At 40.3% G+C, this 144,179-nt stretch overlaps 1 protein-coding gene across 14 annotated transcripts; it reads left to right on the top strand.

The window, feature by feature from the left end:
* Window positions 1–2,252: 2,252 nt before the first annotated feature.
* Window positions 2,253–100,299, top strand: ZPLD1 (zona pellucida like domain containing 1). 14 transcript variants are annotated; one of them, XM_014253321.2, is made up of 15 exons: window positions 2,253–2,379; window positions 42,779–42,899; window positions 68,058–68,181; window positions 69,172–69,344; window positions 69,469–69,582; window positions 78,750–78,863; window positions 84,119–84,339; window positions 86,660–86,841; window positions 87,467–87,539; window positions 90,553–90,650; window positions 91,263–91,343; window positions 92,189–92,360; window positions 93,652–93,760; window positions 96,792–96,821; window positions 98,708–100,299. In XM_014253321.2, exons 6-15 carry the CDS (start codon window positions 78,758–78,760, stop codon window positions 98,881–98,883), a joined length of 1,248 nt encoding a protein of 415 aa, XP_014108796.1. In that variant the 5' UTR covers window positions 2,253–2,379; window positions 42,779–42,899; window positions 68,058–68,181; window positions 69,172–69,344; window positions 69,469–69,582; window positions 78,750–78,757; the 3' UTR covers window positions 98,884–100,299. The 14 variants fall into 14 exon arrangements, with proteins under 14 accessions (XP_014108796.1, XP_087907512.1, XP_087907513.1 ...); XM_088051386.1 differs by having other exon boundaries at window positions 69,175–69,344; XM_088051389.1 differs by lacking the exon at window positions 2,253–2,379 and adding an exon at window positions 6,732–6,967 and having other exon boundaries at window positions 69,175–69,344.
* The last annotated feature ends 43,880 nt before the right edge of the window (window positions 100,300–144,179 follow it).

Below are 144,179 nucleotides of genomic sequence, written 5' to 3' on the forward strand. Positions count from 1 at the left end.
TCTTCTTCTCTGAGCTGGCTTCCAGGAGAACGGACAAGAAGACCCAAGATGGAGTTTCTGTTTCTGTGCTTTTAATGGCTGTATCAGTGTCTGAGCTGAACTGAAGAAATCCATGGAAGAAAAACTGGAGTCCTTGTTTTTTTGCCAGACACCTCTCTGGCTGTCTGCTTCTCTGTTCCCAGAACTTTCCTGAAATTAAGGGTTACAGGCCCAGGCTGTGTGAGGGGAGATGTGCCAGGAGCCTGGTGTTGAGGAGCTGCTGAGGGGATGAAGACCTGTCCAGCTGGCACACGGGGCAGACACAGATGTCTGGCAGTGGTCAGGGAGCCCTTTTTTTTCCACACCACCAGTGAGTCACACTGCTGGGAGCAGAGAAACAGCATGGGTAGAGGTCCTGCTTCAGCAAACTGTGTGGCTGAGGTTTTAGAATAGTGAATAGACTGTATGTGAGAAGTACTGGAAAATGCTTGTGCATGATGGCTTGTTCCAATTAATATTGGAGCTTTTTAGTATTGGGAAAGCATGAGCAGTCTGTAGCACCAAACCTAAGATCAGAGTGGATTTAGCTGTCCTGTGTTAGGGCTAATGCTTCTATGCATACACTGATTAACACCAATTTTCATGCTGGCTGACTCATGGCTCCTAAGAAATCATGCTGTAGGAATTTTTTCAGTATTCCTTTACCCATGCCTAGGATGTCCAACCAGTAGTATGGGAGCACATCTGGACTCTCAGTATGCTTCTTGGGGCACTTTTCTTGCAATTGGCCAATTCTTATGGGCTAGAAAAACTAACTCTGTAATGATTTAGGCCTCAGTGTTTGGCAGGGTTATTTTACAATGGGAAGGGTGAGGGGCTGGAACAGCTTGTCCTGAAAAGTGGTGGATGCCCCACCCCTGGGAACATTCAAGGACTCTGAACAACCTGTCCAGTGGAAGGTCTCCCTGTTTTTTGCAGGAGGCTTGGATGAGATGACAAGGTGTTTTCCAAATCAAGCTCTTCTATGATTCTATATCCACTTTCTCATTCATGTTTATGTTTAACTCCGAGCTTTATCAGTGGTGAGCATGAATCCCACAGTGCTTCCATAACCCAGTATTTCTAACACCAACACACACACACACAAATTAGCAGCTGAGCTTCTAAAACTGATCTGAACATACATGTTTTTACAAAGTCAGGTTTCACTTGCCTTTGGTTTTGATTCTTAAAAGATACCTGCTTTGAAGCACTTCTGAGCTCCGGGAATTTAATTTTGTTTTAATGAGGGTCCAGATTGTCTTAATTGCATGATACTTGGCACTGCTAAGAAAAACAGTAGCAATCATAAGACCTTTGATATTTGCCAGAGGTGCACCAGAACCTGTGGGTTATTTTTTATGTGTCTTATTCTCCAGCCCATTTTTCAGGTGTGGCTGACTATTACTTCTTTCCAGTTAGTGGACATGAACTTTAGTCATGAGTGACTTTGTTTTCTACATCTGATATGACACACAGTACCTGGAAGTTCTGTTTATTTTTTAAAGATAAAATGAAAAACTGCTTTGTCATAGCTGACTGCCTCAGTATTTTTCAGCATGGTGCTAAGCCACATCAGTTCATTTAATGTGTGTGAGCACGTGTGTTTGTGGGTTCACATCACTGCTAGCAGATTTCTCCTTCCCTACCCATGCTAATTACTCTGTCCATTAGTTCAAAGTCTGAGAGAAGGGGGAAGGCAGAGATGATAATTAATCATGAACTGGACAGCTTGTGCTGTTTGAATTATTATAGTATGTGTCAAGAAACAGGCTAATTTTTGGTCATACTCCATTGGATCTGGATTCAGTGCCCACTGGAGTCAATGGACTTGGCTTTGTTGACTCCAGCAACACAGGATACAGCTTGTGGAGGCTGATCCACCTCCAGCTCACACAAAACGGCCCCCTCTTTATTGCCATGAGATTTTTTCTGCAGGGCTGAATATTTCCAGGCTCTCTCTCCCAATATTCCAGTGTAATTCCCCTTTGCTGGTAACTCACCAGTACTTCTTTAAAGGAACCAGGGTGAATGATGTCGAGTGGCCCATCTGGGCATCACTGGGAGGGAGAGACAGCAGCAGGGCTGAGGAAATTGGAAGAGACTGTGGATAGTTATATCAATGTGCTGCAAAAGGGAGAATCACCTGTGAAGAAGAATTCAGTGGGCTCTGAGGTGCCTCCTTTGGGTTATAAAAGGTCTGGAAATGCATTATCATGTTTTTATTTTGTCATCTAGAGAGGTGGAATAGAGACAGAAAGATTTGATGGGACCTGCCCGCTATGGCTGTGGTCAAGAGCTTGTATGCTAATTCTCTTAGTGGCTAGGAGAGTAGGTGGTGACAAAAACCTAACCCAAAAGGTATGCTTATTCTTCATTTCTGTATGTGTTCTCCAGGCTGTAAGTACTTTTTCTTGTGCTGATGCTGTGCAAAATTTTAGTGAGGCTTTATTTATTTTGTCCTGGTTTTTTTTGTGACTCATTTGACTCAGCTGCAGCTTCCTTAATGCCCTTGTTTTTTCTAACCCATCCATGAAGAGGTAAATAATTTATGCCAGTGTGACTTTTAAAGGGATATTTATTAATTAATTCAAGCTACCTCTATTGTTTGGCTGTACCCATTGAACTGGTAGTAGCTATGGACAGACACAATGGCCTTCCCTGTGCAATTGTAGTTTTATTTCCTTCTGAGAAAAACAGCCCGGTTTAATAAGTGTTTGAGCCTGGGCCTTGGTTCTGCTGCAAAAGAGGGGTACTCTTAATATGCCTTAGTTAGCACTTGGTGGGAACCTAGGGAAGACAAAGCATTTTTGTAGCTGTGACTCTGGATAGTGAGCTGAGCTAGTCACCCTGTTAATTATGGACAGTAGCATGAATGGACTGATCCTCAAAACCATGTTGATTTTGCAGATTAGGTCCACAGATCTGTAAATAAATCTTTCAGGTCTAGACACCAAATACAGGTGTGAAATAACTTTTTGTTTGCTGCTTAGCTGCAGTTGCAAAGGAGTCCTGTCCCTCTAAGTGTGACCAAAATGGAGTTGATTTGGCTTTCCATTACTCCATCTCTTATCAAATGCATGTAGCCCTGGCATGTGGGACTTGCCATACATAGCTTAAGAGAACATTTTTCAGCATCTGCACTTACGAAGGTGGCTATTCCTTCCCTTTTCCCAAGAGCTCTTCCTCCCTTCTTCAGCGTAATCTCTCCTGCTGCTGTTTGCTTGCCTAAGGCTTTCATTATCCTAGGAATATGATCTCAGCCTGAAATCCAAACCAAGATGTAAACAAGAGAGCAAGTGGCAGAACTGTTCATTTGGGGTTGTTGTCTTTTTTTTCGTTTGTTTGTTTTCTGGAGAGGTAACCTTTGTGTTTAGCATCTTCTTTCAATTGCTGAGCTGTTCCCATGTCTTTGAAGGGTTCCCCTGCACTTGTTTGTGGCACGCTGTTCCTAATCACCTCCGATTATTGCTACACATATTTGGCTCGTTTTATCTGTCTGTGATCTGGAGATAGGAGCAGGAGGAGGAATCGCGGTGCCTTCTTAGCCTGCGATGGCAGTGCAGAGCCCGCACACGGCCCGGCAGGGTGAGACAGCGCTGGGGAAGGAGGGAAGATGCTGTTTGCTAATCCCGGTTCTCCTGCTAAAGCCACTCCGGCCAGTAACAGCGCTGTGACAGAAGAGGCTGTGTGTCTGTCCCTGGCCAGCCGCGGGGACAGGGAGCCTCATGCCAGCACTGGAAGGGAGCTTGTTCCCCCTTCGCCAGGCTCCTGACAGCGGTGCCAGCATGAGCACGTCTGGGAGACCCCCGAGTCCCTTTTGTTCCTGTCTCCCTCCCTCCCCAGCTGTCCTTGGAGGCCAGGCTGGAAGCTGGGTGTGCCACCCCTGGCCGATACTCGAGTGGCCGCGGTGTGTGCGGGAGCGAGGGCAAGCCCGGGGCACTGAAATGCTCCGTGTTGCAGCACCTCCTGTGTGCTGCGCCGCTTCCAGCCCCTGCCTCCTCCCCTCCCCGCTGACTAACACTGCAGGAATGCGCCAAGCCGAAGTCTCTCGGGGTTCTGTTTAAATTTTCACTTTTATTTTGAGTTCTTGATTAAAAGAAGCCAAAGAGACGCGCAGTTCTCTGGGCTTCTAAATAAGACAATGCTGTGCAGCTGGTGTGTCTTCAAAAATTAGCTATGGATTTTTAGGTCTTCCTAATTACTTCCTAATACTCCAGAGAGAACTCCCTTCTCAGAGAGCAGGTACTCAGCTCCTACAACTTGTGTCCTGCTAAGATACAATAAGAAGAGCAGCAAAATCATTAGCTGCTCCCAAAAGCTTAGCCGAAGAATTTAAAATATGCTGTCCAAGAGAATATGAAGGTTTGAAAAACAACGATATTGTGGCTCCTAGTGTGGTCTTCTAGGCAGTGCAGAAATGAAAACAGCCTAAGCTGAAGGTCTCCTGAAAAAGCAAGTGCAATTCATATGCTGTGCTCATATTTCTGGTGAGACCTTCCATAATTATTTCAATATTAGCCTGACCAGTTAATAAGCTTTCAGAGTGGGAATGTGAATTGCTACTGAGGGCTTTCTTTCTGCCTTACAACTGGTTGATCAGTGATTTAAAATCAAGTGAAGGCTGGGATTTCAAAATCTGAAGGACATTTTGCACTTGGCAATGTTTTCAGCCATTGCTTCTAACTTTTGCATACTTGTCTCCCATAATCTGGAATAATGTTTTCTTGCCTCAGTCAACACCATCATTGAAGTAATGATGCGAAATTAGTCATGATCCAGTAACTTACAGAGTGGGATGGTTCGTCAGCACAGAACTTTGTATGTTTTAGATTGCAAGGTTGGAACCTACTCACCCGCTTTGCTTTTGATTTTTAAAAATAAATAGCACAAGTTGGGATGCTTTCTAAAACTAACAAAAATAGAGAAAGAAAATATGATTATTTTCAGGGTTCCAGCTCAAGGGGGCAAAGGTCAAAAGCCTGTAATAGATTGAAGTTATTAATTAACATCTACTTACTGGATTTTTCCTAATTTATGAGTTCATGTATTATAAGTCCTTTGGTAAAACATCATAAATGTGCCCAGTGAGTAGTCATACAGTATGAATTGACAAAAAAAAATCTTAGAACATAGCAGCTACAAATTAGTAGAGCCTCTTCTTGACTGGAGCAGATCAAAATTCACTCAACAAAACAGTTCATTGAAAGAATGGCTTCTCAGTAGTTTTAATAAGGTAGAGGAATCCCCCTGGGTGCTGGAGAGGAGTTGGGTCTGCCGGGTGTGCTCCCATGCCTGGAGCAGGACACAGCTGTAGTGCTGGGGGCTGAAGGGCAGCCCCACAACTGGGACAGAAATCAGCTGCTTCCTTATTAGGGACACTTTTTGGGTGTCTGTACTGTATTTTTGTCTGTGCCTGTACTCCAGGTGTGGGTGAGGGCTCTGGTGCCATTGCTGTGCTGAACTGACTAGGACAGACTTGGGAGGACCAAGGAACTGCTGGGAAAGGTGGGAGCCCTCATTGGAGACCTCCAAGAGGCTTGTGATGATGGACATTTGTCTGTGCTTTTATTAAACAGGGCTGTGCAGTTTGAACAGAATATTAAACCTCAAAATGACCTGGAGAGCATCTGCTTCCCCTCTAGTCTGCAGAATTTAATATAATAACCAGGACATCATGAATGCTTGTATCCCTTCTAGCGGAAGGGGAAATGAAGAGGGAGGCAGGCAAGTCTAAAAGCATGGAGTCAAGAAGGTGAAGACCAAAGGGCTCGATGAGGCTGTCCCTGGAAGCTGGAGAGCTTTGTGCAGGGAGGAACACACAGTCCATCTTATTCTGATTAAGCCATATTTCAATAATAAATGCAATTTCAGTATGAGAGGCTGAAACATGACTGGAAATCAGTGTTAATTAGACAGTGGCCATTTTACTTGTAGGAGGTTTGATCTCATACAGAATCCCCAAGGGATCAGGATCTTGCAGGAGGTGAATCTCCATATCTGCCTAACTGCTGCTCTGCCTCCTATCATCGTGGCTATTTGCAGTCACTAATAACCTTGTAACTTGCCTGTAAGGCATTGTCTTTGCCTTATGGATTAGAAGCTGAAGTGCTGTACAGACAAATGACTTGCTGGAGGTCATGCAGGAAATCTCTGTGAGCACCAAAACTTGTAAACCTGTATTTCTGAATCATGACTTTAACATCTCTGTACCAGCTTTGGCTTGGTTAAGGCTGTGTTCCTGTGCAGAATGAAAGACCAGAAAAAACCCCAAAAAGCACAAAACATGCCAAACCCCATGCTTGCATTCTTTAGTGGGAAACAGTGCCTGTAACTCAAGCTTTTCTCTTATCCTCTGACCCTTCATATTTCCCTAGCTTTCAGTTACCCTAAAGAGCTTTTCCTAGTGTGGTTACTTGGTCAATGAGTGAACCTTCAGGGTCACAAAGCCTTCTTGCCTGCTGCTTCTTGGATTTTTCTTTGGTTTTTTTTTCCTTTTGGTGGTGTTAGAGGGCAGGCAAGGGAGGGACCTCAGAGGCAGGCAGCCAAGGGTGTGAGCAGTGCCAGGTTAAGTAATGGTTGTGCTGACATGGATTCTCGTAACTGCTGCCTATTCCTGCCCTGCCAGGAACAGCCCATTGGGCAGCAAGTTTTGGAGGTCTAATCAGTCCAGATCAATAATCTGTTGACCTGTACAGGGCTGCAGGAGAAACTCTGCACTTATGTGTGTGTTTTCTAAGGGAACTTATTAATTAAATGTAATAATATTTAATTATCTTGGTAATAGGCGTCTGGGAGCTACAGGAGTCTGATGAAGAAAATGTGAGAGGCTAGGGAGGTTGGTGTGATCATCGTGCAGGATAGAGGGCACAGGCTGAGCTCAGGGGGGATGCAGGGCAGCTGCTCCCAGGAGTGCCGGACCCCAGGCGCAGGATGCTGCTGATCCCTGGTAAGCAGTGCCTTGCTCTGCTCATATCTGCTCAGGAGAGGGTATGATTCCCTCCCACTTTTTTGTCTACCTCCTCTTTTGTTTATTCCAGGTCTGTTTGAGATGGTCTGCAGGCATTTTGAAATGCCCGAGCAAATCCTCTGTGTTGGTTCAAGCTTTAAAGCCCTCTGAACAGGCTGGACACCACTTTCTGATGTCTATAGGATAGGAAACTATCTTATTTTCAGTAATTGCTTAAAATGGGATGCTAACCTAAATTTTCTTCATTAAGCACAGTCTAGCTCTTTAACTGACTGATGAAGCAAACCCTGATATCTCATTTCTAGATGTTTTCCTGCCCACTTTGAGTTCATTAATTTTTCCATTCACAATGTCAGAGAAGCAGCTCAAAGCCTAGTGCTCTGAAGGTGACTGTTCAAAGGAACAGCTTGATGGACATACTGATGTTTAGATATATTTTGAGGTCTTCTACCAAAAAAAAAAAAAGACATTAGGTTCTGAATGCCAAAATATCATTATGGAAATATTTTGGAGAAAACTAAGTTTGTTTGTGGACTTTTATTTTGAATTATCATATTTGTTGTGATTTGTAGTGGCCTATATCTGTGATAGAGTTGTAAATTATTTCCCTGACTGGGATTCTTTCACAAGTTTTAGCACTGAGCACATCTGTGCATTACTTCACGTTATTCCTTGGTTTTAAGAAATTTGTGTTTTCAGCATTTTGTCTATTAAATGTGGTCACTTCCATCAGGGTGATGTGAAGAGCAGGTGAGCCATTTGTGGAGTGTTCTTGACTTGAGTTTTGCTGGGGCATGGGCCTCAGCACAGAATCTGAAGTGGAGCTGGCAGGAACTGGGGGGCAGAGGTGGAGGCACTCAGTGAGACCCAGAGCCCCTTCCTCTGCTGGGGCAGACCTCAGCTGCCGTGTCACTGGGGAAGAGAAGGCTTCATCTGAACCTTTTATGTTGACACAAAGGGGCTTTGCATTGCTTAACTGCCTTACTTGAGACAATACTTCACCTTGTGGGGGATATCTCTGACAAGACACCATGACTTGAAGCATCTGTTTTGCCTCTGTGGGCTGCATGTGTAGGGATGTTGTCCATTCCTCCATGGTGTGAAAGGGTGTGCAAGCTTGCCAGAATCCGGCCGTCTACAGATACCAAGCACAGCTGCTGTGCAGCACTTGTGCAGAGTATCACAAATCTTAATTTTTGCAGGCTGATGTGGACCAACTCACATGCATAAACCCAGCAAGAATAGATTGCTGTTTTTCAGAATTTTCATTTAATCAAATAAAAAAATCCCTAAACATCTGCTGTAATGAAGATTTTGATATTTCTCAGATAATGTGTAAATACTTGTGACAATAGGAACGAGTAATACTCTATCTCTAAACAGCAGCTGAAATTTGCTCTTGATGTAGTTTGCAGAAGGAGCTCCACTCACTGGTAAATTGCTAGGCTGTTATTTGTGATGACTCAATCCTGAACTGAAAAAAAAAGTCATTTGGAGCAACCACACCAAAAGAAAATGTGACTACCCTACTGGGAAATTCTGCATTCAATGCAAAGTTACTTGTTTCATTATTTATTAAAATCAAAAATATTTGATGGTTTACTAATCTCATGAAGAGAAGCTACTGTACAGATTGGTTTAGAGAAAGTTTAATTATGGATGTAAGGGGAGTAGGACTGGAAGGTCTTTGAAAGAATTTGCTGTTTGTCTCTCTACATGTATGGCTGATATGGCTGATGCATGCAGAATGTTTTGGTTTCACTATGACTTAAAAAAAAAAAAATCCATCTTTGTCCAAGATGTGACCAACACCAGTTTTGGTGCTTCTTTTTTTTCCCTGACCAAATCAGCAATTCCACTTCCTCCTTTGCTCTCCACAAGGAGCAAATGCCACAGAATCAGAGAATGGTTTGGGTTGAAAGGAGCCATAAAGATTGTCTCTTTCCAACCCCCTCTGCTATAGGCAGACACACCTTCCACTAGACAAGGTTGCTCAAGGCTTCATCCAGCCTGGCCCTGAACACTTCCAGGGTTGGGGCATCCATAACTTCTCTGGGCAACCAGTTCCAAGCATCCATAATTTCTCTGGTCAAATCAGTTCTCAGCACCCTCATAGTAAAGAGTTTTTTTCTAATATCTAATCTGAAACATCATCTTTCAATTTAAAATTGTTACTCTCCATCCTATCACTGCACTACCTGACAAAGAGTCCTTTCCAGTCTTCTCTTTAGGCCCCCCTTTGGGTACCAGAATGTTGCTATAAAGTCTCCCTGGAACGTTCTCTTCCCTAAAAGCTAAATAACCCCAGCCATCTCCTATGGGAGATGTTCCAGCCCTTGCATCATCTCTGTGACCCTCCTCTGGGTCTGTCTTATGCTGGGGACCCCAGAGCTGGATGCAGCACTATGGGGGAAGGGGGGGGGTCTCATGAGAGTGGAATAGAGGGCAGAGCCACATGCTTTGACATGTTGGCTGCAATTTAGATGAAGCCCAGGACATGGTTGACTTTCTAGGCTGCAAGGCTGCATTGGCAGGTCATGCCTGGTTTGAGATCCACCTGGTGCTGTGCAGATGGCTGTGTGCTGGTGGGGCTCTGCAGGGTTTGCTGTTCCTATAGGCACAAATTGCCTCCTCAACAAAAAGTTCACCAGTGGTGGTCTGGAGACACTCCAAATTAAATATTGTAGGCTTATCCATGGCAATACCCTTTGCAAAAAGGTCATAGTTCATGAATTACTGTGTCATACATCTAATGCAGGACGAGGCCTGCCTACTTACAGGCACAATGGGGCTGTGTGTGCAGAGATGCCTTGGCTGGTCTGCAGGAGTTGGTGCTGGCCCTGGAAGCATGCTGTTTCATCAAAGCACTGCTGGGGGGTTGGTTCTATGCTCTGGATGGCTTTCAGATTCCAGCCAGCCATGAACCATGTGGATTCCTGGGGCTCTTTTTTGCTCCTTTTGTCTCCTTTGGGTGCTCCAAACCAAGCAGAGAGGGCTGTTTCTAGAAACAACAAATACTTTGCACCCACATGAAATGATTATAGTGTCATCCTTCTCACATCACCTGGACTATTCCACTGCCACTGACTGTGGACGAAGTCCTGGCTGCCTCGGTCTGAGACTGGCCAGTCTGAGACTGAGCAGTTTGCCTGCTGCATGGCTGGTGGGTAGGAGGGTGTACAAGAAAGTGGTGTCCCTATATGATGCTGTGGTAGTATGGCCTCAGGGTATCTTATTCTTTTTGGAGTCTCCTGCACCAGCAGCTCTGGCTACATGGCCATACCAGGAAGCACAGTCACAAAAATGGTAGAGATATAAATTACAGAAACAAATTCTATCTGAGCTTGAAATAACTGTGTCATGCTTCAGGGTATCCAAGTCACAATTTGGATCGGATTGGATTTACTGCCAGTCACAAGAATTGATTCTGGCAGGGATAATCAGTACTGCCTCTTGAATGGTGTCAACACATTCATGCCCAAGAGACACATTCCTTGCATTAACACATGACAATCAAAATACTTCAGTGGTGGATGAATGTACTGAGGGGCCTAAATACACAAATCTGTGTGCTTGATCAGCCATGATGACAATATTTTCTGATTTTAGTTTCTGAAGTGAAAACACACCCTTCTCAGTGGCAGATGATCTTGTCAGTCCAGGTTGCTCTAGGCAGAGCAGATGTACTGTGTGTGTGCTTGTGTTACCTAGCACATGGTGGGGGGGAGAAACTATGCTGGTACGTTGTGGCCTGGATACACCTAGGAGAGATGGAGCCCTTCTAAATGTGGAGCCTCATGTAGCTGTACTGTTTAAACCTGCCTTGTCCATGTGTTGTGTGCATGTTGGTCATAAGGAGCTCACTTGACGGTCAGGATTGGAGACTGCTCTGGGCAAGTATCTCCAGCAGTGCCATGGTGAGCACACCTGGAGAGCTGCACCAGTTTGTCTGGACCCTGTCCTCTCTCCAGAAGTGGCCATGAAGACAGGGACTGTGGTGGAAGGCAGGGCAAGGCAGGTGTGCATGTTACTGCTCCCGTTGTGAGGTGGTGCTCACAGTAACTTCCTGAAAGTCATCCAAGAACTTCTGTTGTGTACTTGTTCAGGGTTTTTACAGTATTATGTGATCGTGTGGTTTTACAGTCTTCTCTGCCTTCATGGGAAACTCCCCGTGAGTCAAGGTTTTAAGCAGCAAATAACCTCTATGAAAAATGCAATGCTTCCCCCTTCCCTTCTCCTCACTTTGTTCCTGACCCTCAGGGCTGGGTTGGCAGTGCCTCAGCTCCTGGCTCTGATGCAGGCTGGTCATGGACTGTGCAGGTGGTTCAGTCAAGCCCACCACTGCAGATGATGCAGTGCCTTCAGGTGGGCTTTGGGACAGGTGAAGAGGAAACCTCTGCTCTTAGATGTTGCTGCTGCTCTGCACTATAGATCTGGGGCCTCGCTGTGCTAAGTGATGCACAAACAAATGTTCCAGCTCCTTCTGCACTGTGTTACAGCACACTGGAAGCTAAAAGAATTCTGCCATGAACTCGGGTAGTAATCCAAACAGACATATCTACGTTCTCTGGCTTTGCTAGCAAAAATTTGCCAAGTCACTTAAGGAAGTGAAGTAATTTCCAGAGACTCTGCAAAGCTGCTTTAGCAGATATTTTATTAGGCATCTTTGCCAGGAAACTGAAGCAATACTATGATATGGTAAGGGACTCTTAACTCTCTTCCAGTGTCAACATAGTGTGAACAAATAGCCAGCTGCCCCAGAGCTGTATGAAAGGATACACATCAAATACATGCTTGTGTGTAAGGCATGACAGATACTTGTCATAACCTTAAGCATATGAAAATATGTTGCTATCTGGACCAGAATAATCATTAGAAAAACACTTCGACTGCATTCTGAGCATTCTCCATTTCAGTGCTGTTGAAAGCCATATTGTAGCCAAGATATGAATATTTTAAATGATTTAGCTTTACGGTTAAGAAAAAGATCTCAGTTGTGAAATGAAATTCTTGTTTTTTTCCCCTGTCTCTTCTTGAAGAGAAGAGTGAGCCCCTTAGTACTGATCAACATTTTGTCAGCTTATAAGTTGTATATAGCATTCAGGGCAGACTTGAAATTCTACTTGAAATTCCTTTTTTAAAGGAACAGATTGATAAATTAAAAACAGAGCTGCAGAGCTCTATTTGCTTCAACAATTGATGTTAGTAAGTGGGAACAAAAAAATCGCTGGAAGTTTCATGCACTACTTAGTTTGCATTTCTGGGATTTTTAGAATAACCAAATATGCATCTTTTAAGGAGTAACTGAATTCAGTTTATGCAAAGAATGCCAGTGTTAACATTTTTTTGTTTTATGACTTTCAAATTTGCTGTTTGACAGAAGCATATAGCTTTTCACATTAAGATAGGCTCTCTGCTCTCCTCACTGTCTGAATAAAAGGCAGAAACTGACACTTGTGTATTATGATATTTATACTGATGTACCTTTTGATGCAAAACCATTTTTTTTCCCCTACTTAACAGGCAGCTTCCTTTATGTGGTACTGAGTGCTAGACAATGAACCCCAAGTGATTGTAATACTCTCTAGATGCTTCAATTATGTCACTTTTTCAGAATTCTGATGTGGAGCAGGATCATCCAGCCTGCTTGAGCAGCCATCCTCCTCCCTTTCACAACATTTAAAAAGTTTTCCTAAAAGGTGAGGTTGTTTCAAATGCTCTAAGTGTTGAATCAAGAATGCCTGGGTAAATCAAGTAGCAGAGATGCCTTATTTAGCATGAAGTGAAAAAAACTGTGATGGATTCTTATATCATGAAAAACTGGTCATCTTCCCATCATCCTGGAAGTGCCCCAGTTGCACAGCATATACCACTGGGGCAGAAGGCATTCAGCATGTGAAAGTTGAATGTGTTGGAAGTTCACTTGTGTTTTTAACTTTAAAGAAGATGTTTGTGGAAGAGCTGTTGGGCGTACTCTGATACGAAGGAATGATGAGCAATGGCCAAGAGTACAAAGGTCCTTTGGCTTTATTGCCTGGCTCTGGCATATTTGTGTATTGGGGCTCTCCAGGAGAGGTGGGATCTGCCTCCAGGGCAGATGTCATTCATCCACTGGAAAGTACACCTGCCTGTTGCAAAACTGTGGAAATTAGGCATGCTAGCTTGTTTGTTTTTCAGAAATTGTGGGGCTGCAGGGAAACGATGAGGCTTTCCAGAACACTGTGTAAAGTTGAAATCAATGGGTAGTCTGGCACTGTGGCAGCCAGAGCCTCCAAGGATTGTGATTCAGTCCTGGCTGCAAGCTGGCACCTGTGGGGTGGTGGTCAGGACATGGACATCACACCTGTTCTCATCAGTCTGGCCAAAAGAGATAGGAGCAGCTGTGCTGTTATGCCTCACCAGAAGTGGTGGGATACCTATGGGAGGGTCCTGACCATGAGCAGTACCCAGGCTTGGCCTTCTCCTGCCTGATGTCACTTGACCCAGCTCTTCTACCTCATTGTGTGCTCAGCTTGTGGAGTAGACTCTTCACAAAGAGCTCCATCTGGATTCATACTGATCATCTTCTAATATGGGCTTATCCCACTGTGTAGAAAGAATAGAGGTTTTTAATTGAAGAAACAGAAAATAATGTGGTGGTTGCATTTTCAAACATGTAGGAAATGTAGATGTGGTACTAGGACAAAGAGTGTTGCAACAGGTCACTGTATTGTGGCAACACTGAAGGAGATCCAGCTGGGTTAAAGCTCTGGCTTTTCCACCAAAGCAGGTGTCTTTTGCCCTTGCATGATGGGCTAACAGACTGGTAGTGCTGGAGGCTGATGTTGGCCAGCTCTCTTTAGCACCTTCCTCCTTGAAAGCACCTCTTTTGTTAATGCACTGGGGGATATAATGAGGAAATGAAACAGGTAAATGCATCTTTTGTAGGTGTATACTCATCTTCCTGTTGTCGTAATGGGAATTCGCACTTTTTAAATCTGCATTGACACAATTCCTGAGTCTGAGGTAATAGGGATCAACTTCTGTTGTGCCAGGATGTGAGTCTTGAGATCAGCATGGCTGTGAGCCATTGGAAATATTTTACTTGGTATAAGGAGAGATGAATAGCAGGGTTGTATGTCAGGTCTAGCTGAATAAAGACTCCAGTTAATCTCTGCTGAGGATTTTCAAAGGGAAGTATTTATCCTTGTGCCAAATGTCTTTACCTGATATGTCTGACCTAGGGTGTTGGTGTATTTCTCTTCTAAAGGATGTGAGATTTGGCATGCTGCTGATTTGCTAGTTTTTTCCCTGAGAAGGGCAGGTGTGGGTGTACTTCTGCTCTGTTCCAGTGCACCACTGCAGAAGTGGTGAGAAGTGAGGGCAAACAGAGCAAGGCCCTCTTGAGGGGTGAAGGTCAAGGTATGTGCAACTGGCCTGCTAATCAATGTATCTCAAGTGCAATAAGAATTTAAGATAGAACTCCTCCACCTAGAAATTATTCTTATAAAAGTGTGAATTTATATACACAGGGAAATACAAAGCTCTGGGGGGAAAGTCTATATCTGCTGGATATCACTGCAAAAACTGGAAGTGCTTAGTCTCTTTCATTTTTATTTTAAAAAAGCACCTCCATTTAACAGTGTAACAATGACTTCAGAATTCTTTAGGTTACAGTCTAAGAGCAGAGGGACCAAATTATTGAAAAATTTAACTTTGCTGAAGCAGAGAATGTGGCTCAGCCAGTGGGCTACTGGAGACCTTATCTCTCACTGCAGCAACCTGAAAGGAAGCTGTAGCGAGGTGGAGGTTTGCCTCTTCTCCTAAGTAACAAATGATAGGGTGGCAGAGAATGGCCTAAATTTGCACCAGGAGATGTTTAGATTGGATATTAGGAAACATTTCTTGATGAAGAGGGTTGTCAACCACTGGAACAGGCCGCCCAGGGAAGTGGTTGAATCATCATTCCTGGAGGTATTTAAAAGATGTGTAGATACGGCACCTGGGCACAAGGTGGGCTTGGAAGTGCTGGGCTGATGGTTGGACATCATGATGTTTAAAGTTCTTTTCCAACCTAGATGATTCTACAATTCTAGTTCTATGCTCTTTCTGATGGTTTTCAACATTTACGGACAAATGACGAAAGTGTGTGTACGTGTCAAAGCTGAAAGCAAAGTCTCAAGGAAGGGAGCAAGAATATACTCTGGATGTTCTTACAAGACAATTTTGAGCTGAGAAACAGTGGTGGGCAGGAGGACTCTGTTTTGGAGGGAAAAAGCCCCTCCTTATTCTCATTTTTCCTGCAATCCAGATCAAAATTTTTAATGATCTGAATGTTCAATCAGACTTATGCTAAAAGCAAACCCAAGTAGTGAGGTGGTGATGCATCATTCTGTGGGGTTTCCTTGTGTGTAAAAGCAGAAAGTTTGAGCTGATGTTTGGTATGCAAAGCAGAAAGGAGGAACAAGCTGTGAAAGGTGTGAGAGTTAAGAGATGGCTAAGCATAGGTTTGCTGAAACTCTGTAGTACTGGAAGAATAAAAAGTGGGGGGGCTTCATGCTCTTCATGGGGTGATCCAAGCAGGCTGTAAAGAGTGTTGATGAAAAAGTTGAAGCAAAAGGAGAAGTGAAATGTGCACTCTAAAGGAAACTTAAAAAATCACATGGTTATAATGAAAAAGAAATTAATCCACACACTTTGATAAGGAATGGAATTTTCTGCCGTTTCCCGGACAATGCTGGCATCATGCAGCCACTTTATTTAGCTTGTCTTGTACTAAAATATTTCTGAAAAATCGTTGTTTTATCAGCATCTTTCTGACTGGGATTCCTAAAAAAAAATAAAATAAAAATAATTTATTCATGAACACACACAATTCAGTGCTCATGGTGTGACTCTTGGGGATGTCCTGTGCAAAGCTAAGAGTTGGATATCCCAACTCAGAATATACTGTGACTCTGTGACTGCTAAACTCAGCTGCTTGCTTTGCCTGGATGTCCTGCAGCACCATCTCCATTTTCTACAAGACACCAGGAGTCTTAAATTGATCATTTGGGGTCTTTTATTTTCTGCCCACTGTTCATGTTTTTAAAGTGATCAGTCTGCCTCTTTTAACACACAGAACAGTTTTTAGCTGTGCTTGGCTTTTGAATCTAAATGAAAGGAAGAAATTGCAATGTACATGGCAGGCTGTGGTGGGAATGTTTTTCCACTGTGGGGATGTTTGTAAGGAGGGGGAGCAATGTTAGAGGACAGTAGAATTGCAGGGAGGGAAAGAAACTGAAACAGCAGTTCTTCCCAAACTAGAAGAATGTGGGATGCAAGAGGAGAGGTGAAGCTTGTTTTTGAAGGACCAGGAGCAGGATGATGCAGGGGCCAGGACATACCCACACAAGGAAAAAGGGGTGAGAACAAGGAGGAAAGAGACCTGCAGTGATGATTTTCATGCCTTTTCTACAAAGGAGCAACATCCTGTTTAAGGATCTTAGAGGAGTCTTCTGGAGTCTGCTAGGAGAGGAAAACTGCATGTAATTCTGAGCTGAGCTGATTAGTTTAATAAATCTGGCTATATGGGGGTATTTTCACAGCAATACTACAGGTATTTTTGAAAAATGGAAACCTGAGTAGAATTACACCTAATACTACTTGAAGTAGAATCGTTTTACACTGACTGGGTTCAGAGAACTTTGCAGAAGTGCTCCTGAAGCTCAAGTAGATAATGCTGGGGTAGAGTAGCTTTAATCAATGATACTAGCAGCTTATTAACATGAATCTCAAATAAACTGGCAGGAACAGAATTTGTTAGAACTTTTAGAAGTTCTGTACATCCAGATAAAATGACAAACTTGGCAAAAAACATAAAGAGTTGGAAAAGTATTTCTCCCAATTGTATTTCAGATTGTGTAAGAGATGATGTAGCATTATTAAATTTATTATAAGACAGAGCAAATGTATAATTGCACACAAGTACAAATATACAGGGTGGAGGTGCATGTTTGTATATATTTCAGTATTTATAAACACTTGTGAATATATATATATATGCATAGACACATTCCTTTTTATGAAGTTTTTTTAAAGAAAACCTCATACAGGTAAAAAAGAAATGGAAGTATAAATGTAAAATGAATGATAGAGCTGTTCAGCTTTGTAAAACCAAACAAGTCTCAGTCACAAATAAGTGTTATGTGTCTGGATGCCTGATAGGAGGTAGTGAAAAGTGAGTTACTAAGAAACACATGCCTCACTCCAAAGTATGCAGTGCTTGCTCAATAAATGCAGGCATTTGTTTAAATAAATATTGACTATAATTATGGTATCTTAATGGCTTTTATGAACTTTTTACTATGTGTTTAAGTGACAGGAAATCTTTAATCTGACTTGATTGAGATTTAATGTTTTATCTTGTTCAGATTTGTTTGCTCTTTGTAGCTTGGATTCTGACAAAACTTCAGCTGGGAGCAGGATACAAAATTCCACAATCCATGATAGTAGACTTACTTGGGCATCTGCCTTGCATAGTATAAAACAGACAGTTAAGTGTTTTTGCATCTAGGTGACAATTCAAAGCAGATCACTAAATTTCTTCTCCTTTATCACTATCACAAATTTCTGTCCTTTATCACAATAATTGCTGTTCCCTGGGAAAGCTTTCTTCATCTAGAGCAGACTCAGGAAAATCAGACTAATTGAATTTGGTTCTGTAGATCAATGAATGTAGGCTCTGCCTTTCTGTGGTAGATACTTTTCTGTAGCTTCTATCCAAAATGGGAAGACGCTTTTATTTCTTCGGCTGTACATGGTTAAATATAAAATAGGTATGCACATACCTATTCTGTGTGAGGTTTGTTAGACCATTTGCTCATAAAGACTGCTTTTTCAGCTCCTGTTCTTAGAAATTTGATAAAGAGACAGTAAAGGTAGTGTGTGTGCTGTTTTATGTGCTTTTTCAGTGCAATTTTAAGCAGGAGACTGTCTGCATTGTTAAAAGTTGTTGGGCTGGATACAAATTGAACTCATCAGCATGTAGAGGTTTTACTGTCAGAGTATGACTTACTGGAAGCTATTAAATAAATTTTCCTGAGTGTTTTGAAAGGGCATAAATGGCTGAAAAAGAAAAATTAGAAAGTAAGCGTGGCTGGGGAGAAAAGAACAGGTTCTTCTGCTTAAATGTGGAGCTAGGGAAAAGGTGAGCTTTTTGGTAGATTACACTCTCTCTAATTGCAGCCCTGCCTTCCCAGTTCTGGTTTGAAGAATTAGAAATTCATTCCTTAATGTTTTAGAGGCTTTTGCATAGCTCTATGGGTGAAATTTACAATGACCTTAATCATTTTGGGCCACAATATTCCTGATGTCTGTGTAGCTTTACCAGAGCCATAGAGAGCAACCCCTGGCATGTGGAAGTGAAGTGCATCTTTACAAGGCAAACAGGCTTACACCTCTTTCTGCCACAGAATGAAACTTTGGTTGTGAAAGAAAAACAATGAGCTGGTTGAGGGTTTTTCTAAGCTGTCACTTCCCCATTTCTCAGTGGGGGCAGAGCAAGTATCAGCTTAAGATAACACCAAACATGATAGCAAGGCATGCTTTATATTCTCCAGAATACTGGCTATGAGTATGCCTTGCAGGAAGGACTGACACATCACATGCAATGTAGAAGGATGTGTCTTTGAAATGGACAGTATTAAAACATTTGTTGTTGTTGATTTCAAATCGAAATCTATTTTCAGGGAAAAACGAAAACATACTAAATATTTTGTTTTTATTTTCTTTTCAAGGGGAGGAAGGAAGAGACCTTCTTAGCTAGTTCAGATCATGGTTTCCTACCTAGTTTGTTAAAGATTAAAAGCCTTAGGAGGGAGTGTGCCTTCAAGTATCTCTGGTGATAGAACTCAACAGGGAGGTTTCAGCCCTAATTTGTGAATGAGAAACATCACAAGAAGTTGAATACAGACTGAGAAATCAGCTTAAATGCCCCATGGAAAATTTGACTGAACTGGAGATGATATCAAATTCCCCCATGAACTAAACTCATCTGTCCTTAAACTTCTAATGAGGTCAGTACCCTGGCAATGGTAGGAGAATGAAGTTGCTCTTAAAAAAAAAGATAATAATAAAATTCCCAGGCCCAAAGAAATCAGGATTTTAAGACTGCATTGCTGCAGGAATTGTGGGTTTTACTTTTTGGGGAAGAGTGGATAAAGTGGTAGATATTCAAGATCAAAGCATTCTTTAAGGATAACTTTGTGGCTACTAAATTCAGGTTGAATACCCTGGCTTTCCTGGGTTGTACCTGTTGCTCCCCAGTTTGAGGACAGGCAGGGAGGAAGGTGCTGCTTAGTTAAGTGTCATGAGAATTTAACAGCCCTGAGGATCATGTGAGGAACATGTGAGGATCAGCAGGAAGGAGGATTGCACTTGACTCAGGTTGGCGCTATGCTGGCAGAATGCTGCCTGCTCAAAGGCAGACAATGTATAGTGAGATACTCCCTCAGCTCTGGAATGTGGGAAAGAATGGAGTATTGAGGGAGCTGTGTGACCTTAAGCAGCCGTTTAGACAAGCTCTAGGTTTTAGACCTCATGTGGAAGGTAGAGAGTGGCAGAAATATGCTGCCTGTCCATTTGTTGCACTGCTCTGGAGCAGAACAGCAAACAGGGTTAGGGCTTGGGCCAGGTACTTTCTGGTAGCCTTCCTGGTTGCCTTGTTCCTTGCCTTGCCTGGCCTCCCCAGGTGGATTTGGTCTGTGGGACTGGAGGCTGATGGAAAAACTTTCAGAGCTGCTCTGTAAAATGCAGAATATGTACCAGCCTGAGGGAGTGTGGGAACTGCACTGCAGTGGTGAGGCTTGAGAATAAGTGAAAACAGGTAGTATCACAAAGGGCATCAGGTCTCTTATGGATCCTGGCTGTGACTGACTTGTGCTGTTGGAAAGTAATTGGAGGAAGAGTTTTTAGCATTAAAAACCCTCTACCCTGTTTTTTTGGTAGAGCCACACAGGATTTTGTCTGCTTAACGCATCCTTTTTCTTTTCCCTTCCTTAGCTTTTCCTTTGTGTCCTTGCTATGGCATGTGCTCTTTTGAGCAAGTCACTGTGAGCTTTGTAGGCAGTGTTGCTTGCTCCCCACACAATTGCTCTGCTGCAATGTGGTTTGTGAAAATGAATTTGTTTGCTGCTGCTGTTCTCTTTACCCAAATATTTATCATAAGAGATATGAAGGCTGTTGTGGGATTTTTAAACTTAAGAGGTGGAGTGGGTAATTGAACATGTGAGACATGGAGCTCTTTTAACATCCCTGAAGGAAATCTGGATATTTTGTGTCTCTAACATTTTCCTTTTGTGTACTTGAGCTGTCTGTAACTTATAATCAATTCAACCCTTCCAACATTTTAAATGAGAAAAATAACCCTAATTTATAGCAATAGGTTCAATATATAGTGTATCTTACCCTGGTAATAAAAACATTCTACAATATTTTAATCTAGGATTATGGAATATACTTGGGTATTTTTTTAAATGAACATAAAGGCTGAATGCTGGAAGATGCTCCATGAAAACAAATTGTATTATTAATCAAACCAAAACACAGAATTATTCACATAGTGATTTTAAAGTGCCCAAGACAGTCTTTAATTGAAATGTTACAGAAAATAACAGAATGAGAAACTGTGTACTTGGTGTTTAATTAACTTTACAATGTATGTTCAGAAGCTTGTTAGATGGCTCAAAATGCAACTATAGGATGTAAGAGTGTGTTGGCAACATAAGTCCATTTATGTGTTGTCCAATAATAAATTTCAGCTTAGATTAATAAGCATCTTCTTAATTAAGGTCTTCCCTTGTTGCATGCTGAAATGGCTGATGCTAAGTGCCATTTCCATTCATTGTGTCCCATTAACTTCAGCACTTGCTCTTCCTTATAAGCTGCATCTGTCACACAAAGAAACCAGGTTCTAACAATGATCTTCTCTCAGCACCTGTCATATAGTTGATTTTTTTTTCCCATTCTCTTATCTAAATCCAGACTGTATTTTAGCCTTCTGTGGCTGTGTAAAGGATGCAGGAGATTTAAAGAACTCCCTGGAGGTAGGTGTTGGAATGGCCTTGTCCACTCTGTGGTTTTGCTCTGGGTCTTTTTCAAAAAAGCTAAAGGAGGACATCTAGACTTTGTCAAAAGGTCCAGCTTGTGGTCTTGCAGTAGTGATGGATAGTGGAGGACTGGAGAGGAATACAAGGACAGGAGAAACCTACGGTGATGCATTCCTGTTGTGCTCTGTCTGAATCGCACTGCCGTGGCCTTGTTCAAGCTGTGGATCTCCATGCTACCAAGAGTTGCTTCCATAACTGCTCAGGGCTTGGGCCCTCAGGGCTTTTACACCCGTGCCCCCTGTCCTCTTGGGTTAGCAGATGTGCTCTCCCATTCTACCACCACAGCAACTCCAACTCTGCCCTGACACTGCTGCTTTGGCCTTGTCCTCACCACTTTAGCACTGGCCAGTGAAGCCTCTGGCTATGTCTGGTGTGGTGGGGGCTAAATCAAATATAAGTAGTTTCTCTGCACTTGACAAAAGCCTCTTCCCTCTTTTCTAACTGTATAACAAGTTGTGTGGGATGAATTGTAGTACAGTGCTGGCACCCCTCTTGTTATCAAGGTAATATAGAGTGGCCTGGGTTAGAAGGGACCTTAAAGTTCATCTCCTTCCAACCCCCCTGCCATGGGCACAGACACCTTCCACTAGACCAGGTTTTCAAACCCCCATCCAACCTGCCATTGAGCACTTCTAGGGATGGGGCTGTACAACTCCTCTGAGTAACCTGTTTGAGTGCCCCACCACCCTCATGGTAAACAGTTTCTTCCTCACATCTAATCTAAACCTACCGTGTTTCAGTTTAAAGCCACTGTCCTATCACTACATGCCCTTGTAAGAAGTTCCTTGCAGGTGTCTTGTGGGTCCCCTCAGGTACTGAAAGGCCACAATAAGGTCACCTCAGAGTGTGTGTCTGTTAGCATAGGACAAGGGGTGACTTTTAAACAAAAAAGGAGGGTTGATTTAGAATAGATGTAAGGAGGAAGTTTTTAAAGTTTTTAAACCATTGGAACAGGTTGCCCAGGGAGGTGGTAGATGCCCCATTCCTGGAAACATCAATGGTCTGGTTGGACAGGGCTCTGAGAGCACCTGATCTAGCTGAAAAAGTCCCTGCTTCTCACTTCAGGTGGATTGGATTAGATAGTCTTTAAAGGCTCTTTTCAACTCAAACTATTCAATGATACACCCAAGAAAGCAAGGGAAGATGGTGAGCAATAATCTTGCTCCTATTCAAGTACCATTTGATATCTAAAGCTAATGTTTAGGACCACTTCCCTGCTGCTCTATTTCTAGCAGGCCTCCTCTCTAAAAGAAAAAGTGTCTTACCTACATCCCCTACAGAATTCAGGTCAGGGCTGTCCCAGAATCCCTGCTGTGGGCAGTGGGCTGCCATGGGGGAGGACAGGGTAGGGGAAGAAGGGAAGTGCCCTCAGGACAGCAGGGTAGGCCAGGACCAGGGGTGGAATGATAACAGTGACGGCAAGCAGAGGTTTTCCTCTTGCTCAGATCTCAGCCACCTGACCCAGGTGCATATCAGAGCTACCCTGCAATATCCAGAGCTGCCTCTGCTTTGACTTCTATTAGTCATTAAGCCCTGCTTTTAATGGGAAGGGTCGCGTCTCTGTTGGTACAAAGGTGCCAAGTGAGCTGAGTGTGGCCTCTAGTGGTCTGTTAATATCAGACCGAGAGTCAGGGCTTTCTGAGCTGCTGATCTGTTGGTGCTTTGTGTTAATTATGGTCTGCAAATCTGTGAAAGAAAAGAAAGTGACCACCAGAGAGCTGGGATAAAGAGGTTGCTTCCTATCAAACATCTGCTCAGGTGAGGTCAAGCAGCCCTGTGGGCATCCATACTGCACTAAAAGTGCTGCCACCGTGAGGCATGAACAAACTTTTTAAACTGATGCCAAAACTGGATCTCACTGCCAGAGCATTGGACCTTTTTAAAAATATACAGTAGAAGATTTCAGTAATCTGAAATCTGTAACAGATGACAACGTTTAGACAAGGACAAAGTAAATCTTAGATGACAGAAGTACTAATTAATATTTACTTCTCTAATTTGCCAAGCTCTGTTTGTAGGGTCTTTGGCCCTCTGTGTGTCAGAGATGTTTTCCTGTTATCTGCGCAGTAGATTCTTAGCAGCAGACATCTGGTTTGGGTGTCAGAGGATGTAGTTTCAAAATCTCCAGCCCACCTCACCTGGTCTATAGCACGTTCTACTGTCTTCCACAAGAGTACTGCAGAAGCAAAGCTGCTCACTCTGAGTGTATTGGGCATGAAAACAAGCCCTAGCCCAACAGGATCCATTCCCTGAAGGACAGATTTAAATGATAAGCAATGACCTTATGCTACCAATCAGCTTATTTGTTTATCTGCTATCTTGCACTTTAATCCCAAGCAGTATAAGCATCTAGCAGATAAGGCAAATCAAGTGGCCTTTCTGTTTTGCTTTTAGTTCCTGGGGGTTTTGTGCTTGGGGAATACGTTTCCCACTTTTCATAGCATCCTGCAACAGATGTGTTCACACCTGTGCTTGCCCACTACTTTGAGGTGCTTAGATGTCTTCAGACTGAAGAAAGTTATTAGTAGTGCTTGTTAAGTACAAAACATTCTTTGCAGTAAGGAACTTTCACAATTCTGTTCTTCTGATCTGTGGTGCTGACTCACAAACATGAGTAAACTGTAAAATTGTGCTGGTGAAAAGTGAGCCTTCCCTGGACATCCATCATGCCCCTGACTCAGATGTTATTTCCCTCTGAGGTATCTGGCCCTGCTTCAGCAGTGACTCAACTGTTTGTGGCACTGAACAGCACAAATAACAGCCTGGCCTACTGAGGGAAGCTGAAACTGGCACTGATTATATATTAATATGCTGCAGCTAGGCAGCTACTTTGTGAGAAGCTGAGTCATGCCTGCAGCTGGTCCAGAAAAGTCAGAGGTAATTGGGAATCAGTCATGTTGCAACTCACGCACCTCCTTTCTTCCACCAGAGCCCTGTGTCATTTCAGTACCTCAGCAGCCAGGTAGTCTTCCTCACCCTGCAAAAGACCTGGGAAATAAAAAAGAGCTTAATTCCCTTTCTGTCTGCTGCAACTTGACCTGCTTGCAGTGGTCTCCACTGTGTGATTTGTGCTGAACAACACATGCCTGCTAGAGCACTGTCAGCATCATGAGGATGCACTTGAGTTTTCAGAAGTGTGTAACACAGAACCCATAACAGTGTTTCTAAGTACTGGCTCTTGAAATATCTTGAAGTATCAAGGCTTTCTAACTGTGACAGTTGACTTTTATCTTCATATAGAAAAGGTTTGATTTTTTTTTTTAATTACTTTTTTGCACTTGTCTAATAGGGATGTGGATGGTCTCATGGTGAGATTAGTCACCCTTGGATAAAGGTGATGTGAGGATGCTCTGAAAAAGCATACCCTTTGCCTTTTTTTTTTTTTTTCTCCTGTTTGAGGGCACAGTAAAGGCTTCAATAGCTGCTTTCTCTTTAGACAGAATCTCCCTTATCTCTCTGCATTTTAAAGCTGTGCCAAGAAAAAGAACTTTTGGGGGTTTGCCTGAAAAATACAGTAGAAACCATCTCAATATTAACATCTGCAGACTGTTATTTTTCTTTGTAATGAGACTGGGAAATGGTGATGTCTCAGATAACCCTAAATAGAAATGGCTGGCAAAAGCTGGCTTGGGTGGAATTGCTAAATTCTATTTCAGCCACTAAAATCTTCCCTAATTGATTCCTACAGAACTTTGGAGGTTGGCTGTAAAGAATCATGTTTTCTTCATATGTGGAAAAAGCAACAACATTTGTAATAAAAAAAGTATTCAAATGGCTGACTAAAAAGTGTCAGTAACTGGCAAACTGGAAAAACTGCCTCCCTGTCTAGCCTTCCTGATGGAGCTGCTTTTCCTGGTGAATGGGTTGTGCTCTCACCACCTTCTGTGAGCACATGCACTCAGGATGGAGTCAGCTTTATCCTGCATGGATAACTCCAATCAGTCTGGGGCTGGGAAAAGGACAGGGAAATAGGATACAGGACAGGAAAGTAGACCTTTATTTGAGCAGTGTTCTAGCCTATCTCTTCCTCACAGGCCTAAGCTTGATATACAACTCATTTTATAGCAAGAAGGTATCTTTGAAGTTCTTTAACTGAAGAAAGTTTTGCTACATTTGCTTTTTCTCTCCTAGCTCAGATCTTGTTTGTTCTCATCTGGTATTGTGATTTCTATATGAGTGGATGCTTCAGGGAAAGGCAAAAAAATAAAATGAACACCTTAAAATGTAGTACAAGTGTATGAAGTGTGGAGAGCTATGTGTGAGAAATGCTGCCTTGTCTGCAAGGGTGATCTGCCTGTGCAGTGAAGCATGAAATTTAGTTATCATATTATTCCAAACTTTACTGTAGGTTGTGGAGCTGAAAGCACTATTAATGTAAATAAAATGATTCAGCCTTTCCTAGGTAACATAGTACTCTTCAATTTTCAGAGAGTCCTGCAGATTGGTTCTGTGCATCCAAGCTGGCAATTGTTTATTTGCCCCACAACTTTCTTTCACAGTAGCTGTGGGATAAGGGACCCACAGAAGGTCCTTGTGTTCTGACCCAGGGCATGTAAAAGTGAATGCTTTTAAAGATGGTGTTTTTGTTGTTATGTGCTGGTCTGTTTAAAAACAAAATCCTTTATGTGTCCGGTCCGAAGCATCCTTTTTATCTTGGCAGATGAGAAATACGTGGTGCGTCTGTCAGAGTATTTGACAGATGCCCCAAGGCCAGGCTGGTCTGTACCCTGGGCTGGCTCTGCTGAGTGCCGGGGGAGCGAGAGCAGAGCTGCAGCTGAGACCCTGCAGATGGCAGCAGAAGAGCACCTAAGGCAGAGCTCTGTCTGCTCAGAGCAGCAGCATCCCCAGCTCTGCCTCAGATGGAAAACTTCAGGCTTCCCCCACTGAATCCTTCTGCGAGGTTGAAGAGTGAGGGCAGTGAATTCAGATACTCAAACATGCGCCAAGTGTGTTGGAGTTCAGTGCTTTGCTGAGAAAAAAAATAACACTTTGGTAGAAAGTGAATTGTAAAAACATCCTTAAACACAAAGTGCATATTAATAATCTATTCTAAAGTGATGTCTTCTCAGTGTGTCCTGTTATTGTCCTGAGTAAATAAATACTGACAAAGGAACTCGAAGGTGTTGTTTCCCATCATGGGGTTCTTAACTGTGGTTATGATGAATGCTCTTGTTCCCAGACTGAGCTCAGGGATGCCTTTGGCAAAGAGAAACAGGGTACCAATACAGACTGGGAGAGACCTAATTCCAGAGCAGCCCTAACTTCATATTTAACAATTTCTCCTTTGACACATGAGATCAGAAGCCCTCAGACAGAAAAAGATGTGAAGTAATATCATGAATGGTCCTTTGACTGCTGTGTAGCAGGGGCTGTTGCTGCTGCAGCTAAAGGGTGAATTGCAAAAGCTGTAGGACTCTCAATATACCTTGTCCTCATCGCTGTTCTCCCATATGTGTTACAAAATGGGAGGCAGGCTTCAGCCCTGAATTTCCATCAGTTCCAGGGTGAAGCTTATTCTGGGAAAATCTTCAGCCAGCAGCTGAAGCTAGTTATGAGCCTGTTTTGCATGGTTAGCTTATGTGCCAGGATCTAGCTCTGGGTGTCTGTTATGATTATTTATTATTGTGGGTGAATGTAATCATTGTAGCAGGCTGAAGAGGCCATTTACTGTATATAATAGCAGCTGATTTTATTTGTTGGTGTGTTTTACTGTTATTAAAAGGCCTCCCAGCAATGCATCTAGTGTTCTGATATCCATCAAAATAAGACTGCTATGAGAAAAGGCTATTGCCCATGCAACACAGCTCTTCTTCAGCAGCATTTTTATTGTGTATTTTTATACACATGCAGGTGGTAGTACATAACCTCTGGAAAATGTGCATTTAAACAGTGTACTTGCACTCTTTTCAGAAATCATGCCAATATACTGATTTTGTCTGCAGTCTTGTTCCTGATGGTGGTTTCTCACAGTCACCGGAATAATTGAAAGAAAGGGCAGTGTTCTATATAATGGGGTTTATTAGGCATATTGAGCAGTAATACACAGCTCAGTGAACCTGTGTGTAGCCAAATTACTCTAAGTTGTGGAGGTAGTACTTGCTGGCTTAAAAATGAGCTCAAAATGGAGTTTGCTTTTAGCATAAGGGTCAGCAGGATGGGTGCTTTGTTTTGTGTTTACCATCTGCCCTGCTGACCTCTAGAGCATCAGACAGGCAGCTGGGAGGGTATATTTCCCCCCCACATATTTGTTTTAAATAACAAAAAGCTTCAGCTGGCTCCTGATATTTTGCACTGTCAAGTCAAAATAGTCAAGCACTTCTAGCTGAACGAAATATGGCGAGTCTAAGTAATGCCATCATGTTACTGTTTTCCTGATCCAAATTGGTTTGATGCTTAAGGCTGTCACAGTACCAATGTGTAGGAGCAAACAAAGTGGATCCCAATAAAAAAAAATTCACCTGTGGTATGAGAAATGTAAAGTTTAAACATGTAGGTTTGGCTTGGATAATGAGTGGAAAAAAGCACAGTCTCAGAATAGTACCTGTTGCCTAAAGGATGTCACCAGATGTCACCTGCAGTCTTTTATGGTTGATCTTGATCTGTTTTGCTTAAAATACTTATGATTTTGAGAGAATGACATCTGCAGTGACAGGACTTCTTGGCACAAGAAATGTCTGGATTAGAATTTTAGTTCCGAAAAAGGATTCCAAAATTTTGTGCTTAGGGTAGCAGGTCAGCAGGAAGAGCAGAAGGCAGGTCCTGCTGTATATTAGCTGGCAATTAGGCACTTCTCTTGGAAGCTGGTCACAAGGATCCATACAACCAGAGGTGCTTGGCTGTGTTTTGCATTCAGGAACTGTTTCAAACACTGGGCCACCCTTGGTTGTGCAAGTGAAATCACACTGAAACCATTGCTTTGTCACAAAGAAATCTCACGATTTTAATTCTTTGAGCTCAGATTTTTGCCTCTGTTAAAAGTGGCCATCAGCTGGGGAGGAGGGGGGAGTGGCTGACTTGCTGTGGATTGAATGGAATATTAAGTGAGTGACCTTTGAAAGATTCTTTTTTGACATATTTCTGGAGAAATATTCCAGTCTTTGTTCCCCTCATTTTAGACACTGGCCTTGAAATACATTCTTTGAATGCTCTCAGAAGCTTAGCTGGTTTTCCTTTTGAAGCTCATGGAAGCTGGGCTCTGTCCATGTGGTCTGTTATGATTATTCATTATTGTGGGTGAATGTAATCATTGTAGCAGTGAGAGCTGTTTGCCTGTGTTGAGCTACTTGTCGTCCAAAATCCATTTTCCGTGTTAGCTTGGCTTGAGACAGCAAGCTGCTGTGGCACCTTGCAGAGATGTCAGCGTGCCACAGGACAGAACAATGATGTCTGTCCCTGTAGCCTGGCATAAAATGCAAGAACTCTGTCTTAAGTGGGATTTTGTTTGTGAGGTGTGTCTGTAAATTCAGGCACTGTTGCCTGGAAAAAACAATACTGGCAAATTCTAGCAAAGTACAGATTGCTGACAGAGGTTGGCACTGAGGCAAGGAGCATCGGATTTACTGTCAATAAAGTTTCTAAGACAATGGGATTTCCCTGAGTATTCACTGTTTCTAGAAGACCTTAGGGTGACTCCTTTGTTCTACCTCTCCCTGCACAGCATCTCTGTGCAACATCAGTGTAGGAGCGGAGGTTACAAAAGGTGGAGAAGGACCTTGAGATTGTGTGGGCCATCTTGTGAAGACAGAACGAACTCTTTGAGCCAGAGAAGTGTGTTTCAGATGAAGACAGCAACACAACAGGTGAAGAGATGAATGGAACTGAAATTCACACTATTTTCAGTAGTTTGCCACCAAAATGGGAGAACTAAGTGAGCCTGGAAAGTGTGTTCTGGAGCTTACATTGCTGAGAAGTTACAGAAGATGGTCATTGACTGTACTGGTGCTGGATGTGATATTTCCTGGGCTCAAAAGAACTGCAGGTAGCTTGGAAATGACAAATAGCTTGAGAAACCAGGAAAATTGTGTGTAATAGAGAGAAATAGCATGGAATAGAACGAAAGAAGAAAAATATAACTCAGCAGAACAAGTATGAGATACTTCTCTTAAGCAGGAGCAATGAATTGCACAGAAGCAGGATGGGGGAGTAACTCAGTGTGTATAACTCAGGGAGGGGAGTAAATCTGGTGTCTCCTACAGAAGGAGAGGTAGGGAATGGTAATTTATCACAAGTAGCATATGCATCAGTAGTGTTATGATGCTAAGGAAAGAGGCAAATAAAGTGTATAGTAGACAGGATTACAGTCAATCAGATGTGCTGAGCAGACGTACTGCTTCACATTGCTGTCCTGGCACTGCTGGAGTTCTGTGAGCTGTTCTGTACGGAGTGCTCAGGAAAGATGTGATCTCCTGGGGAGGCCCCAGCAGAGAGCACCATGAGAGAGCTCAGCCATCTGGCAAGCACGGCGTGTGACAGGTTGGAGCAGACTGATGGTGCTTGGCTCAGAAGATGGTATTCCTCTGTAGTGTAGTAGAGGAGGGCAATGATCTGTTCCCTGTCTCTGAGGTGGGTACAGAGAGACCTGATGGACCTGAATTGCTGCCTTTGGTTTAGGCAAAGTGTTAGGGGAAAGCTGTGGTGATTAGGATGGAACGGATGGGAAGAGGGACTCAGAGAGCGCACTCAGCAGTTGGAGGTCTTCAGGAACAGAGCAAGCACCTGTCAAGAGTGACACCAGAAACCCACCATCCCCCTGTTATTTGGGCTGCCTCTATAATTTTTTCATTTGAGTGCTGTCTCCATCTTTCATGATTTTTAAAACTTGTTGGACATTCCCTCCAACTGGAAGTACACCTTCCCACTCTGCAATCCATCCCTTTCCCACACGGTTTCCTCCTGCCGCTCGCTGCCCTTCCTCAGCTCGCCGCTCTTGGGGGACTCCAGGCCGGCTGTGGGAGCCGGGGGGGCTCGGCTGCGGCTCCTGCCCGAGCCCTGGCGGGGTGAGGGGGTCGGGGTGAGGGGGTCGGGGCCCTGCCGGAGCCGCTCCCGGAGCGGGCCGGGCGCCAGGGGCCGCTGGCGGACCGGGAACGGGAGAGAAGAGACAGCGGGGCTGGTGTGAGGCTCTCGGGCAGGAAACCCCAGCTGCTGCCCACAGGAAGAAGGTTCCCGAGGCGGGGATGGGGTGGGCTCTGAGTTGACACACAGGTCAGTAAGAGAAGGTTTGCTGATTTCCATCAGTTATTGTTCACTTTCCAAGCCTTGGAAAGCAGGAGCGTGATCTTCTGGTGGTCTTTCCCAGCTCTACCTTTTTCCCCCCTTTTTCTTGAAGATCCATTATGAATGCTAGTCCCGTTTTTCCAATTAGCTGTCCAGGCCTCTGAGTATTACATAGCTGTCACTTTAAATACTCGAACACCTTTTCACACCTTTATGTTTTAGACTTTTTCTGTCCTCTTTAGCACGAAATTTGAAGCATCCCTTAAGTGAATTTGAGAACTTAGTCATTGACAGAGTAAACTTGCCCCGTTTACTGGCCACCTCTGCTCTGAATTCTTAATCCTGAGGGCTTGAGTAGCTCAGCACGTGGCAATATCAAGTGCAATGTGACAAGGTTAACTCTTATTGCTCAATATTATGAGAAGATGCAATTTTGTATGAGCACCTTCTCAGGGGCTGGAGCAAATCCTCCAGATTTACGTTGTTTTGCTTTGTTAGGTGTTTTTTTCTTAGGAAGAAATGTCTGGGATGTACTCCAGGTCTCTGAGAGCAGGATTCATGGCTGAAAGACCTTTTGGTTTGACTGGTCCCTCACTGCAAAGCTATCTGCAAACTCTGTCATCCCTCTTGTTCCCTGCAAATGAAAGGCAGCATTTTGCAATTAATTCACTTTCAACTATACTTAATATGAATAATAACGATCTCATTAAGGGCTGACAAACCTGTCTATTTTAGAAACTTTATTTTAACATGGGATGATTTGAATTTCCATAGATAAATTAGGTGCTAGCCTTGAGTAAGTACAAATTTGTAGATAATTAAAATCAGGATTAGTGAGAGAAGAGGTGAAAAATGGGGGTCAGATGCAAACCATCACGGGTCAGGCCCTGTCAGTTTTGCTCTTGCATTTTTGTGCTGTTCAAAAAAAAGTTTTTGATTCTGCTGGTTAGAACAAGCTTCTAATAGTTTGGTGAACTGAGCTATTCATTTCTAAGCAGGGCCTTATCTCAGCGACAGTGATAAATTCTCTCACTTAACTAAAAGTTGCAGACTAAAAAGTTTAAATATATACTGAATGTCCTTCCAGCTTTATGGGAATGCTCCATGGACACCTAAAATACATGCAAGAAGTTCAATTTAGTTTAGAGAAAAAAATAAAATAAAAAAATAAATATATATATATAAATAGGGGATATATGGTTTGAAATTAATTTGAGATTTCCTTATGGATGATGCTTTAAATATTAATATCTGTTTCTTGTGCTCACTGACTATCTTATCTTTTGGCAGCCATTTTGTATGGGTGATAAAATGGGGATTCAGCTTAACGTGCTTTGAAATGGAACTGTTATTCTTGGAATAAAGTAAAGTGCTTGAGGTAACATGCAAAATTCATGCAGCTTCATTGTTCAAGGAATGAGATAATCATTTATGAGAAGTGCAGGACTTAGAAGTTGTTTCAACCTCTGGCAGATTGCAGTGGTGCCCAGCTTGAGACCTTTCTGTGATATAGTTAAGAGTGAATGCTGGAAAATGTAAGTTTGCACACCTCTGATTTGAGCAATAAAGAGCTTTATTTCTCTTTATATCTCACTGCTGGTGGACCACCATTCACACAAATCTATACCTTTTTAATGCACCATTATAATGTTACTGCCAACCTATAGGTATTAAAATTTTTAACAGACCTAATCCTTATGGATTTTTTTTTTTGTTACATCAAAAACACCATGCAGAAGGGAAGTCTGGTGTAGGAGACTCTCCTGTAGCTTAATGTAGGGGGTTTGGAGGAGACATCAGAACTTAGAAAAACTGTGTCTTGTGCTTTGAGTAACACATCTTTTAAGCTGAAATTGAGCCTAATGTATCACTCTCTGCTGCTGGAGCAGCACTAACATAACCTGGAAGTAGCCTTTTAGCAGAGGCAGTACTGATAAAAGTAGAGCCAGGTCACAAAATTTCCCAGAAGGTAAAACAGAGGGAGGGGTCCGATGACAAGCAACCTGGTTGTATTTGCTGTGTAGAAGTGAGGAATGTCTTCATTCCTTGGGGAGTCCTATGGACTAACACAGGCTTCAGCCCTTAGGGTTGGCTTAGGTGCATGGCTTTGGGACCTTGACTCTAGACCAACTTGATATTTTTTGAATTTTCTACAATTACAGAGTCCACACACCACCAGTAATTCTTCTGGTAACAAGAGGTCAATGAACTGAAGAGCCATCTTAAATTTTCATTTTTACTGTTTCCCTTTGTGTTAGGTATTCCAGAAGTGCAGAAAGGGGTTTGTTTTAAAGGCATGGTCTTGTTCCTCTGAAGACCTCAGGCAGACAGCTGGAATTTGGCTGTTTGCTGAGGTTTCTTTGGTTATTTTTAGAAATAGGACATCCATCTTCTGAGATACCAAGGCTTCATCCTGTAGCTTGAAGGGAGTGGGGGGGCACAAAAGGTTCCAACAGAGGGTTCATGAACCCCTACAGGAATGAAAAAATGTAACTGCTATCTTTCTTTGTTTCTGATATCCACAATTTTTATGGTAAAAAGGTAATTTCTGTTCTGTTTGAAGAGCTGAACCTTTGCTTTTGTTGTCACTTTAGAAACCCAGTGAACCAACCAAAAAACACCCAACCAAGCTGCTGCATCTCCACTACTGCCCCCCCAATACCAAAACCTTAAAAATGGTAATGCATTTTGCCACTGTGGTAATTTGCAGATTGAAGATAATTGGAATGGAAAGTGTAGGGGGGAAACCCATCACCTGTAGAGCTTCTACAATTGCAAAGTTTCTCCCAAGATATAGGGGTGGTAAGGAAAAGTCAGTACTCTACTGCATGTTTCCTAGATGTATCAGTGGCCTGGTTCCTGCCTCCTGCAATACTTCAAGATTTTAGGTGGGTGAGAATCTTCTCCTACTGTCCTTCAGTTCCCAGTCCAGCAGAGTAATGTCTTCTGTAGCTGCCAAGCTTTCTGCCCCTCATCATTATTTGGCTGTTCAAAAGGAGGGAACTGTGGAGTGTTACTGAGTGGCAGTTGTGTGGATGTGAGCTGAATTCCACTCCTTCTATGAAAAATTCAGGAGCAGAAGTTGGTGAGTAGTAGCTGGCATATACTGAGGGACCTGCAGCTTGTCAGAGGCCCTTGAGAGGGGCACCTGGTCAGGGAAGAACGAGACAAGCAGTTGAAGGTGGGCAGTTGCCATTATCACAGTGCTGTGTTTGAGGGTAACTTGTTCCATGTCTTTCCCCCGCTGAGGATGAGAAAGCTGCAGGGTTGGCAGGAAAGAGTGGAAGAACTGCTCTTGTGGAAATGGTGATTCAAAGAGGACGTGCTTTTTAGAATGTACACTAATTCCCTCTGCTTCCCACTGATGCTTTGTAGAGGTACTCTCCAGAAGCTGGATTACTTCTGGATTAGCTATGCATTTATGCCCTTGTGGTGACTTCCGTATTTACAACGTAGGCGGAAAATAACTAATTATGAATAGCTGTTTTATGTCATTAGAGTTACTGGAATCATATGTGGATATTGGCCTTTTAAGATGTAGCTGAAATGAAGCCAGGGTACAATCCCAGTAAATTAGGATACTTACTTTTCATCACTTGTCTGGAGTTTCCATGTATTGTGCTGTTTGCAGCAGTGTGAGAAAATGAGAGTTAGAAATGAAATATATTTCTCTGTGATGGTACAGTTTGCAGTAATTTCAGCACAGCCAAAGTTTCCTGCAAATAAAGAAGTTGAGTCTTATGAATTTACTTATTTTATTTTAAAATTGCTCCTGTGGTTGTTCTGAGTGCTTGGAAAGCAAGATTAGAACATTATTAGAAACTTCTCCCTTGGGGCACACCTTTTATAGCATTACCACTGGGAAAAAGGTGACTGGGAGGGAAGCATTAATACTGAAACAGCAAGGTCAAGACATACTTTTCTAAGTAATACACCATTGAATGTACAACCTGGTGCCCCTTCACTGTCACAAAGAAATCCTTTGCTAGGCAGAGTGCCATTTATTTCCTAAGTGCCCTCTCACCTTCCTTACTTGTGCACTGGCAGTATTTTTTCCCCCTCTAATTTTTCTTAAGGTGTTAGGTGTAAGAGTCTCCAGCTGAACCTATTCAAACGTGGGTGTTCTGGTGAACTGGGATCTACTTTTTGGCTTTTCAGCATTCTCTGAATGTGAGATTTCAGCTGTGAAAGTCTCTAATAGTCTGTAGGATTGAAGAGGAAAGCAGGAAGAGTAGGCTGTGGGGAGGAAAGGAGGTGGTGAGACCTATCCTTTGGTTTCTATGATTCTTTCTTCACTGGGTTTGGTCTTGTAACTTTTTTTGACTGTTGGTGTTTTATTAAATCTGCAGAAAAGGTGACTGGGGTTCCACAGAGCTACTGTCATTTCCTATCCGTGGATATAAGGATTGGAATCTGTCTTCTCGCTCCAAGTGGTATTTGTTCTGCATCCAAGGAAAATCTTCTGTGGGATATGTGCTGGCTTGCAGTAGACAGTGTGATCCTCATTCTTTGTTTTCCCATAAAGCAGTGCTTTTTGGGATGAAAACCTTCCCTGCCAACCTATTTTGATTTAAATCTGTTTCTACATACTATCTTATTTTCTTTCATGAGGGTTGAAAACTCTTTTTAAAGAAATTTTTGATTACTTTGCTCATTTAGTTTACTGACCCTCTGGCCCCAGTCTAGGTGCTGTACAGAAAGAGGTATGCTCTCATCAGGTTCTTTCAGGTTTTCTATCTGTGAAGGAGTGTTGTTGCATGCCCTTTCCCTTGAAACTTCCTTGATACTGAGGTGGTAGAACAGATCAACACCCCAGAAATCTCAAAATAGATGCAGAGTAGCTGGGAGAACTGTGTTTTTTCCTTCCTCTCCTCAGTGAAAATGTTTGCCAGTTTTAATAATGAGCCCTGGATGTGCATCTTGAGATTTGCAGCATCTGGAGCACGGTGCAATGATTTCTGCTCTGTGAGAGGCATGCAAATAAACAGCAGCTTAAAGTTGCTCCCTATCCCTGCTGGTATCTGTGTTGCTTCTGCATGCAGGCTGCCTTGTCAGCCCTTACAAATATCTGCCTCCTTGTGTCGGCCTGAGAGACACATTTTCACATTCCCTCAGCTTCCAAGGCAGAGGGATGGATTCTCTGAGGGGAAAGCCTTACATGGCTTCAGTGGTTGACTTCTTGAATTAAATGAGTATTTTCTAATTGGATAAACTCAAGTGAGTCACGAAGCTACATATGATAGGGGAGGGAAGATTGGCACTGAAATGGTTTGTTTATTGCTCAAACCCATGGATAATATTCTTCATGGTACCAAGTTTTCACTCCCACTTCCCTGTCCTGTCCATCACTTTGTATATTGCCTAGGATGGCTCTAAATGGAACAGCTGTGCCATCTGCCTCCAAGATTATTTCAGTCCTCACTGTTTTGGGATACATTTCATAAAGTGTATTGCACATGCAAACATTTAATTGAACAAATGGGAAGCCTCTCCAGTTAAGAAAGCTTTGCAAATGACAAGTAGTGTCCAATTTCCATTCTAATGGTTACTCTGGGGCTTTAAAATATGCGTGAATTCATCTAGCAGGGGCTGATGGTATATTGGAGGCAGATGGCTTGGTTCTGCAAAGAAGAAATGTAAGTGGCTTTTACTATAAATCTTATTTTTTTTTTTGGCAAAGGGTTGACACAATAAAGATGTGACTATTACTGAGAGTGCTCTTTAATAATCATACTACCTTATGTTTTCCCTCAAGAATATGCTTAACTGACTAGAAAAATCTATTCTGAATTTTTATGTTTAGCTACAACAAACAATTTAGGAACACCCTTTTCTTTCTCTAAGAAAAAGACTGAAGAGTGGGCAGGTGATTAAATGAAAGGCAAACACCAGGCCTTACAGAAACACTGCAGACTCTGGAAAGGCGTTGGACCTTGTGAGAAATGCAGCCCAACCACACTTAATGTCCTTGCCTACCCAAGGACCTTAAGACTAAGCATAGACCCAACCTTCCCTGTAGATTCTCAGATTTTTAAGGTAGTTAGGAGGTGGGAAATGAAATGTTTCTCTTAGGGCTGTGCTGGTGACCTTTGCTTCAAGCTTCAATGTCTTTTATGTCTTAATGCTCACGAAAGCTCAGCTGTGAAGCCGAGGATTTCTCAGTGGCTTGGCTGAGTGGGCAGAGACAAGAGTTGCTGAATGCAATGCAGATGAACATGCCTATGGGATGAGTAAAGGAGGAAGGCCTTGGGAATATTGATAGTGCTTGTCCAAAGTTGCATTTAATGAATGTATGGAAGTAGGATGTCTACTTTAGGTTTAGCTGTTGTCTATGGCTTTGAGACACTTCTGATACCTTAAGGGGATAAAACATAAACAAGTATTAATTTGTCAGTAGATTTAGCTGCACAATAAGGACAGATCTTGCTAGCAGGAGCAGGAAGGGTGGACACTCCAGGTTTGCATAACTGAGAATATCTGCATGTTTGCCACAAATTTGGTGAAAGCTGTACAGTCATCATACCTTTTCTTCTCCAGGTTTACTGAGATACACTTCCTCCCTGATATTTTCCCTCCAAAATAATCTCTTGTCATTTTGTTTCCTCCTACCTCAGGATCTGGATGTATGTGTGGATTTTTGTTCTGGATTCTGGTGTTAGGATTGTAAAGACGTTACTTGGATGGTTTTCTGAGCTCTCTATCTGGAAAATTGTGAACAATGGAGCTCTGGAGTTGCTTTTAAATCTATCATAAAAATAAAATTAAATGGGAAGAGAGAATTAAATGTGCTACCTACCTTGGGGACCAGCACTTGACATTAAATACAAAGAAGGCTTGAATAAATCCTAAAAGTTGCAGTAACTATTGAAAAACCCACAACAACTACACACAGCCTCTGAATAATAATTATTTGGTGTAAAGTCTGGGCTTATGTATTTGAATTTGTATACTAATGAATACTTTCATATGTCTTAAATATTAAAATATGCTTGTCATGGCTCCTTTTATAAGAACAGACAGGATTATTGAGTCTTCAAGTGGCATTTTTCCATTGTTACTTGAGACAAGTTTTACTAGAAAAGAAGACAGACACAATGAAACCTTGACAGACTCCTTAAGTAGGGTAGTTTTGGCAGACACCAAACTAGTGCTCATAAGCCTTCTCAGTGATTCTTATTCTAACTGTAATAAGCAGGTATTGACTTTGTTGTAATCAGCATCAAGACTCATTGACCAGAGAGGTAAATAGTGGTGAGAGCAAAGCCAGGGTCAATACAATCCTCAAGGGTCTGTTAATCTCTGTAGACTGAAAAGAAAGTCAGTATTGGTGGTATTACGTGATTCCAGTGTAAAAATTTCTTTTATATGCATACAAAAAGGAAAAGAAGGATAATCCAAAAATGTAATGTAGCTATTTCAATGCACCCTGTGTGTAGTGTTCAGGTCATAAAAGTTGATCATTTTACTAATAATATTCTACATGTAATTTTTTTGTGTGGTGCAGCCTGAATTTGGATCAAAAGCACAGAATGGTTCTGAGACAGAGTGACAACCAGATAATACTGACTAAGTGTTTTTTCTACCTGGTGGGCACAACCCTGACAAGAGCTAAATATTGTCCTGGTAATGCAGCAGACTGTTGGAGCAGATGTCATTGCTCACTGCAGAATAACTAAGTGCTTGCTGCTTCTCAGGCTCAAGAGGCACAGTTCTTACAGCAAGGCAGCATCTACCTTAAAGCTGGCTGGTAAACTGATCTGTGCAGATCAGGTCTGCTGGTCAGTCTTCCTAAACAATTACCTGACTTTTAATTGAGCCATAGTTTTGAGCAGTGCATGGTTTTTTTGTGTCATCTGGCTCTCCCTGCTTGTCCCTCCCATGGTCTCTGTTCAGTTCTTCTTCTCCGGTCCATCTCTATCTCTGTTCAGTTCTTCTTCTCTGGTCCATCTCTATCTCAGCTGGGGTAAAAATCTTAGAAACTGACTTACTTGATGACTAATCTGTAGTTTTGAATGCCATGCCATCTGAAAACAGTGGTGAGCTTTTGGAGGACTTAATTAGGATGCAATTTGTGATTGGTACAGTACAGCACTAGTTCGGCACAAATGAACCATGGGGTCACAGTGATGCCAAATAAACGCTTATGAATGTCTGCAAAATGTGAAGTCTTGCCATTGTCCTAGGGAGGTCAGTGGTCTGAAGAGTGCTTCTGGGTTTCAGAAACAAAAGCAAAGCCGTTTTGAGAGGCTCCTGTAGCATTTTCCTTGCTGCCTGTGTCTGAAATGGGATTTGCCAGCCCTGCTGCTGTGGTTCACTAGTCACACTTCCTGATGTGCTTTCTGAGAGAATACTGTCAGCTCCTAGACAGCTAGGTAAAGATGCCTTCTCACTAAAACAAAATTGGATGTTCCTGATTTGTGATATGTTATTCCTCTTGTATGGCTATAGCAGCTTAAAGTTTCACTCATTCACTTGGGGAGTAGAAATGAAGTTGTGTGACTTGGGAACCTTCTCAAACACATTGAATAATAGGAAGGGAGGAGTAAAAGTGAACAAGCTCACAGGCAAACCCTTAGGGTGAATTTCCTTCATATAAATTATTCAGTGAGTAATTTGCAAAAAGCAAAGATATTTGTAGAGAATGGATTTGGTTTGTGAATGACTCAACAAAGTGAAAATAGATTTAGAAACACTGGGCCATTTACTCACAAAAGGTAACTGGGCTGACTCTTGTCTCTCTTAGGATAGTCTGCAAGTTTAAAAATTCACATGTTTTTAGAAATACATAAAACTCCTCTTTTTGCACTTAGTTACATCTACTTATCTACCCATCAGTCTACAGACACAAGCTCTTTTTGCATAAAAAAATTTAATTCAATTCTTAAATAGGAAATAACTATTAAATAGGAATATAATTTAAGTGATGGAGATATAAATGCTTTGCATATGCTGTATTCAGATATATGCACATATACAGCAAAAAAAATTGGCTTTTTTTCTATATAATATACTTATAAACGTATTCTATAAAATACATTTTTAAAAGTACCTGTCAATAATAAGAAAGGAAATACTGTCTTTTCCATTGTTAATAATCCTGGCAGTTCAAATAGACTTTCTGGTGGTATAACATCCTAGAAAAGCATGTTTCGAAAAGTGAAATTAGCTTCAAGTGTGGCTCTTATTTGGTGTTATTTCAGGTTTATCATGGTACAGGATGGAATTTGATCAATAAAACTAGTTTAATATGGTGGTCCTGTGGTTCTAGCTATTGTAAGCTTTGGTATTGTAAGCAGCTCCTGCTGTCCTTTTTATTCCACCTCATCGTGTCTCCAGCTACCCATTTTACTTCAAGAGAGAATTTCTATCTAGAAAAACTTGTTTTGTTTGCTCTTTAAATGTTAAAGCAATATTTTTGTGCAAGAGCTTACAAATTTCACAAAATGTGAGCCAGACTACTGAGAGGTAGTTTTCCTTGATTGTCAACAAGTTAATTTCCTTCTCTGAATGGTCATCTCTGAACTTCAAAGTAGTTTTCCTGCATGGGTGATTATTTTCAATCCAGCCTTCTTACCAGAAGTTGGGTAGATCTCAGACTCTTTTGTCTCTTCAGTGCTGTCCCAACCCAGAGATTTTCCTAAAATGAAATGTTGCATCCAATATTGAGAAGCACAAAGAAAGAGGACACTGCTATTTATCTAGATGTATGTTAGAAACAACTGTAGCTAGGAAAAAACCATGAAACAATTGAGCATTTTCTGCCTGGAATTAATAGAGCTGAAAAACTGAAGCTGCATAATTGTGACTAACTGTATTAAACCTTGGGTTTCAAGCAGTTTTGTTGAAAAGAGGAAGAGAAGGAATGATGTTTCTGCAAAATATTGAGGGCTTTTTTTGTTTGGTTTGGGGTTTTTTTTGGTTTGTTTTATTTTTTTTAAAGAAAGGGGATTTCTTGTTTTCATGTAGCTCATTAAAGTAGTTTCCTGACACTCTGTAGTCATTGGGATTATATCCCAAAATGAGGAAAAAAAATGGAAAATCTGACACATTGTGTCTACTATCATGTTAGGGTTTCTATTGTCTGACATCTCTATTTAATAATAATCATAACCTCTGTTACAATTTCTACAGAAATTTGGCAGTTCCTCTTTCCTGACCTAGAACTGTATTTTAGGCAAGGAAAACTTGAGCATAATAGTGATCTGCTGAAACACCCACTTTTAGAGAATTCCAACATTAGGAGGTAGATATATTACTGACAAGAAAATATTTAAATAGAAAATGTTTAAAAGAATTTGATAGAAAATATTTAAAAAGCCTTATGCTATTAACACTGAATGGATGTTCAATTTCCAGGCTGACAGCAATGGAGCTAAAGTATGTTGTACCAGCATGACTGTGTGGCTCGGACATGTGCCACTGGACTAACAAATTCATGTGCTGAGCTCAGTGTTAGTCAGCTTAGCCTTGTGGATTCCTCACATTTGCTTTTAAAGTATGTACTATCCATTTTATGTAAAAAGCACATGTGCACTTCCAGTGTATGGCACAATCAGAGGACAGTAGAATAAATGTTGCCCATATTTTATTAGGGTTTGCAGTTTAGTGATAGCACATAGAGTAACTCTCTCAACTCTTCTGTCTGTTGCTTTGGAATGCCCATATCTTTTCTTTCAAATTAAAGCTAGAAGTTGGTAACAGTTTCTCATTACTTCCCTTTGCTGGAAACTCACCTACTTCTGTTCTTTGTGATACAAATTCAGCAGCTGTAGATACCTCCCTGCCTGTCTCTGGTCCCTTGTTTTAACTTTTGAAACAATGTAAGAACTTTTTTTTTTTTCTTTCCTGTATGAAAGCCAGAAATAACTTTATTCTGTTAAGGTCTCTTGGAAGAATGGATTTCCCTCACTTTCAAGTTTCCTTAAGGGACTGAGGGCAGGCTAAGGGTATTGTAAGTCTTGTAAGAGCCCTGTTGTCTGAATTCAGCTTTGTTGTACTTTGGTGCAGCAGGCAGTACCAAAGTGGGTAAGATGTGTTGCCTACATTGCAGTCTGTGCTTATAGTGTGTTAAATCTAATTCTACATCCTTTAGCCATATAAACCTCCTGTTCTGCCTGTAGGCTAAAATATTATCCAAGTCTATTTTTTTTTAGGTTAGCTTGTCTTTGAGGCTTCCTCCTGTGCCCTTCACAGTGAGAAAAGCAGTGTAAATTTGTGCTTGTCCTGAGGCAGCATTCACCTGGGTATCCCTCTCTGCTCCTGATCTTACTCCAAGACTTTCAACTTACTTCTTACTCCAAGATCTTGGAGTAAGAAGTCTTCATTAGGACTTGGAGGTTGGAGAAGGTTTTTCACTGCAGAACTCTCACACTGTTCAATCAAACAAAGTGGCCAGAAGTAAAAAAAAAAAAAACCAAAAAAAAAAAAGCTTAGTTAAGGTTGAAAGGTAATCCTTGTTTCTATGGAGTTTTGATTATACCTGGTGTCTGTTCTTCACAGATACTGAGCACTCCAAATACTGTTGGCAAATGATGTAACTTCCAACGCTGTCTGATCAGAAAGCTTCTGAATATTGGCCCTCTAAACACATGGAAACTCAGTAAAAAGATAGTTTGCACAGTCTCACATGTGGGCATTGCCAAATGTTGGGGCTAAATTAAAATAACTGGCAGCTGCATGCAGGGCTGTTTCCTCATTGTAAACATATGGACAATGTTCATAGAGAGTAGAATAGAGTTTTTCAGGGTTTGAGACGACCTTGCTGGTTTCCACTTGGGAAAATGGATCTGGTTGGGCTTCTCTGCCCTTCTTCTACTTTGTTCCCACTTGCCTCAGAGGGTTAAGCTGAGGGGACCAGAGAATTGGTGTGTCATGACTTGTTGCTGTCTTGGTGTGACTGTAGGAGGTAAAGGAGATAAGATCCCCTGCAAAGCTCCTTCTGCAATTCCTGTGCACTGCTGTCCGCTCTCTGTGTCTCTCCGCACTTGGCTCTTGCAAGCACTACATATTTGTGACAGACTGGTGAACAGCCACAAGAGTAACCTGTGGGCAGAGGCTGGAAACTAAACTCCTGCCCTGGGGCTTCTGCTCATACAAGATTGGAACTGGAGGAATAATAGCAGAGACTCCAGGCTCTTGTGTGTCCCACACCCCTCAACTTATGCATTGTCTCTAAAACACTGAAAAGGGATTTCTGGGGCCTTGTCTGAAACATGATTTCCCTCCTGTTCATTACCCAGGTACTGCTATTATAAGTGTATCAATTTTCATCTTTCTTTCTTTTTTGTAAACCCTCTTTTATCATTGGGCATTTCTGCCTGTCTCATCTTATAGGTGTGTGGTGGGAACCAGCTAGCCTTTTGTTTTCTGCAGGTGGAAGGAATATGACACCAATGTACTTTTCTGGTATGTTACCAAAATTAACGTATTTCCTTCTCTGCCTCTTCCACAGCGTTAGAAGAGTGATGGGAGTGATTTGCCTTGGTTCTTTAAATCTGTGGCAGGAAGCATCAGGGAGAAGTATATAACTACATGTTCTGCAATGGCACAAAGCTGAGAGAAAAGCTGCAAGGGTAATGTTCTGTCCTTAATCTAATAATGTTCCTTGTTCAGTATTAGTAGAAAATGACTCTTTCTGCATTCCTTCATATTGCTATGTAATAAATGACAGCCTTATACTGAAAATATGAAGTAATTTAATAAGTTCAGGTTTTGTTGCAGATAATGGATAACTATGCACAGGAGCATAGTAAGTCTTGAATGACAGTTGTATTTGATTACCAAGCCTGAATGCAGTGTTCCACAGCACTGCTTTGCCGTAACGCCGTGTCATGATGTAGGAAGTCTGATTGCCCTCGGATCTGCTTGAGCAGTTCTCATTCTGTGGCCTCCTGTCTCATCAAATCTGACAGACTGTGCCCCAGCAGTGCTTGGGTGGAACCTCTGGAGAAGATTTATGTGCGACAGGGAGAAGTTCTGGTGACTCAAACCCATCATCCCCACCTAGCCCAAACTGAAACAAAGTCTCTGAGATAGTGCTAAGGAAATTAAGATTTGACGCAGTTTCCATTTTCAGCTGTGATGTACTGCTCAGACTCATGCCAAATATTGAGCCATTAAAATGTGTTCTGTGGTTTCACTTATTTTTATTTTTTATTTTTTTAATAAATGGAGTTTTTTTTCAGGTATCCTTGCATTGTAACTTGGCTTCATTTTAATGATCAGTGAAATGGTTTAAAATGGAGTATTGTCCCTTGGCTTCATTTTAATGATCAGTGAAATGGTTTATAATGGAGTGGAAAGATGACAAAGTACTTTGCTGCATTAAATAGAATGTATCTTTCTCTTAAAAAGTCACAATTATTAAATAATTATTTCTCAGACACTGATAGGAAGATGGATTATGTTCCCTCCTTCTCTTGTGCCCATTTTTTCTGTTCAGCCTCTTATCACTGTGCTGCCTTGGCAGGGTGAATTTGAGGAAAACAGGAAGACATCTGCCAGCGTTCTAAGGAAGCACAGACACTGTCCTTTAATCCTGCCCTAAGAGAAGTCATGGTATTTTGCTTTTGCTTGATAGGAGGCAGCCAAATGTTGTGACATTTTGTGATGAGCTGGGAATGAGGTTTTGTCCTTAGGCACTGAATTAGTTAACTGCTACATTTATTTTGCAGTCAATAAAGTTCAGTCCGGGTTTACTGAACATCCTGTGGGTGTGGAAGGGGTTGTACTTCAGGTAGTTTGCTCTTTCCTTTGTGGAGATTGCCAATTTTAACAAAGATTGTGTTGCGCATGAATACTTTGTTTGCTTTGTTCACAATTTGCTGGTTTCAGTTTTCAGGTTTTTTGGTAAGAGTTGTTTTTGGTTTTTTTTTTTTGATTCCTACCTTTACACATATTTTAAGGAGGTATAAAGTTAAATGGGTTTCCAATTATATTTTTTTGATTTGTTTTTTCCTTGTTGTACCTCTCTGATAGAGATCCCGGGACAGGAGGAGCTATTTCTCAATTAAAAGACAAATTGCTGGAATGCTCTATGCTAAAAAGATTGAAGCTATATAATACTACTTTGCTGGGACACCACAAGGACAAGGAACTTGCTCTTTGCTAGAGAGAAAGATGTGAGACTGGAGAGGTCATTTGGATATGCTCCTAACACCACTGCCAAGTCATAAGACTGCAGCAAAAACAGTGTTGCATCAGGATCGAGTTTTTCAAAGTGTGCTGTAAATGGTCAAAATAGGGGCTTCTCTGTGTACCAACCAGTGGATATAATTTATTTTGACTTTCAAAAGGCTTTTGTTATACACATTCATAGAAGATGGCTGAGAATTCTTGAGTAAAGTGTGAGAGGAGGGGGCCCTTTGAAAGACGGAACAAAGGCTGAGAATAAATAACTAATTCTCAGTGTGGAGGGAGGTTAATAGTGGGGCAGACCAGCTGAGATCTTGAAAGGAGTACTGGCAGATCAGAGAAGCTGTTTCAGAGAGTCCATCACCTACTCTTTAACATCTTGTTCACCACTGAAGCTAACTTACACATCTAAGGAAACTTCTTTTGTCTTCTTAATTAGACTGGATGTTAAAAAGCAACTGGAACTTCTGCAGCTAAACTGAGGCCAAGCAGATGAATCTTGAGGTTTCCGGGTCCTATGAAGGCAGTATAAATACAGAGCACTTGTGATGAGGGTACTTGTAAGGCAGAGCTCCCGCCTTCTCTCAACACTTGTGAAGAGGATGCAAGTTTGCAATATTTGATTCATGTTTTATAATTCTAGACAAGGCACTTAATAGGGAAACCAGTTCAACTTTTTATTTCTCTTTGAAGAAGTAGTTTCTATAGTGTTAGGCCCAATAACATCTCTTGACAGACACCAGCTGTTATATTGTGTGTTTTACTAGTTGATTTGTTTAGATCACATCAGTGCATTGAGCAGCCAGTGAGGGGACCAGTGATATGCATCCTGTGCGTGATACAGAACTCAGATGAGAATTTTGCTCTAAGGAGCTGTAAGTCAACATGAAAAAAGGATGAGCATCATCTTTTTTTTATCCACTTCTGTATATTTCTCTAATGTGGCTTTTTTTTATACGTAATGAGGCTCATTTTTGTAGAATGCCGTGTTTGGATTATACATGTCGTGTTTTGGGGAGGGAAGATAAGAGAGACTGGAATGAAGTAAGGAATAGAACCTGATTTACTGCAGGTCCCTTTAGATTTGAATAATACTTAAGTCAAGTATTTGGCCCCAATTCACTTGGCAGAATGAGCTCTCTATACTGAGGCTCTGTGCTATATATACCTCAATGTCCTTATTTGCAACCAGCTATTAATATACTACAGCTGAGTAAGTAACACACAATCAGTGATTTATCCTGCAAATAGAATCTTGTTTTTCTCCTTTGGAAAATCCATGAGCAATAGAGTCATCTTGGCACCAAGATCTGTTGAAGTGTAACATTTGCTATTTGCAAACAAGTACCTTAAATTCTTTTTTTCAACCATATCTGCTAGCATGACTCAGTGGCCTAAACATATTGGAAAGGGAATGCAAAAGAGGTCCATGTAGTCAAAGGAAGTCTTCTGTCTATTTTGAGACTTATATATATGTATTAAAATTTTATATGTAGTATTTGCTCAGATCTTAACTCATTGTTCTTTTACTCAGGGGAGTTGCTGAAGTTATCACATGTCTGCAAGGTGTTTGGTAATATGCTGCCTAACTTAAAACATACTTTGGAAATGGCATAATGGTTTATCTAATCTGTATATTTTTGATCAGAAACTGTACCCAGAATGCAGCAAATTAGAGATTGCCCTGATGATGATTGCCATTGGTTGCCTGGAGAGAAAGTGGGTGGAGGTGATAGAGCACTGCAGGTACTCCGCTCTATTGCCTGCATTTCATCACAGCTTTTAATCAACTCTTGCTTCCCCCCTTTTCTCTCAGAACATCAAACTGGTTTTAGAAAAAAGTGCTAAGCCAAGAAGAGAAATCCATTCCTTGCTCTTGAAAAGGTGACAGTGAGCACAGACATGATCCCCTCTGCAAGTGCAGGTAGAATTTCTCTGACACGGCCAGACTTGTCTATAGTTAATAATATGATGGGAGTAGGTCATGGCTAAACTGTGTCCACGTCACTTCAAGGGATTAAATTGTGCCCACTGAAACAAAGTGCACAGCTTGCCCAGAGGAGGCAAGATATGGCCCTGAGTGATGGAGGAACTGGTATTACATGTGAGAATGCCAGGCAGAAAGCCACTGGAACTTTACATGTTGATTTTTTCCAGCTGGATTTAATGATTTAAGTCCTGTGTCTAGGACCTGCATAATGAACTTTTCCTCCTTTGGGTGTTGGGTGTGTAAGGTGGATGTATGATAGATACAAACAGCACTCACACAGAGGTAAAGACAGCAGGTTTTTCTTTATTTAGGTCCATCCTTAAGCAAAGGATGAAAGCATCCATAAGCATGGAGAGCAAAATTAGGATATTCAACAAATATCCTCTTTGCAATTAAGCAACAGGCTGAGTTGTAGCTTCATCGTTCAATTTCCTTATGACTGTGGCTCTGAGTCCCCTTCTGTTACTTTCACTTGGTTCTGTTGCATATAGATACAGTGTCTTATGCTAGAATGGTTGAGAGGAGTCTGCAAAGACAGTCTGATCTGTATTATAGAGAGCTGATACACATCAGAATACTAAGTTGTGTCTTTGGTGCCAGTAATCTACACAACCCAACGGGCTGTGACTGCATTAGATTGCTATGATTTTTGACAGAAGAGACCTTGTTTGCATAAATCCCTTGAATACCGATGGGAGTGTGATTACAGCTTTAACAAAGGGAGAGGTTGAATACAAATTTGGGAGGGCCAGAAAGTGTTTAGTATCTCTTATTGTTTTCATCAGAATTCTAAATCTTATTCATGCTGGTGACTCTGATCTTTATATCAATGCACAAAAAGAGAAGAACAGAGGAGCAGAAAGACTCTTCTCTTTTGACTGAAACACTGATTTTGTTATCGTGTTACCAATGAGGGTCCATTTGGGATATTATTCAAGCACAGAGATCAGTGCTGGCCTTTTGTAAGAGCCCTTAAATGTTTGGAATACATTTGCCCTTGAGGGAGAGAACCTACTGCAAAGAAGTTAGATTTCAAAAGAGGAGGTAGAGGAGGTGGGATTTTGCTTTGCACATTGATGCTTGCTGGCAGAGCAGTTCTGCCTTAAGCTTAAAGCTACCTGCATTATTTTGTAGCCTTCTGTGCTTAATAGCTGGGTTCTGTTTTTCATGTCAGGTTTTGTTTATGAAACAAATTGGCAATTAGCCACTGGCTGAGGCAACAAAGTGTATTTGTTTGGGATAAATGTGGTGATCGGGATGTGTCTTGCTATTTGGTTTCTTTTGAGATCAAAAATACCAGGCATGTGGGGTTTTTAACCAAGTAAGTTAGGCTGCTTATTATACTTAGAATGCCAATTGAGTTTTATTTTCTGTGCCTCTTGTTGCTTCAGGGGTGATGAGAGGTGCTTTCCAGACAAACCTGAGAAGTGGGCCCACAAGAGCCTCACAAGGTTGAACAAGACCAAGAACCAGGTTGTTCTGGGTGGGGGCAATCTCAGCCATGAGCACAGGCTGGTGGGGGAATTGTGAGCAGCCTTCACAGGGTGCTTTAATGGATAAAATGCTGGACATGAGCCAACACTCTGCTCACAGCCTAGAAAGGACAGGAGCTGCATCCTGGGCAGCATCAAAGGCCAGCAGGTACTGCTCCCCATCTGCTCTGTCATTGTGAGAACTGCATCCAGCTCTGGGGTCCTCAGCACAAGAAAAATTGGAGTGAGTCCAGAGGAGGGCTGGGTGATTAGAGTGTGGAGCACCTCTCCTGTGAAGAGACAGAGCTGGGGTTGCTCAGTCTGGAGAAGAGGTGGTTCCAAGGAAATACCATTGTGACCTTCCAGTACCTAGAGGGGGCTTTATATAAAGAGAGAGCAGCTTTTTACATATGTATATAGCGAGAGGGCAAGGGGAAATGGTTTTAAACTAAAAGAGGAGAAATTTAGACTAGATGTTTGGGAGAAGTTCTTTAATCTGATGGTCATGAGGCACTGGCACGAGTTGCCCAAAGAACTTTTCCATGTACCATACCAGGATTTAGATGACCTTTTCTAGTTCTGGTCATAATTTACTTCAAGTTGTTTAAAAACTGTCCTGACTGGCTGGAATGTTCTGTATGCAAAAATCCTCTCCATATAGGCAATGTAACGGTATACTTAATTGTAAGTACATAAACCTACTGACACAGGTTTTTCCTATGGACTTCCACAAATGGACTAGGTTTATTTCTGTCTTTTTTCCCTGCTTATCTTCCTTCTCCACCTTTCCAAGCTAGAAGAGCTGCCAACAAAGGACATTTCTTCTTAAAGGAATAAGATCTGAGTAATTAAAATAACCTTTTTAAGGATTACCATGCGTCATTAAATAGCACTGTAGAGAAAACAGAAATATAAATAGCATTATTGGTTTATGCTTTTATCAATACATACTGCCTCAGAAGTGAGCATTTTACTTTAGGTCATCAGTTCTGACAATCCCAAAGAAACAGTTGTTAAACCAACACTCCAAATCAATAATGCAGAGTTTCTAAGTATACTTATTTATTTTAGTTACTTTTTTTTTGTGCCAAGTGGATGGACTGCCATAGGTAGCAGCTCATGTACTGCAAAGGAGATACAAATATTATTGATCTTATCCAGTTCTTCCAGTGAATGCACTGCTCTGTACCTTCATGTTCTCTCCAGCACTGTCAGTCCCATAAATGCTACCAGGGAATCAGAAGCACAGAAACAAGAACACTTGCCATGCTAATTGTCAGTCTAACAGCAGGGTGCAGTTGTGTAGCAGTGTCCAGCGTTATTTTTGTCATAGCACTGACAAAGATGGATGCTTCAGCAGTGCTCCTGTGGGTTCCAGCTGATGCAGTGGTGCCTCAGTGAGTATGGCCAATGTAAAGTGTGATGCATGTGTGCAGTAGTGACAGGGTCATAGGAGGGAGGGGAGCTGAGGAGAATAGCCCTGCATTTACCTGTCTTGCCAGTTCCTTTGTACCAAACTCCTGTTGTCTCTAGGTGCCCTTGCAGCTGTGGAAGAAAGAAGCTGGACTGCAGCGCTGTGCCGTGACCACTCTTTGTGGTTGCACAGGTTGCATGACAGCAGTTTGACACAACAGCAGTTGCTCTCACTGGTCACAGGAAAATGACAGACTGCTGTCCAAATATTTCACTGTATTAGTCCAAGACTACTGTAAGAGTTGTTCTGTGTGATAATTCAAATCAGAATGCTCTTTAAAACTATTCTTATTCTTCTTTCTTGTTTTCCAAACAGAATGATGTTTGTAACTAAGGAAGTGTTGGTGTCCTCTGTTATATTTTAAAAAAATAAGTTAAAAAAGATTAGACATATTGAAGTAATTCAATATCTTGCTGCTCAGTTAGTGCTGTCTTTCCTGAGATTACTTCAGAATTAAGATGTTGCTGTTTTTAAATTACTTCCAACTTTACTGGAGTTTTGGAGACATTTAAGCTGAATATTAAATATTTGCAAGTTCCTAATTTTGACTTCCTTGCCATACAGTGACATGGCTGAAATGGAAATATGTGGGGTTCATTCTAATTCCCAGTAGACCACTTATGCCCTAACATGCTGTCGCATCTCTCACCTGTTCCATATCTTGGCTCTTATCTTGGGCTCTCTAAGCAATTAATCAGGAAAGGAAGTCAGTTAAAACTTGCCACACTCCTTTAGCACCATATGTTGGCTTGAGTAACACTCATTTGTGAAGGGAATTCTCCCCTTCACATTTTATTTGCTTTCATAGGAATTAAAGCCATGCATGACATGTAAAGCCTAAATCCTAACACAAAGAAAGAAATGGAGGTCCCATGGCCAGCATTCATTCCTCTCTCATCTTATTCCCTCTTCATGGTTTGCAACATAACACCTTCCACATACCTGATTAATACTTAGATTAATAGATTTTTAAAGTTGAATGTTGCAGATTTTCAGCTCTTTATTCAACCAAAAAAACCCCAAAACCAACCAAACAAAAAACCACCAAAAAACCCAAACAAAAAGCCCAACAGAACACCAAATGAAGCATCCTGAAATTCTAAAACACTGCTTTTGGTAGCCAAATGTGGCCAAATGATGGGCATCAATGTTGAGCTTGCTAGGAAAGACTGGCGTTGTCTGTAGGCAGAATGTAATCAGTGATTTATGAATTTTTCTTGAGTGCAGAGATTGGGACTGCCTGAACATACGGAGGTTAATCATGGGAGATGTTGAAATAAATAAATAAAAGATAGGGTACAATCATCACCAGTGTTTCAGGGAATGAATGGGACAAATTATGTGCTGGATTTTTTCAAATTCTAAGAGGTTGATTGTCACATTTAATGCCATGCTTGTTTAATCTTTTTTCCAGGTTTTATGAAGCAATACTTTTCATAGGGAATAAGTATATAGCAAACATTCTGTAACTTGAATTTGTCTGGTTTTGATTTCAAATGTTGCTTGTATGAACCCCTGATGATAGGCCTGAAAGCAGATATTTATTTTCCAAATGTTTGAAATCAATGGACTTGAGGAATGTGCTTCTGGCCAAAACTTGACCATCGTGTCCAAGCCAAGTGTGAAGCATGGATATGGCTTGAAAGTCAGCAGTGCAGAGAAAACATGATTGGGGGTTTGCCTTGCAGGGTCCCTGCTGCATTTGAGATAGTTGTTTCACACTTAGCTGCTTTTTGTTTTCCATGTGAGTGCTTGCAGAGGGGCCCATCTTGCCAACTTCTTGACAGGGCTTTTGCCTGGTCCCTCTGTGGGTTGAAGGTATGCATCTGGCCCAATTCCCATTAGCTGATGGGAAAAATAGACGTGCTGGCTGTGGGTCTCAGCCCTCATAATTCAGGTTCTGAGTGCCTGTCTGAACTCAGTAGCTACCTTCCCAGTTCTGGTTCTCTGGGATTAGAATCTCCCCATGGAAGCAATCATCTGCTTTGGCTTGCACTCAACTTGCACTGAATTGCATGAGACCAGCAGGGAGAGTGGGAGAGCTGTGAAAACCTGCTTACAGAGGAGGTAATATTTCCTTCCTCCTCTCCTTGTGGAATGTCATCTCTTTGTAAGGATCTTGAAAAGCCTTGGGAACAACCTTGCAAATGTTGTCTTTGTCTTCTGTGTTTAGGAGCAGGAAAAAGGAGGGGAAGGAAGCTGTCCTTTGCTAAGACTGTTGGAGGGGAAACACAGCATATAAATAATGAAGCACTGGGCACTTATGTGAGGTGTGACATAAACACCTTTCTCTGCCTATCTTGTAGCTGAACAGCATTGTGGATTTTTGTTTTACTCCTGAGGAAAAACAGGGGAAAAGACCTGTAGAGGTGCCAATACTATAGTAGTATAGCCATCAGTCCTTGCAGCAAATAGTTACGGCTATAGACACTTCAGGGTACAAAAAGGCCGTGTCATTTCTTGCTGGCATGTGGCACAGCTATCATTTCTTTGCTTGGGCAGGGCTGTCTCATCAATCAGTGCTTGTGCTGCTTGTCCAGGCTGGGAAAAACATACTGTAATAATGACAATAATAATAGCAATCAAAATAATAGGGCTGCTAGAAGAGCATGATGGTCTCTCCCGCTGAGAATACATTGTAAACATATTGAGAAATGGAAATGTACTTCAGTCCATTTAGTGCTCTGTTTCCTTGAATACATTTTGATGATATAGGATTGCCATGTCTTGTGTGGGTGGGGAGTTGCTTCATGCTTTGTTCTATTTATGTGTGCTGTAATTATGAAGTGGGAATGGAATTTCAAGTTGTCTCTCACCTGGGGTATGAATCTTCTACTCAGTGCAGCTGAGTGCACACATGGTTGTATTCAAGGCACCAACAAACAACTACATTAAAAGAGTGTTAAGGCTGTGAAATAAGTGTGGAGAGTAAGAGATAAGGAGTGAATCTCCAGCCCAGTGATGTGGAGTTTAAAGGAAAATCAGGCTACTGAACCACACTCGTCTGCTACTCAGCAGAAGTTTAATACTTGGGGGTATGTGTCTGTGCTTATTTCATTACTTGAATGGATTTTCCCTGGTATTTAAAGTCTTGTGTCAGCTGGTACTGGTGGGCTCATGGCTCTCTGGAAATTCTGTGCCTTCTTATTCTTTGAAATAACAGAAAACAAATACCCTTATGAAATGACAAGGGTGTGTGAGCAGTGGCTGCCATGCATAAGAAACAAGCAAAAATTTATCCATATAAGCTTGTACTTGATATGTATTTACATTGTATATTTATATACAGCTAATCAATTTATGTAATTGGCTATTTTCAACCATATATTTGTATGTAAAGAAATAAATGCTCTTTACTGACTAGAGTTTAGTTTTTTTCAATAGATTGTATTGTGAAAGGAATCTGAAGAACTTGGCCTTCAAAAAAACTGCTTGAAAATATGGTGATTTTTATCCAAGAAATTTAAATTTAAAGTAACCTTTAAAGTACCTTTCTAGTTAAAGCAGTTGTCAGAATTCTGTCTGGAGTTGTTACTGTTCATCACATGTGTGGTATTGTGTGGACAACTCCAATGGTGTTTGGAAGATCCTGATTTAAGTAAATTAAATTAAGTATCTGCCTTCTCGTGAGGCTACTAGTGCAAATTGCTGTATTTGTATCATATGGAAGTATTTCAAGTCCAGCTCTACAAATGGAAAAATAGTATAGCATTGTAAATTAGACATGTTTTGGCAAATGCTTTTGGGTTTACAGAATTAATTTTGAGGCTTGGCAGGGCTTTTCTTTGCATTTTGGATGCTTATCCTTTTCATGTACTCTGCCTGCTTGAGAGCACAGTTGTTCATAGAAGTTAATGGAATTCAAACAAGAACAAATGCAGTAAGATTTTTCTAGTTATTTTTCCTAATTCTACTTCTAGATAAAGTGTATCAAAATTCAGGATATTTGTTCATAATATATTTAAGTTATCTGAGCCTCAAATACCTTGTTATTTCATAATGAAGTACAATTTTTTTAATTAGGTTTTTTCATCTTGTCTTTTTTATCTCTAAGAACATGAATTTTGCTTTCCTTTTGTAATTATTTCCTTTTTTGTGTGTGTCTGATCTCTTATCTCTTCCATAGATCTGAAGCACTTAATAGCTGGTGCCTGTAAAAGACTTGGAATAAGTGCTGCTAGATCGAGCAGAAAATATCCTTTTGCTGTAAAGACCAATCAGTTTTATGACTACTTTGTCAGCTGTTGAAAATGTGATGCTGTGGTTTGCAGAGTAAATTTAAATAAGACTATACATTAAATTCTCCTATAATGCTTCTGAATTAGTCAGAATTCTCAGATTCTAGGGGCAGAAGCAAAAACTGTAGGGAGACATTCCTGGTTTAGCCTCTCCCATTCACAAAGAAAAGCTGTTCCATACAGAAGTTGTACTTATTACTAAAGTCTGAACTTTATTAGACTAACTTTTGCCTGAAATAAAAAAAAAAAGTTCTCTCCTTTACACAGCATGTTCCTGTCTCCATCTTAATTGATGCCAACAAATTTGATTAATTTTGTTTCTTTGGGGTCCAGTGTCACGTTCAATCCCTTCAAAACAGAGAGATTTCCTCTGATCAAATGTGCTGTGTTCTACCATTTGTATCTTTGGCCACACTGAGCTTCTCTGCTGATTTGGAACTTAAACCAGAGATACAATTAACCAGTAATGAGGTATGACTAAGTGTTGTGTGCCTTACCCCAATAATAATGCATGAGTAAGCATTGTGTGTTTGTTAGTGTTGATCTAATTACAAATTTGATATTGGTCACTGGAGTATTTGATGAATATTGTACTGTTTGGGATAGCAATTTAAGGAGACTGTTCTCAAAGCTGATTGTGAAAGGTTGTATGAAAGTAAGGACATTTGCTTCTGTACTTGTGCCATTTATATAAGGTGAATAAATTCCTGAATGCTAAAGGGAATGCATAGATCAATCCCACTTTCTGGCCATTGATCCAAAACTCTGATTACCATTTAATATTTTTCTGCCAGCATTAAGATTACAAAACAAAATAAAATAAACCAAACAACTGTTCAAGCCGGAGTTAGAACCTGAAATGGAAAGAACAGGGGAGGTATTCTGTTGTGCAAAAGCTCAGACTAGAACATTACAGGGGTTCCTCTGGTCTTCAATACAGATTTGAAGTTAGAAGTCAGATTCATGCTGTTCTGAGACTGAATTGCAGCCTACATACAAATGTTTCTGATTGTGGTGGAGGTACCAGTAACTGAATTCATGCTGTGGAGCATGATGCAGAGAAGTCAGAACTTTGGTTTTGACATATGTAGAATATGATGCTGGTTGTTCTTCTGCCTCCCACTGCCCTGATGGTACTACACTTTTGTACTTTGCAGGGTTTGGAACAATAACAGTTTTCATACGTGATATTTTTGTTGGTGATGTTTTCCCTCTATTGTGGCTTTGCTTCATTGGTGTTTGTATTTCCTGAAGGAGTTTAGTAACAGCTCCAGCAAGGAGACTTCCCAGCAAGAACACTTGACTCAGACATGGCACAGTGTCCCTGTTTAACTGGTTCCTGTGAATGCATTTCCAGGGCCCTGGCATAGGTACTTTGCAGCTGAAAATTAATGGATGATGGAGTAGAGTATTCATCTGGAGGCTGGTAACTAGGATAATTAGTCAGCATAGCAAGGAGTCCATGACATTGATGTGTTTATATCCTTCTGGTATATATAAGGTAAGTAAGAATATTTCTGATTATTCAGTAATCTGGTTTAGGAAATAAAAATAAATTAAGAGTAGCTAATTCATAAAATGGACTTTTGGATGATTGATAAAACCAAACATTATTCACAGTCTCAGAGGTGAATCTTTATGTATTTGCTTGATGATGGAAATAAGCATCTTAAATTTGGGAGCAGGCCAGCAGCTGTGCTATGCTCAGTCTGTGGGATGATAGCTCCTGCATCTCCCCTGCATGAGGAGCCAGTTGTGCACCATGGCCACGTGAGGCCTGCTGCAGGGGTAGCAGCTGCAGTGAAAGGCAGCAGGAAGCCTGCATCATTTCCTTGGATGTTACTGAAAAGGAAGGTCCAGATCTGTGGCTGAGAGGTGGAAATGTCCCAGCTGTGACAGCCCAGCCCCACCTCTGTTTGGCTGGGTGAGCACAGTGGCATCACTGCCTGGCTCACAGCAGAGACTGGGAGAGGGCTCTGTGTGTTGTCCTGCCTGTGGCTCCCAGAGGGGCCTTCAATCTGGTTCTTTTTTTGTCTGATTGATCAGGGCCACTGATGAATCCCATTACCCAGCTCTGCCTCTTGTCCCCAGACCCTGGGACCTGGTGCTGAGGCTTTGCCCTGGCGAGCAGCTGCCCCTTTGCTGCTGCCTGACACTGGTGATTCGGGTGCCTGAAGATATTGTGTGCTGAATTGTGATTGGTGGCATGAAAGATTTTTAGTGAGATGTTAATGAAATATAGTGATTGTGGGTACCAGCCAGGCTAGCCAGAAAGGTATTTGCAACACTTCTACCTGTAAAAAAACATGAATCATATGCAATGCTTTCCTTTGTGATGGGAAGGGAGAAGGTGACAGCCACCAAGTAAAAGCTTGGCTGTAGAGGCAGTGGAAACAGTGGTTTCTCTTGGGGTCATCATCCTGCAGAACTGCTTCAGAGGTGCTGGAGCAAGGCTAGGAATGGTTTGGAATTGTTTAACTGTATGAAAGTGTGAAGAAATGATAAACTTGAAAAATGTTTCAGCTGATGGAAACTTTCCTTTTTCTATGACAATTTTAAAATTAGGGAGGAATTGTACAAATTTTATCCATGTTACCCACATTAACACAACATCTCACCCTTCAATGAAGTCTCCTGTATGCATCTCCTATAGAGAATAGAGAAGGGAAGAATGGCTACATTAATGTGTTGCAGCAAAATGGGGAACTAAATTGATGGAAGTCAGTGGTAAAGCTTTTGTGTATCAGGGAAGCATACAAACCACGTGAGTTCTGCAAACAACTCGATTCCCATCGGGATGTTCTTTAGAGTTTGTGGATTCTCTTGCTCTTTGTTCTTGTGTGGAAGAAAGGAGATCCTTGTGGTAGTGACCAAAGCTAATGCACTAAATATGGAAAGCCTTGGGAAGGGTGAATTTTGAGGAAAGTAGTCATAATCTTGTTTAACTGCCTATACCACATTATCTTCCTGCTGCCCTCTTTTCAGAGCACCGGATTGTGTTGCCAGCTTCTCTGTACCAGTGCTGCTTGTAGGTTATATATATTTTTTCCCTTATTTTTTTGTGTAGATCAGGACACTTATCCTTGTGTCCTGATCTACACAAGACATATAGGCACTTCCACCTTACTGTGCTCCTACTTAGTGTTTAAAAGGCCTTAGTCTGGATCTAAGCAGAGGTAATCTTTCTCCCAGATAAATAACTTAAAGGTACAGGTAATGAAATAATCATGTAAATATAAGACACCCTAATTTAGTAGAGCCACTAAATCTACTTCGTCAACTATTTACTAGGATATTAAGAATACATATACATAAAAATAGACTGAAGTCTCAGCTAAGACTCTGCCCATATTTTTCTTAATATAAATATTTAGATAGAAAACTTAAGTGGCCTGAAATGTTATGTTGGCTGATAACCTTTTTCTTAAGGGTATGGGAAAATTGTGTGACCTAATTGTTACTCCTATAGCTCTTTTAGCTCCCATCCTTCATCATAAATTTACCATGCTAGCTTAAGTCAATAAATGAACTCAGATGAAACTTATTAAAATCTAACTCTGTCCACATCATTAATTGCATGACATTTTATATCCTTAGAACAAGTATCTCTACTGTAAAAGAACCTGCCTACAAGGTTATCTGTCCTTGCAAAGTTATGGATTATAAATCTGGCCCAAGTATTTATGCTGGTAGTAATTTTTGTTCTTCTCTTGCTCATAGTTCATAGTATTTTTCTAATAATGGCATTACAGACCTTCTTTTAGCCCAATATGAGCATTTTTGTTATTTACAAGCTGACAGCCCTTGTCTGGTACTATTAATGTAGATTTTTGAAATAAAGTAATAAAATGCTACCATTTACTGTGTACATAGAAAATAATGTGAGTATAAGTAGAAATGAGTGAATTCTGGAAGTAATTACTTTCAAACATTGATATGTACACCCAGTGTATTGATCTGTGTTAACGTGATTATCTCTAGGCAGTGTCTAAGTACTGCAGCTCCCTTCTGTGAAATCTCAGTTTTATTTCATTGTGCAAGAGATTGAGGAGGCTCTTGTCATTGGCACGCTCTTGTTCCAGAGAAGGGGGCTCTGCCTTATTGTCTGTTGGCTTGCTGAGTGTATTCATGCTCTGCTTGTACTCCTCTAGGATGTGAAAGTACAGCTTTAGCTGGCTGTGTCAGTGTTGCCTCTTTCTTTGTTCACTTGTTGCTGCCTTCTTCTTCACTGAGTCTTTGCTCTTTGCAAGATCCCTTGTGGCTTTAGATGTTATAGCTCCTTCCCCATGCAGTACTGACAATGTTGCCTTCTCCCTGTAATCAGTGATGTGCCCTGCTTCAAAGATTATCTTCATTATTTTGCTTCCTCTCATGCCAGGTAAGAAATCCTAGCAAATATTTCTAAATATACATGTCCCCCCTCCCTATTAAGGCTCTGTTATGTTAAGGCCTGAACTCATCTTGGCTGGACTGCTCATGGTCTAAACCATTTCTCTTCCATTCCCAGAAAAGATGCTTCAACGTGACAGGAGTCATGTAGAAAAGCTGGGATCAGGGACTGGGTTTATGGCTGGGGCTGGGATTTATCTGGCTTGTTTTCCCTGCTGCTCCAAGAGAAGGGCCCAAGGACCACAGCTCCTCCTGCTGCTGCGTGGGGTCTCATGGCTGTCCTGTCTGGAATCACATGTTCTCCTGTACTGCAAATATAATTACTAAGCTTTTGGGACAGATGCTATCATCTTGGTGTTTATGCACTCTCTGGCACAAATGTAGGATTATTACAGTAGAAACAGTATATAATAATCAATGGATTTTATAGAGAGTGCTTTATCTAGTTAAAGTTCTTTAAGTAGAGCTTTAGCTGAAAGAAAATAGGAATACAAAGCCGAAAGAGAATTGAAAATGTTATTTGTTTAAGAAAAATGAATTTCAGAGTGGGTTTTTTTTAAACTAGTGCATTATGTTGTATGTTCTTTCCATATATTATTTTTATTCCCACTTACAGTGTTTGGCATTAAACTAGACAGCAAACTCTCCAAAGCACAATTGTTTTCCCAAATGTATTTGTCTTGCAAGTAGCATGCTTTCATCTTAAGAGAACAGATTCTTGCATAGAATAATAAAAAGCAATGGTAGTTACTTTTGTTTGGAAATAAAGCTGAAAATGATGTGGACTGTACAGGAGAAATGTAAAAATGGTAGGCTTTGTTTATGATCTCCCTTCCCATGTGCTAGCTTAAGCTATAAGCCACAAGTATAGTTGTAGTCTGTGGATATACTGCTTTGAAACAGATACAAGATCATATCCTGATGCATCTGTTCAAGGATTGTTATAATCATTAGTGGTTACACTCATAGATAATTTTAGTAAGAGTTTACATCTGCTTTACGTGGATTCCATTTTTTGCTATTGATAATGTTGCCATGAGCTTACATCTATTTTGATATCAAGAACGTGACTCTGTCTCTTACGTGATTGTCTCTGAGGTTGTACACAGGTCCTGTTGAGAAAAAAATAATTTTTTTATGTATAAAAAGATTTATTACATAAATAGAGTTTGTGTGTATGTGTTGGATAGATTATTAAAATGTCATCTTCATTTTCGGCAGCTCTACAACCTGGTATGAGCTTTCTAGTTTTCTGCAGTATTTCTTTTAAGTTAGCCATAGGTCTGCAGCTCTTCATTGCTACAAGGATTCTCTTGAAGCTGTGATTTGTATTTTATTCAGGAATAGTATTGCTAAAGTTCTTGCTTCTTCTCTGTTTTGTGACCCATTGTTATTCATATGTTCTTTTCTCTGTTCTAATTTTAAAACCGTCTGTGCTCCAATTTAGCTGAAACGTTCAATGTATTCCTTTTTATGTTACTTAAAAGTTTTTGTATCTCTTAGTGGCATGATTTCAGAAAGAGATCTGATGGAGCCAGCTGGCTGAAAAATGGATTTCTCTATTTCACAGGAGAGCTTCACTTATTTTAGAAAAATGATCTTTTTATTTCTCCAGCACCCTGATTTGAAATGGAAATGAAGTTCCAAATGTCCTATGGAATTCAGTTTTTGAAAAAAAATCTTTCTGATGTATCAAGCTAAAAAAAAAAAACCCAGCCCAAACTCTGATGCTATTTTAATGATTTATTTAATGTTTTACTTGAGATAGTTTCAATGATCAGCACGGTCGTTTTGGTCCCTTTAGTCTGATTTTTTTCTCACTGCTCAAAAATGTGTAGAGAAAATAATAAGTACCTTTACAAACAATAAGGTACAGGAGACTCTCCAGTCACAGTGTGAGAATACATAGAAAAAGAAATAAAACATCTGTTGAACATTGCTTTACCTAGAAAGCCGTGTTTTAGTAAGAATTATCCTTGTGTAGCTCATAACAAATGTGAAGGTCTGTGGCTATCCCTGCATCGTTTCAGCCACTGCTGCTCGGCATTCAAAAGCCCAACACCACTTGTGCAAGTTGTGTAGGCACAACAGAGTGTGTTTTGTCCATGTAGGTGTGCTGCAGGATATTTACCTGATTCATGGATAGATTTTTAAAAATGCTTGGGGTCCCTTGCTGTTAAGCCTGGCTCCCATGGGTAGAGCTGTACTCTTGAAACACTCTGAAGTTAAACGCTGTCTCATCTTGCAGCATAAACTTTCAAACCACGTTTGGTGTGCTGAGTGTGGGTTCTGGGGCTGAGCAAAAGGGGGAGGGCTGTCTCTCACAACAGTATTTCTTTATCAAAGAAAGACAAAAATCTCCTTTTACACCCCCGAATGTCTTTCTTGGCTGCAGTGTGTCCTCAGTACCGCAAGCTTTTTGTGCTGCCACACATAACTGTGGGCAGCAAATTGCTGTGATCTGTTACTGCTGCATTTAGCAGTAACAGTACTTTTAAATCAAATGGCTTCTGAGTGGTTATCTTGATTAAAGAACTTGAATGAATAAATAATGGAGTGGACTTAATAGTAAGGAAAGAAATAGATCAAGTGGAGCTGTAATTCTTAAGAAGATATATTTTCCTCGCTTTTTGATTTTATGGATTATTTTAACATCTATTTAATTGCAATGTTTCTTGTTTTTTAGATTTTTTTTGCACTATTTTTGTTTAGTGCACTAACATATTGTTTGATCTGTTGCTATGGTATTTAATGGGCAATTCTGATATTTAGCCTACAGTATCTTTCCATAATGTACAGACTAATGAAGATCTGCAAGCAATCATTTCTTCTATGTTTTCTCTATGTTTAGAGCTTAAATTTTGTAGCTCTTTGCACTGGTTTTGCATGGATGAAGATGAAAACTAAGGTGTGTAATCCTGAACCACCAGTATGTTTTAATTTTCAGTTCTGAGAAGTTGCCTTGCAGATCCTTGTAATATAACATCAAAGAGGGGACAAAATCCCAGACTGGGCAGGTCGGAATGGATCATCTGGTCCAACCTTCCTGCTCGAGCAGGGTCATCCCAGAGCACACGGCACAGGCTTGTGTCCAGACAGGTCAGGAATATCTCCAGTAAGGGAGACTCCACATCCTCTCTGGGCAGCCTGTTCCAGTGGTCGGTCACCTGCACAGCAAAGAAGTTCAGAGTATATCAGAGCAGGGCAGCTCAAAGTGGGGATTAGTTTTACCAATTTAGATGGACTGCTAAGGTCTGGTGGTGGGCATGTTCAGCTAGTGAACAAAGGAAGGAAGCATCAGCTTTGAGTTCTCTCAATGAAGAACGTGGGGTACGTTGTTTCTTGCCTTGGGAGATAAACCGTGCTGTTAAAAATACATGTTCAAACAATCAAAGAGAGAGGGTAACGGGTTCCCTCCCTCCCACCCCCACCACAGAAATGTCTGATCTTATTTGACTGACTACTAAGGCAAGTGACATAGTCATTCTCCACTGAAATGAACAACTTAGGGAATATCTAACTTGTTCAGAGATGCGACAGAATGGAAAAAAAGAATATGTCCAAAAATTGGAGCATTCCTCCCCCTTATAATTCTGTGCTTTTGCTAGAGCAAAAAACACTTTGAAGTACTACTAAACTTTGCACTTCAACACCAAATTTAAATAGAAAAAAACAACTCAGCAACCTATTCACTTTCCCCAAACCATACCATTTTAAAATTACTCTACTCTCTAGCAGAAGATAAATAGCTCCTGAAGATAAACAACATTTTTTTTATTGAATTTTTCCCTGACAAACAAATAGCTCCCTTGGAATCCAACCAGGTTTTGGGATGAAGATAACTCTTTACAAGAGAAAATTGTGCCTGCTACACAGTAAAGAGGTGATGTAATGGACAATTAATACCCAGTCAGTCTAAACTGCTGACGAGAGCAGGGTGCAATCAAATAAAATGAAAGCACTAGAGGGTGAAAGTGGGAGGAGTTAACATTGAATTTTGTACATATAAGTCTTACCTCTAAACACAAATTATAGAGGAATTAAAAGAGTATAATGCATCAGAGTCAGATGACAAGACTGTTCCCTCTGATTCCAGCCTTTCTCCAGTGAGTCCTTCTCTCACAGGGCATTTGTGGAATGGTGATGTATGGATGGGAGAGGAAAAAAAGCCTGGCTCATGGTAGCAAGAATGTAGAAATGTATATGGATTTTGTGTGTTGTATTAAAAGAAGAAATCAAATGTAAACTTGAATGAAAAGATAACTGCTGTTAACCCTCTTGTGATGTTATTTGTAAAGAAGTTTGGTGGCCATGATAGAAAGCTGCCTCTGCAGTAGCTCCTTTCTGTTAACTGAGGGATCTGGCTGCTTGACTAAGGCGTAGAAGACTTAGGTTTAATGCCTCTCTAGTCTGAGAGCTTTATTTCAACTTTATTTCTCAGAACAGTGCTTCAGGCACTGATCCAGATGCTGGACTGGGTTATTCCCTCATTTCCTCTAATTGACATTAGAGTCTTCGTATAACCAGTTCAGTATGAGTTGGTGGGGACAAAACCTGTTGCCAATAACCCAGCTGTAAGTTTCATCCTTTGACGTAATAGAGTGGGGCAAGAACACAGTCTTGGTAAAACCACAGTGATGGCAGCACGACTGATTTTATCATCAACTTATTATGATTAGCTCTTTGCCGTATCTGTGAAGATGCCCAAGAGGGGAAGCAAATATTTATTCAACAGGGCACAAAAATGCTTTCATTCTCAGCTTTGACAATGACCATGAAATATCCATCTTGAGTAGACCCAAAGTCATGTTCTTTTTAGCTGATGCAACCACTAAGCTGGTAACTCCTCCTTGCACAGGGAGAGCTGTTCTGGCACACGCCCTGCTTGGTGGGAGCCTGGGGCAGAAAGGTGTTCTTGTGCTGGGTGCTTGTAAATGATCTGAAGACGAGTGAAAATAGATGCACCCTTGGCAAATTATGATTTGGGAGCTCATTATCTCTTTGTGAAACTCATTTTCCAGCCTACTGATTAGGCTTATAAAAGCAGTTTTAATATGCCTCCTGCCCTGTTTTTAATTCCCTGGCTGACAATAAAGAAAATTCTGGCCAACTCTCAGGACAATTTATACTCTTCTTTTATCTTGATGGCATATTGATCCTGCTGAACATTCCTTCTGCAAAATAATGAACATGCATCTTAAATGCAGTTCATAGGGGTTGTGTACTGAGCTTTTTTCTTCCTGGGGGCAGTTTGCTGCTTTTGTGTTCTGAGAGCAGGTATAACCTAGGAGAAATGGGTCAAGACTCTTCTGTGGCAAAATCTTTCTGATCTCTGTCACTCTCTTTTACTCCATTATTAGAGTTTCCTGACATTTAATGGTCTTACTGTTTTGAAGTTTTAATCTTGCATTAAATTATAGAAAATTGTCCTATTAACTACAACAGTTACTGCATTTGGCTGGGAAAAATCTTAGTGAAAATAGTCCTAGAAACCTGTCCATGAATTGACTAAACATGGGAAAGTCAGCGGTTATTCCACTAATGTTGAACTTGCTTTTTTTTTCCTTGAAAATAAGTAGCTTAAATCCCCCCTTCCTCCAAAAATAAGAGACTCCCAAAAGAAGCTTCTAGTGTAATGTAAACCAGGCTCTAAAGCTGAAAACCCCACTTATGCCAAAGGAGGTGGGGGGAACCATTTGGCTTGGGGAACTTCACTGCTGTGTTAAAGTACATTAAACTCTCATCCTACCTTACTTGGTGATGTCCTTCTTGGGGAAGCCCCAGGCTGTGGGTGCACACATGGTCTGCAGCAGTGCTTGGTCAGGCAGCCCCTTGGCCCCCTTTGCTCACTTTGGGCTCTTGCTGAGCTGGAGCAGAAGCTGGGACTCTCCTCATGTAATTTTTCACCATTGTGAGCAGGGCCTGGCTCTCTGAAAAAGAAAGAATGGTCTCAGGATTCGTCCTTGGAATAATGACAACTTCAGGCATATTTCTTTGCAATGCAAGCTCAAGTACCTGTATTTTTCCAACAAATAATTATTGCCTCATTCACCCTACACTCTGGAGGGGAACAGGCTCGCAATCATATGAATGAGGTAATCTTTCAGCAACTTAACACTAAACTTGAGAACAGATGAAATAAGGAAACCACTTAGAGGAAAATGACCTCTCTGTGATAGCCCTTTCTCAGAAATAGAAGATTTGCTGTTCAGCACCAGCAAGTGTGTAGGGAACCAGCTAAATGGGAGAATCTGTCCACTCCTCTAAGTACTTAATGGGACACTTATTTCCCTTTTCTAAAGAAAGGCTGGTGACATCTGCATTTAGTTGAAGAAGCTAATGGCAGAGGGAGACAAGGAAAAAGGCTATGCTGTAAAGCAAGAGGACCAGGTGAATGTTCCTTTCAGGTCAAAAACACCCTTTCTTTCTCATCTGAGAGATGAGAGGCCCTCTACAGAAGAAAAAAAAATGCTTTAACTACTGAAAAATTAAGTATAATCTAGGACAGGAAGAAAGACTGTAGGTTTGGCAGAAAGGTGGAAATGTGTTCACAAAGGAGGCTGCCTCAGTTGTTAGATACAAGTGTGTAGTGTTTAGGATTCATCTAATGCTACCAAAGAGTGTGCCTATTTGGAAATTGTAGCATTAAAAACAAACTTGTGTCTTGTGTGTGAAAAGTATAACTATCTATGACTGGAGATAAGATAGCAAATGGCAGCATGGTGATTTTTTTGGTTTTTTTTAGATTTGGAACAAAATAATTTTTTTTTGGTGCAATCCAAGAGGAAGTGGAATTCCAGATTTATTTTCACTCTGAGCTGTCAAGTCTGAAATTGTCAACATGAAAACTCATTTTCAAAACAGTCACAGGTGAGCTAAGGTCATCTATGGTGTAGATCTAGATTCTACCAGTAGGGGCTTAAAAATCTAAACCTAAAGAGCAGAATTGTGAAATAAAAAGGAATTCTCAGTCAAGAAATGAGCTGGGTTTAGTGCTATTCTAAAGCATAGAGAATATGTATTTGTTACCACAGAGCAGGGAGGATTTGCATAAATCCAGAGAAATAGGAGTCTTGTGTGTATTTTTTATTCCAGTTTCCAATTTGTAGCCACAGTAATTTCTAATTCACATTTACCTCTGCTAATACTGAAATGTGTTGGTCTTTTGTTATATAATGTTGTGTGCTAGTAAAACTGACAGGGATTTGTCTGTCCCAGTTTTGTGGTCTGTACCCAAATGAAACTGATGCCTGGGTTATGTACAGTCTGTTCAGGTCACACTTTTGCCTTTGGTAAAACTTTGCCTAAACTGGATTCAGGTTCTGAGATGTTTGAGCGCAAGTATAATTTCATTATCATTTTTCTCAGTTGTGCTCTCTGTTCTGCTAACAATTTGCATTAGAGAGATTTAAATTAAAGTTGTATTGGCAAGATAGAAAGTGAACTAGATGGTTTTGAGGCTGAATACTATTCAGTTAAAACTGGTGTGCATTTTCTCTGGATGCCGGTAATGTAAAAAGCTGTGACAATTTTTTAAGCCGTGTGTTTGTGTGAGTATATTTGATTACAACTAAGGAGGAATCTCTCATGCAGTATTGATTTTTTAGGTTTTTTTTTTCCCTTGTGGTTGCAGCACACATTGATTAGGTACAGTAAGAATTATATAAATTGTTAATCCAGTTTAGCTGGGGTTTGAATTAAATCTGATCTTTTCTAAAAGAAACTTGGGTAGTAATGTGAATTGCTTATATCAAGGGGCTCAGTGTGGACCTACTACTGAGAAATGCCCAGAAAAGCAAGTGTGTGTGTGAGGGGGGTTTAAATGCAGATGATTACAGCTATGAGAAGCACAAAGCAACTGGAGAGGGAGTGGGGGGCTGTTTGGAGGCTTCCAAAATTTCACTGTCAGAGCTGAATGTGAGCGATGATGATGTCTAGGGAGGGAATCCATGAGAACACTCAAATATAAGCCTATATACGCAAACATATGTCCTAAAAATATGCCAAACTTTGACAGGTTATTTTGTCAGAAAGATTTGTTTGTTTGTGTTTTCACAGCTGAGGTTGTTCTTTTAACCATCCTTTTTTTTTTTTCCAGACATATTTTAAAGATTTGATGTTGACATATATTCTACAGAAAGCACATGACTAGAAAAATTACATATCTAATTGTGTATAAAACTTGGTCTTTTCCTAAACAATGGAGATGTGCTTTGGCTGAATTCTTCCATTAGAAGGTCATTTAAGCAGCAGAACTCATTTCATGGACACTCCAGAAATCACTGTGCACTTTCAGAGCTCATTTCCAAAAAAACCCAGAATCCATCCTCACAGAGAAAAGCATTTCACTTTTAAACTGAGAATGGGAATTTCGTATGACTTATGACATTGAAGAATATTTCATTTTGAAATAACCTCTGTACTTCAAGCTAGCAATCTAGCTGAGGTTTGTAGCATTTCATATTAACAGCAAAGTTCTGATGTTGTCTGTGTTTGGTAGAAGCAAGTTTAAAATAATTCCAGAGCTATCTATAAGAAGATAATAGTGATAAACCCCAGGATTATTTTTTTTTTCTGGCTAATAACAAAAGATTATATTATCTATCTTATTTTTATTACGATAATTGCAAATCTGGAAAAATATGTAGTTACATTGTGAGCAAAATAGCACTAGAATTTGGCTTGTGTGTGGACTGGTTAAAAATCTTTAGACATAACCTTTTATGTAAAATTTGTTCTTTATTGTGTTTTTCTATTCTCTTTCAGTTTGTCTCCTCACAGGTATTTAGATATGAGTAGCAAGGTGTGGGGACTTTCTAAGTTCTGGAGAAGAGGGAGATAGAAATGTTTTTGCTTATGTGTTATACCTTTCTATATGAAAAGAGAAAGTTCTTTATAAGCTAATTGACAAAAATTAATTAAAAGTAATCAAACTGTGTCCAAATAGCCTTGAAAACTATGGTTTAGAAGAATCAGCTTGTCTGATTTCAAATTGCACATAAAATATGAGTGAGATGGGCAAAAAGATTTGTGGAATGGGGACACATTTTTAGTTTGGAAATGAGCAAGATGTCTCTTACTTATAATGAGGCACATTTGGAAAGCTTATTGTGATCTATTCATAGAACTGTGGTCTTATATTTGTTCTGGCCATAATAATTGTTTGAAGTCACACTGAAGACTTTCAAAACCACTTTATATTATATACAGTGAAAATAGTTATCTTTATGAATACCCTCTTAGATTAGAGAATCAAATATTTTGGGGCACATTCTCTCAAGGGTTAATGGTGAAATATTCAGGTTATTTTTTTTTCTCCTGTCAAAGAATTTAGGGATTTCTTTTTATTTTAAATGTAAAGAATAGAGAAATAACACATTATATAACAGGGAAATGACAGTATTCTCTATAGAGAACTTGAAAAAGCTCTCTTGAAAAAGAAACTTGGATTTTTGACGGTGTGTGGTATATCCTTCAGGTCACTTAAAGGTACAGTGATATAGCAGTGGAGGGCTTGTTTTTACTAAGAACGGGGATTTGTGATTGATAGCTTCTTATAAATAAGAGCAGTTAATTAATGCTGAAACATGTTGGGCTGTTTTTCACCCTGCCTGTGGGGTTTTAATAGGTTGAGGGGAAAACTGCTGCCCTTCCAGGTGGCAAAAGCTGCTTGGGGTTAACACCTAGGTAATCGCTGTTTCCCTGAGAAGGATAAGGTGAGAGGTGCTGTGAGCCATGGCTTTCACAGGGGTGCATGCTGTGCTGTGCCCTGCTGGGATGAAAGTGATCAACCTTCTGTGGATCAGCCACTGTGGCTTTTAAAACCCACTTGTGCTCACACACGTGGTAGAAATGTGCTCACCTCAGCCAAGCTGCTCCTACAGCTTTGGGGAGAGCTGTGTCTCCCAGGAGAGCACAGCCTTCACAGCTCCCCCGTGGATAGCTGCTGGTGACCAGCTCCTTGAGTAAGCCTCATGTATTAAGGACCTGCTGTGCAGTCTTATGCTTTGTCTCTTTTATTTGCTGAAAAACAGTCTGCAGCAAGGGAAAGGCTGGGATGACACCTGTCAGGATTTCATTGTGTACATACTCCTGCAGAGGGAGGAAACACAGATGTTGCAGAAGCGTTGACTGCTGTCAGTGGAAATAGAAATTGAGGTATGATTTATGATGATTTGATGCTTTCAATAATCTCATTTGAAGACCAAAAGGCAAGGGATGACTTTTGGTAGTGGACATGTCTTAAATAATAAAACAACATAAATAGAGTTTCTCATTTTGGAAACCTACTCAAAGTTAGACTGTTCTTTAAATGCACTTGTTTGTGAAACTGATGTTACATAGAGAAATTTTAGTTTGGATTTGCGTGATGCTTCAGTGTTAAGAAGAAAATCTGCTTTTGTCTGTCACAGCCCTGGCACTGGAGGATGGTGAGGAGGCGAGTCAGAGCAGCGTGTCAGTGCTGGTTCTGCCATGTCTGCTCCGCAGGGTCTGCCTGGGCTGCATCAATGTATGCAGTGTGCTCTGCAGCACTTGGATGTTTTAGAGGAGCTGGCCAAAGTGAAGACATGGCAGAGGCAGGGCTTTTCTCTTCTTAAAACTGCCCCTCATTCCAACAAATCCAGGCACCTCAAAGCTGTCTCTATGATGCAAAAACTGACAAACTACTGTTTTCCCTGGCCAAAGGTGTAATAAAAGCTTCCAGGCATAGATGGTTACTATATAAAATGGGGAGAGGGGGCAGAAGAAGGAAAAAGTGTAATGCCAGAAACAGGAGTTAAACAACCCCCTCCAAATCCCAGAAAGAGAGGAGTAGATATTATGAAGTAGGCTTAGTTTGTAGCAGCTTGATCTTTGCCTTTTTGTGCACTTGGCTTTGTGTGCATTGATGTCCTGTTGGTAATTATCATTCTGTTGACACCTGTATTCACGATGACACCACTATATCACATTTTCATCACAGCGTGAAATGTCACTCTTTTTGCTTTTGTTTTGTTTAGTACCATGAGTTTAGCCCAGAGCTGAAAAAAAAAAAAAAAAAAGACACTTCTCACAACACACAACGGTACATTGATAACCTTGCAGTTTAGTTACTGATCCTATCTCAATGCTTCCATCTCTCTTCCTCCTCCCACCCCTCTTTTTTAGCAGACAAGGTTTTCTCTCAACAAGCTGATGACAGAAGAATTTCCCCAGGTTGATTGTTTGCCCCACATGGTCCTCTGGATTTCTTCATACAAGTGGAGAGAAGCAGATCAAAAGCCTGCAAGAAAAAAAACAGGCAGAGGATTGAAAAAAGCCACCATAAAGACCCTACTCAGGTTTCATTCTGATGATGAACAGGCTTGTAAAGTATTCTGAGACCTGTCAAATTTTCCCATCTGAAATCCAGCCCTATTTTAAAAAGAATTTTCATAATGAATGTCTCTTTTCCTCCATCCACAGGCTCAGAGTATTTTCTGAAAAAGTTCTGCAGGGCAGAGGGGTTGAACAGTTGATCACATGCAGGAGCACGGGATAGATGGAGTACAGCTGACTCAACAACTACAGGGGATTTCGGTAAGTGCCCACCATGTCAGCCAACTAGAACTTACTGAAATATTGGTTAATATCACAGTATTCATTACTTTTGAAAGAAAATTCTTACTTTATCACCTGTCAGACAAATTTAACCTCACCAGGAAATGTCAGTGGTCGTTTTTTGGGGCAGAAGTATGCAGGGAGTGGCTGATGCAGACATGAAGGCGTTAGCATCCTACTATGAGTGACTTTTGCAACTTAGCTTTTACCCGAGGGCACCCAGGCCAGACTTGCACTGTTAATGCTAGAGGAGGAAGGTTGTAAGCCCTATGCAATGTGGAGGCTATCAATGTATGTCAAACCCACTCGTGTTGCTTTCAGGAGGGAAACAATCAATTGCTTGAAGGAGATGATGTTATCCAGCTTGTGGTGTCAGTCAGCCGGTTCCCACAATCATTGCATTGACGGAGGAAAATTTTGATAAGCAGGACTTCTTATCTGGCTCCATTGCAATTGAATGACAGGAGTTGGTTGACTGGAAATTGCATTGTTTCCAGTCACAAAGCTGGCTGGACATGGTAATTGCACCACCTTTGTTTATTTTTAAAGTAATAATAACAGCGATATATTTATTCTTCAATGAACATCACGGGGATTTGAAATCAAGTCCTCAGTTAAGCTGATGAACTGATACTGTCCAAATTGACACAGTTACCATAATTGCCTTGTGTACTGTGGGGGAAAACCTTAGGAGCTGCAGAAGATAGGAATGCTGGCCCTGCTTGCATATTCTTGACCGAGGAGTGGTTTTACCGGAGCATGCTGGTTTGTTTTCTTTCAGCTAGATCTTTAGCAGCACCCCTCGGGCTTGTTTTACAGGTTTGCTCAAAAAGTACTTCAGATCTTGTTTTAAGTCCCAAATGGCTACAACTTGGACTCAAAACACGATGAAAGAAATAGCCATAAGTGAATCTCTGCTATTTCACAATAGAAATAGCTTTTCTTTTTAAATATAAATCTAGGAAGAGAATCTCTTTGATTTCACAGTTTATGAAATCTGTGGTATTACATGCTTTCTTTGAGCAAGATAGCAGTAGCATTATTTACTGCAAATTTGTTTAACTTCCAAGGATTAGATAAGGTTTTACTCTATGGCAGTGCTACACTGCAGACTTACTGCTTAATTGTTGTTTCTAAAAGTGAGGAAATTGAAGTAATCATGATGGCATAAACTCTTGGTGCTTTTTGTCAGGGAAGTCTTATTTTACTGGTAACTTTTCAAGCTGCAAACAGATGGCTGCAGTATAATCCTCTTGCTAGTGACATCAAGCATTTTACTGAAGATTTATATCTATATTGCTCTCTTCAAAAGCATAAAAAGAATAATTAAGTAGAATGATACTCATTTAGATCTTTATCTGCCCATGTGATTGCCAGGCTCTGGGGTCAGGCAATAGGATTAAGAGCATCTCATCAGTAGATCAGTGTGTTGGAGTTCAGACCATGGTTAGAGGCGACTGAAGTCCCGTAGAATGTGATGAGACTTCAGGGGCCTATATCAGATGATTTGACAGTCTCTGTAAATTTACCAGCTGATGGAACCCCCATAATGATCAGTGGTCTGAGGAGGAAATCTGTAGATTGAATGTGCATGTGTGGAGAATGTATTTAAGCTTAGGAACTAGTCTCTTAGTTCCAGGTTTTAGGGACAGCCTTTGTGCACTACCTGTGCAGGGGAGGCGACACCGCTTTTACTTTTGTGTTTCAGTCCAAGATGACCCTGGACTTGCTTTAGTCTCAGTGATTGTCAAATTGCAGTGTCTCCACTGAAAGTGAAACACAATGTAGACCAGCTGCAATAGAGCTAAATTGTCCCATTTTTTCCCTCACTATTGGATTAATTAGACAGTATCTTAAACACTGTAGTTGTGTTCATTACAGATACTTCTATATGTGTTTGCCAATCTGTAAGTGAATGTGGCACAGCTGGTGTTTATCTGATGGCTCTTGTTTTGTAATCAGATTGTTTATAGGATTTTGTAGCTGAAGTAAGATAAGGAAAATGCAACACGATTTTTATTTTAGTTTAATGATGTGAGTCAGAAGTGCAGTGACCTCAATAGGGAATATATCAATGTTTTCAGTTGGTTTATGTTCTTGGCATTTCAGCTGAATACACTGAAGATGCACTAAAGAGTTTATAAACCACAAAATTAAAGAAAAGCAGACCACAACAAGCTTTGTGGATTTTAATGATTAAAAGGAGATGTTGATTTGTCAAGAACATCCAAATTTGAGCTAAAATGATCTTTTCAGACTACTCACTGCAATAGTCTCCAAATTTGATACCTAATTTCCTTTCTTTTTTTCTCAGATATCTTGCTGATGTCAAAGTTTTTCTGATGCAATAGACAATAAGAAGAGTGTGAAGGTAGAGGATAATCTGTTCAAAATTGTTTCATTCAGATCCAAGACCTTGACTATAAATTGCTTCCTTAAGACCAGTTTTCCTCTCAAATCTGCTTTCACTGGCGACATTCTGTGCTTTTTATCTGCACAAATGTCCTGTGGGAAGCACTGGTTAGTTCATGCAGGTTGGAAGAATAGAATAGAAATGAGTCTTTACTGTGAGGCTTAGATGTCATTTTGTGCATTTCTATATGTGGAACTTAAAGCTGATTTGTGTTTTCACACTTTATTGAAGTATCTGTGTACCGTGGATTTGAAAACGTAATTTCAAACAGAGACTTGCAGTTTTTAGCTTATCTCTCAGGTACATAATTATGTACTTTTATTTTATGATATGATTAGCATAATTTGAAAAATGCTAGCATTTTCTTAGGTTTTTAAAATAAATGTCTGAAAGAGAGATATAAATATACTGTTAAGGCTGCTCTTGTGGGACTGGAAAGGAAGTATTCTGGCAATATTTAAACTAAAATTCAACTGCTCCATCTCTAAGCAGAGCTATGGTGAAAATAATATGTAACAGCGTAGGGGGAAGATATCACATTTGAAGAATATTATTTCACTAGTGGATGTAGGAAACACTAGAATAAATCTGTTATTTAGCACAGAATAGCAGGTAAAGAGTCTACTCCATGACCTCAACACTTGCAAGTGAATAAATTTAAATAGATTTAGTAAGTCAAGATCTTTGGCTTGTTCAACAAATAGTTGTTTGGATTTATTACTTTTATACCTATATTTTCACAATAGTCTGTCTCCTTGGAAGAAGATATTATGCTGCTTTGTATAAATCTGGAAATATTTCATACAGACATAGTATTCACTTGATCACTTGTTCTCTTCTTATATTGTAAATATGCATTTAACTTATTTTCTTTTCAGATTAGATTAAAAAAAAACCCTCAGTGCATCCAAGGATTGGTTGTAAAAATAAAGACATAGATGTATACTAAAGTACAATGTTTATAAGTTTATTAGGAACATTTTGAAGTATTGAAAGGTAGGATTTTTTGTTGTTGTTTTTTAACAGCTTATTGGCAATATGGTTCACCAATTAAATTTCCGTAGTCATTAGGCAGAAAAACTGTCTCAGCTGGATTTTTGCCTATCTGAGGCTCTGAGATGAAGCTCCAGATGGACCTGTGCTAGTGCCTCTCTCTAAACACACCTGGTTTTATGGATTCAAGAGCTCAGCATGGCTGTAAGGCTTCTATTATTTACCTAACATACACATTTATTTCTCAATACAGTAATAAGAGTCCCAAAAAATACTGAGCTGTGAATTCTGGAAGCAGATGTAGGTTTTCACCCTTTTGGTGTTCAGCAGGGTTTAATATCATTATTTCATTTCATAAGCACAATATGTATTGCTTCCATATAAATATTTTATGATCTTGAATAGAAGTTGCTCATTGTAGTGCACTGGTACAATTTGAGGTCTTTCAGATTAAAGTCTAATGATTTTAATGTGGCTTCCTTTTGTGGAAACTTAACTTCTCAGACCCTTTGGCTTTTTTGTTCTGTGAAAGAGAATACTGTAAAAAGACTTGAAAATAACTCAAAATTCTTTTAACTTATGCTAGAATTTTTTAAACTTTTGAAGCAAAGCAAAAGCTTTGTTTTTCAAAAACTGCAAAAATTACTTCTTCAGTCTCATTTTCCTTGTAAAGTGTGGGCACCTACATGAATCGCAAAACCTCCTGGCATTTGAGACTTCAGCTATGATTTAGTATTGGTGAGGGAAAGCTCCTGTTTGGTTCTGTTAGAACTTTGATGAAGGAGGTGTTCCAAGCTTTGACGCAATATTTAATTACAAGTCTAATATGTTATGGAGCTAATTCAGGATTCTTTTTTATAAATCTCAAAAACTGAGGGGAAAAATATGACTGGAAAATGCATGCAGGCCATTCTGGGGCCACATAATTGATGCTGAAGGCAAGTCTCTGCCCAACTAATGTGTGTTTTTAAATTGTGGTCTTTCTCATTCAGTCCAGAACTGCTGTGTTCTGAATAGCTACTAAAGAGATTAATTTACTTATTTAAAACAAAAATATTTTCACAGTTTCCATGTGTGAAAAATCAGCTGGTTTTGTGCATTTTGAGGTGAACTGATTTATGATATTCTTGGTTTTATTATTTCCTCATATATGTAAAATTATTACATTTGCTGTGGGTCCTTAAATACTGTAATTTTGGGAATATACAGGCTGTTCATAGGTTTAGTAAGAAACTGTTGAACTTCAAGGTACATGTGTGTGCCTCTGTGTTTGCATTTGTCATGTACATATATGTGTGTGAGTGTCTGTATAGATTTATTTTTTCCATTTTGCAGGTTTTGCTAGGTGTCAGAAATGTGATGGCATTACGGGTTCTGAAATCACAGAACACTCTAAAGAAAGATATAAGTGTTTCGAAGTCTTAGAACCAAAGATTATCTACAAACAGAGAAATTTTATAGCTGAAATGTGTCTTAAAGTTATTTGCATCTCAGTTTCCCTTTTTTCTACAAAAAATCTTCTAAAAAAAGGCAATTATCACCTTTAGATAGGCTTATCTTTAAAACAGTTGCTGTAAAGATCCAAGTCCTGTTTTATCCACATCGTAAGACCCAAGGGTATAAAGTGGAAGGCGATAGTGAAAACAATCTGGAAAATTTATTTCAATAGGATGTAGGAGTGAAAAGAGAAAGTTCCACTGAAGAACTTGAGGTAGAGAGGTGTTCTGGTTTTGTTTACTGGGCTACTTTTAAGTGATGGCAAATGATCTCATGTGTGTTTAGAAGCAGAGTGGTTCTGGAGGACCCAACAGTGGCACAGTAAATGCACTTCATAATGATTCACTTCTTGGGTGCGCATGCAGAAGCAGGTGTGGCAGAAAGATGAATGTAAGCCAGAAGGACAAGGAACTATTTTGTCATGACATTACAGAGAGGGACTTGTTGAACTATGTAATTATAATCTGAAAATATTTTATGAGCAGAAGTAATGTTCCTGTTTCATTACTTGTAGATACCTAATGTACATTGCTAGACAACATTTAGGCAATTACCAGGTGTATTAGGCATATATGAAAACACTTATAAATGTTCCACCACCTTACTATGTTCTCATCACATCTCTAATTTTCTTTCAGAAATTTTTGTTGTTACTATCAAATATTCTTTTTGAAAGATGTATCCAGTCAGAAGGTCTAAAGATCACCATATTATTCTGCTGGCTGAACTGCCACACCCTGTGAATTTAAAATAGAGAATAAGCAGTGGATTACAGGAAGTTCTTATAAAATACAGGAAGAATATTTGAAATAATAATGTACACAAAGTCACAACTGGCTCACAAGTGCATTTAAAAAAAAATGTAGGGCTGAATCAGTGAATGCTGTTGACAATGGAAAATTTTTGAAGAGCTTTTTAGAGACAATGGGAAAGAAGAGAAATGAATATCAGGTCATGACAGAGGAAAGAAGTGGGAATTTAAATCAAACTACAGCTTCTCAGTGGAATTAAATTCCTAAATTGACTGCAAAAGCTTGTCATGTTCAAATCATAAACATCTTTACTTAGGAATCCTCTGCAGGTTTTCTGACATGGTGAAGTTTATCAAAGCAGGGACAAGGGCTTTGTAAAGTGATAACTATTCAAGTGAGGACTGGATGTTGCAACTCTGACCCCTCTGTACTGTTCAGTGGTGTGCAGCACAGAACTGTAGGGCCTGGTACATCAGTCTTGGTGCATCAGTGAAACATGGGACGGGTTTGTTCTTTAGGGGTTTAATCAGAGAGGGTCAGATTTCCTGACACATACTGCAGTATGTGTTGGCATGTTTTTAATCCTGGAAGTCTTCTTAACAGCCAAATATGTTTGTTGTAGATCATCAAAGCCCTTTTTGTTTGAAAACAAGAGCTGCGTTCCTCAAAAAAGGCATTCTAAGAATCTACTTTATATATACTTATATATACTAATATATACATTTATAATACTAAATGAAGAAAAAAAGGCAGATATCTTCCTCATGAATTTCACTCCTGGATTATAAATCATCCCATTCCTGACACTTATTTTACAGTTTTGTACATGGATTTTTATTTTCATATTCATATGACAGCAATAATAATCATGTTCCCATTACTATTTTGATAAAACTTTTTTGCTTCTATAATTGCATTAAATGATCTGCCATATCAGTATGGTAGAAACCTTTAGGTTAGGATGCCTTACACATTTTGGGGGGCTGAAGTTTAGAAATTTCTCTTGAGAAATAGCTTTAAGACTAGGCTGGAAAAGCAGGAATGGCTCCCTTAATTGTGTCTGGGATGGGCAGATCAGTGATGTTGGCCTCTCAGGGTGCTTTCTAGCCCTGCAGTTCTTTTGAGAAATTAAAAATAATGCATGTTCCTAGCTTATTTAACCAAAAAACAGCAGGAGTCAGCTCAGTTGGTGATGTGGATCTGCATGTTGATCCATATGCAGATGAGTAAATAGCCAAAAAGCAAGTAGGACATTATTGGTTGTGTTAAAATCTGAATTGTTCTGAATACAGTTAGAGAAATAACGCTATAAATACTTAATGTCTTAATTCAGATTTGTTCCTTAGCAATCATCTGTCCTTCCTTTAAAATGCAGCAGTATAAGTTATATTTAATAATTAAAATTTTAGAATTTATTGTGAAGTTCTGCTTTTCATCTAAAATAATAGTTACAGCTTTATCAGTGGCATCTTTCATTAAACTCTTTCCAAACAGCATTTTTTTTTTTTTTTTTTTTTGCTAGCAGAAAACCACTATGTATGTTAGAAAATTAAACTCAGATTTAGACCTTGGTAAATTGCCCTTGATATATCCCATTTCAAAGGACATCAGAAACCAGCCCATATACAAGAGAACAGTAATACCCCCTCTATCAATGTAACTGCTGTATAAGCAGAGGTAAGGCTCCAGGACACTGGAGAAATACCAATTTTCTGAAGGAAAAGATGTTTCTTTCAAAATAACATATGAATTCCCATAGTAAACAAACAAGCAAAACACTGCTGTGCTTCTCCATCTGAGGGTGATGGACAGGGTGAAGAGATCATGAAAATGCAGAGGTTTCATAGCAACCCAGTTGGAAGTTTTATTTTCTTTCTTATGTTTTCACAATTCTTCATCTACATTAGGTGCAAGTGCTGTCAACCTCCACAGGAATCTAATGGAAAAAACATAAAGGGTTAAAGAGTGCTTTTGTTTAGAATTTAGTATCCACCTGAAACACAAAGGAGATTGCATTGTTGCTGTAACTCACACATGGAGAAAGTTGTGAAGAACTAGTTGGGAGAGCTGCTTTCGGATGTGATAATAGCAAAAGTTACACCTAACTTCCCAGATGTACATGCTGAGCTGGAAACTGGTGTTTCCAATTCTGCATTTCATTCCATGTACTTCTAAGCAGAATTACACAGGAATCATTTGCTGTACACTTGCCTTTGACATTTTAGAAGAATTTGGGTCAGTGTTTTGTTGGAGTTGATCTATTCATTGACAAAGAATGTGGGAGTGTCCTCTAAAGGGTTTTATTTCCACACAGAGCATTAAATGAGCATGGTTTGAAAATTAGCAAAAGCTTTTGCATTATTGAGGAGAAGAAGCTCGGACTGCTATTGCTGTGTAGCCTTGGAAGACTCATTAAAGAACGAGGGATTGTCTCAAAAGTTCTCTCCATGTGCTGTGGCAGCTCTCCTCAGCAATGCAGGACAGTCCCTTGCCATTCCAGGTGTGGCTGCATTTAGGTGTTCTGTATCTCTGGGGTTTGCACATGTTCCTTACCCACTTGGAGAGAGGTGATCTGTAGCTTTAGAGGAAGCAATTTCCTAAATCTTAGAATTGCTGAGCTCCTGTCTAGGCAAATGGAGAGCATTGCCACATTTGGGGTCTACATCAGCAGCTATATTCTCTAGAATGACAAAATCTTACATATATAAAAAACCAAACAAAATAAACCAAATAAAAAATTAGTGCACTTGGGTTCATTGACAAAAATCTCAATATTTTGGGATGCTTTTGACGGACATGTATAAGAAGTTGGGGATTTTTTTTTTTGGTTGTGGTAAACACCACAGCTATTACACTTTGGAGCTTTCCTTGCAAAAAGAATCATTACTGAGAACACTAGAAATTCATGTGTTCTGACTGCCAGATACAATTCAAGTAGATGCAAGCGTCTGTGCCAGCTCTTTGTGTAAGCTCAATTTAATTGCATTTGTGCTGCAAAGAACAAATGTTTAGCAAATAGATATAAACTGATTTTTATTCTAGGATCTTGAGCCTGACAATTGCTGAACTAACCAGGTATCTCTGTGGTTTTCCATGACTTGGAATAATAGTTTTATTTTAGCCAAGACATCTTTCTCAAGGAATTTTTACATTGAAATGTCAAAAACCAGTTTGAATTTAAATATTCAAGCAATTCTAATCTATCAATATATTTTAGAGCTTCTTTTTTTTTACCTTTTATATTATCCTTGAATACCTTTTACTTTGCCACAAGTTATGATTCAAAGTTGTAGAAGTCAATAGAAATTACACATTACTCAGGAGCAGAGAAATGGGCCCTGCTTTCTGTGACCTCTTTCCCCACAAGCTTGTGAGCTTTATCCCCAGTTCCTTTGCTGGAGACCATCACCTCCTGAGTGATAGAATGTTTGCAGTTAGCATCTTTAGTGCAATGAACAGATGTGTGTAATAACCACTTAATGTTTTGCTAGGTTTTGCAATGGAACAGGTATGGTTGCTGCTCCTGCTGACGATTAAAGTGCTTCCAGTGATTGCTCAGTTCAATGGATACAACTGTGATGCTAACCTCCATAGCAGGTTTCCTGGTAAGTATTTAATAGACTTTTTTTCTAATGGCTTCTTTATTGTCTTGGTTCAAAGCAGTGCTTATTTTTAAATACAGAGCTTTAAATCTGTCTAAAGCCTGGGGATAGGACTCCACATTAAGTGAGTGTTAACTGTTTTTGTGACAATGAACTTGCCTAATGCTGCACTTTACTTTTTTCTTAATTGCACAATGGGTCAAATTCAGCCTGGTAGCAAGGCAAGCAATTCCCCTCACACTAGTGGGGCTTGACCCACTTTTGCCAGAGCTCTAAAACATTCACCAGAGCTCATATTGTTGTAAATGTTCTCTATAGATTTAATACTCTCACACTTCTAACTGGGTTTTCTTTTATTTCTGGGTTTCATAGTTTTCTTTTCTTGCATAAGAGAATATAATTATATCCTGTTATTAAAATAATGAAATATGTATCTATTTTAAGCAAAATTAACTTGATGACAAAATTTTAGTGCCTCACTTCAACATTAAGCCCTTGGTTAGGGACAGGTGAAGCAATGGGATATTTCTATGGGTGATGCATCTTCCTTCCTCTAAGAAGATGGGAATGAAGTCATTCTGGGGACATTGGATGTTCAGAGCTGTTAATACAAAGAGAAATAGAAATGAAATGTCGGTCTTAGTGGCATGGTATCAGGGTTTACTCAGGCAAAGGATCCTTTTAGTTTCTATTACATTTCTTATCCTTCCTGCTTCAGTTGTATCTTGGGCAGAATAACAATAATAAAAAGAAGGCTGTGAATACTGTCTCTCTCACATCTTGTTTTTCTGAGATAGTGATTGAATTGAGTAGTTCAGTAATGAACATTCAGTATAGTATTACACTGTAATACCTTTCCTGTTGTTGCTTTCTGAATAATAAAAATTTTGATTTTTTTTTTTTTCTTTCAGGAAGGGTCAGCTCTTTTGTTAAATTTAAGTCAGCAGAAGGCAGAAAGTCTGTTTATTGATTCCTGTGTTACTATCACACTGCTAGGTGCTTTGTTGACATAAGGACCATCAGTGGGTTTGATTCTTTTCCACTTAATCAATATGAACATGAAGAACAGAGAAATAAGACATTCAAAGGAGACGAAATATATTGTCTCCATTCCTGAGGAAATCACATATAATATATGTGCGTGTGTGATATATATCACATATATATATATATCCCTTCTATTTAATAAATATGTATATATATTCCCCTTAGTATTAATTTTTACAGGCTTGCCTCTGAAGTGTGAGTGAATTTTGCCCCCCTTCTTCAGAGCTACCTTTTGAGTTTCTTATGTAATTCTGGCTTTTTTTGGTCCCTATTTTAGGTTCATTGAGAGGTTTACAATAGATAGAGGGAAGTTTATGTTCTTCTCTCTGTGTTTTAAAATTTTTCTCTGGTCATTTTTTGCACCTGCTCTGTGACAAAGTTTATTTGAAATGTGATACCTGCAAATTGAATTCATCTCTTATTGAGGGTATTTAGGGGCCTCTTGCAGTTCTGCCTCATAAAAATGAGTCATATCAGATTCTGTGTCTGCCAAATCTCATTGACTTGGGAGAAAATCTGTTTAGGTTACAAGTAAACAGATTTTTTTTTTTTTAAAGTAAATTCTAATCACCCCTCAATGTCCATTGAAGCTGAGAGCAGAGTCCTGCTTTTCCTTGTTTGTCATCTAAGACAGCAAAGATTCAAGGGCTAGAATTTAATCAACAGTCTTACTGTTTTGATTTTGAGAGCTAGGAAAACAATAATTCTGTTTGTCAGTTGTGCCTCTGAGATGGAGGTAAAAGCCAGGATCCCCTTTTGCCCCAGATTTGACAGGTGCTATTTTCAATATGCAGAAGGGTCTGGTACATAATGGGCTGGTGCTAGTGGGGCTGAGAGGCTGCTGAAGATGGGTGAGAGATCCTCTGCAGGGAGAAGGGGCTCACTCTTCCTGTGCTGGCTTCCCCAGCACTTGGCTCAGGCTGTGGTTTTGGGGATGCTGCCTCAGGGCCCTTGGGGCTCAAATATAAAGGGAGAGGCGAGAGAGAGGTCAAAAAGGAGAACATTTTAAAACCAGTGTCTTCCAGGCTGAGACTCACAGAACCTGGCTATGGATATGGCTATGGATAGATTTTCTTCCTTATTTGTTCCACACAAGGGGTCTTTATTGCTGTCAGCTGGAACTTCAAGCATGGTGTGCAGATACTGGAGAATCCACTGGGTGTTGAAGTTGTCTCCTCTTTTTCTTTAAATGTTGATAAGAAACAGAAGCTGTCTTCAACAAAGAGAACAAGGGAAGCCTTCCTAGAGGAAACATGGAGCTCATCCATTTTTCATTTGTTTTTGCTTTTATCATCCATCGCTTAGGTGACTTCTTGCATAGGAATGGTGCTGCATAAATAGGATGACAATCAGACAGAACTTTTGTTTCTGCACTTTGCAGGTTAATTTTAGAGTGCAGGTATGTAATAGTCATCAGGAATAAAGGAAAAATAGCCCCATTTTTGATAGATAGAAAATGCAGTGATTTTTTTGTACCAGAAGCCAGATGTGTTCTAGAGATTACATAATTAGGTTAGATCTTGCCATTATTCAGAAGGCTTACATAGGGGAAAAAAGCTTGATCTCTGCTTTGCAGTAAAGCATAGCTTTTAGAAGGCTACTGATACATAGAGCCACAGCAGCCTGTCTCCAGTTGGGACATGCAGTTTTGATTCAGGGAGTTCTTGTCTTAAGTACATGTTGAGAACTTAGTAGGGACTGAGGAAATGTTGCAGCTTTTTCACATACACTATACATTTTAATTCAATATCAGAGCAGTGATTTGATCAAAGATGAGGTCCATGGGGAGAAACTGGTTTTGAACTACACAGGTCTTTTCATTCCTCTTCTGATGGAATGACTTTTATTGATGGTGTTTTGTGGAAAACTCTTGTCCTCTGGAGGCTTTCTTGCTGCCTGCCCTGGGATGAGTTGTCAATATGTGGAGGGAAGTGGGAGTGGAGCTCCCAGCATTTTCCCACATGAGTCTCCCCATAATTCAAGATGGTCTGTTACTGTAGGATCTGTGTACTTCTTGAGCTTTACTCTCTTGCTTGAGAGCATCCTTGAGCACTGCTGGCTTGTATGTAGCTTGTGTGATTTGAGTCAGAAAGAAACCAAGTGGTCTGCCTGCATGGAAACTCTGTGACAGAGAGGCCATTATAGTTAAGGCTTCATCAGCTGGGTGCCTTCAAATCATCGCTCCTCTGACTCAGAAAACCAGAAGCTTTTAATGCAGGAATGCAAATACATTTTTGTTGTTGTTGTTTGTTTCTTTTAACTTATATAGGAATAATATTTACCTTCCCAAATTGTCAAGAAATGAGCTAGATATTTAACATCTAAGAGGGCATGAGATCTGTTTGCAACTGGCCTCAGATAAATTTCTGAACAAAAAATGTTTTATTTCCAGAATGGACTCATTTGGAAGCAATATTTCCTCATGAAGTAGTGGACAGAGAAGGTTGTCTGGAAAGGTTGTTTATCTTGCTTTATCACACAAAAGTTGGTTTTGTACAGTATGGTCTCATTTCCCATGGTGCCAAATGATAATTTTGCAAGCAGTAATGGTAACTTAATTGGTAAAGTTATTATTCTGCTTTTTGAAAAGGCTTGAAGTGAGTTATGAAATTAACTGAGCTACTTTGTTGCATCCTGCAATTCGTTACAATCTGTGCATCAGTCCAAGAAAGTGTAAATACACCCTTTGCCATTCCCCTTTTTGTACTGTCCCCCCTACCTTAGTACACTCATTAAACAGATCAAATAAATAGTCCTGCTGCTTTGGAGTTTTTGGAAAACCAAAGCATGCTGCTTCCTGATCTTTGTGTGTTACATTAGTGGGATTATGATTGTGTACAAACCAGGAGAATTTAATGCCAAATGGCTTCAACTCCTGTCTTGCCTCCAGTACCTTTCTGCCCAAATTTACACCCAGTGAGTAACATTTATCATGACATTAGCTCAATACTGAGTTTGGCCTGTTATTTTCTGCATTTGATTGTTTTGGCTTGAAAGCCACCATTAAAGCTGTCTAAATTAAACTGCTTGTTCTCCTGTACCATGGGGGAAGAACTAGTTCATTGTAATGGAAATTTCATTTCCTCTCTGCTGTGACTATGCAGTGAAACAATTCATTTTAGCAGGCTTAATGGTACATTATTGACTGAAATTGTTCTACAGTTTTTAAAAGCCCTTAATCTTTAAGCAGATGTAATAAATTAGTTCTATAAAGGAGTAATGTCTGTGTTTAAAACAATGTAGTATATATTTTTGTAAAGCACTAGGAGGAAACACCAGAACAACCCCCCAAACATCTACGGGCAAAGAAGACCTAAAAGAAGAGCAATGTTAGAGCTTTAAAGCAAAACAATCTGTTGCTTATGCCTGTATCTGAACCTGATGCTTTTCCATTCAGTACATAAAAATCCTCAGAACTTTTGAATAAGAGGTCAAGTTGTCTGAAGACGATTCTTTTGCTGTTCAAAAATTGATCAGTTTTAACAGCTGCTGTTTTCTAGGTCTTTTGTGTTGTCATAATGCGCAGAATGAAAGATTGCAAGATGCTTTGTAGTATTGATCATTGTCTTTCAAGAGCCAACTGATTTTTCATTAAAGCTCAAGTTGATAGTTCTTAAGAAAAACAACAAAAAACCCCAAAACCCAGGAAAACTAACTTTAGAGAGATCATAATAAATTACTTGGATATGCTGTTGATTGTAGTTCAAAGTCTGCACAGCCTGAGACTGTGATCTCATACAAAGTGGACTCCAGACAACTCAGAAAAATGTAGCCAGTTTCCATGCCAGAGTGGGCTGGGAGGCAGAGCTTGGCCTTCTCAATTTCTCAAAATTGCTGGAAATTTCTGTTCCAGAGGGGGCTGCTTAATCAGACTCCAAATATTTAACCACTTGCTGTTTTCTACTCTGTTGCAGTGTTTCATTATATAAAATGAAACTACTAAAAGATTTGCTGCAGGATTAATGTATTTCTTGCTTGATTACACTATGTTGCTATAATAATTCTTGTTTTTTTTCTATAGTGAAGTGATAGAGTCAAATCTGTTCTTCAGACTAATGCAATTCCTGCCTTTAAATTCTAATATTTTGCTGCTACTGAAATCTAAAAAATTATTTGTTTGGAAGTCACAACTCTAGACTAACTGCTACAGTAGTTGTATGATGGTTACTTTAAATTGTCTTACAGTGTCTGTCCCTGTATTTTTCTTGCAGCTGAGCGAGATATCAATGTTTTCTGTGGAGTACAGACAATTACTATGAAGATAAATTTTTGCACAGTTCTTTTTTCTGGCTATTCTGAGACAGACCTGGCACTGAATGGGAAACATGGGGATGCCCACTGCAGGGGCTTCATCAATAACAACACCTTTCCAGCAGTGGTCATTTTCATCATCAATCTGAGTACTTTGGAATCTTGTGGAAACACTTTAGTGGTAAGACCAAGTCAAAGTGAAATTATAGCATGGTTGTATGTACATAAGATCAAGTGAATGCTCTTGACAGCATTCTATCTTTTATAGATAATATTTACTTTGTCTTACCCAAATAGAAACATATTGCATCAAAAAAAAACCAGCAAAAGCTGGTAACTTATAATCTTGATTACTATTGAGAAAATATGGTGGGACACACATTTTTCCTCTGATTAGAAAGTATAATTTTAATTTAAGTATTTTTTTCAGTGGAAGAATGAAATTTTTCCAAGATGTTTCCAAAATTCTTGCTGACCGTGGCTTAGATATTACAGAAGTGGAGAGTCCCACAGTTTGTGTGTATCACATTGAGTAATATCAAAGTACCTATGAATAACTTAAAAAAAAAAAAGTTTAAAAATGTATTATTTTCAAAGGTTTCATTCTCTCTAGAATTCCTATTTGTACTTGATGTCTGTCAGTTTTTATAACAAGTCCCTGTTTTGTTGCTAATAATTTTGCTGAAATGTTTGATATGCTCTGTGACCTCTTTGCCTTTGGCTGAGTTTTCTTTTTAAATTTCAACAAAAAACCAGTTCAGCCAATTCAAGACTCCCTTTTCCAACTGTAGCACCTCCATGACTTGCAGTAGAAGAACTTTCCAGGAAGCACCTTCTTCCTATTCCTGTGTAGCTGGTAAACTTCTAAACCCCCTGAACCTGCTCTTTGATCGTGATCGTAAGAGCTTGATGTTTAAGAAACAAAACAAAACCACCCCCCCAGTCTGATAAGTCCAAATAATTGGAGCTCCCCATAGAGTCCCCCACCAGGCTGCACTAATACAAAGAGCAAAGTAGCAGCTGCTAAAAATATAACCAAAAATATTCCTCCCATCCTCTCTGTTTATTCATGCTGTACCCCGAATGAAGACAAAAAAGGAGCAGGGAGCATTTCTTATCGTGTTCCCCACACTGGAGTTTGACAATCCCCTGCATTTCTTGGCAGTGTTTCACAGCAAATACTTTCAAGCTAATTTTCAATAAAAGTAAAGGAAAGACAACAGTTCAGGCAGAACTTGTTTAAAACCCAGGTCTTTCTGTAATGCAGCAGACTCAGCTTTTTGCTTTATGGTGGTGGGGTGGTGATGACGTTAACAAAGCTGTAGTTGACTGTACTACTTTAGCCTGTACTGTTTAGGCAAAACTCAGATCCTGGGAAATTCTATTTTCAACGTTTTTGTGCCATTTAGAAAATTACTAGGTATGCTATGGGCAAAATGCACGCCTGCTTCTGTCTTTTAGGAGTGTTTTTTGGTAGACAAAGAAGTCAAAATTCCTGCTGCGTGTCTGCTGCTAATTATTGCAAAATGTTACAACTCATGTGCACCTCAGGACAATTATTCCATAATTAAATGGTTTTTTTAAGAAATCATGTGTTTTAAAGCTACTGAGAACATCTATTTTGCTAATACAGTTCTACAAAAAATGCTGCAGTAGAAGTCCAGTGCCATGTTAATTTGCCCTGTTGTGTATGTGCCTGCTGGGAAAGGAATTTGTGCTGCTTCTCAGCTGTTTTCAAACCACCCCCTTACTCAGATCAGTAGGTATGGATGGAGAGGGGCTGGGATGATACCAGGAGGGAAGCATCCCTCAGTTTTCCTGAGGGCTGTGTGCTCTTGCAGGCTCTGCACACTCTGTGAGCTGAGCAATACAGAATAGAACATGCCCACAGAGGTCGCATTGGCATTAAGTTAGTATTGCTTTTCAGCTCTTTAATTTCTGACAGTTTAGAGTTTATAATTAAGATTTAGAAATGTATAATATAAACAAAGGCCCACACTCAAGGTTCAACTATTTGTCTTGTGTCTGTTTATAAAGTACCTTATTTTTGATGTGTCCAAACCAAAGCTCAACACTGAGAGAATATTGTTTCTGTGAACGAAATTGCTTGTGTATTGACCTTTTTATTGGATAAGGAATCTCATTGTAAGGTAATATTTTTTAACTGTAACAGAAAAGCTGCTTTAGTTTTTCCCAGTAAGTTGCATGAATTCATTGGGAATGTAGAAAAAAAAAAGTACCTACCGAAAAATATGTTTCCAAGACTCATAATTCTTTTCAAATGTTGTTCTAAGAACAGAGGTATAGCTTGTGATTTTTATGCTCATGATTCCAGGGAGGTGAAAAACAACACAGGGAAGATGTTATTAACCTAAATTAATCTTTGGAGGTTTTAGTGAAGATATTTCAGGGTAAATTATGGACTAAACCGTCAGTGTCCTTAAGTTGTTTCGTTCCACAGTTAACTTCAGCTAATAGTAATTTTCTGTCTTCCTCAATAGGTATCCTCATCTCGAGGTATCAATGCTTATGGAAATACCTCAGTGGTGCAGATAGGAAATGTTTCAGGGTACATTGATACACCTGACCCACCAACAATCATCAGCTACTTGCCTGGGCTTCTGTACAAATTTAGCTGTAGCTACCCACTGGAGTACTTGGTTAACAATACCCAGCTCGCCTCGTAAGTGTGCTTTTCCATTGCTGTGTGTTTCATCCCCACGTTTGTGTAAGTGTGTATATGCACATGCTGTAACAGCATTGTCCATGTAGCAATTTTTGGCTGTTTAAGAGTAAAGGGAAAGGAAAAAAAGCACCAAAAGTGTTGCAAGGAAAAAGAAATACTTGTAGCATCATAATATGAAATAATATATTTTATGAAGAGACCCCTAGACAATGTAAAACTTCCCTTAAAATTCAGATGTCCTTCTGAAAAATTATAGCATTAAAAAACCAAAAAAACCCCTCACGAAATAGTTTGTAAGCTTGTAAATACAGAATGCAAGAGAAAATATTTCCATGAGTAAATGTTGTACATTATGTAAAGTGAGTTCTTTTTTGTCACTTTGCCTCTCTGCTAATTCTTCTGATTCGTGTTTCCAGCAGCATCCATTATTTTCTGCATAGTTAAGACTGTCAGTATTTCCACTATAAATTCCTGTTTCTGAAGTTTATAACCCAAATGCATAAATTAACTCCTTGTGATATGACTCATTGAGTTTTTTAATGATAAAGCCCAGTGAAGTATGCAAAAACACAAATAAGGTATCTTTCTTCATGATGGTTTTTGGTTTCTGGTTCTGTTGTAGGTCATCAGCTGCTATTTCTGTAAGAGAGAACAATGGTACATTTATCAGCACTTTGAATTTGTTGCTTTATAATGTAAGTATAAACCACAGTATGACCTGGACTAAATTAATCTCTGTGCTATGTGGATACAAACTGTTTTAGCAGACCAAAGTATATATCCCTCTTCATAATTTGCTGTTTCCTTCCCACTCCTCCCATGAGCCAAGCCTTTCTTCCAGGCATCTTTCATCTCTGAATTCATTTTTCCTTTTTGTTTGCACGTACCTGCTGTCGTGTATTTATATAGCTGGTCTTTGAGGAGAGACACAGTCTTTTTGTCCTGTATACAGTTCCTCAATTTCCAGCTTTGGCTTTCAGTTGGTAGTGCCATGTGACTAATCAATTGTAGCCATAACAATCATACTGTAGAGTGCATATTTTGTTTGCATTTATTATGTTTCTGTGTGTGTATAGGTGCTTTGTGCTTTGACAGAAAGTACTCTGTAGTATTCTGCAAAATTATTCCAGACCTATTCCCATAGCAATGAACTGTAGCACTTTGGCTTGGCTATTTTTATGCTCAAGCCTCATCAAAGTGTTTTGATCATCTGTGATTGTTGTGAAGGCTGTATTGGCTCCAGATCTATAGCCTCTGGTGCATATGTTGCCTTATATGTGGACTTCACAGATGTTAAGGGTTAATAATTATAAGTTTTCATCCAATGAAAACTGTTCGACCTTATGTTTTAGATGATTTGAATATGCATTATTTTAAAAGATTTTACCATGTAAAATGGGTTGGTGACACTAAAACATGAAAAATGCAAGGACCTTTACTTAACATTAATCCCTGAAATTATATTTTTGTGTTGATTAAAATTTTCACTCATACATTTTAAATACCTGATTTAAATATCAATTTTTCAATCTATCAAGCATCATTTTTGTAAATTATGAATCCGATTTTTTTTGCATTATTATTCATGCCATCGTGTTGCTGAGTTATAATTCATGCAACTGATTTAAAAGTCAATGCTTTATGCTTCGAACATAATGAGCTATAAATATTGCAACAGGACATTTTTCAATGGCATGCTCTAAAAAAACCATGTTTGTTTGAAAGAGCAGAGCTCCAAATAACAACCTATAATCTGTTAAAATGATGATTATAGTTCTCTCATTTTTAAATAACCCTGTAATCAGAAAGATGGGGCAGAATGAGGATAGGCAAATTTCTTAGTCAGGCCAAGCATTGACCACTGCCTGTTGACTGCCAATTCAGCAGTCAGGAATAAATGCTATTGATGCTCCTATTGAGCACATTTTTTCCTCAGATATCCCACTCCAAACTGTGCTTTCATCCTGCCCACCCCTGTAAGCTTGCAAGTTGACCATGAACAGTGGTGCCTTTTCAGCCTGATAGCAGTGACAATTACTCGCCCTAGTGAGTAGCACCATCATGAATAATACTGCTAAGGCTGGCAGATTCCAGTGGTGGACATGCCCTGCTTCACTTCCCAGGGCTGGATAAATACATGGACAGCTTGTGCACTGCCTGCATTTTCCCCTGCTGGGAGTGTCTCTTGTCATGTGGGCCCTCTTGATCTCTGTTAGCAGTCCTGGTTTTGGGAGGAAATGTCCAGCCTTGCTGTTAGTGAGGGGATGTGTACAGATGTGCTTCTTGACTGCAAGTGGCTGTCCTCTCCTAATTCAGCTGTGGTGTTATTTCTTAACACTGACTCTTCATCTTCTTAACTTACCTGTGTCTTCTGTCATAAAATGTTGTTTAGATTTACTTTGTGATGTTTGTACATGCCATTGTTAGGAAAGATAAGAAAAGCTGTTATGATAGATTCAGGGTATAATAGCAAAATGTTTAATGGGCTTTCACAGAGCCCAGCTAGCTACGTGCTTTTATGCCTTTTTGCAAATGTCTGTCCAAATGAATAAAAACTACTCTTAAAGAATAAAAGTGCAACTATGGAGTGTAATAATGAGGGTTTTGCACTTCTTAATGAGTTGCAAAATGTGGCAGAGCTAAGTATTATAGAAATGTATAATTAATTTGAAAGAAGGCAAACCTACCTGAAGGCCTCGGATACTGCATAGATTAGATATTGGGCAGTGCAATTTGGCATTGTTACCTTTGAAAAAAAATCACTTGGTCTCTGGTGCACACCTTCTTGTTGCTATCACCTGCTGCCTGCCATGGTCTCGTTTGCCACAATGAACCTGGTTGAAATCCTATTTACCAGGTGTTTTTTTTCATGTGTATTGAGTGTTTTGACCTTTCACAGGAGGCCTCAACATGGTGAGTCACTGTGCTATCTGCATTAGCAATGTTTTTGACACAGGTGACTTTACCAGACAGTGCATTTTGATATTCTCAATTAATATCTCTCACACAGGGCTGTTCCATGGCTTTGTTGCTAAAGTGAGCTTAATGGTTTAGATTTTGAACAAAAAGCCCCAGTAAAACAGCTCCATTTAAGTAGTATTTTATGGGAAATTCCCAACATTTATGTTGAATATAGCTTTCTTGAAACAGCTCTTTTGAAATACTAGAATTTAAATGAAAATGTTTGCTACTTGTAGTTTTCAACAAGGCAGCTTCCATAGAAACTATACTTTGTATAACAGAATGTCTTTGTTCTCCAAGACAATAGCTTAAAATATATAACATCTCAAGGCATTGCTACCTCCACTAATTCAAATAACCTTAGCAACCTTTCCTGGGAAGGAGTGCAGTGTGACAACCCAGTGAAGCTCCTCTGTTAGAAAACCAGAGTAGCTCCTATGCTTGCCTGTAAGCTCTGGGAGACTTACTGAAGTGTCAGTGAATGGTATGATTTCTTTAATCACTGATCCAAGCACCTTATTAAATCATATATTCTCCCAAATTGTTGCATGGGGCAAAGCCAGTCTTTAAAGACAAACTTGTAGGCAATTTCTCTGGCATTGCTTTTTGCTTCTTCCCTTACACGGGACAAAGTAAGCAATCATTCTACACAGAAGGGTCAGAAAAATTGCTGAGAGCTCAGTCTGGATGCAGATGGGTTGTTAGAGTGGAATTTCTGTTACAACTGAGGAAATGTTTGTTTTACAGGATTCAACCTACAGCCAGCAACTCCTTATTCCAAGTACAGGTTTACCTTTGAAAACCAAAATATATGCAGCTGTAAGAGCAACCAACCTTGATGGCAGGTACCATAAAGGGTGTTATTTCTTATCTTGCTTGCTTTTCAGCTCTTGTTACTTATCTGATTTAGAAGCATCTGTCTTACAGCTTTTTGTATTTCAAAATAATAGTTGGTGTTCAATAATCACTGCTCTCAGCTGGAGGGTGTCAGGCCCTTGGCAGTGAATGCATATCTTGCTGCAGTTCTCATTATGGAAATTTTCCTGAATTATACTTTAAATCCTATATTGTTTTTATTTAGGAAAAGGCCTCTGTTGGACCAAGTGAGAAAATCCAGGGCTTTTAAAAGTGGGCTGGTTTTGATTTCTAGTCCTATGGGGCCATGATTTCTGAGAGGAGGTGTGCAGTGTGTGTTGGTGTGGTGGTTGATTTAAATGAAACCAAATGATTTGATTTATAAAACTCTGCTGCAATGTTGTACTGTTTAATTTTCTAAGTTGTTGAAGAAACAGGACAAGCTGTATGTGACCTGTTTAACACAGTAACTCAGTTTCACTGGTGCTGCCTGCATTACCTGTTTGTATGTTTTTTGTACTGTCCTTTCATCTCACCTCGCTCACACCCCTGTATGCCTGCACTGCCAGTTCCCCTCATCTGTGCCTTTACTCGCTGTGCAGGTGGAATGTTTTGATGGACTACTGTTACACCACACCATCTGGCAATCCTAGTGATGATCTTCGATATGATCTTTTCTTCAGGTAGGTGCTGTGCAAACCCAGTATTTTTTTTGGTCCTCCTTAAAAAAAAATATTACACATCTCTTCAATAGTGGTGTCTTAAACTGCCTGGAAAGTTTAACCATTATTAGAAAGCAGGACCAAGGACTGGACTTATAGATAACATGTCAGAACTTCTTTGTGTGTGAACATAAATATAAAAGGTGCTAAGTCACAAGAATTATGAAGGTAGAAAACCATATATACTAAGTTTGACTATATATGTATATCCAAAGTAGTTCTGCTAGAGATAAAATAAATGCTGCAAGTGAATGACTAACCTGGCCTCTATTTTATCAAAGGTGAATGTGGTGAATGACAGTGATTTAAAACATCAGAGACTTCAGTTCAGGAAGGTAGTTCAGCAAATGATTAAATATAAATAGATGCTCCTACTTCTACTCCCAGTAATAACATTTATTTGAATTGGAACTTTGAAAAACATCTTGGCAGTATCTCAGATTAAATTTTATCTGTGACACCTATTGGAGAGGTACTGTCTTCATTTGGAGTTACCTGTCTATACTGGTTAGCATACCCGATTGCTTTTTCTTCAGGTCTCAAGTTTCTTTGAGCACTGGATTTAAATGGTACCTTGGTTACAGCTGTGGTGCTGCAAAATAAAACAGTGTTTTTATAAGAATGTGTTTCAGCACTGGAAGCTGCAGCCTGACAGGCAGATTGTGTCTGCAGATACTTGCACCCTGTTCTTTTCCAAGGAACTAAAGTGCTGAACTTGCTGCTTAAGCTATCTTTTTCTCAGCTGAGAGCTTCAAAATACTAACAGAGCTGTTCATCCCAGTTTCACTCTTCTCTACAAAAACTAGCTGTGACAAGGATCCGCAGACAACCATAATTGAAAACGGCAAGAGTCAAATGGGCCGGTTTTCCTTTGAGGTGTTTCGCTTTGTGAAGCACAAGAACCAGAAGATGTCCACGGTCTTCCTTCACTGTGTGACGAAGCTGTGCAGAGCAGATGACTGTCCCTTTCTTGTGCCAGTAAGTTGAAATTATCTGGATATAAAATAGGTGCACTGGAGTTCTGCATACAAGTGTTACGGAAGTTTGGATGGCACAGAATGAAAGCAACTTGTGCAGACTGATGCTTTTTGTGTCTGAAGGAATGTGAAACAACTAGTGAAGAATATGGAAATGAATAATGTCATCTGGAGATAAAATAATACTAGACCTGCAAACCACAGGTTATTGAATATATGAGGAATGACCTCTTTGCTTTTTGGTCCTTAATTTTTAAAAGTAACAACTCTGAGATGGCTTTTGGTTGATATTCTTAGCATAGTAGTAAGGTATCCATCATCACAGTGGATGGAGAGAAATATCTTAGAATATAATTTATGGAAAAGTTAAAGCTATAGGAAGTGCTGTTATATTGACAAGGAAAATTTATGAAAGTTTCTCATAGTGAAAAAAATACCATGCCCCTTAGAGTTTATCATCTGAAAACTGCTCTTTTATTGAAGTTCATGAATTTATGTCTATTTAACTAATTTTAGGAGTATCAGGAACAACAAATATATTTTGGAAATGGAAACATTTAAATAAACATATAGACACAAAGTTCTGTGATGACTTCAGAGCACAGCATTGTTTCCTACTGAATGACTTCCCATTTGGAATTTTAAAGTGTGGTCAGTTCAGTATACTCCTGGAATTTTGTATGTTTATATTTTTATATTACACATTTATGTAATTTGGTTTGCATTCAATTTGTGTTCTGAGGTTTCTGAAGTTCTTTCATGAGAAGCTGAAACTAAGGAAATGCTCTTGTTTGAAGCATGCTTGATTAACTAGATACCCTAGATTAAGGTAGATGGTAGGTTACAAATGTTAAAGGTGGATTCCAGATGGGAATGCTGAGGGTTGTTTTAGTGTGCCACTGCTATTTAGAACTCCATGGAAAATGTGCAAACTCTCACTCAAGAAGCTTGCTAGAACAGGGATTGTCAAGCAAAACAGATTTGTTGGGGAAAACTGTAAACATAGTTTTGGGAAATTAACTACTGAAAGTTTAATATACTATGAGATGGATCATGTACACAACAGCAATGTAGTTTTGTAAACAAAGTGAGGCAAAATAAAATGGGAAGCCAGAAATTTATAAGATACACTTCTAGGCAATATTGCAGATGTTTTTATTTCTTAGTAATTTAATGCATACTAAGAAATAAAATCAAAGTTGTAGTATTGCTTACCAAAGAGTTCATATTACATCAGGAAGCACAAAAAGGGCACAATTCTTAATCTGTGATTGTTTTGACTGACCATTCAGATCTGCAGTAACAGAGAAAGAAGAGACACTGGTGGAAGGACAACTTGGCGCCCTCAGAGCACATCTGGCAATGCTGTAATCTCTGCTGGCCCCATCATTACCAGGAGTGGTAGGAATAAACAATCTTTCTCTATGGACTGCAGGAATTTCAGAAACCTGGGGAAATGTTTTGCAGTTTAATGTAAATTTGCAATGATGTAAAGGGTAAATTCTCTATGAGCTTGCTGAGTATCATTTTTACTACTGATGATTATTTTTTACTACATTTTTTACTACATTTTTTACTACTTTGTTTGGTAGAAATTTTGAGCTAGTATTTTTGTTTTGCTCTCACATGCTTCCTCCTCCAATAAAATCACTGTGGGATACTGTTATACATATAAAGCCATTATAAAAGTCCAGACTCAGTAGGTTGACTTCTTTTTTTGTCAGATTTCACAGGAGATAATAGAATTTAAGGTACTGTGCTCAATGTTGCAATTTAATTTGGATGGATAATGAATATTCACTGTCACTTTCTATTTACCATTTCTTCCAGCTTCCCTCTGGGTTTTTTATCTACATATGGCTTAAAATTAGTGCACACTATTCTTAGATTCAGCTATAAGAAAGAAATGGGACAAAACCATTGTAAATTTTAAACAGTGGGCCAAAATCCACTGCTTTAAATTGAGGGTGAAAAGCCATGATTTTCATTTTTATTGCCAATTGTTTTAGGGAAAAAAAAACCCAAAAGGCAGCTCTAAATGTAACCTGCAGTGTCTGAAAAAAAATAAAAAATGGATGTGATTGCTGTTTAAGTTTTACAAATTACATATTTATAAGTAGTTGCAGTTAAGCAACTGATTTCAGCAGTCTTAGGTTTAGGTTGCTGAGAGTAGGACTGAACCTGGTCTAGGAAAACTAATTTAAAACTCGAGAATAAAATCTTTCTTTAAATGCCAGCTGGTTGTACCTGCATACAAAGAGAGCAACTGACCCTGCAGAGTGGGGAACCACCTAACAAGAGACCATTTCTAGAACAAATAGGCTCCGTTATGAGCAGCATTTCTGCAATAAAAATGAGCCATTTTTTTGCATTATACCTGGTCCCATTTGAGCTGCTGCCATCTGATTAGCCAAGAAAAAGTGAGAAGAGCTAACTTCAAAGTTGCATACATGAGTACATGTGGGAAACGAATGGCGGATTTGCTCAGCCAGGCAAGCGTGCTGGAGTAACGCTGCCTCAGGCAAGGAATGGAAACTTGATACAGATTCTTATACAAGCAGCCCCTGCTAGGTAATACAGCTCATGATTCAAGTCCTGTGAATGCTGTTCTTACAATTAAAAAAACAAAAAAAAAGAAAGATACTTATCAATTACCTTTAAACACTGCATAGCTTCAAGCAAAGAGATCTGATGGATGTTTAACAGCCCAAAGAAAGGATAAACAATTTTATAATTTCATGACAACTGTTGAAGTTGTTTAAATGAAATCATGAATAAGGCTGAAAAAAGGAAACCAATTTTTTAGGTGTGTTCTAAAAGTGTGTGGGTAAAGCTTTTTTGGTTTCTCCATCTTCATAGTTTCATAGTGCTTTCAGAGCATTCTACTCATGCTGACAGAAGGATGTTTTAATGGGAAATACTTTAAAAAAAATGGGATTACATTCTAAACTCTGACACAAATTTAATGAGTGGCAATAAGCAAGTCCCTCAATCTGACTTGTATTTTCCTTTTTCTTCTGGATCAGAAAGAGGGAATTAGTCCTGCTGTCAATTCCCATTGTGAAAATAAGCTCATGTGAACCAGGAGGTTTATGAATACTTTCATTAACAAACTAAAAGGGGGAATATCATGAGAGAACTTGACCAAAATTATCTGGATGATGGATAAATTTGGATAATTTTGGTTAACTTCTGAAAATTTAGGTAAATTTTGGAAAAGGAATGCACTCAATCAGTCCAAACCACTGGCTTGCATTGATGTGGTACTGCATGGAGGTGCTTTACACTCTTTTCAAGGCCAGCTCTGGTCTAGCTTTAGCACAGATACATTTGTCCAGAGCTCATCAAACCTGCTGCACCTTTCTCACCACAGTCCCTATGCCAGTAGGAGGACTGTGCAGATGTGCAGCCCCTCACTTCCCTCATTTAGAGTGGAGCTGCAGCTCTCCTGGGCTGGCCTGTGCTCACCAGTACCTGCAGAGGCTCCTCAAGGTAGCCAGGTCCCCCATGAGCTGTCACCAGCTGTTCTGGCAGTGGAGCTGCTGATGCAGCTGCCTTGGTAGGAACTGAATAGTGCTGCTGCAAAATAGTGATGGTCCTTCTCCTGTGTGTTTCTGAACTCATGTTTCTAACATTTGGCTCTTTTCAGAGAAAGGTTATTTTTTTCTGTTACTCTAAAATAAGTCATTAAGGGAGACATACACATGAGAAAATGTTTTAGTCTCTCTACGGAAACAAAGAGGGTACCTACTTGTGAAGTTAAATTATGTAGCTTTTGATAGATGTCTCACTTTAGCTTGGGAGACAGCTGCTCAGAAAAAATGTATACGTGAACTGTGCTTATGGATTGCACAAAAAAAACCCCAAAACAGTGTCAAGAAATGTAATTCTGAAATTGACACTGATAGGTAAAAACTGAAGGCAAAATACAAATGTTAGCCTGACTATAAAACCACTATGTAACTGCCAAGAAGAAAATGAGCATGGTGAAAAGAGTTTTTTTGTAATAATTTATAGTCACTGACTATAGTTTTTTCCTATAGAGTTATTTTATAATATGATTAAGTGAATAGACTTACACATAACTTTGTGCTTATGCTTGTGCTCTCACTGAGGGAGAAAATGGAACTGGCCATCTTTTCAATTAAGAGATTCCTGATTTAAGGGGGTGGGTTTGTTCTTCCACAAGACCTTAAAAATATTAATTACTATTTTAATATCTCCTGATATTAAAAATGAAGCAATGACATGCAATTAATGTTATTGTCCATATTTTAACAGAGATGCTAAAAGCTGCTAGTCAATGTTGCAAGTAGAGCTGATGTATTTTTAAAATAAAGCTACAAATATTAGCTTTTGTGTTGCGCGAGGGGAGGAGGTTGGCAGATGTATTTTAAAAGTATAACACGTGCCATTTTTTTTTTTTATATAGATGAGACACCAACCAACAATTCAGAGCTTGGTAAGTTAATCAGAATTCCAAGAAACATAAGGGTTTATGAGAAAAGCAGAGCTGAGGATGAACCATTTTATTTAATATTTATGCACTGGGATTTTTTATTTTTTTTTTTCTTTTTGTGGTTTTTTTGTTGTTTAAATGAGTCAATACCAACATGTGTTGAAAAGAAAGCAATCGGTGAGTATGGAATTCTCAGTTTAATTTGTGCACCCAGTACCATCTGCACTGAAACTTTTAATTCCTGTGATGAAATGAAAATGAAGATCTGATGCTACAGCATATGAGGGTGAAGGGTACATTATAGCCACCAGATGCAAAACCAGACTTAAGCAGTAAAAGTTTCCCATGCCACACAGGAGTAGAGCAGGAAAATTGTTATTATGGTGTGGTCTAGCAGGGTTCACATCTCAAAACCTGAAGGTCAGAGCTTCAGCTCCTGTTCTCCTAGCATTTAACCACACAAAGAGCCTGTGGAGAAGCTTGGATAGAACTTGTGCCCTGCTAGGGCAGTGAAGGAAACAGGCTGCTGGGGAGATCAGCTCTTAAATTTTAGGGTGCTTTTCCTTTGAGTCCTTGGAACACTTATTTCAGCCTGTTACTGTTCTCCGCTGGTAACTAGGAGTGGCTGATAGCTAAGAAAGGATGATCAGGTGGTACATTGGGCCATTCCACCTTGTATTTTGTCATAACTGGACTGAGTGGAACAAGGAATCCATCCTGCCCTCTGAACTCTAACACTATTAGAGTTCCTTTCTTTACTCAATTTAGAACATATGAAAGCAGCTGCTGTTCTTGTCTGTCATGGAGAGTTCTGCCTGTAATTAATTGCTCCCTGGTGTGGTCCTACCCATGGATAAAATTAAATTAATAAAAAAGCAAATTCTTTATTTGCTGCACACAGTTTGCTGTGTTAATGGCTGCTACCTTTCCTTCCCATCCACCAAAAGCAGCAGCTTCTCCATCCCAGAGCAGCAGCCTTTCCTTTGCCTGTTGCTGTCCCTGTGGAGAGCCCAGAGGTAGAGAGAGGCAGGGTTACTGATGTAGGGCTCAGAAAGCAGCAAAGTGTTGGGAAGGGCAGAGTGACCAGATCAACACTGCTGATTTCCCTTCAGCTTGGGTGAGGAGGGTGGGATTAATGGTGTTGAGGGCAGGTGGCTGCTTCTGGGATGAGCAGTCTGTTTTCTCACATGGAAACTGTGTTGTCATTTCACCTCACTCACCACCACTGGTAAATTCTTGTTGGTGCTCAAATGATTTTTTTCCCCTCCTGCTAGAAAATACAGTACCAGCTGTGGATGTATGTGGCCCATTATCTCAGAACTGGTCTATGAACAGCTTTCTGAACTTTAATAACTAGTCACCTTTTCTACCTGAGAATTGATAAACATATTAAGAAGCCCTTTCTGAAGGTGTACAACAAACTTGCAGAATGTCCACTATCCTGTGACAGACATGTCTGCTGATTTACATAAACTTTGAATTGAAATGTAGACAGTGATAGTGGGGAAGAAATCATTTCATTAGCTTGATTAGGCCACAAATCCTTACACATCTACCTTGACAGTCCTTGGACAAGTCCTTGAATAATGATAGTCTTGTCTTGTGTAACACAGGTCAAGGTTGGTCACTAGAAGATGAGGGATAATGCCTTAGAAGGCATACATCTTTATCCCCCAGCATGATTGAAATTGAAAGATTAAATTACTGTTTTCAAAATGTACTTAGATAAGCTTTATCCAAGTAGACAGCTGCTCATTCTGAAAGTACAGTTTTAGTTCCTTCTTTGCAATGATTCAGTATGTTGGGTGCTGGAAGGGGAAGGCAGAAGTGTTCGGCACGCGTGAGAGATAAAACCAGATCTTACCTGAGAATTTTTCTTCTCCTTGCAGCTCACCCAAACGGACCTCCTTTCCAGATGAACACAGTCACCAGTGCGCTGATTTCAGGCATTGTGGTCCTAGGAATTTCGAGCATTTTCTTTTTTGTATGTTCTCTAACCCTTCTGCACAGAAACTGGCCCAACAGCTCAGTCCTGAGTGGCATCCGGAACCCAGTTTTCAACTGAAAGTGATTATTTGTTTGCACTTTGTGTTTGGGGTTGCCTTTCTCGTCTGTGAAATATGATTCCATTAAAAAGTAATATTAAGGCAACACTCCAGTGGTATCCAGCTTCTGTTCCAGCTATTCTATATCTGTAGGTTTGCTAGATGATACTGTGTAGGTAAGCAGCAGTGATGTTGGTAACAAGCCTAGAAAATGTTGAGAATCTCAATTGTGTTTGCTATCAGACTGTATGATGTTTGCCCATGAATGTGCTGACAATAGAGCTCATGTCTTCATCTGCTCAGTAAGGTCTAAAAGCTGAAGAGGCTGCAGATGAGAACCTTTCCAAACATGCCACTGTAATTCAAAGGCTGACATATTCAGAAAAATTCATAACTTCATAAACACCTAGTAAAATAAGGATCACTTCTCTTTTGTTATTTCATTTTTCACAAAAACAAGTGTGTATCAGGAGGAATTTGCTTTCAGCTGTCTTGGCTAAAAATAACCTAAGAAAGCCTTGGAACAAGTGAGTTTTACTTATTTGTAATTTGGAAGTATTTTCTTAAACATGTCATCCATTGGCTTGTGGAGATACCATGTATCAAGTATTGCCCAAACTTTCCTCACAGAAAATTATTTTTGGAGCACAATTTGGAAACTGAGTAAAACTCTCACTAATATACTAATCGTTAAGAACAAGTTTTGCCCCGTGAGTTTTTCAGTTCTCAGACAAAACTTCTATTTCCACATGAGGAGTCACCAATCAGTGCTTATTTTTTTAGCAGATTTTTTGTGTGAGTTAGACGTGTTCACTGCATGGATGAGGGGAAGAGGGCAACTAGAAGGATAACAGGCTACAAGCAGTACTGTACTGTTGCCTCTAGTTAATCTGATGAACATCAACTTACCTGAAGCGAGTGTGAGTGAGAGGTGCCCCCAAACAGGAGCACAAGGCAGTGGCTTTGCTGTGTAGAGTAGACAAAAATGCTGGTACTAGAAAGGCCACCATAGACACAACATATTAAGCTGGACTGGATAGACAGTTGGGATTTTGGTCACACATACAGCAGTTAAATTTCATTTTTCATGTACTGTACATATTGGCCTAGAAACACCTCATTGATATTTATCATCATCCTGTGTTAACCGTGTCTGTGTCTTCACTGATGTGACAGAACTGGCTAATGATCAGGGCTTTTTGGCTCTCAAGGCTAAAGACAAATACAGTCTTGTTCTCAGTTTTCTCTGATCCTGCAAATGCTGTATAAAGGCCTGTTGTTTGCAAATTCCACTGTGCTGTAGGGCAGTATCCCTAACAACCAATACTGTGCCTGTTTTCCTCCAGTCTTAATACCTCAGAAACATTTTTGCACTTCAGGGGTTAGGTCTGATGACATGTAAAACACGATTGTTTAATAAAATTATTTTAAATGTTTCAGAGTGGATGCTTTGTCTGAACCGTTTTCCTCCCCCTGTCCAATTCTGAGTTTTCTACATGCTTCCAGGGACCTCATTCTACAAAGAGGAAAACTGGACTTGTTTTTTTAAGTTGGTTTGGTAAGAGCTTTCAATATACAGGATAAATTAATGTAATTACAGATTTAGTGACCTTTAAAGGAGTGTGGTAAACTCTGGAGGTTTATATTCAAGCCTGGGGATAAATAAATTCAGATAAACTATTTTAATTTACTAATAAAGACAACCACAAAAATCCCATTAATGTAATTGCTATTTAGTAAGGAGCATCTTTAGCTGAAAGTTTCCAGTGATAGAGGGTAGCCATTATCATCCTCAGAAAGTTGTTTCAGCAGTTAATTGCTGTCTTCAGTACTTCCTAAAATACTTTCTAATGTGAATATGCCCATTTTAACTTACCAACCATTAAAGAATGTCAGGCTTAAGTCTGCTAGAGAGAGGGAGAGACCCCTTTTCTAACACAAATCCCATGCAGTTTGGTTAAGACCACAGGAAAAGAAGGTCAACGGTGTTGGAAGTAAAAAAAAGTTGCTGATATAATATCATTCTTGTCCTGTTTGATTTTTATGTGTTTCTGGAAGACAGTTTGTTGCTTTTCTATAGGAAATGTAATTAACAAACTCTTGTGGACCACATTTTTTAAGGCTTGGGTTACCTATTACAAGAAATGGAGTTGCTACTCAGTTATGTAATATGCAGAATGTTATTCTTCTATTTTTTAAAACTTCTGAAGTGGTTTGTTTTTTTGAAGAACCAGGTAAGATACCTGTATGACTTTTCCTCATGTGGAAATTGCTAGGTATTAAAGGGTGATCCCCCTAAAATTAGTGACAGAGTCCCAACATCAATCTGTGGGAGTCATTACTGAGCTCACTATGGATTGTGAATGTATTTGTCTCCATCATTCATTAAAAGAGATAAATATGAGTTCCTCCTTGGTAAAGAAACATGGAGAGCCACAGGTGGAAAACGATGCCTAAACCGAGGCTTATCCATTTACGTTTCTGACATAGGAATGATTTAGGAATTGCTGGGGAGCTGAAAACTTGAGCCTGGCTGGCAAAATATTTATGGGGAGGTGAAGACTGACTGAATTTGTAAAAATATCCCCATTCTGGCTTGTTTGAAAGAAATAAAATAGGTATTAAGGAACATGTGGATTCCATAATTTGTGACCTCACAAGTTTCAAGTAACAGGTTAGGCAGAAGTTGAATGATGTGCATGAAGGTTACCCTGCTTTTTGAAGGACAGGATTTCAGGTGAGAGGGAATGGGGAATGGATTAAAAATATAAATTACATGTAGTGGGCACTCAAAAGATCAAGTTTTAAATGGAGCACCGGGCCTAAGAAGACACTTTGTGTGAAGGAGCTCTGGCTCAATACAAAATGGGTGTCTCACAGGCGTCAAGTGAAGCAGAATTTCTAAAAGAATAGTTGCTCTAATAATGCAAGCCCTTCTTTTAGGGGTGCCTGTTATATGTGTTTTAATGTTTTTTTTGCACAGAGGTCAGGTTTCTGCAGGTCAGCACAGTGTGTTGAAATATTCTCAGGTCCGTGTCTCAGATTGTGGAGCAGACCAAAAAGAAACTGAAATTTTAAATCCAGTAGAATTGAAGAAACCTATGAAAGGGTGAAAGAGAGAAGACACTCCCAGACTTCCCCCTTGGAAGAGATAAATAGCATTTCCAACTGGAGCTGTGTATACCAGTGCTTGGGAAAACTTCTGTTGATATTTGAGAAACAGGCCTTAGATGAGGAACCTGGAAGTAAATCACATTTCCTACTTTATTCAGCAGACAATATTTCTTACTCTTGATATTTCTTAGGCTCCACAAATGTGCCAGAAGAAGCAGACTTGCCCTTATTACTCATGTCCTCATCTGGAGGAGACATAGGCAGGAGTATTGTGATAAACTAGGAAATGTTCTAAGTGTTGTAAATTGGTCCTTCCTCAGGTTACTCCCAGCTTTTATTTCAATGTCACTTGGACCTTCCACTGTGCTTTTCAGGAAGAAAAAGTAGGATGGATGTGGAAGATACATCAGAGAATAGCTCTGCACAGACTGGACCCGTGGTTTTAGTACTGTCATGGCTCTTTGCTATAATGTCTGTTTTGAAATGTTTTATTAATTTTTCTGTTATTAATAAATTAACTCTTTCCTGGTCTTTAAAAGAGTATGTGTGTACAATTAGGAAGCACACCCTTGAGAACAGAGAAATAGAAAGTATAGGGTGGAAAAGTTGTTCAAGTGACTTATTTTGTGAAAAAGGTAAATTAATCACTTTCGGTAAACAGAGGAACGTGCTGGCCAGCCATATTTCATATGCTGCTATTGCACTTGTAACCTCTACTTTTGGACTTCAGGGTGCAGTGTGAAAAGTACTTTGTGCTAAAGCAGGATCTGTTCCTGTCTTTGTAACCAAAAAATACCATTCAGCCATAGCTAAAATGTTTCAGCTGCCATCCCCTGCTGAAAGGGGAAATCTTCAGTCTTTTGAACTCATAAGATGGTGGTGGTTATAAACATTGACTATCCTCACCTGAATAAGCATCAAATGCCCTGTTTACCTCCTGAACTGCTTGTGTATAGACTCTAGGTCTCTTAAGTGTGTTTATCAAACTTGCTTGTTTTGCATAAATAAAACATAAAAATAGCTTTGCTTCAGCATGTTTTCAACCCCTTTTTCTGGACTGGAGATTGAATCAGGAGAGGCCCTGTGTTCCTGCCAGCACTCTGCTTTATTTCTCATCAAGACAGAGGCTGAATGATATCCATTGCAGACACTCTTCAGAGTGGGTAAAGAAGGATCTGCTCTTGTGACTGTTTTCTCCTCAGTGCTGTAATCCCTTGTCTCTTGATTCAAGCCGAGCTTGAATCAAGCTCTATTCAGACAATTTTATTACTTTTTATCAGGTAGCAACATCTCTCTGCTCAGCAGCTGTTTTGAGGGACAAGTCTCATTTTAGTGTGGTTTTTAAAACTGATTTTTTGATTCTCTTTTTTTTTTCACTTTATGAAAAGGAATTAGTGAACTGGTCTTGTCAGTACAATTACAAGCTACTTTATGCAGCAGATATTCCTGATTTGTGTTTTCCCCTCTCCAGATTCTAATAGATAAAAATAATGATCCTGTTAATTCAAATGCTAATTGCAAATGGCTGTTAGGGAAAAAATTCAGTGTAGGGTCTATACTGGCTGGCTCAGAGGCTCATGCACACACAGCAGGTGTGTATTCTGCACAGGCTTGCATCCATTCTGGAGCCAGTGCCATGTCAGGAGGTAAGGAGACTGGGCACTATCTCACTTCAGAGTCAAACCCTGCTTCTGGTTGTAGGGGCTGCACAGCTGAGTCGATGCCACAGGATGGAGTGATGCCTTGGGGCTTCCTCACACCAAAACCCTGAGCACTGGGTTGCATATTGTCACAGCCCTGCAATTAGTATGGCCAGAACTGTGAGATGGGTGGTCAGGACAGGTGCTCCCAGTCAGCCTCCTCAGAGTGTCCTGGTGCCTCCCAGGCTGCAGGTCCGACCCTGGAGGAGCTCTGCACGTGTGCTGTAACCTGGCAGAGTGCAGTGCTGCTGCTGTGTGCTGCTGCTCCCAGAGAGTGCAGAGCAGCTTGTTCTGCTACACCTGAGCTCCACACAGACTTGCCCTGCTGGGAACACTGACTAAATACAGAAACAGAAGTGTGTGAGTTAGTGGGAAATCACTGACTAAGCCCCTTTCTGGATAATTGTGCTTGTTTCCACAAATGAAGGCAGGGCAGGGAGATGGGGAGGTGTCAGGACTGTGGCCTCAGGTGTGGGGGTTACAGCCCCTACAGAATGGGCTGTCGAGGTGTCAGGCCACAAGGAAGAGAAGCAGCTCTATTCCATGTGTTATGTGGCAGGAATTTTTAATGTTTGTGTTCTCTGTAGGGCAACCAAACATCTGTGGCTGGCCTGCTACACTCTAGAGCAGTTAGTGCATAATGTAGGCTCCATGGTTATAAACTAGGAAGGACTGTGTCATCCTGGGGAAATCTGCTTTGATACCAAGCTTACATCAAGACCATAGGTCTTCAGATTGAAAACTTAAGCACTCACCTACTTTTTTCTTGTGCAGATCACTTCTACAGCAGCAATGTGTGTTTTGCTTCAGTGGCACTTGGGTGCTCTCAGTTCTGTCAGCTTTTTTATCAGTGCTTGCAGAACGCTGTACAGGTACAGTGCTCAGATAGGAACCTCTTCCTGGGAGCTGCTATTAAGTTAACTTCACTTAATAAAAGTGTTTCTGGTCTATCAGACCCAAGCTGTGAGTGACTTGTACCTTGACTCCTAATGTGAAACTTGGAAATGCTTTGAGTATGGTCCTGTTTCAGTTGCTACCCTAATTTTAATCCTTAGAATGGAAATTGCCAATATCTTATGATGTTGCATTGTTTTACTATTTTTCAAATCTTCAAATTATTTAAGCCTATTAGGTTCTTCATTCCCTCAGCGGGTGTTCTAGCCTCTGACTACCTTGTTGGTTCTCCACCAGACTTCTTCCAATTTATTGATGCTTTCCTTCTAATGTGGGGAGTTAGAAAATGACATAGGACATCTAGTTTGTGCAAATAGTGGTGAGTAGTGAGGGGAAATGACTTCCCTCAATCTCCTGGCCACGCTGCTGTTCAGACAGCCCAGGACACTGCTGACCTGCCTTGCTGCCAGGACCCACTGCTGGCTCCTGTGCAGCTTTCCATCCACCATGGTCCCCCACTGCTTTTCACCAGGGCTGTTCCCAACCCGTCAGTCCCCAGCCTGCATCACTGCAGGGGTTACTCCCATGCAGATACAGGACATTGCAGTTGTGGGACATACAGGATGCTGCAGCTGTACTTGTGGAATTTCATGATGTCCCTGTCAACCCATTCCTCCAGTGTGGTGAGGTCCCTCTGAATGGCCGCACCTCTCTCAAGAGTATTGGGTGGTGATCTCAATTTGTGGCATCTGAAAATTTTACTATAGTCTTCTCTGTCACCTTCTCCAGATCACTGATCTAAACAATCTAATCAATTGTACTAAAGAGGACAATCTCAAGTAGACTTCCACAGTACTCCATTTGTTGCTGGTATCCAGGTAGAGAGTGACTACTACCCGCTAAACTAAATTGTTCCTCCATCTAAAACAAAAGAAGAAAAAAATAACTAAATTGTTCTTTCCACTGAAAGAGATTGTCACTGTCAGCTCCAGGTTCATGTTCTGCTGATCTTGTATGACAGGGACATCGACGATGCTACACAGCAGAGGTTGTTATACTGTTTATTTCTAGTCAGGAAATTACATCAGAAATCCAGTCCTGAAGAGGACTAGTGGTACAAAGTAAAGCACTAAGGAGCTATGCTTGGGCATGTTGTGTTTTCTTGGAAAGGTGCTTATTTTCCTTGGAACCTTGTTTTGCTTGCTAGGTAGTACAGGGTGAACAGTGAACCAGGGTAATTTTAAGCAGTGTCAAGCAATGTTTGAAAAGGAGTTTGCTGCTGAGTTGAGCCCTATCTTCTTTACTTAAGAAGTTAAGTTTCCAGTGAATAAGGTAGGGAAATGGTTTAAAATAAAAGACAATGTCTGCATGATGAAACCAGCTGATTGCCCAATTGGACAGTGCTTCTGGGTCAGTCTCTTGTGCTGGAAGGACAGCTTAAGTTGAAGTCATGCTCTGTACTTTAATTCTTAACCTTCTCCCCACATCCAGTGTACTTGAGCCAGAGCATTAATCCTTGGCATCATTCCTGTGCAGTTTTCCACCACCATGTGTGTTCTGACCCTGCCTGCTGCTTCAGGGCTTCTTGAAGCTGTAGCCCCTGTACTCTCCCAAGATCACAGTTCCTGCTGCTCCCTGACTGGGTGGGTGCCTGCCTTCTCTCACACCTGGTCCCAGCCTGTCTTGACTGCAATTTTGCTTCTGTGCACCCAGCCCAGCTTAGCCCGAAGCTGAGACCATGTGAGAGCCATGTAAGCATTACCCCCACTGTGTTTCTGGTTCTGAGTGTTAGTGCCCTTCCTTCAGGTGGTTAAGCCAAACACTTCTTAAATGACTGTTGCCTTTTCAATTTCCATTTACTTGGGATAGGGCACAGCAATTTCCATTTACTTGGGATAGGGCACAGGAGACCTCTGGTTACAGAAATGAAAGCATACAGTGGCTAACAGTCTGGAAAATGAATTTTTGTTTTGGTAAATGTCAAACTTACTGTTCTTCTGGGTAAGTCTTAAAGAAATAAATTTTGATGCTTGATATATTGACCATGGTCTGCTGCTGTTGTCATACTGGAAAGAAGATCTACTAGTATTAAGAGGAAGGAAAACATGTTAAGCAAAAGCAATACATTTTACTAATACTTTTTCACTTGCCTCATTATTAAAATTAAATTGAAATCTATGTGCTTCAGTAGCATTTTTGGTCTACTCTATTTTGGACTGGAGTTGTAAAAAAATGTCACTGATACATTCTGATTTACATGGATTTACATACAGCATGAAGGTCTTCTAGAGTTAATAAAATAAAGCAGTGAGACACTTGTGTTCTCAGAGGGCATCCCTCTCTTCAGCTCTTTGTCCTTACAATTCATACAGATTTGCCCTCATCATACAGAGGCTATTTGCCATTCTCATTGCTTTTTTTTTGCTTCCATGTTTTGCCATGGAAGAAGGCTGGAGAGAGATCTGCATCCTGCTTCTTGTTTCTCTTTCTGTGATTAACTGGGTTAGTTCTGCTTCCAGGTGTGTTGGAACCACCAATAATCCCTTTTAAGGTAGGTACGGAGATAGTTGTCGTTGGCTGCCTGCAGGTAGAGAAGCTGAATTTTGCTGTTGTTTTGCTGTCTGGAAACAGCTTCCCTCTGTGAGGAATACCCTGTTATGATTACCAGGCTGTGAATATACAATAGCATATCTAATGGTGTCTGTATCTGATTCAATCTGATACAAACAGTCTGGCCTCTCACAGAGCTGCCTCACAAAGAGTTCCCATTTGAATTGCTGAAAGAAACACTGAAATTGGTACACTAGGAAGAGCATAAGAGCATTGCCAGCAGGTAGAGGGAGATGATCCTGCCCCTCTACTTGGCTCTAGTGAGGCACATCTGGAGTGCTGTGTCCAGTTTTGGCTGCCTCAGGGCACGGGAGACATGGAGTTCTTGGAGCAGGTCCAGTGGAGAGCAATGAAAATGAATAATGGACTGGAACATCTCTCATATGAGGAAGGTCTGAGGCAGCTGGGCCTGTCCAGCCTTGAGAAGAGATTGCTGACGGGGATCTTGCCAGTACCTACAAGTATCTATGGAAGGGTGTCAGGAGGATGGATCCAGGCTCTTCATGGTGATGCCAAAAATGGGACTAGAGGCAACGAGCAGAAACTGAAGCACAGAAGTTCCACCTGAATATGGGGGGGGAATTTCTTTACTGTGCAGTGGCTGAGCATTGGAACAGACTGGCCAGAGAGGTGGTGGAGTCACTGGAAATGTTCCAGACCCATGTGGACACAACCCTGTGCCATGTGCTCTGGGATGACTCTGCTTGAGCAGGGAGGTTGGACCAGATGACCCACTGTGATCTCTTCCAGCCTTACCCAGTCTGTGATTCTGTGACATGGGTGTATTTTATAGAGAGGTGTAAATTTTGTGGTGTAAGCTGCATGCTTCCTTTTCCTAAATTTTTTCCTTCTGTATATGGTTTCCTTTCCTTTGAAATTTTGGTTTCCTATCTCAGAAGCTCTCTGAAAACTTTCTTTCCCTAATAATCCTATAATAATCATCTTTCAGTACCTTCTTCAGCACTGTTACAATAATCCTTCACCCTCTGACTTCTGCTGTAACACACGTGTCTTTTCTAGTTATAGTGCATGTGTTTCTCTGTTTTTTTTAAAGCTGCTAGGGACAGTAGAAAAAGTATCCAAAGAGGAAAATAATAAACAACAATCTGATTTTTTTTTTCTCAATTGATTTTTGCAAGATAACCCTTGATTAAGTATTTGCTGAGGTATAGCCAAGAAAGTCAGGATTAGCAAAGTAACCTTTGGGTAGGTTTTATTTGAAAAAAAAAAATCTGTGTACCTTTCCATCTTGGATGAAATTTCTCGTCTGTCTTCCTAGGCTATAGAGAATGTTTTACCTGTTTTTAATTGTAACTAGATGGCTTGGCTGGTCAGGTTTTCTTCCAGTGAAATATAAATGTGGGATCGTAACGTACAAAGAACACACAAACTGTGAAAGTTGTGAGGACAGCTTATAAAACAAGTTATTTGTTACCATTTTATTCATTCAGCCATCTGAAGAGTTATGCCACTGTAAAATTGAGGAAATGGATGGACATTGCTACATTCATGCAACAGACCTCTTGACATCACGTGTCCTGTTTGACCATCCTGATCTCCTATGACAAAATGGCCTGCTGATGAGGGAAAGGCTGCAGGTGTTGTCTGTCTAGACTCCAGTAAGGCATCTGACACTCTCTCCCACAGAGCTCCCCTGGAGGAACTGGCTGTTCATGGCTTGATGGGCATGCTCTTTGTCAGGTTAAAAAAATGGCTGGATGTTGAGGCCCAGAGAGTGATGGTGAATGAAACTAAATCCAGTTGTCAGCTGAGATTTTGAGGGGGCAAGAAGCTGTTTGGACATGGTGGTATTGTGCAGGTTTGGTTGATATCCAAACAAGAAGAATGGGAACATCGAACTAAGTTAGATGGGACTTGTTAATTTCCTTGACAGTGGGATCTGGCATCTGGTAGTGTTTTGAGTCCCATTCTGTTGAGACAAGCCTGTACAGGCCTCAGCTGAAGGATTATTCATTGATATTGCAGCATCTGTCTTGAGCAAGTGACATACAGGAGGAAAGCTGAGGTACAAAGTTGTGGTTTGTGAACTGTGTTATGGTACTTGGGCAACTTTCATCTGCTCTCAGGGCTGAATAAGACAGCTGATGTGGGGCAGCTACCAGAAGATAAATACCAAAAGATAAGTAAAACACAAATCTATGCCCAGCTTGGGGTGTAACTTCCTCCTGGAACACTGGGAGGACAACCGCTGGCTTTCTGGAGTGCAAAGTGCCCATCTCCTGCTACGCTGGAACAACTCTTACGTATGTTGTAGAGCATCTTTGTCACAGCACATCCCAGTGTTTAACACTGTGGGTTGGATAATGATGAAAAAGAGGGAAGGAGGCAGAATTAAGATAAAGAAGCAAGAATGAAAAGAAGTTCTGCAGGTGAAAACTGAAAATATGTTAAGCCTGAACCACTTCCTTGGATCCAGCCCGGTTGTGTTAGGGATGTATTGCAGCACCTTCTCTGTATGGACACATCAGCTAGATGGAGTATAGCTCTGGACAGCCATGCTTTGAAGGTTATTTTACTGATCAGGGATTAAGGAGTCACACTGGTGACTTAGCAAATAGTGTGATAGATGCAGAGATACGATCAGGTTTTGTTTCTGTACTAGCACATTTCCAAATCAGTCAAGGCAGCATGAGGGACTGATGAGCAGCTGTTCTCAGTTTATGGTAATGTTATTAAATTTACTGAGGAGCCAATGGGAATCATTCAGGTCAGTACACTTAATGCTGTGGTGTCTGTGATGTTCATGTAAGATCAGAAATGCCTAGAGAAGCACTCCTGATAGCACCAGCTATATCAGGGGGCTGCTTGGAGTGGAGTTGGGAAAAATACTTCTTTGGCAGTTGTCACACTTTCCCAGTAGAGAGAAGGCACATAGTGATTATAAAGATCAACATTTGAAAATGCAAATATATGGTATTTACCAGGAATTTATATTCCTATATAGAATGAACTAAAATTCTTGACCTTATCTCTTGCCCTCTTTTGAAAGATAAGAAGCTTCTCTGCTGTGGCTTCTGATGACAGCTCAATACCTCTTTCCTGTTGCTACTGGTTCATCCCACGAATGGTGGCAGAAATCAGAGCCCTGCAGCTCCTATTATCTATCTTGATATTTTATATCAGGTCTGTCAATCATTACAGTACTGCACGAGGCCATTTCACATCACCCAGATGAGTTCAGAGAAAATGACTTTGTGCTGATCAGTAATATGTTTTGCTTTTATAATGCTCTGTGTTGTACTGCAATATGAGGAGATTGTTTTTCCTCATTATCTGGTACCATTATTTGCTTTTTCCATGGACAGGCCATACAGATTACCTTTGCATGTGTAATAAACTCCTTGGAAACAAGAAGGAATAAGTTGGGTTTTCCAAGAGTATTGACTGAGCAATTAAAAAGCTGAAAATAGATGTTTGTTCTCTTACATTAAAAACTTTTTTTCTCTGTAGAAATGTATGCTGATTTGAACAAAAAGAGACAAACTTAAGAAGCAGTTTGCAGTTTTGAAGAGTACAGCACAGTTTTCAATATAAATCCTTTTATATCTGTAGCAGGACAGTCTTCATGTTAATGCCCATCTTTACAAAATTAGCCCTGGAGTAAACTTCTTTCAAGATGGGGATCCCCTGGCTCTGGGGAAAGGCAGGAAAGCCCCTGCTGGAGCTGGAGTTGTTGAGAATAATTGTCAAATACCAGTAAGTGACAAGAAAATTTAAAAAAAAATACAACTCTTGCTTCTGTGACCTCCTAGTCAGAATCCTCAGGGTTTGGCTCCCCTCTGCTTGCAGGCAGGGAGGGGCAGTAAATGAATGGTACAGCACAGAGAAGGTCTGTGTGGCACTGAGGATGTTCCAGGGCAGTGAGGCCCAAGCAGTGCTCTGCACTCTCATCTGCATGGATGGATTTAAAGGCTGTAATTTCAGACTTCAATACCCCTGTTGGCCAAGGCAAGGTCCTGTGCTTGTTCCACAGTGAAGCAGGTGGATATTCCCAGCATCCCTCTTCTGAAACTCAGGCCTGGCCACAGATTTTCAGACAAGACATCCTACCTGAGCGTAAGCAGGATGCAGCACCGCCATCAGCTTGGTTGTTTCAAGATTGTTGCTGTGCCATAGGTTAAAACCAAAACTGCTGGAAGCCTTGTAAATCAGGAGTTTTTTGACCATTCTGCTTCAGATTGAATTCCTGTAAATACCTTTTGCTTCTGCTTTTCTCTGATTTATTTTCTTGGAGCTCAGGATGTGTGAAGGTATCAAAAGAGTTAAAGAAAGTTCTTACATTTTAAAATGGCAGCACTTCTGTATCCATTAAAAAGTTCAGTTAACTGTTTATAGATCAGATTTAAGCAGTCTTGCTTGCCACTGGCCTCATTTTTCAAACTATTTACTAAGCACCCAAGATCCCTCAGCTTTAGAGGAAACAGGGAAGATAGTTTATTGCTGAGCAGTGATAACATGGAAAGGACACAAGAGCATTTGTTGTTATCCCCTCTCATATTTATTGATTTCAGGGCCAACTAGATTGCCTTTGATCTCTTTAACCTGCAAGTCTGTAGTGTGATGTAGAGCACCTCCAGAGTGAGCAGAAACTTAAAGCAGAACAGTGATGAAGTTTTAGCTGATAAAGAAAAGTGTTACTGCCCTAACACAGAGCATCAACTGGCAGAAAGTTGAGTACCATGTACCAGGTAGGGTTTTAACAAGGAAATTCTCTGGACTCATCACTGCACTACACTGAGTAAGTAACTGCTAAACCCTGAGCTCCTCAGAACATAAGCAGAGAGCCTCAGGGACCTTGGATAATAATCTCTGCTTTGGTTTGGTTTCTGATGTTAGTCAGCCCTAGCTAGAAAGGCAGTGGATGACACGCATGAGTCTATTGCATTTCACATTTTTCTCATATTCTTGGTGTCCTGTGTGAGAATGGCATGAGGGAAACCGGGTGCAGAGACCTGTTAATATCACCACAAAGCAGGGAGCAACCTCCCTCTCTGCACTAGAGAAGAGAATAGTATTGTTTTATTTGTGAGATGGTGGGGGGTGAAGTAAAGGAGAACAAAAAGCCTCAACATGATGGCAATCTGTGTCTAGGAATAAATGTATAGGGTACTGTACAAGGAAAAGGAAAAAACATCTTAGGGATAGGTTACTCAAGCCAACAAAACTCCCTCCACATTAAATGATCTATGAGAAACTCAGAAGTGTAATTTGAAGATAGATGTCTTGCCAGTTACACTCCTTCAACTTCTTACAACAATTTCTGTCAGCAGATACTGAGCAAAAGTCAGCAAAGTCAGTACCATCTCATGAGTTGCCATTGCTGTTGTAGGAAATTGCTTCTCTCTGGCTTTTTTTGTTGGTTTTTTTTTTCCCCTTTTCTGGAGATTTGCCTTTTATTAGCCAAGACCTAGCAGTGACTGATTCTAGGAAGGAAAGAGTGACATTTGAATAGCTGAAGCTGCAGTGACCTACTTCTTGTAACAGCTTGATAAGAAGCTCCACAATGGGTCGTGCTTCCAAACAGCTGTATCTTGCAAAAACATTTGCTTCATGGGAATCTTAATCTCATCTCTGCTCCTTTGTATCTAACTAAACATGTGAAAATATGAAGATTTTCCAATGAGTGAGTTTGCAAAGCTGAGTTTGTAATGAGTTAAATGGTGCAGAAATTGAGCCCTGACTGACATTTCAAAATGTGAGAAATGCTGTAAAGCCGCAGCAAGTTAACTCCTCCCTGGAATAGGGTTTAGGGGTGGTGGCAGTGTGTGTGTCTGTGGCTTGGCATACTGGTTTTGCACACATTGCTTGCTTACCTCCATCTTCTGCCTCCGATTTGGAAAAGTTCCTTAGCTGCTCACACTGCTCTCTGCATTTCTACCCCATCCTCTCACCTTTCTCTCCACTATCCAATTTTCTTCTTTATTTCTCTCATAATCATTATTCCTTCCCTGCTTCTTCAAACCCAGAGTAAAGATGAATCTATAAACCTCTATTGATAGTTTCAGATCAGTTTCTTGATTTTTAGATAAAAACTGGTTTCTAGGACTTGCTCCTCTTAAACATGACAAAATAGAGAAATAATGTATTAAATAGTTAATGGGGAAATTAAAAAAGGAAAAGATAAGTATATAATATCTTGACTCTCCCAACTTAATTATTTTCTTTTATTTGGTCAAATGATGCTTAATAGATCTTCCTAGAGTTAACTTTTTAGTTGGTTAATATCGAGGCTGTTTACATCAATAACTTACTGCTATGTAAAGTAACAAATTTGCAGAAGGTTCAGGACAATGATCTTCTGGCTGTTTTTCAAATCAATAGGAATAAATGAGGCATTTCCATTGAAATTACATTTCACTCAGGAATAATTTTGTGAAAACAGGCTGCCACAATTAGAAGTAACTTAGATTAGTGATGACCCGTTCCACAAAATCTTTCCCCAAAAAGGAATGGACAAAAGTGTCTCTCCCCAATAAAAATACATCCTCAAAAAAGATCCTTCTGTTTGTTCATTTGAATAGAGAAAAAAAATCAATTTCATGTTAAAGCTTTTCTGTTTACAAAAAAAAAGTCCCCCCTCAACACAATCAAGTTAACTAATGGCAAAGCTATTTTTCTGCCAAGAGGCTGCATCATTAAACTGGGAATTAGACAAATGAGATCCTAATGCGTTTTAATAAAAACAATATATTTCTCCCTTCACTCTAAACCCCTGTAGTCTTGCATATTTTTTGTAGTTATGCCACTGGCTATGTGGAGCTCAGTTATAATTGCTCACCTTATAACTCCTTCTGACACTTATACCTAGAGCAGATTGCATTACAAGGATGTAGATGTATTCTGATTGCACGGAATATTTTTTAGTTAGTCTAGAGATATTTTCAGGAGAAATAAAGGTAGTTTTAAATGGCTTTTCAACCACTAAAAATGTGAATCTCTTATGCATTTTATGCATATTATGCATATCTTGCTACTCTGCATTGTTCCATTAAAATGTGCATTTTGGAAAGAAACGGCAATATGTAGGAATAGAATGTATCTATGCAACAATTCTGTTCCTTGGGCATACTGAGACATACTTACATCCTTTTGTAAGTAAAACAAAATCTTGCAGCTAACGTTCCAGAAAACTCCCCCATGAATGTGGAGCCAGGTTCTTGTCCCATCCCTGCACTGTTGGTTTAAGCCATTTTGCTGAATTCAGCGTTCAGGATCCTTCCTGGCAATGCAGTAGCCCAGGACTGCTTGCTTGCCTTTGGGCCCTGAGCTGGGTTTGATGCCTACCAGTAGGAGGCTGTGAAAGACAGGGAAACTGGTGAAAGGGGAGTTCTCTCATCTTGCAAGTCATGTTTAATTTGTGAATCATGTTTAGCTTTGTACATAAATCTTATAAAATTTTTAGTTTTCCCATCTGCATAAGCGGTGCTAAGCCGTGCTTCCTAACTCTACGAACCCACGCTCATCATCTCTTTCACCTGTTTGAAATTTCCTCCCATTTGTCTCCTGTTGCTTAAGTAAAGCAGTTATTTGATATCTCTGCTGGATTTTTGGCTTCCCTGTTTCATGTTTTTTTATTTTTCTTCCCTAATACACATGGCTCCTGTAAACTCCTTGGGATTTGTTTCCTTATGTAACTTGTGTTTCATGCAGGAAATCAGAAAGTTTTAAGTAGCAAACAAGTTCACATGTTGGCAGAATAATTACAGAATCATCAAGACTGGAAGAGACCTTCACGATCACCAAGTCCAAAGTGGGTCTTCAACACTGTTCGAGAAATGCTAGAGATTTATTTTAATTCCTCTGTGTGGAGTTCTTTTTCCAGTGGGAGAAAGGATTTAAAAATCTGCTCCTGAGTGTGAAGGGAGCAAACATTGTACAGAGGAAGCTTTGGCACTGCTATTTCCCCATTTCTAGTTCATGGTTTTGACCTTCAGAGTATTTTAAACACAGTAGATAAACACACTGCAGTTCCTAGTGCTGTACCTTTCCCTACTGTGCCCACTGCAGGCAGCCCTCCAGTGGAATCCATCAGCTCCTGGCTGTCAGGGCATTTCTCCAGGCTATGGCAGGGTGTATAGGTGTGGCCCGGTGTTCCTCCTCAGCAGCCTTGCTCTTTTCTGGTAGTTGCCCTGAGGGAAAACATTGAGACAGTGCCTTCCAAAACTGCTGCTCCTCTCCAGCCAGGAGCACTCAGCTAAAGAAGCCTTTGGCTGTGTGTGGAGGATGGTGCTCCTCATTACAAGTATGGCCAGAGTTTGGGCCATAAAGGTAAGCAAAGTGTGCCGCTGGAGAGCATGTTGAGTGTATGGATGGCTCCTGGTATCTGGCTTGGTCATGAAAAGAAGGATAATGAATGTGGTGCTGCTCTTTAAAATGCTTGTCTGACCTTCCAAATTTTTAATTTTTTATTTTACTCTGTATGGTGAGAAGAGCAGGCTGAGCAGAACTGGAAGGATAAAACAAAACCCCAGCATAGTCCTAGTGGTCCTTCTGGTGGTGGTCATAGATTTATCTAGATTACTGCTAGGGAAGGGAATGTATGGAGTTCAGCAAAGAGAAGTATATTCCTTTATGCATTCACAGGCAAACCCCAAGTATCAAATGTATGTTCAAAGCACTGCCTGCCAGTTGATGAAGACTGAGCAGAGCCAGCACAGTGCCCAGGCATCCTGCACACGTGCAGGCAAAGAGCAAGTGCCAACTTTAAACCTTCCCCCTGACTTTACCCCACTCACAGGGGTGGTGACATTCGAAAGCAACATCAGACTTCAGGTGATGTTGCCAGGGGGATGCTCACTCTTTTCTTACTCATCCAGACAAAAAATGCTGCAGAATTCATTACATGACTACCAAAAAATAGTTGAGGCTTCGTGTGTACCGATGTCCTGCCAGGTGTTGTTGGGCAGGCAGACTTACTATTCTGTTGTGCTTTGTAGTTTCTGTGATTTTTTGGAATCTTTGTTACCTTACTCTCCAAAGCTGCTGAGTTGTATAAAATATAACAACATGCTCTGCAGAGTGAATTGTAGAAATCTCGTCTCTTCTTATACTGAGTCAGAGGTGAGGCTTATGACTTGCTTTGTCTGTCATGCTTCATCTGTCACAATGGAACAAAAAAATGTTTCATGGTCTTGATTAAAACCAAATATAAGCATGGAAATTGCCCACTAATTACCATCAATGTCAAGTAATTTTCTCCTACGCAGTAGTTCTATTTGTTTATTATGCATGTTTATTGCAGTCTTCTGGCCAGTGCTTATGATCAATACCCATTAAGGAAGAGGATGTAGAAAATTCAGGGTCTGACCTGCAAAGCCCAGTCACAAGTTCCGCAGTTAAGTTCAGACTGAGAAGTATAACGTGGTAGTATGGTGAGTTTTGTCATCCTGTCCTAGGTTCTCAGACACAAAGCTCTCTTGAGTGTCTGAAGGCCTTTTATTTTGTGAAATAGTGTAAGTCTATAAAATTGGTATGGTTCTTTGGATAGTGTTGTAATTCCTATTTTACTTGCTGTCCTCTGGTGCAGCTCTGAACATGAGTCTCCCTGTTCATTCCTAGTCTTTACCTATGGACAGTCTTGCCAGCTCTGTGTTGCTGTATGTCCATTGATTCTCTTTTCTGTGAAAAAAGTTTCATTTTCTGGAGTTGCATGGTTAGGTGAGACTCTCAGCCTTTGTTTAGAAAGTTCCTGATCTCTTTTAGTGGTGGAGAGGATTTTGAAAATGTGATCTCTAAGATCTCAAAGGCTGAAATCATGAATGTCAGAGGTATTGCATTTTAATTTTATGCCCTCTGATATATGATGTGGCTTTTCATGGCTTGAAGAAGGCATTACAGCCTTAAAGCACCTGAACACAGTTCCCTTATGATGAAAAGGCAATAACTGTGCTGCTTTAGCAAAAAGGCTTGTCACTTAGGCACCTGAATCTGCATTTTTGGTGCAAAATGGGTGTGTGCTGCTATTGTGGAACCAAAGAAGTTTGTGTCAGTGTGAAAGGGTTTTCCTCTGCATTCTGGTTGCTTTGCACTAGCTGCACTGGCTCTGGGAAATGGTGCCTTCACATAGGAGAACCCCAGGACTGGGACAAGGAGCCTTCTGTTCTACTTAAGACCTCAGGCTGTAATAGCTATAGTGAGGCATATCCATTTAATTGTTAATGATAAAATTATTATAATTGTTAATTATATAATTATATCCATTTAATTGTTAGTTTGGTGAATCTTGATTCTATCTTTCTCATTTCAGTAACCCAGCAATTTCCCTCCCTGTTGTCTCCCGGGAAGACTGTCCAGGAAAATGTTCCAGAGCAGATGAAATTCTGACCTTTAGTCATCAAACTGGTGAGCAGCTTTTGTGACATCTGACTGGTGTGAGCAGAAGTGACTCTGGGTCCTGCATGAGTCTTTGGGAGAAGGCTTGGTTTAGGAAGAGGGCTTTGTGGGGTTTTTCCGATTGGTCACGTGTGTAATGGGGTCAGCGGTAGTTCCCAGTAGTTTGATACGTGTTTCAAACCCTCTTCCATGGGATGGATCTTCTGGGACCAGAGTCCAGTTTCTTTAAGAAGATTTTATGTAGTTCAAGTAGTTCACAGCCTGAGCTGCTTTAGTCTATGACGTTCAGAAAAGTTTTACTGGCATCCCCTCAGACTTAGGACCCTGAGTCCTTACTCAAAGTAAATTCCTACTTACTCTGTTGAGAGCTGGCTAAAATTTCCCCTCAAGGTGGTAGAAAGGGGGATTGTCCAGAAACCATTTTGGCAGAGGGATATAGCAAATAAGTTCTGTTTAAGGACTTCTCACTGGGACACAATTGCACAACAAAGCATCTAAACAGTTTCCTGAGCACAATGTTATATTACAGTCTTGGAGACCAGGCAAAGCCACCCCTGGGCACTGTGCAGCTCCTGAAGAAAGTGTGCACTCCAGTTCCTTTGAAATTCCAGTTTCCATCTCTATAAATCCCTTGGCAATATTTGTAACAAAACGCCTGTGTCAGAGCAATTTATTACTACTGCTGACATGATAATACAAGTATATCCCTTGTATTATATATAATACAATATTTATATACAATAAATATAATACAAGTATAATACAAGAAATCAGACATTGCTTAGAAATTTGAATTTCTGTTATAAAAATGTTTCTGTCATGGCTGTACATTACACAGTACCTGCATTTTCTCTTTTAAAGTAGTACGTCATTTTCAGCTCTACTGCTGGCTTTCAGCTCTTTCCCCCCTCCTTAATAATTGGCAAATGATGGGATGTGATTACATGGCCATTTACAGTACTTATTAGCATTTCATTTATAACATCATCATATAAAACTGGCTTAATTGCCCTCTGGGTGTAAACATTTAAATTTTGTACATGGCAGCTCCATTCACTTCTCTGCCACTGAGGAATACAGTATATTACTTCTCAGAAAAGAAAACACAAATTTGTCACGGATGGCTACATCCACTGTATATGAAGAAGAAAGCGCTTAAAAGATGCTATGGCTCCTTGGGAGTATACACAAGGATAACAACATAATTTGCATTCAGGCATTTGCATATATGGTACAGTAATTTGGCATGGCTCCTTTGGTTTTTATCTCAAAGGAGGGAAGGATTGTCATTTTTCCAGTTAGTATCCTAAAAATCACAGCCTAATGCTGGAAAAAGCCCCTGCAAAAGCATTCATAGCTTTGTTACTGTAGAATTGTTCTCAACAGACTATTTATTGGTGCTTTGTCAAATCTGCATTTAAATATACCAATTTATAGCTTGGCATTATTTTCTGTCGGAGGGTGTTCCAGAAGCCATGCAGAGGTCTGCCTGGGGACTTTTTTTCTTGGTGCTTGGTCTGAAATTTCATTACATTTCTCCTTCTTCTTACCTGGTCTATTGCCTGTGTGCTTATTCAGCCAAGCTGGACATATTTTTAGCCATGAGTCTCCTTGCAAGGGATTTCTGAACCACTTCAGGGAGCTGTTGCTTTCCACCTCATGGTGCTTTTTAAATGCCCACTGCCAATCTCTTCCATAACACTCTGCCCTTGCCTCCAAATGTTATTGGCCATTTTCTTGTGAACTCTCTTTGGAGAACAGCTCTCTCAAACCAGCCATCAATGTGCCAGATGCTGGGGGCTGCAGCCTGATCCAGAAAGCGCTGAAGCCACAGGAAAGCCTCCGTTGATTTTGGATCAGTACCATGATGAGGAACCAGGGAATAAGATAATGGCCCATAACTTAAAACTCCGAAATATGAGTCTGCATCACAGTGCAAAGATTGAGTAGTTGAAGGGTAAAGGCCTTCCACAGCCATAACCAAGAGGCAACAGCAATTAGCTAATAAAATAAAAAAAATAAAAAATGGCCTGAGTAATTTTTGTGTCTGAAGGAGGCTGAAGGCGTTTTGGCAGGCTGGGCTGAGCTGAACTTGGCAGTGGTGGGCTGAGAGCAGTGCAGCTGGCAGTGTTCCCTCTGGGATCTGGGGTGAGAGGAGAGCTGTGAGGGCTGTGTGGGAGGATGGGGCACCATGGGGCTCCCTGAGGACTGGGAGGGTTTGGTCACGGACTGACACAGCGTGACAAGAGTTTGTCTCTATTGGAGTTTGGTAGGAGCAAAGGGAAAAGAGGTTTGCAGCGCTGGAGGGATCCCAGCAGCTTTGGGAGGATTGTGGCTGTGATGAGGGTGTCACTGGGAGTTGTCTCTGCTCCTGAAGCCAGCCACTCTCCACTCCTGCTCTGAGTATGGGGAGGAAACAGCTGTGTTTCTGGAAAGGCAGGTGTTGGGGCTAGGCCAGTGGTGGTAGCACTCCTGAAAAACAAGGTATTTTGCTTCTGTGGTGTTGGGGGCAAGAGTCACCTCTGTGAATCTCTCTTTCAGCAAAAGGCTGTGCAGATGAGAGATGGGAAGAGACTTGCCTGCAGGACAGCAGTCATGAGTGTCCTGCCTTCTTCCTCCCCACTATGCTGCTATTTGAAGCAGTGCTAACGTGTCTGCCCATGGGTCTGGCACACAGAGGAGGGGGGCTGACATTTTTCCCAGGACTTTCTGGTCTCACCTCTTCCTTCTCACGTCTGTGCCTCTGCTCTTGCCATCCATGTAGCCACATGCCTTTTCTCTTTGTGCCTCGCTTGCTTCCAACATCTTCCTGCCTGGGCATGATCCTACTGGCTTTCTCCATGGCCAGAAAACCATCCTGGTGCTGTCCTGTCCCAAAGCTGCTGCCCTACATCCTTTTGCTCTTATCTCTCAAGTGGCCAGCCCAGTGCTGGAGCAGTTGATTCAACCACTAAAGCCAGGATGGGGAAGATTAGGAGCAAGGTGATTTAAACCTGAATAAGGAGATTCTTGGAGCTCACTGCAGTCACATAGGTTGGGGGCAGAATCTGAAGCTGGTCAGTGCTCTGCTTTCCCACAGCCCCCCTGGGCTGGACTGAGGGCAGCAGGAGTGCCCCTGCAGTGCCTTTCTGGTGACAGTCTGAGGAGCTCTTCCTCATCCCACCACCCAGCACTGGGGCCTGGGAACAGAGCCTGTAGTGCATGGGAGTGGTCTCTGATTCAGGAGATGCTGCTGGGATGTCCCACTGTTCTCCCTAAGATGTTGTTTACTGTTACCTGGAGCACAGAGGGCCTTTTTGCCTGAGGTGAGACAACACACAAATGCTGTCAGTGTTGTTTTTTCTCATTTTCTGTAGTGTTTTCAGTCTCATCTGGGCTTCCTGAAGAAACCAGATAAATTTTTTCTCTTTTATCAAAGACCAGCAATGCATATTTCCATGGCAGACTGAGCTAGCTGGCTGATATCCTTTGCATCAGCAAGATTATTATTATTTCAGATTTTCTTCTCCTTCCAGATTTTGCCCGAAACAGCTTGATTCATTTCAGTATCTCTCTTACTGACCTTGCAGGTCAGCTTTTTTGAATGTCCATGAGAATATAGGACCTTTAGGAATAAACCAAAAATGTCGTCATACCTGAATACACACAGAGGGGATGTGAAACACATTGTATTAAATCGTTTTCCTTACAGGAATGGGGAAAACAATTATTTGAGATAAGGAAGGAAAATAAATATGAGAAAGAATAAATGTGAAATGAAAGAGGAAGGAGAAAAGAAAAAGAGACCACCCAGCAATTCAAGAAAATGATAAATGACAATTGCAGTGGCCAAGTTGCCATGACTAATTCCTAAGGATGCACTGCCACCTGCCAGCCTTTGAGCAAAACGCAAGGAAAGGAAAAGCAGATTTCTAATTGTACTGTTCTTTGACTGCCCAAAGTACTACGTGGCCGATATATCCATTTTAAAAAGGAAACTGCAATCAAGGATTTACACACGGATTTATACCCCTGCACTACACATTATGCAAAGTTGCAGAACACATTTGCAAGGTGAAGCACCCTGAGCCCAGCCTGGCCGTGGCTGTGAATCAGGGACATGAAGCCAAGGCCTCTCAGAGCCCTCCCTCTTGCCCTGTCCTCAGCTGAAAGTATGAAACATTGTGAGGGAAAGGCATAAGTAACAGAGGTGCTGAGGAGTCGATTTATGCTCCTAGAAGAGATTAAATCTGCTGCCTATTACAGGATTGTTAAATGGGAGCAAAAGGGGTGCGTTGCTGAAACTTGAAGGTGACAAATAATGGAAGGAAAAGAAATATTGATTTAAGGTGGGTGCCCAGGAGTAATGGGATGAAATTTCAAAGGGAAACATGAGTGTTGTGTATTAGGAAATGTTTCCACATACTGAGATGTATCAAGCTGTGAATAATATCTCAGGGGAAGCTTCTTCACCCCAGGCACTTTAAACTAGAACAGAATAAATGGTATGAAATTATTATAGAGTGAAGTCTTATAGTGGTAAGGGGATGAAATAGACAATCTAATAGGTGTTTATTTCCTCTCTGAGCTGACTCTCCATTGTCTTTCATTATACAGCACAAGCTGTTCAAGCTTGCATATCCAGGAAAATGCTTCTGCTGCTATGCACACTGATGTCCGTCGTACAACACCTGGTAAAGGGTGCATGGACTACAGCTTTGCCTTGAACCTGCTGCAAGGCAATGTAAATTGCATTTCTGACCTCTCATCTTCTTAGTCCTGGCTCAGATGTAGCTTTTCTTTAGTGCTGGGTAGGGTCCATTACCGTGAAGGACCTCATACGTGCTTTGTTCATTATATTTCTTAGATAAATACACTTGTGTAATTGGGAGCAGCACATCACCTTAAGACCTCATTGAGTCAAAACCAATTTAGCAAGGACAATCCAGTTACTTCCTCCTAAAGTGACATTGTCTTCTCTTGGTTGTGCTGAATGCAAAAATTCAGAAATGCCTCTGGAAATTAAACAAACTTTCCATCTCTCTTTTAAATTTTGAATGTTCTCTGGGCTGGGATTGAAATAAAAGTTACTGTCTTGTGTTCATGACTGAATGAACATTTTTATATCATTCTTAAGAGAGACCTTGTGAGAAATGGCAAACACTTAAAGAGATGGTTGCTTGTCAGAGTTTGTCTTTTTGCATATAAAGGAAAAAAATTAGTGAAAATGATGGAAACACATGCTGAGATCAGAATCAAACCACGATTTTGTCATCTGGTTAAGTGAGTTCACTCCAAAAATATTGGCTACCAAGTCTCTTTTTTGTTTGTTTGGTTTTTTTGGGGTTTTTTTGTTTGTTTGTTTTTGTTCTTGTGTGTATTTATTCTGAAATACAGTTTTGAAAGAACCTTTTTAACTTTCATCATAAAGATACCACACCAGTTGACTGTGGCCTTACTAGCTGCCATCCTAAACCTAACACTGTGAGTTTAACTTTCCTCCTCCCTTGTGAAACTGACTTTTTTTTTCTTTTCTTTCTTCTTTTTCTTTACTCAGGAAATAATTTTAAAACAAGTTCCACTTACAGATGTTAAGAGAAGTCTTGGTTTAAGGATGCAATTACCATATGGTTGAAGCTAGGCATATACTGAGCCCTATTTACTTTAAATTAATATTAAGAATATGTGCTTGTTTCTAAGAAGCAGTGCTTGTCTGTCACTGAGCTTTGGGGACTGAGTTTACAGATTTATTCTTGAGAAATGTGAAGTTTAATCTGTACAAAATGTAAGAAGAAAAATAGTTGCTACTACCTACAGAGTGATGGCCAAAGCTACCTCACACTGAAGACCAAAAACTGCCTGACTGCACCTGACCTTCTGCTTTATCTCTGGTGAGAGCAGCAAAATATTCAGAACCTCAGCTCTTGGTCCTCTGGCTGAACCAGAGGTTGTCATGTGATGGTGCTTTCCACCAGAAGGTCTCTCGAGTCTGGTTTTTCTCAAACACAGCTTGGAGATATCATGTGCATTGTGGGGTCCCAGCTACAGACAGATTAAAAGCCAGCTGTGAAAGTCAGAAGAGCACCAGACCCCAGAGTTCAGTGTGTGGAAGCCCACGCTTCTCCTTGCAGTCCAGACATGATCAGTGATCAAACCAGAGGAGAGTCTTAGAGTGCAACAATGCAAGTACAGACCTCTGACTGGGTCACCAAGCACAGTATCCTGGCAGAACACACAAAAATTTTAGCTGGGCCTGAGCAGTAATTCCTTGTTTTAGAAGCTGATTTGATACTGGGGCAGCCGGGAAATGAGGTGGTCCTTGCTGCAAAACCAGTTTCTATCAGCCCCCTTTCAGTACTGGGGAACTGGATGAGGGCTGCTTTGGCTGGGAAAGGTGATTTTAGTGCCTTGTGGACAAGGGACAAAGGTGCTGGGAAGTGTGTGGGGAGGAGGAGTTGGGTGCAAAGTAAAGCAGCTCTAGGGGTTAGATGGCATACTAGAAGAAAGAACAAATCATATGGGCTGTATTGTGTTCATTGTTTTGCCTCTGGATGGAGTATGCTGTGGGTGGGGACACTGGGATAATTGAATGCTTTATTATAGAGTATTTGTTAGGACTTCTGACTTGTTTGTGCTAGTGACAACTTATGCAGGAGGTTGTTTGATTTGTATTCTCTGCAGGAGAGGAATAAAAATGAATACCCACCTCATTAATCCCTTTTAAAATTATGTGTGGATGGGCTAAACAAACTTCTGTGGTTCTATTTCCTAATAAGCAAGGAAATCATTACAAAAAGTTTATTAGCTTTACTTTGGTTAATCACCTCTATTGTTTCTCTTCTATTGTGTAGTCTGCAAGAATAAATTAAACTAAATGAGCCTTTATGAAAGTCCTTTTTAACAACATTTTTGTTTAGAGTTTCCCTACCAGCTCTGTAATACTCTGCATTTCCAGGTTTCCAGATGGACCGTCCAACATCTGTTGTGCTTGCCTAAATGCAGAGTAGAAAGGAAACCCTAGTTCTCTTAGATCTACCCTCTGGGACTAATTATACTCATTTGACTAGAGTAGCAGTTAGATCTGAATTATAGTCATGAATAAGTTAGATCTTAATTAAAGTCGTGTTTGGGTGCAAAAGGCAATGTCATACATGCAAAGAAGCTGCTTTGTAATATGTGGAAATTAGTGTTAATAATAATTTGTGTATGAGATTTGGATTCAAATTTATTCTTCATATTGCTCTGTCTGGAACTTTAGCCATTTAATAGTGCATCCTGCTCCTGTTTCCATGTCTGAGTACTCTCAAAGTAATAGAAGGTAAAATATTGCTAAGCCAAAAAGTAAAATGACCCACTCAATTCACATCAATATTTAAGGAGCTTTGTAATTGCCAAGGCCTTATCAGGTGTTTGACAATGTCTCTTTTCTATTTGGAATATGTTAAAAATTAACGATATTATGGTGTACTGCAACGTCTTTCTTCTGAAGAGTTTCCCAGGAGGACAGCTTAATCTCATTTTTTTCCCTATTCTGATCTGTTCTCATCACTCCCATAAAATTGCCAATAACACATAAATTAAACTGTAGGGAGGTAGGTTTAGATTAGATATCAGAAAAAATTTCTTTATTGCAAGTGTGATGAGGCACTGAAAGAGCTTGCACAGAGTAGTTGTGGATGCCCGATCCCTGGAAGTGTTCCAGGCCAGTTTGGATGGGGCTTTGAGAAAGAAAGAGAAGGGGTCCCTGTCATGGCAAGGGTTTGAAGCTAGGTGAGCTTTGAGATCTCTTCCAACACAAACTGTTCCATGGTATGTACATACATAGATAATAATACAGCACACTTCAAAACACTGCTGCATTTGGGCAGCCATCAACCCTTACTTTGCTTTGGATGCTGGTTAAAGCTTCTTAGCTCCATGTGGGAGATAAAGACAACTCAAAAGCATAGAGAACTTGTGTAAGGCCAGTTAACTGCACTGAGCTCAAAGATCAACATGGGGATGCCACCTAGACCAAGGGATGCCTATGTGGATGACCAAAACATTCCAGTAAAACAGTGGCTGTGCTTGGTAAGTGACTGTGTCTGTGATATGTTCCTCTGGCTGAATGGAGATCTAGGTCTTGTAAAGAATTGTCACCTCCTTAGTGTGAGCAGATAGCCCGAGCCAGCGTGAAAGCTTGGCAGACTTCTTTCCTATGACGTGTTTTCTGCCAAATGCTGCCATCTGAATATGTTAGGTGACAAAGGATCTTCTATATTTTTGTGACCATCATGTCATTTTTTTTATTTCTGAAGAAAACTTTGAGAAAGTCCAAGTACTTTCTTTTGATATTCTCTAAGGAACATGTTGTTTCTTGAAAGAAGATGCTATCTTTTAATCCCAAGCAACTTTTTTTTTTTTTTTGACACTTTGTTATATTTATTTAGAAAAAGAAGGAGGAGTTGAAGAGATAGAAAACTGAAAATAGAATAAGCCTTTTTGACAGCATCCTGAAAGATATTTTTGCCTTGTGATAATTCTTTTCCCCATTAGATGCTCTATCTATAAATCTGTATATCTATATATATATCTATAGATATATATATATATCTATAGATATATATATATTTATATGTGTTGAGAACAATTCAGGCAAGTATAATACTCTTGTATTTGTTTCACTGCTCTGGTCAATGACTGGCCTTCCACTGAATAGCACTGAAGAGCCTGGGTTTGGCCTTTATAGTGTCCAGTGGGTGTGGATCTCTGGAGATCACCTTGGAAGATGGATCTGGTGCACAAAGTTGCACTTGCATGTAGGTCATATCATTGTGCACATTTGATTCTGTAGCCATGTCCACTGCCAACATCGTGCTTGTGGACACTGCAGTTCTCTCTCTGTATTGCTCACTCCTCTTGTATGGGTCATTTGAAACCACTCAATAGCCAAAACACTCAAGACAAGGATGTCCAAGGCAATCTGGTTTAGGAGGAGTTGTTTGCACTACAGGTTTGTAATGATACAAATATAGGAAAAAATCTGGATGGGTTTGAATTGCAGCAAGGGAAATTTAGGATAAACATTGAGACAAGCTTTCCAGTAGTTCAGCACTGGAATAGTCTATTCATAAACCTTCTCACATTCTGCATCCTAAAGATTTTAGGAACAAATAAACAAAGAATGGTTTTGATTAGCTTGGTCTGTACTTGGCTGGAAGATAGATTGGAGGGTTTCCTGAGGTGCTGATGCTTAGTTAAATTGTTCAAGAAAATTACCCACAAGATACCAAGATATTCTTTACAGAGATTTGCATTTAAGATGTAAAATACCTTAAGAAAATAGTAGAAATGTTAGGACTTGATCAAATGGATTGTAATGAAAAATGAAAGCATATAAAGCAAAGAAATATTTAAAGGTATAATTTAGACCTTTCTTTCTACCATTTATTGTTATTACAGAAATTAAGATAGCTTGGTAAAATGGAGGATGGTACTATGAATTTACATGATTTTTATTTTTAGCTGCCTTTTTTTTTAACTTATGAAGCTCACCCTTTTGGACACTATTACTGAGGTTTTGAATCTGAGTAAAGAGGATTCCACTCTAGTGAATGTCTATAGTAGCTGGGATGAGGTAAAATATTAAAGATTTGAGCCCTTCTGCTTCAAGACATTAAATAGTCTTAAGCACCTTGATTTTGGAAGAAACATTTTCTATGGGAACATAACTGCGTGACTGTCTCTGAGGATTTGAAGCACCTGCTATTGCTACCTGTCAGAGACAAGATAGGAGCATAACAGACTTATTGTGTGATTCAGCCCAGCAATTAATTTCCTTTGTAGGAATCCAGTAAAGCACAGAGCAGAGCAAAGCCCTCTCACTTCTTCTTTGTTTTAGTCAATGCTTCTTTTCTTCTAGGAGAAAAGTAATTATTGCAACTGGAGAATGTGATTTACAAATATAGGTAACATTCCTGTGAGTGAGTCTGAGAACAATTCAAATGTATAAAAATCTCCATAATTTAGAAGTTAATTGCAGGGTATGGATGTTCTATGGTGCAAAAGAAGTCCTGAGAGTTTTGCATGGATGCACTGTACCACGAGGGATGTGCAGCTGATCCTCTTCCTCACCCTTGCATGTGATAATGTTTACATGAATTACTCAAATATGTTTCCAATTCTCTTTTTTTTTTTTTTTTCCATTTATTTGTGGACTACCAACAGTCCGCATCAGTAATATATTTACTTTAATTTAGCCTGTTTCAAGGTGCTTTATTCTTGTTGGCAAAGGCAGAATCACTGTAACTCCCATTCATGTGAAAAAACCCAAAACAAAACTCAGGGGCTGGTATAATTAGAACACATTTATGCTTGTTTTCCAGCCTTGGTCTGCTGAACAGCAATTACTTTGAAAGATAGTTCCTGTGCCTTTTCAAAATTTCTTTTTCTTTTCCAGTGTTCCTTTTTCTCAGCCATGGGCTTGCAGTGGAAAGATGGATGAAGTGGAGAGGTACATTCTTTGTATATCTCTCAGCACAATGAAAAAGAACCATATACAATAATCTGCAAGTATATGAAGATAGCTGCAAAGAGTAACGGCCTTGGATGGAAAACATTGTTGATGAAAGAAGACTAGAAATAATAGGCATGTATTTCCCCAAGGGGATTTGAGATTGGATGTTAGATAGCCAGATATGTAGTACAAACTAATGCTTCTTTAAGAAAACATGGGCTTTTATCATGGACAGTCATTAAAACAGGTTGGATGAACTGGTTGGGAAATGCTTAGGAGTACTTCACCCTGCTCTGTGAGGAGCAATGGACAAGGTTGCCACTCCATGTCTCCTTTAGTCTTCATTAGTTGATGTACACCTTTGTTGTGTTGTGTTTCAGCCATACAGGCACAATACTCTTCAAAATGTAGTTACACAGCTACAGCAGTGATAGAAGCATTCTGTCTGTGATAGAAGTATGTGCCACCAAGATAGAGCTGCTCCTGTGGAAATGCCAGTCCCTACCAAGCATTGCCAAACAGCAGAAGGGATGATTCTTAACTAATTACACCAGCATTGACAACAGGGATCATACACAAGCGAGGCTACCACATCCTCTCTTCTCCATTGATGAAGGTATAAAGGCTTTGCACCGGGACAGAGCTTTCATCTGAGGATCTCACAGTATTTTATGAATTGGAAATATAAAGTGAGGTTATCTTAATTGCACAGTTAGATGAGCAGGATGCCACCTTCCTTAATTGCATGCTGATAAGGGATTAGGAACATGAGAAAGGTGGTTTTGCTTAACTCTTCAGGGGATACTTGGAGGTAAAATTGTTCTGTTGTTCCACAGGCCATATACAGGGGGTGGGTGTGTGTAAGCACGAGTTTATTTCACCAACAGAAATTCTTTACATAGTGGTTGTGATGTGATTTTGCTCTTGTGAGATACCGTCTTTGTAGAAGAACATTTGCACCCAACACAGCTGCTCTCATCTGCCTGCACCACTAGCAGTGCCATTGAACTGACATGTCTGAGTTGGAGCAGGCCAGTTTATGCCCTTGAGAAGGAGTTTAACACAGAGATAACAGTACCTGGAGATATTTAGGTGAACAGTCCTCCATAAAGCACCACCATTACTGAACTGGTGCATTTTCTCTCCTTTGGCACAAAAACAAAGCAGTGATGAAGCTGGGAATGGAGAGACAGGCCCTCTCTTCTGCAGCATGCTTTCTACCAACACAGGTGTAGTGTGCACAACAGACACCTGTGCACCTCCTCCCTGCTGCAAATATTCATATAAATAATTTCCTAGCCTTTTTGCTGTACATTTAGGATCCTAATCAGGAGAGAAGTTATCATTTTATCTGGTAGTGAGAAAACACGTAACAGAGACATCATGACAGAGTGTGTGTCACTGATGAACTTGTATCTGCTCCAGTTCCTTTTCAATATCTGTCTAAGCCAAAGTGCATGAAAGATATCAGAGTACATCATGGAGGCTACATAAACCTGGTTTTGGACCCTAATAATGCCCCCCCCAGAACTTCCTTTCTGCAAGTAATTTTTCTTCCTGCATTCATTTTTTAAATCCACTCTGCAGGTGAGATAAGAGGATCCTTTTTGCCCTTAAATTATGGCAGTTACCAGAAATCTTTGTTGTCTCTGTATGTATGGGTCTTTTTGTTGTTTTTTTTCTTTATTATTATTTTTTTCCCCCAAGGAAAACAACTATTTCATGCTCATGGGAAAAAAATCAGAGATTAACTGCACCAGAACAAAAATATGAGTTAACCTGAGGCAAGGCACAGCTGAACAGCAGCAGTACAAACTTCCCCTCAGCTCTGGTGTCAAATGTCTCCAGTGATAAACCTTTGCAGGCCATTAATTGGAAATGAAGTGTCCTTTATCAGGTTTCCTTTTTTAATAAAATCAGTAAATATAACTGAACATCTGATAGGAAATAATTTCCCTCCAGCTGTCTGCAGATAAAGGAAGGATCTGAGGGGCAGCAGGTACTTGCTCTCAGAAGAAACAATTCTGAGACTGTTTAGGGCAGCAGCTGCACTTGTGATCAGACAGGTCAGTGACATTAATATGGTTTCAATGCATATTTAAAGACTCTGACCTACATACAAGTATCTCCAGGACACGTACATTTTTATTCTAGCTGGCATCTTTTATGTGACTTGAGTGACCCACACCTTTCTCTGCAGACAAAGGTGTTGCCTTTCCTGTTGCTTGACTGTGGAGAGGATTTGGAAGCTGCTTGGATGAGTTATTTTTTTGGTGGATTTTAACTGGGAAACACCAGTTCAATTGACTAGAAGCTAGGCAAAAACTTAAGCTATATTCCTCAAATACAAGAATCTTTATTTTAAAAGAGAATGCCTTAGGGGAGAGATGCCATTCAGAGGAGGGCAATAATAGCAGCAGTGTGTGCTCTTGTTTCACCAGGGTAGGCAGAGACACTTGGGGACACAGGAGAGAGCTTGAATCTCATTTGCCTGGTTTACATTAGAGGCCAAAGGACAGTCTGGAAGAAACATCCCTGTTGCAGCTGTGCTGCTTTGTACACATGCCAGAGAAATATGCCATTTTTTAATGTAATTAGCAGTAATTAGGTTCTTCACTTGGACAACTTTGTCAGAGCCTGTGCTCTGCACTGAACAGAGAGAAGCTGCTGAGACATCTTCAGCAAGTGTCAAGTACTAAGCTATGTGGGCAGGGCCTGTTTTCTCAGGTGATCTGTGCCACTCAAACCTTTGTCTTATTAAACACACAGGAAAACTGTTGTGATTTGTTAAAAATTTGTAAAGGGGAGACATTTTTAAACCTAAGAGGCTTATTTTCCTTCCTGAGAACAATGGTATTTTGACTGTGGTGTGAGAATTTGGGTTGTCTGGAGCTTGTAGGATGTTGGGGAGGAAAAGGGAGCTTGCCAGCCTCTAGGACTAATCTGCAGTGTGGTAAGTGACCACCCCCCTCCAGGTGTTTGAGGATGTATGTGCTTCAGATGAAATGGGAACTTCTCAGTGTCCCTGAGCTATGTCACTGTCCATGTGTTCACAGGGTCACTGTCCCTTGCTGGAGCAGGGACAGTGTGGCTCTGCTAAGGGATTTCTAGAGATTTCAAATTTGAACAGGGACTTTTGAGGCTGGCACGTTGTCCCAAAAGGCAACATCTGCATGTTGAGAATAAGTCTGAAAAAAATCGGCATGGACACTTGGTTGGCTTTCAGGATTTGTAGGTAGGAGGATTTTTGGCTTGGCCTGGCAGTTGTCTTGCTAATATTGAAAGCAAGAGGTGGCCAAACAGAATAGTAAGATTGATCTCTGCTTTATGAGAGAGCTAGGAGGGAGCAGAGGTGGTCACAGACACGCTTATTTCTTCTGGGGACAAGCACGTGATGGGAGAACTTGAAAAATAATAAAGGGAAGATGAGAGAGATCTTCAAGGGTATACAGAAAAAGATTAAGGGAAGACAAGCAGTTTCTTACTTTTTGTTGTTTGATTCCAGAGGGAGTATTACTTATTGTTTATTTATAGGACTGTTGATAAAGAAATGGTTGAAAATGACAAGACTCTGGTTTCATCCCCTAGAAGGACAGATTAAATCATTACTGTCATTCACATTTCAAGCAAAGCAGGAATTATTCTTCTGATGCCCACTCAAGGGAAGCTGGCAGTCAGAAGGACAGGGGATTGTGTTCCCCTGTTACTCTGAAATGTGTAATGAGATTGCACTGCAAAATAGCCATGGAAATGTTAATTCTAAAGTACGTGATGCACTGTGGAAAGAGCAAGTGGGAAATGACAAATGAGCAACATCGATCAAATATCAGAATGTTCCGTGATTGCCAAGGGCTTAGGCAGATTTCTTTACTCCTCAGCAAAGTTCTCCCTAAGAATCACATGAGAGACTTCTCTGTTAGGCAAAAATATTTCTGGAGAAATCTGTGAAGTGTTCATTAAGTACGGTAAGAGCAGGAACTTTGTAAGCGACTGAGTGTCACTTTGATGGATAGACTACAGTAGCTTATACTCAATAAATCCTCACGATCTGTGTGTGCATTGTCACTCAAAAGGAATTATTATTCCTAACTAAATAGCCCCTGAAAGTCTAAAAGGTCTGCATGTTATGCACTGTCATGTCCTGAGTTACTGGGCTGTGTAACACAAGTCAGGCTGGAGATCAGAGAACCAGCACGCTCTTGGACCTTCACAGGCACGGGTCAGAGGGAAGCACCTTCCCTGTATCTGGAGTCCAGAGACAGCTGGATGGCTGTGAGTCATGTCTTACCTCCAGAGCTTCTTAAGATCTAGACACTTTCTTCTTGACCCATGTACAGTCATTTCAGTATGTGTGAAGGGAAGAAGGAAGAAAATAGAGAGGAATTACTTTCTTTTTGGTAAAAGTGGACTGAAAATGCTATGGGATTAAAGCAGAGCTCAGTTCAAATTTATAAAACCCCCTTGACTTTCATCATTCTAAAGCTTGGGCACAATTTCAAGACTTTGAAGAACTGCTGGGGAGTTCTTTAGCAGATGAGAAAACGTAGGAGTATAAAAAGGCAAAAGTGTAAGTGGAACTGAACCTCTTTAGATGGGTGACATCTGAAAACAAAGCTAACTTTATTCTGTTTTTGGCCAAGTTATTGGGAGTTATACAGGATCTCATTTAAACTTCATCATTAGATTCCATATCTCATCTGTGCCCACGGGACATGACTAGGATAGAAATAGGCTTACTCATTTTCTAATTGCATACATTGGGCCATAGGTGGAAAGCAAGCATGACGGATGTGGGTGCAGTATTCCAGGGCCAGAACAGGGCATTTGTTGATCATGTCATTGTATCATGTCACATCACATAAAAGCATACAGTATTGAAAAATATAGCCACATAATTTCCTGGAATCAGTACTAATTAAAAAGAAAATTGGAGTGGGAAGCAGCTGAAGAATATCCAACTATTTCTATTATCATAATTTTTTACAGTAAAGGATAGATGAGTAAATGCTGTGTTTGAATTGGAGAACATTAATTGCTTCAAGGCTGTTGAGAAAATGAAATTTGCCTTTTTTCTTTTTTAAACAAAGATATGTTTATTCATCTTACTGCTATTTAGTACACAATAGCCTTAATAAATACAATACAACAATAAGGCTGCTGGATCTGGTCCAAATAAACCCTAAAATGACCAGATGGTATAATGGGAATATCAGAGTTTGACATTTTAGTTCACTGAATTGTCCTCCTTGCTCCTTTTTCCAGTGTCTACAGGCAGTGCACTTGAAAATGCCCATATTTAGAATATCATCAGCATAAGGTGGGGAAGGAGAACTCTTAGCTATGAGGAGGCTGGGTTCCTATCTCCACTGTGGTACAAGAGGTCTGTGGAGGGGTGCAGTGGAAGTCCTGGGTTACAAGCAATGTGTAGACACTGTGGAATGTGCCTACTCTAAAATTAGTGCTTTTCTGACATCATCCCCTGCTTCAGTTGATGCTGAAACTGTATGGAAAAGTATTATTCACTTCTTAATATTTCCTACCCTTGCTGAGGTGAGCAGTGATGGAGAATATGCACCACAATGGCTGTTTAACCTGGATCTTTGTCTGTGGCTCTGCAGAACTAGATGTGTTGTCTTCCTTAATCTGCTTCACTTTATTTTTAGGTTGTGACTGTGAAAAAGCTAGCGGTTTGCTGGAGTCAATTTTCACAAAAAGCCAGTGACAGAGTAAGAATTTCTGCCAATCTTAACTTGCACTGAAAGCCTACAGTTTCTCAGGTTGCAAGAGCACAACATACAGAAAAAAATGCCAAAAACGGCAGCCACCAAAGCATGCTCAGAACAGAAATATTCTTCTAGATTTAGAAGGCATGACTTGGGCATAGTCCTGTACCTTGTCAATCTAACCCCCTCCTTTACCCCCTTAGTCTCTTGTCCCAGTCATTGGCTTAGTGAAAAGTACTTTTCTTTTGGCAGGTCTCTTGGCATGGTTCTTCCCCTGGTAGTGGTGCTTGCTGTTCCTTATTCCTGAAGGGGTGTAGAACTGACTGATCATCACAGCTGGGCTTCATGAAGAAGGTTCTTCCTTCTGGATTTGACCTGCAGACAGAAGACATTGGAAGAGGAACATGGCCCTGCACTTTTTGTAGCTTTATCCTAAAAGAGTGAGAGAAGAACTAGATTTCTTTACTGAAAATCAATTTTATTCATAGCCCTCTTCAGAAGTACAGGATTGTGCTGGCCCTATGACCATGGAAAATTTGTTCCAGGAAACCAAAGTTTCTCAAAGGTTTGAGAGCACTTTCTTGCCTTACTAGGAGTTTGTGTAAGGTGTGAACTGTAAGGAAAAGACGGTGCTGCTGTGCCCCTAACATACCCTGTGTTTAGGTTCTTGTTACAGGATTGGCAAGGATTACATGCTGAGGGTCAGAAAATGGGAGCCTGTGTATGAGAAGTAACAGCTCCTCAGCAGGATGTGACAGAGAGGGGTTGGGTTTTGCCTTCTTTTACAGAATCATTATTGAATTCCATGTGGGCTGACAAGCACTGCTGGTGCTGGGAATTGGCCTTGGCTAGCGATGAGGCTGGAACGACTCCAGTGCCACAGGGATTTCGACCTCTAGTAGCATCACACAGCACAGGGCTCCGTGCTGTGAGGGTTCCTGCACAGTGCACGTGCTGGTCTTGGAAAAGGTCGCTTGGGAACTCAGGACTTGCTTCTCAAGTTGCTATGGCTTCTGCAAGAATTTGCCTGCAGTGTGCACAGGCTTCATGCTCAAAACATAAAAAATTGGCTGTCGTTTTACTTGATTCCAATTGTTTTTGGTGCTCTGGAAATGAGATGCTTAGAAATAAATAAGCTGGCCGTTAACGGTGTTTTTTATTTGGTTTTAATGGCTTGTACTAATTAACTGGGTCCTGTCTAGTTTCACTTGAGTGGGAGTGACATGAGCACAAAGATTACAGGTTGGCATTTACATTAGTCTGTTTCATTAGACAGGAAAAGATTCCATTTAGCAAGATACACCTCCAAGGAAAACAATGCCAGAGGGAACAAAACTATTTCTGTGCTTGAAGAGAACAGGGCTTCAATACAGTAGTCTAATTAAGATGGTTATCTGCTGGTAAACAAACATTGCTGACTCCTGTACAGTGGATGGGGGAATTTAAAGAGAAAAATTATCGATTGAGTCTGGAAAAAGAGTTAGAGCTCAACAATGCACCAGATAAATACATATGCTTTCTCTGTCTCATTCTTTCACATTGAATAGATCTGATGGTGTTGGGGAAACTTTTCTTTCTAATTTGTGGTTTTCTCCTTTTTTTTTTTTTTTTTTTTTTATGTTTCCCATCAGACTTTTCTGTGTAAGGCTTTGCAGGGATGGATTGGCAATCTGGGTCAACCAGTTCAGCTCCTTTGTTTAATTCCTTATTCTTAGACTCTTTCTGCTCTGAAAACACACTGTTGGTGCCACTTTGGTTGAAATTCCTCTGCAAATCCCTGCTGTATGAGTTAAGACTTGTGCAGATGGTGGCAGTGCTGATGAAAATGACACTAAAGAGTTGTTTTCTAAGGCTAAGCGAGAGCATTTTAAACAGGAAACAGGCAGCTATTACAATTTTGGTGGCTTTTATCACTGCTCTGTAAAAAGGTATAAAAGCCCTTTGGCTGTCTCTTCCACTTTTGTGATTTGAAAAAATAAGAAATAAAATGTCCCCAGAAACTGGCAGTATAGCAGTCGCTTCTCCTCAAAATCTTTTCGAAATCATAGCTTTATGAAGGGGCAGATGCTTTAGTTTTGGTGTGAAGACCTATTTGTCCCAGAGGCACTCAGGAGTGTGAGGTCTGGAGAGGCTTCACTGCAGGCTACCCAGGACTGAAAGAGAAGTGGGCAGGCAGCCCTGAAGATGGGCTGGACAAGGATATTGCAGAGGGTGCCTACGAGAACCAGCCTGGTACTGCGCACTGGGAAACTGTCCCTGGTGGCTTCATTTTGTTTTAGTAAGTTCATTGCCTGCTCTGTTGTAAATGAACAAAACGTTGATGCCGTCTTTTTCTCATTTTTGGAATAAACTGAAGATACACCTGCATTATTCATACAGAGGTATCCAAGCTACATCCAAACAAGGAGAAGTAGACTACAAAAAAAGAGAGCAGTAGGGCAAAAAGCAATAATTATACCTTTGTTTAGTCAAGTCTTCCTCTACACATAATTTTGTTATTGACTTGTAAGTTGTGGAATAAATCATCTGGGAAGCTGTGGGAAACACCTCTGGTCTGTGAACACTGGTAAGGCAGGGAATTGGGTTAGGCTCAAGTCATGAACTGGGCAACAAGAACCACCCTCTCTTTCTACTGCTCTGGTTTCTGTAAGTTCTCATCATGATAACCCAGACCTGAAGTTAATTCAATGAGAAGTGTTAGATAAAGCTGAAGGGAGTTTCTCAGAAAGTTTTGACAGCTAGGTGCAAGCATCCAGCCAAGGCATGGGAATGCTGTGTTGTTCAATTGATGACTCAAAGGCCATAAATAATAGTTAGTCGAAGAGCTGGAAGAAGTGACTAGCCCACAGACAGAATCCATATGCTGAAATATGTTTGCATTAATTTTTTGCTGAAGGGCCTTGAATAATGAGGAGATTAGTAAAAATCAAAGTCCTTTGTGGATAATTTATGAACAGGAACTAAACAAGGTAAGTTATGAACTGCAAAGGGTTGTCCTAGTTGTAATCATTGGCTTGAGGAATTCAATCAATGCCTAATAATGTAACTCTTTAAAAAAAAAAAGTAATTTAAATGAATACTGTTAATCTGGCAGAGTGGACAAGTTCAAAGAGACCAGATGGTTAAACAAATGCTATGAAATAGCTGGACAAACGGATCTAGTTGGTGAATGAAGAGTGCTCCTTGATTGTTCCTTTTTGCGTATTTGGTATCTCTTTTCTGCAGAGGCTTTCGGACAATATCCAGTGGTCATAAAGGATTGCCATGAGGACAGGAACTGTCCATAATTGTGACTAGACTGGCAGATCAGACTATGAGGGAGAAATACAGACAGAAACTTCATCACGTCTTTCAGAGAAGCCTGAAGTGTCAAAAGTTTAAAAACAGCTGTTTAAAAACCTGTCTGAGAATTGGCAGTGGGGAGGGAATAGAGAACTGCCAGCTAAAAAGGGCTTAAAATACGTGATTTTGAGCACAGTCGTTAAATGTGTTTTTCCCCAAAGCAGCCATCCTGGTGGATTGGAGAAAGGCAACTTGCAAAACTGTGTCCCCTGGTATGTACAAGAAGGGAGGAATAACTGCTCTGTTTTTTTTTTCCAGAGCCTCCTCTAGCAGCTTTTCTCCCTCCCTGCTGCCTCAGCTCAGGCTTCACATGTCTCTAGTGCATGTGCCAAAGCCATCTGCCAGCCTCATGTTGACTCTTCCTCTGCTTGTCAGAGCACTGACCTCCAGCACTTGTGTTAACAAAACTTTTCCTGCAGCTAAGATCACTAGATTACTTTAAGCATGAAGTGGCTGAAAAGCATTGCAGAGCACAGGATGATTGGTAAGTGTGTTCCAGAAGCAGAGAACATCCACTTTGAGTTCCTAAGGGCCAGAGATTACAAAGGGCTTACAAACCTGCTCTTATTAAGGATCTTTTCAGCATTTTTTCAGCAGAGATGAAGTAATTTCTAACGTACTGCAATCTGCTACATGAAGGCAATGAGTGATTTTCTAATGTTACTTGAAAATCTTGTGTGAATCTCTCTCTTTGTTTTCTGAGATTCGCCATACAGAAAATTTGTTGAAGTTTCTTTTCTCCTCTTCCCATTTCATGGCTCCCCAGTCTGACTTCTCCTTCCCAAATCAAACTTCACCATACACAAAACCTCCTTCTGGAATATGCTAGGTGTGGCGTAGATTTCACATAGGAAATATATGCCTTTATACAGATGATGCAACACTACTTTCAAATCAACTATCTTCAGGCATTTTAGTGTTTTGGTACCTGATAACAATTTTATATTGACCTGAATATATCCTATTTAACCCTATTTGATGGGACCCTTTTCCCATCAAATGGCAAATATTCCATGCTGCAGACCTTGAAACCTCCTGCTTTTCTGTGAAGTATGGAGGGGGCTGAAAAGCCCATTTTTCTTTAGCTGCTGGGGATACAATCCCTGCCTGTCAGTCCATCTCCTGAGCAGAGCTCCATGAGTTCACTCTATCTCTAGCAGCACATGTGGGTGAAGCACTGATGGCAGTGGGTGAGCACCAGTTTAATGTGGTTGCCTGGCATTAGCAGGAGGTCAGAACTGCTTGCTGGTCACATCTTGGTAACACCACTTCAACTGGACAGGGGATAGAATAAAAAGACTGCCTCTGAAAATATAATCAGTAGTTTCTTCAACCTTGGTTTAAGCAATAACATGCAACTCCATCATTTCTAGGCCTTATTGAAAATGCTGAGAAAAGTAATATTTATGAGTGAGCAATCACTTTTGTGCTTAGGAAAAAGCATATTGTAAACACTGTTTCTCTTTTGTGTTCTTTTGGAAGTTCCTCTTTTATCCATTACCGGTTGAGATTCCCACTCTAAACCTTTATTGATAGTGAAGTGCCACTACACCACTCTGATTTGTCTTATCAGTCATGGCAGTGGCTAACAACTCAGGTAATGTGCTGTGGTGTGGTGACCTCTGGTGACCACAGCTCTGCTCTAAAGCAAACCCTACAGGATTTGTGCACTCAGTGCTTTCTGCTGCTGGAGGGCAGGTCTGTCCAGAAGGGTCACAAATTTCCTGTAATGTTCTGCAGACTGTGCATGTGTCTCTTTGAGGAAATAATCATTCTTCCTCAAGCTTCCAGGAGAGCTATACATACATAAAAGGAAAAGAGAATACTAGACACATACAGGTCCTCCTTTTAATATCTCACTAAGCATATTGTGCACTTTCGTGAGTGCTGTGCTCCAGGCTGTATTGCTCTGGCACTGTGATGAAAAGCAGTTTCTTTGATTCATCCTCAGCTTTCTTCTCAATAATACCTGAGTAACACTAATTTGTAGTGGAACAAATCACTATGAATCCAGGAGCAAGTCCTCCTAAATGGCTTCAGCATCTGCTTTCTTAGGAGAAACCTTATGAAAATATAAGCATCCAACTTGCCTCTTAATTCAGTGCTCGTTACTCTGACAGAGTTCAGCTGCTTTGGGAGCTGGCACTGTGAGTATGAAAGCTGTCGAGACACACTGGCCTCCTTCACTGATCTTCTGCTAACTCCTCACACCAGCATCAGGCACACACTTACTGTCCATCTCAGTTTGGAAGGAAAACACAGAGGATGCAGCACAATGCTGTCCAGCCCTGAGGCCTTTCTCATGGCACTACATTTTCTGCTTTGGAAAGAGAGAGAAACAGTGAGCCGTGACAGACAATGACATTTACACATGTTGACTTGCTAAAGTAAATATATTTATTTCTATGTAGTCATTTGAGAAAAGCCAAATGTGATATGTTTTGGGAAGATAGGCACATGGGTGAATTGCAGTATAAAAGGTAGGCTAAAAAAAAATAGGGATGCATGCAAGAAGGCAAAAAAAAAGGTTCTATTTTAAAGTTTGCTTCCCTTGAATTGGTATTCTTCACCTCTGAATACCAGTGCTTGGAGCACAGTGTGGATTGCACTGCATGCCCAGTTTTGTCTGGTCTTGAGTATGGTGTGGGTAACCATCCAGGATCTGCTGTGTGTTTCATTTGCAGCTGTGTGCCTGAAATAATCTGAGATTTCATCAAATGTTTGTCTCCCGGTCACAGGCTGCACAGAGGAAATAAATTCACAGATATCATTGAATGGGATAAAATCAGGCTTGGACAGCTGTCTCTGAGGTACTCTGTAGTAATGGTTTGGCTCAAGGAGGTCCTCTGTGGGAGCTGGATCCTAATTTTGGGGCTCCCTAGTTTGGGGTGGAGGCAGAAGGGGGTCAGGATTTGGCTGGGGTCTCTCTGTCCTCCCTGCTGTGGGTGAAGTGCGCATGTAGCAGGGCAAAACCAGAGCCAATGTCTGCTGGCCTCTGCAACATCAGGAGATAATGATAATTTTGTGGATTTCAGAGGAAATCCTATGCTGCTCTCAAAGCCTGGGAAAAGGGAGGGGAGAGAACAGTGAGGGATAAAGGTTTAAAGATAAGGAATGAGAATGGCTCCTCCAGACCCTGCAGGAAACCATTCTCCATGTGAGTGACACTGGTGGATCAAGTCAAAACCAAAAAATTAGGAAATTGATCACTTCCATCCAAAATGCTCATGTTTTTACAATAGAGGGGGCTGAAAGGAATGGCTGACATCTGGAGGGAAGGGCAAGGTTAATTGATCACAGATACTGTGCGACCTTGCTGTAGCCACCAGAGCTCTGTGTCAGGGAGGAGTGATGGAAACACATCTCAAAAGGGCTCTTCAGCTCTGACAGCCGGTATTTATTTTTTTAATTCCCCCCTTCTTTGTCCTTGAATACCCCATGAAAATTTCAGAATCAGTTTGCTTGAAACAGTGGATGAGAGAATGGCCTGATTTTCTCTCAGCTCCACAAAGGCAGAGCAGTGTGAACAAGTTTCTGTTTTCTGGGGAAATGGGATAACCCCTCACCCAGTATTTGCAAGGGGAGAGGTAGATATGACTATTTGGGTGCAGTGCATTTCACAGGATAGAGTTATTGGTAGCTATTGGTAATTTGCTTCTGATCTCCCTTCAGTCAGATGTGTTTGGGGCTGGCTACTGGTTTGCTTGTGTGCTTTTAGGGCAAGAAACTTCTGACATTGTAACAAAGGCATTGGTCCCAGGCCTAGAAAATACCAATGCTGTCCACATGAGGGAAGCTAAAAGCCTGCCTATGCTCTAGGAAGTGGCAGGAGGTAATTGTAGGCTCACAAGCAGTGAACAAGGGGCCCAGGTCATTTGTACATTTCATAAGCGCACAAGGTGTCTTGGTGGATGAGTAACTAGATTATTCCCTGTGTCTTTTTGCCTGGAGCATCAGAGATACCTAAGAGACTAATGGCAGCACGAGCTAAATGGCCTGTTATTCCCATTCCTGTGGAACCCTTCTCAGCATGCTTTGATGTTAGGATCAGTGAGCCAAACTCAGGTCACGGCAGTCTCCTGCCCTGCTCCTTTTCCCAGTGTAAGTGACAAAGCAGCCGTAGTTTGAAATATTAACTCCATTTAATATCTCTCTTTCCATGTTCTACAGCTTTGGAAAGTATTGTTTTGGCCCTTAGTATGTATTTTAGGGATGAAGAGTGGCTCTGGTTTCAAAAGATAGACAGCCCCTGAAGTCACAGTCCAGAATCACAAAGTTTTTCGTTTCTCAGTTTGCTTGATACTGTGTTTTAGCTCTAAAAACTCAGTTTTGAAGCAGTGATTCATAAGCACCTCATTTTATAAAGCCAAAATGTAATAAAATTACTGTCAGGTTGACTGAACACTCTGTTTGATACAGTATCTCTACATTGGTTGCTTGAACTATGGACACTTAGAAGCATTTCTTTCTTATAAACTAAATGGGGGAAAAATGGGGAAAGTTAAAATGGGATAGACTTAACAAATTTTCATGGAAACAGGGAAGAAACAAACAAATCTGGGTGGGAATGACAGCCTCTATGAAGAACAAAGCGGGTAAGCATAGCAACTCCTTAAATTTTGCTACGGTAAAGCAATGGGGTTTTCATTTCAAAGCTGCTGGTTTTCATTTGATAAAGTCTTTTATTGTAAAGAACTGAAGAAAAGAACAGCAGCTTTGTTGCATCAGACTAGAGGCAGGACTGTGGACAAAGATAATTTTTGCACTTTTAAAGCAGAATGAGCTCTGAAGAAGCTGGGATAAACATAAGCAAGAGACATTAAGGTGTAAGAGACAGCTGAGGGCCTGAAATGCAGGCTCAGTGTCCATAGAAATGCAGGGCTGTCCTTTCACAGCAAGTAGGTGTCAACTTAGATGATGTGACACCATTGAATGTAGGAGACCCCAACAGAAAGGCTGAATAGGTCATGTGCCTAGAATAAAGTGTCTCCACATTTCCAGTCAGCCCAGATATATATGATGTCTTAAGCATTTCATGGATCTCACATGGCAGCTCTTGGACACATCCTTTGTTAGCATTTCTTTTTCCCTATCCCTCCAGTGAAATAGCTGGTGATTTCTTCTAAAACCTAGCATATAAAAAGAAAGATTTTATTTTCATTTTTCATATTCTTAAGAAGAGTCTGCATCATTATGAGAGAAGGAAACTTTGCTGCTGCTTTATATTGCTGCATACTGCCATGAATAAAAGTTTTTTTGGGTGCCTCAGGGGAACAGCCAGCTCAGTATGAGCTGAGGGACTTTCCTCTGCATCAGTTTCAGCTTCCATTCCTTTTTACCTAGTGTCAGCCTGTTTATTCTAAGTCAAGCACTGACAAGGAAGCACATATCATAGTTAAAAAAGAAAATCTGTAAATGATCTGAATGTTTTGTTCTTAAAAATGTGCTCCATTAACATGCATCATCATAGATAGCTCAAAATAATTTTTGAGTGAGTAAATGAAAAGAGGTCTTAGTCTGATAAATGCACTGCATTAATTCTGTGCTGTAACAGACTGACATGTTACGTACAAGAGGAAGATTGACAGCTTCATAGTGAAAGAAAATTGTCTACAACTATTAGACTGAGTTAATGAAAGAGGGAAGAAAGAGGGGGGAATGCTTGTATTAAGCACGATATGATCATTAAACTAATGAGAGGAACATTATTTCGCCATTAGCTTAAAGACTAGGAATTTATAGCAATCTAGTGTTAGAATTACTTTGAGTTTTGTTTCCCTTTCCCGGTGAAATAAGAAAAATAGTCCCAACCTGTAGGAGCTGGAATGTTATGTGCACACTCATGCATTTGTATTGTACATGCCACTTTACAGATGCAATAGACACCTTATTTTAAGGAAGGAGTTCAGATTTTTTTTGCCTGTTCTGAATTGTTTAACCTTGATGCAGTGTTTAAACCTCACAGTGGATATCTTTGGCTGAGCTCCCATACTGCTCCTTCCATCCTGGGGAGGTGGGGGACTGGGGGCTTTAGGACCTGGTCTATTTGATTGAATTTGTTCATGCATAAGGTTAAAATGACCACTACAGGCCTCTACAAGTACTATTTCTTTCTCCATTGACTGCAAATGGTGTTCATGCTGTCTGCCTTGTGTTTGAATGCAAACACATTTGGTGGGACAAATGCTCTACTAGGGTTTGAATTCAGTTCATATGTGATATTTGGGTGTTGGTATCTGAGTGCAAAAGGAGTGTTTAAGCCTCCATTACAGGTGACGAAGAATCTAGTCCAAAAAATCTGTTCAAGATGTGATACCTGAATCACATATCAAGTCTAAACCATGAGTTTTGTATGATCAGGAGAGGGAGAAAAATATTAATATGGTTTTTGATACAAGTGGAGATTCAAACACCCAAATCCTGATAATCAAGATTAAACAAGGTTAGCAATTTAAACTCTCAAAAAGTATGAATTACTATTTTGCTTGTTGTTTTGTCTCAGTTTCTCACAAACAGTGATTTAAGCACTCTTTAAACCAGAGCCTGCATTAGAAATATCTGAATAGTCACTTAATAGCTACTCAGCCTTTGTGAGCTTGGCTGGTCTCTGTAATTTTATTTAATCACCCCAGCATCCTACTGCTTTGGGTTCTATCACACATTAGCACATTGTCCCCCCAAAATAAACCAGTTTGTTTGTTTAAAACTGGTGGCTTGCCAATCTTCAGAAAACTTGTGTATTGTGGAGAATGATTGTTCCTTATATGCCTTTTTGGACCGCTGTCAGTACCAGATTTTTCTTGCCCTCTGTCATATTCCCTCAAACAAACATATCTTTTCCATGACAGAATTTAATCTATGTGTGTTCCTTTCCAGCTGAATAGGTTTCATGTCTTTCTCTGTCATCTTTCCCTCTACGGTCTTTTAGTTTCTCTTTTGCTGGACACAGTCTGATTGTGGCAACATGCTGCGTGTGGGAAGAACATGTGGTGGCTTGGGGAAGTGGCAAAATCCTTTTTCCTCTCAAGGCCTTTGACAGACAGAGCTGATATATGGTTTTCCTTGTGTGGCCTCAGACCACTCTGCTGGTATTTTCTGAAAAGTAT

This window comes from Pseudopodoces humilis, chromosome 2 (assembly GCF_049639895.1).
Source record: "Pseudopodoces humilis isolate 2021_Gansu_Grassland_sample_001 chromosome 2, ASM4963989v1, whole genome shotgun sequence".
NCBI classification, from domain to species: Eukaryota; Metazoa; Chordata; class Aves; order Passeriformes; family Paridae; genus Pseudopodoces; species Pseudopodoces humilis.

Excerpts from the sequence above, each read along its gene's own strand:
- ZPLD1 (XM_014253321.2), top strand. The coding sequence starts at position 78,758 with ATGGAACAGGTATGGTTGCTGCTCCTGCTGACGATTAAAGTGCTTCCA. Across the intron at positions 86,842-87,466 it reads AACAATACCCAGCTCGCCTC|GTCATCAGCTGCTATTTCTG; the intron begins GTAAGTGTGCTT and ends GTTCTGTTGTAG. Across the intron at positions 92,361-93,651 it reads ACTGTCCCTTTCTTGTGCCA|ATCTGCAGTAACAGAGAAAG; the intron begins GTAAGTTGAAAT and ends CTGACCATTCAG.